Raw genomic sequence first — 144,179 nt, forward strand, 5'->3', positions numbered from 1 at the left:
AAACATCCCACTGTTATGCCCATGGACGGACTTGGAAAAATCCCCTGAGCCTCCCAGTTTATCTGTGTCGGGTCCTCTCTCCAGGTCTCTGCTCAGGCAGTCCCCCTGTCCTGTAATGCCTTTCCTTGCTTCCTCGCCACCTGCCTGAATGCGGACCGTCCTTAGAGCCCACCTCGTTTGTGAAGCTTTGCTTCATCATCTCCTGGTCTACAGTGACAATGGTCTCCTCTCCTGAACTCATGTCGCTGACTGGGCTCCAGAGCCTGGGAACTGGGCAAGGAGAGCTGGGAACCCACCTGATTTCCCCAGATCACTAAAGGCAGGGACATTGCGAATTTATCCTCTTTTGCTTTCCCCCAGCGACCTGCACAGGGTCTTATTTGGTTCTAAAGACAAGGTTTCCTGGTTCCAAAAAGGAAACTGAGAGTAGGATTGATTGATTAATTGATTGATTTCCTGGGAGGCTCTTATACAAAGAACATAGACTCAGAAATCATACAGTAGGGGCGCCGGGGCGGCTCAGTCATTAAGCGACTGCCTTCGGCTCAGGTCATGATCCCAGGGTCCTGGGATGGAGTCCCCCCCTCAGGCTCCCTGCTCAGCAGAGAGTCTGCTTCTCCCTTTGCCCGCCCCCCCCCCCGCCCCCGCTCATGCTCTCTCTCTCTCTCAAATAAAAAAAGTCTTTTAAAAATTTAAAAAAAAAATCAAAGAATAAAAACACATTTCAGTGTCATCCTTTGACCCCCTAAGTCAGAGGAGAGTGAGAGCAGCACTCCAGCCAGCAGAGTGAATGGTGAGGGGGCAGAGGGGCTTCCCAGGGCTCCCACAGGCATATCGTAAGAGCCCCTGTGGGAGAGGGGGCCCTATTTCTGCGGGCTGCCCTGGGACGAAGCCCTTAGGGCCCCCTCATTTGTGGGGCTAACCAGAAGCCAGGCCGGCTCCTAGACGGTTGCGAGGCACTCAGGAGAACCCACCATGCACTAGGAACCACCACCCCTCAGAATGTGAATCAACCGTAGCATATGTTCCTAATTTCAAACAGATGCACTGCAATATGCGTGCCTCATCCTGATTAGAACATAAGGCCTACAGGCTTCAACTAATTTAGGCAATGCTCTGGTGACCCAAAGCAGACCGTGTTAGAACCAGGTACCATTTGCTAGAAGAACGTCAAAGAGATTGTCCCAGAGATGCCTACCGGCAGTCTCTAGCACACAGTAGAGGTCCATTATGTGTTAGGTTTAGCTGTTAACCGCCAACTCCACTTCATCTTGTCTCTTCTTACAGATTCTGGGGAAAATGGAAGAGCGATTTGGGGGAAATTGCAGGGGGAAGGGGTAGTAGCTAAGAAGGAGATCATGAGGGAACTATATGAGTTTCTGAAGGAACGGTTGTCCATGTCTCATTATTTCTCTTTTCTTTTATTTGTCAAGACCAAAAAAGAGCAGCCGGCTTTCACTCCATGGCCATTCATGAAATCTTTACGGGACTGAGCTTCCTCGATATGTTTTAAAGTCACGAGGCCTTTCCAAATCACGATAGCTGACTTCCCTGCACATGGAAGGGATGTATTTCAAGGCTTTCCTGGGAGAATGAACTGGCCCCAGGGATCAGCAATGGACGGGAGAGCCTTTCACCTCGAGGTCAGCAGGTCAAACCCAAAGCAGGCCTGGGGTGGCTGAGAGGCTTTGTTTGAGTGACAGGTGTTGGGGGACCCGGGAGAAAGGCGCTGGCGGGTTGGGCTGCGTTTCAAGTGAAGTGAACAGGTGCTGTCCTGGGTGATGTTGGCAGAGGATGAAAGAGGGCGGTCAGAAATAGGCCCAGCTTGGGCTCCTGGCCCCAGACGGCATCCCTGACCTGGCAAAGTGAGGCGCTTCCCTTCCCAATCCAGTCGTGACAGGAGGCAGGCAGAGGAGACGCCGGGTCTGAACTGCCAAGGCCTCAGAACAGAGAGCCTCCTGCTGCAGCCTCTGAGGAGACAGCTAACTTTGTCATCATCGTGGGGAGCCTTCTAGCACCTTCCATCCCCGCCCACCCAGCCCTGTGTCTTACCCCTCACAGCCTTTCTCTCCCACACCCCTGCCTTCTGTTACTGAGTGAGGAGGAAGCAGGGAAGATGCCAAGGGGTAGTGGGAAGATGGCAGCAATTAGCATAAGTGGCTTGGGTTTCTTTGGTTTCAGTTTCTCAGTGCATTTTACACACCACACGTCTGAGACTCACTGAGGTGGGGTATAAAGTGGGTAGTAGAGAGGGAGGTCAGACTTTGGTAGCTCCTTCACAAAAACCTTAGGATGGAAAGCCGCATCAGTCCCATCCTTCCGTTTGAAGTTTGGAGGAAACCGAGGCCCCGCGTCGGAGGCAGGTCACTGGATAAGGCGCTAAGTCGCCAGCAACAGAGGGGACTTCCGCTGATGTCAACAATGAGCGGATGTCTTTGCAAGGACCCAGAGGAGCTCCCAGCATCTTTCTGGAGCCAGGGGGACAGGCGGGAGCTGAGGGAGCCCAGTACAGCCAGAAGCTGACAAGGCAGAATCCTTCCCAGGGCCTTGGGGCTTCTTCAGAGGAGGCCCCTGTTATTAAGGGAGCCGCAGGCGAGGCCCCGCACCAGGCCCAAGTCTCTATTCCAGTTTCACCTGAGAAGAGGGGCCTTCCCTGACCACAGGAATTCAAATACTAACATTCTCCTCCCACTGCACCTTCTTTTCCCCTCGCCCTTTCTTCGGTGCCCTCCAGAGCGCTTTATGAGCATCTGACCACTACTTATTCATTGTTTCGTTTTTTTTTCCTCCACCCCCCACCCCTTCAGGGTAGACTTCGTGCAGATCTGGACTCCGTGGTTTGGTTTTGTTTGCACGCCCCCATAGTGCCTTTCTGAGGGGACAGTAGCCACCAGAACCCATCTGTGCCCTTTGGGCGTGCAACGTGGGGTCAAGTTGCAAAGCTCCTCCTTTGGGGACTTCTTGTGGGGGGGTGTAGGATAGTCTCTTTCCAGAAATTTCCCCCTTTTGCCTGCATTCCAGGATCCTCAGATGGCTCTTCCAGACCTTAAAGCTGGAGGAACGGGGCTTTGTGAGCAAGGCTGAGTGAACCGATGTCGACAGAGGCTGGAGGCCGGAGTCCCTGGGCTGTTTGGATGCCACATTTTCTACCAAGTTTTTGTCAGCGGGCTAGAGGGACCGGTCCAGGAATCTGGCTAAACAAAGATTCCTCCTAGCTGGGTCCAGCTCTCTCATCATTTCCCTTTTTCTCTTTCTCCCTCCTTTCACCTGCCTCCCGAGACCCTCCCCCTTACCCCCTCCCCTCCATTTCCCGGGAAAATAAATCTCTGGGAGGAGGCGGGAGAGCGGGTCTCAGAGAACCCTTCTGAATAAATGTCTATATTAATGAATTATTAACTCAGCCATCCATGACCTTAAACCTAGAAGCCGGAGCGCCGAGGGCAGACAGGAGAGCTGCTGAATCCTTTATTGGAGTCCTGTCAAAGGCAGCCGACCATTTGCTCCTCTCCTCCATCAGGAAAAAAATAATATGAAAGGCAAACTTTAAAATGGTATGTCAAACGAAATCAGATAGAGGGTCTCCCTGACCGAATCCTCTTTTTGTTTTCCTGCCCCTTCCTGCCCCTCCCGCCTGGCTCCGGCCTCCAGCTCCCTTCCCCTCCCCGCTCAGGGGGCAATGGGCTTCCCAAGGATAATTTTCCGGGGGGAAAAAATTGCTCGAGAAAATGATGAATTTGGGTAGTTAATTTATCGATCCCGGCTCCTCTTCCCACTTGTTTTATTTTAGAGGTCATTAATCAATGAAGAAAAACACTACCGTGTCCCCCCGTTTGCATTTAATACACTCACGCTCCTTATTTATTCCTCTGGAACAAATTCCCAGCAAATATTCGCCCATCGATTTGGGAGCGATGGATTTTTATAAAGGTTTGATCGCTTCCTAAGTGGTGCACGTGATTTGTTTCCGCGGTCTTCTTCCAAATAATGAAGAGGAGGGGAGCGGGTTTGAGGGGTGCCTGTCCTGGCGGCCGGTGGGCTCGCTTTCTAGGACCCCGGGGACGAGACGTGCCGGGGAGGCGGCGAGCCCCGCGGGGCCCGGGGTCAGCTGGGTGGGTGCGCGGCGGCCTCCGCCGGCACTGAGCGCCCCGGGGGCCGCGGGTGGCGGGACCACGCGGACCTCGGCCGCAGCCCAGCCCCTCCGGCCTGGTCCGGGTGCGGGCAGCGCCCCCGCCCCGCGTCGTGGGCCCCCCTGCGGAGGCGCTGGGGCACGCTCGGACTCCCGCCGCTCTCGCCGCCAGGCCTGGCCTTGCGCTCCTGCACGCCCGGGCCTTCTGAGCGCCCGCTCTTTCAGCCACCTCCTTCACGCAAGTTCTCTAAGGTCTTTGGACCCTAGGGTCCCGTCGCCCTGAGAGCCGCGTCCGGCCAGGGGCCAATGTTGGGGGGAGGAGGGGAGGAAGGGGCTCGAAGCTGATGAGTCAGGGACACCACACTCTGGCATAGTGACGGACTGAGGCTCCGTTGCAGTCTCTGCTTCTCCCCTTTGACCCCCTACGGCAAGGGGAGCCAAATCTCCCTCCAGGAACCCCGACACCCTTCTGGCGTCAGTCTGGAAGGTGAGCGGAGAGGTTGGACCAGGGTTGGCGGGAGAGCACACGTGGCGCCTCCTTGCCCGGGTTTCCAGCAATCAACAACGGCGTGACCTTAGGCAACCTATTTTCTGAGCCTCAGTGTCCCCATCTGTAACCTGGGGTTAATGATAATGCTTTCTCCGCAGGGCTGCTGGGCGGAATAAACGTAGTGGAGGCGCCTACCGGCGCCTGGCCAATCCGAAGCTCTCACGGACGGATCAGCTAATCTTACTGGGAAGGCAAACCCCCGGCTTCCCAGGGTGCGGGCGCCAGGAGGTCTTGGGAGCAGTTGCTGCAACCAGCCTCTGAAAATCTCGAGAGTTTCGAGTGTGTTTGGGGGGGGGGCGCGGTACGGGGAGGAGTTCTCTGAGAAGGCCAGGCCCCGGGGACCAAAGGCTCGTGCGCAGCCGGCTTGGCCCCAAATAAGAAGGCGGTGGGGACGCTGCCCGCAGCGTCCGGGCTCCCTTACCCCGTGCCCCCAGTCTCTCCCAGAGAACCAGCAAGGAACCAGGAGAGTGTGAGAAAGAGAGCTTGCCCCTTCTCCCGAGGCCCGACCGCGCCTCTTCGGCAGTTCTTCCAGCAAATTAACTGAAACGGGCCTGGAACTTCCTATTCTCCTCCCGATGGAGTTGTTCAAAGCCCGCGCAGATTGCTCGGTTAGCCTCGGGGCCCACAGCACGTGGGTTTTCCCTCGTGGTGTTGGCCTTAAACTTGGGTACCATCAATCTATCCAAGGAATGACGGATGACCTTGTCACAACGACGCCAGTCAAAACATTGTCGGTCCAACTCTGTTCCAACCAGCGTCGAGGCAATCCTGCGTGAGACCCGGACAAAGTCTAAACAGCGCGGTTCCCAGGCTCAGACGAAACGAGCGGTGGGAAGACAAAAAGAAACAAGCAGAAATCCGGAAAGAGTGGCTATCAATTGTTCGGAGTGGCGGGTGCTAAATAAGTTGGCTTGTTCGGGGGAAAGACAAACGTCATTTCTTCTGAGTGTGGACAGAACTCCGGCTTTGGGAAAGCGCCTGAGCCGGGCAATTTCACACCCCCGGTCCGTGCCGCACCCCCACCGAGCTCGGCCAGGGCCTTGGAGGAGCTGCGGGGCCGAGGCCCAATGCGTGGATGTGAGACCGCGCAGTGAAGGGCAGCCGCGCGGCCCAAGGCACCTGGAGTGGGCAAGGTGGAGGTGGGGCTGCTCTCGCAGCCGGCACCTCCGACGCCAGGCTTGGGGCAAGAGCCTCCTACACGACCCCCCGGGGCAGCCCCTCGCAGTCAGGGCACACAAGCTTCGCCGGCGTCCGGGAGCAGTTTAATACAGCGTGACAGAGCTCGGGGTACTTGCCTCCGATGCCCACAAGGAGAAGGAGCGAGTTCCCCCAGAGACACAACCCGAGAGTGGGTGGGCTTAGCGCTCAGCCGCGTGAGACTCCGCCGCGGCCGCCTCCCCAGCTCCGCGGCCAGACTTGAGTCCCTCCAGGACTGGGCGCCCTTTAGAGACCCTCAGTCTCACGCCTCGCAGCTCACCAAAGCCTGCCTCCTCCGCTGCAGACTGAGGCTTTCCTACCCGTGCGCAACCCGCCCCGCGCCCGCCTCCCCACGCCAGGATTGCTGTGGGAAGCTGCGTGGCGGGCTAGTAGACTCTGGCACCCAGCAGTACTCCCGGAAAAAACTGAGCCGGGCAAAAGCGCAAACACGGTACTGGGACTTGGTCCGCTCGCCGGTTGGGCGCGCCGGCTCCGATGCGGACCCCCGAGCGCGTGCGGAGATGCACTCCGGTTTCCGCGTTTCCACCGCTTTCAGGATCAGGGCCGTGAGCTGGCACCTAGAAAGACTTATCATGGGCAGAAAGAGACAACAGGCGAGCGGGAGACGTCACGCCAAAAAAGGGCGGGGGGCGGGGTGGGGGGGTAGGGCCGAGGAGGTATGTGTGCGGGAGAGGCGCACCAGCCGGGTGGGGACCCAGCCCAGTCAGAACTTCCTTCTTTCCCTCTCCCCTCCCCTTCGTTCTTTTGGCCTGCCTCCCGCCTCCCCCCACTCCCCACCTCTCTCTCTCTCTCTCCTTCTTTCTCTCTTTTTCTGTCTCTCGCCCTTCCCCTCCCTTTCCTCCCTTTATCCCCCTCTCTCCGTCTGTCTCTCTGTCTCTCTCACTCTCTCTCTCTCTCTCTCTCTCTCTCACACACACACACACACACACACACTTGTATTTTGTGCTGTCGTAAAACCCACGTGTCCAGCCGGGAGGCTGCCAGAGCGTGGAGCTGAGGAAGCGGGACGCGGCGGCGGCCGAGCGCAGCAGCCCACCGCGGCTCCGATCCGCGCCCGGGCCGGCCCGCGCTCCCGCGCGCTCGGCCGGACTGCTCTAGCGCGCTCCGCCGTCCCCGGCGCCCATCGCTCGCGGCCCGGGAGGGTTCCGGGCGGCCCGACCACATCTAGGGCTTTCCTCCCCCGCCGCGCAGGGGCATGTAGCGCACCCGGGACGCACACTCTCCCGCACGCTCACCGACACGCACGCACGCACGCACCCGCCGGCGGCTCCCGAGTTTCCAGGTAAGGCGAGGCTCGTCTAGGGCTGGGGGTCCGGGGCCCCCGGGGATGGGAGGCTGGAGGTCCCGGGCCGGGGGCGGGGGGCCGAGACTGTCCCGCCTCCTGGCGCCGGAGGCCAGCGCGGCTCCGGCGCTGCGCCACTCCGGCTCGGGTCGGCTCCGGGCTCCGGGCGCCGGTTGAGGGCGGGGGCTGCCTCCTGCCGCCGAGTTCTGCGGGCTGGCGCCCTCGCGCCGGGCTTCAGCTGTGCGGGGCGGGAGCTGGGGCGCCCCGGGCTGGAGGCAAGGCGGGGCGCACAGAGCTCCCTTCGCGCGGCGCCGCGGCTTCAGAGTAAACTTTGCGCCCCAGCGGAGTTGGAAAGAGGGAGCTGTGGCACCGGGCTGCCGCAGGCGGAGCCCGGGTCTCAGCTCTCGCTCCGGGGTCTGGGCGGCCAGCCTCCCTGCCCCTCTCGCACCCGGCCCGGGGGCCCGGCTCACGCGCCCCCTCCCCTCTGCCCCCAGCTTGAGAGGTCGGACATGCTGAAGCCCGGAGAGCCCGGCGGCTCGGCCTTCCTCAAAGTGGACCCAGCCTATCTGCAGCACTGGCAGCAACTCTTCCCGCACGGCGGCAGCGGCGGCCCGCTCAAGGGCGGCGGCGCCGCGGGTCCCCTGGGCGCGCCGCAGCCTCTCCAGCCGCCGCCGCCGCCGCCCTCGGAGCGCGCAGAGCCTCCGCCGGACAGCTTGCGCCCGCGGCCCGCCTCGCTCTCCTCCGCCTCCTCCACTCCGGCGTCCTCCTCCACCTCGGCCTCCTCTGCCTCCTCCTGCGCCGCCGCGGCCGCCGCCGCCGCGCTGGCGGGTCTCTCGGCCCTGCCCGTGGCGCAGCTGCCGGTATTCGCGCCTCTGGCCGTCGCCGCGGAGCCGCTGCCCCCTAAGGACCTGTGCCTCGGCGCCGCGTCGGGCCCGGGGCCTTCCAAGTGCGGCGGCAGCGGCGGGGACGTGCGGGGCGGCCCGCGCTTCCGCTGCAGCGCGGAGGAGCTGGACTATTACCTGTACGGCCAGCAGCGCATGGAGATCATTCCGCTCAACCAGCACACCAGCGACCCCAACAACCGTACGTAGCCGCGGCCCGCGCGCGCTCTCCAGGGCCGCTGGCGCCGTCGAGCGCGGGCGCCCAGCCGGCAAGCGGGGCGGGTGAGCGGGACTCCGGGTGGTGGGCTGGTCCAGGCCGCGGCTTCGCACCTCCCGGACGACTGCGGCACAATTTTGTCAACGTTAGAGAAGGCGAGAGAACGGAGGGGAGGCCGGGTGGCACCTCACGGTTCCCTTTTTCTCCTCCCCTCGGTCCCTGCTTCGCAGCCCCGAGCGTTTAGACCCGAGCTGCTCGGGGACCGGGCATACAGATCGCCCTCCCGCGGGACTGCGCCCGGGCCCGGGCGGGTACTAGCCGCGCACGCTGGGGGCTTGGCCTGGCCTCAGTGGGACTCGGGAGGGACCCTCAGCGTTTCTGGGGAGCGTGGGCTCCAGGGCTTGTGTCTCCTTCTCCTCCCTGCCTGACCTCTGGAGTTAACTACACCGGCTCGTTTTCGGGCCGCGGGGTTGTCAGGGGACGGGCCGAGAGCTGCGGGCTGACCGGGCCTCGCTGGAGTAGGAATTTTGGACGACACTGGGTCGCTCTCTCCTTGCAGGCAGGCATTATTCTTAGGTCTTCTATTTATTTAGAAAAGGAGGAAAAGAAAAATTGCCAACTGCTTAATGAGAAAACGTTTCCCACTGCAGGGTAGGGTCGTTCCCTGCGGATCCCGCGTTCTCCGTGCACCCTTGATCGTGTAAACGTTCGCAGTCCTACCGTAGGCACGCTTGTTGCTTTACTTGTTTTTTAATGATTGTGACAGTAGTTTTTTTTAAGTACTAGCAGAGTACTCTGCTTGTTGCCGAGTAAATGGCAAATGCCTAATTTAAAAATTAGGGAAATGCCTACTTACAGCTAGAAGCTCTCTTCTAGCTTCGGTTCCTCTATTCAGAGTTTAAAAGGCTTCTCACAAGGACAAGCTCCCTTTTGAGGTCTTGCGACAAAAGGCTAAATGAAGACCAGGAATGTGTATTGCTGGCTACCCAGTTCTTTTGGGTAGTATCAGAAGTTATGGTATGTTTACACCTAAGGCGTTGGTGCAAGTGCTCCGTATACTTCCAGAGATCTCTGGAGAGAATATTAAAGGTGAAGAGAGTCAGGTTTGAAAGCAACAGAGAATTTGAAAGATCAGCGCTCACTTGGCTCTTCTCGGCTCATTCCTTCGTTTGGTTTCTGCAGGAGGAAAAGTTGATGATAAACATGTATAATCATTCTATTTTGAATAAGCCCCTTCTTGCAGAATGTCTACCGCTCCATGAACTTCTTAATTCGTTGTAAAAGCAAAATAACTACAGGTTTTAGCTAAAGGACTCCCAGTGTCATTACTTTGATTAGAAAACACTAGACACGAGCCTAGTGGCGTATTTCAGTCTTTTCGTAAGGGGTGGGGATCGTTTTTCTGATGGAGATAATTATTACTAACAAAAAAGAACAGTTGTATTTACCTTTTTCCTCTCCAGAATTTGAGGGTAAAGTACTGGTTTAAAATGAGGGTTTCACCTCGAATTTGCCCTGCCGTTAAGAAGAGGTTTGTATTTTGGAGCTTTAGAAAATTTGATAAAATTATGTTGTCCTAATGGATTTAAAAAAAAATACTTCTCTTCCTCCTGAATTTCTTGCGTGTGTTGTTTTCAAAAACAGTTCTTAAAAAAATGTGAATTAAAAAGGCAAGAAATGCTTTGGAAAAGACAGTTCTCAGTGCCAAGTGATATATAGGCACTGTGGACTGAGAGTGCCTCATCAAACTTGCAGTTTCTCTTCTGAATTAAATGAGTGTTGGAAAAGTTGCCAGCAGCAGCACCCCAAAGCCCTGGCTGTGCCCTGAGCTCTTGTTCACAATGCAATCTTGAGGTTCAGTGCATTTTCACCAGAGGAAAACCTAGATTAATCTGAGAAAGAATTGGGATAGATTGCTAATTAGTATGTGGCTCTCGAGCCAGTTTATCATCCAGGTAACGTTTTCCTCTGGCCGGAGGAAATGAATTATGATTTATTTAAATTATTCCCATTGTGTTAATCTTCTGGTATCTCCTTTTGAGTCAACTGGACTGCTTCCCTGTGCAAAGGGCAGGGGAGACCACAGAAGGCAAAGAAAGGCAGATTGTCTTATTAGAGGTTGCACTTCACGTTGTTGCCTAATTAAAGGGCCTTTGAGAAAGAAAATGGAAAGCTGAGGTAGCTTTGTGTAATGCTGGCCAGCCGGGCCTGCCATCCTTCCAGAAACTTCTCTGGGCCAGAGCACATACTCATTGGAAACCTTGGGATGTGTTTTGCAAAGATGGAGTGAGACGTGATTGGGTTTAATCTAATGAGGTGGTCAAAACAAAACAAATGCAAAGGGCGGGAAACTTTTGGTCCCCCCTGGGTGGGGGGAGTTGGTCTGTTACTTGAAAGGTGGTGAACACCAGAGCTGCTCCCCATTCCCAGGTTGTATGCCGGTAGGGGTGGCGTGGGGTGGGGTGGGAGGCTGCCCAGAAGGGAAGCATCTATTAATTTTTACCCCCTGCACACATTTTCCTACTTTCCTTTTAGGTTCTTGCCACCTCCCTGTAAAAGCGTTCTGTGAAGTGACCAGTCAGCATTGCTTCATTTTATTACTTTGTATTTAAAAGAGTGTTGAGTCATTTTCTTTTTCTCTTACAAGGCAAAGAAAGGGACCCCCTTACTTGTTTTCCCTTTAGAAGAGTCCCTCTTTGCTTGGGAGCAACAACCTGGTAACACGTGTGAATCATGAACACCCGCTTCACCTTGAAACTTTATTGGCATCCTTTGGCAAAGGCCACAGTGAAGGCAAAGCGGAGGGTCCTGTAGCTTTCTTTCACACCAAAAGACTTAAAAACAGCAAACACTGTATATGCGGGGCAGGGTGACCTCTTCCAATATATTTCTCTTATCTGTGTGGGTTCATTTATTCCACCATTGAAGTACACTTTCCTCTGACTCTCTGAATGCTTATTTGCCTCTTCTCATCTCCCTAACACCGGTGGGCGGTTTGTAACAGAAACGGAGGATGGGGCCTTTCTTCCGCGTCTTGTGTTACTGGGCGCACACATTTGCTGCTGGTTGCCTAAAGCCATTGATTACGTCAGGCTCCTCCGCGGCAGCCTCTTCTCGGCCTCTGGGAGCTGGTGCCTCACTTGAGACCCTGTCACTCTTCTTGGAAGGTAGCGAAAGGCGGCCACAGGGCGCCCCTGGTGTTTGTACCAATGATACCGGGCAGTGTTTCGGAGCCGGCCCCATTACCTTTTAAGACCTTTCAGGGAAGGTGTTCCTTTTGGATATCTGGGAGGGGGTTGGCAGCTAAGTCCTCTGGGAGGGGGGGTGGTCTCTCCACGTGGAATCCGGACGCTTTGCAACTTCCCCAGCGGGAGGTCTCTGGCTCCTTCCGTTTTGGGGGAACCCTGCCGCGCAAGGAACAGTGCTGGGAACAGCACTGGCAGGTGCTCAGGTGTGGGAGTTGGAGCGAGGCTTTTCTACTGGTAGCGCCACCCTTTCCGAAGACTGGGGAGAGGGGCTGTGGGAGAGGAGGAGATCTGGGGTTTGTCCAGTTGAGCAGTTAGAGCGAGCGCTAAAAGGAGGGTGAGTGTTTTCTGACCTTCCCCAGTCTCCTCCCACCCCGTTGGGAAACGCAGGTCCTGTTTCTGGGAGCTCCCGAGCCCAGCAACCCCGCAGTGGGGTCTTCCTGCCACCGAGGCCCAGGCTCCGCTCCTCCCGCCCAGCGTCCCCGCTGTCAGCCGCCAGCGACTTAGATTTCAGACCTGGTGTCTGGTGGGAGGGAGGCTCTCGGAGTCAGTGTGTGGGCTTTTGTGTTGTTCTATTTTTCTTTTTCTCTTTTCTCTCTTTTTGTGTGCAGGCCCAGCCCCATCCCGTAACACACATGATTTAGCTATTTTACATCATTCGTTATCTAGCGCCCTGAAACTGAACATAGAGCCATATATTAGATTGAGGTTAGAAGAGGTGGCGACTGTTTATTTAAGGTGATAAAATGGTCCATCAGCAGTAATCTCCATCGATATGTGCCACCAGGAGATGAAGGATGAGGGGACAAGCCACAATTAATTGCCCTATAGTTTTGTATGAGAGAGTGGAGCCAGCCCGGGCCCGCTTCGATTTCCTCGCCCCCCTATTCATCATCTTCGCATTGTATATGGCGGCCTCGCAGGGGCAGGGGCCGGCCAGGTTGATCTCGGCGCAATATTCTCTCGCCCGCACACCCTGGCGCTCCCATTTAATTTATTAATACAGTCATCGGAAGACACATAAAATCCACATTGCGCCCCCCCTTTCTTTCCCTCCCCTTTTGTCTCCCGCTCCTGGTCCAAGCCGGCAGCCGGGAGGAGCGGGGGAAGCCCAGCGCGTGTGCGATTCGCGGGGAGCTTTAAACTCCCCTAAGAGAGAGTCCTCCAGAAGGTTCCGCGCGCCCACGGTCGGCTCCCTTTCCCAGTGGCCGGGCTAGCCTGCCTCGCCTTCTGGACATGCCTCCGAAGCCTCTCCGGGGAGTCTGAAAGACCCCAGCGGGGTGGGGTTGGGGAGGCGCAGCAGGCAGGGCCGAGGCCTTCAAGGTTCAGACTTGGGTGCGGGGCCTCCGGCGGGCCTGGGCCTGGCCTTCCGCCCCATGCAGTCTAGCGGCTGGCTCGCGAGGGCTGAGTGTCGGCTGGAGGCCCGGGGGCGTGCACCCCAGTGTGGGAGGCTCGGGCCGCGGCGCTCTGCACCCCCCTAACCCCGACCCCGACCCCGTCTCGGGACCCCGGCCACCCCGCGCCCGCGCTCGGAGCGCGCACGCCGTTGCCAGCAGGCGGCACTCCCCGGGCGCCTCGCCGGCCGGGATCGATAGCCGCCCGTCCCGCCGGGCTCGGCCTGCGGGACTGGGGGCCGCGACCTCCCTAGCGGTCGGGGAGGATTTATAGCTTAGCTGTTACTGCCGCCCCGGCGGAGAGGCAGGCTTCTCAGCTGCTCCTCGGTTTCCCTTCCAGAGGATGAGTGAGGGCAGGCGGAGGAGGCCGGGAGGCGTCGGGGAGCCCAGGTCTAGTGTGGTGGGGGCTTCCCGCGGGCCCTGGCTCCTCCGGGGCCCACACGCGTCCGTCAGCCTCCCCAGACAGCCAAAAAGGCCTGAAACGTTTTAAATTGCACCTTTCCTAGAACGCGAAATGAAACACCAAGAAAGAAAACCGTGGCCTGCTTTGCCCCCTTTACCTTCAAATAGGTCCGTTTTCAATTGCAAAAGTAGGGCGTGTACTTGGAAAAATATTCAAACAGTACACAAGGATATGACTTCTGCTCTTCGTTACACTTGGCCTGGCCTTCCGAAGTCAGGTGAATAAGTCTGTAACCTAGTGATACCTCCTTCTCTCATTCAGGGACGCATAAACAGGAGCACGGACAGATCTACTCAGGATAGAGGAGGGACCATGATCTCTCATACCGCCTAATGCTGAACTGGCGTTCCAAAGTATCTGGCTTGGAGAATCCGATGATATTTCTCACAGATACAGAAAACACTTTACAAATAAAAATCATGGATTTAGAGAAAATTACCCGGATTTTAGGATAATCTGAGAACATTTATTTGCTTACACTTTATGAATACAAATAGACTTGTGTTATGTACTGCTGGGCGTGGAATGCTGTACGTAATGTACGTGTTGAATACATTTTGGAGGGGTGCAGTTTGTGCATCTAGCCAGCTTCTCCCTCGGACCTTCTCTTGGAGGTGTTTATGGCCCCTCTCTAGAAAACACTCTGTTAGTTTGTCTAACTGTGCCACTTTTCTCAACCCCTGAGTAATAACTTACTTGTTTTAAGCATCTTCAAGCTCCTCTGGGACCCTGAGACGTAGAGTCAGAGGCCAGTTATTTTCAATGGCAGAGGTTTCATGTATTAAAAAACATCAAGATAGAACATGGATCTGGATGTAATCGGTCAACTTCTCCAGCAGAATATTTTGCTAGAGGCACGAGGTGGTTTATCAGTTAAGACTCATGTAATTAAAGTGTATTGGCCTCCCTTCGTTGCTGCTGTGGACTCCAGGCACAGGTACTCTTCTACATAGTGGGAGAAATTCAGCTTTTTCTTCGGCAAAATGCCACTTCAGTTTTTCAACACTGCTGGAGACAACTGAAACTTAGCAGGCAGACGAGAGTTTTAGAGGATTTCTTAGAGAAAGGGCTAGCCATGGTTTCATCCTGCGTAACAAATAATGGGGAGTGTGTTTGCTGTCTGTGGGGGTGGTGGCTGGAGTTGGTACTTTTCCTCCTTATTTTATTACTGGTGTAGTTGGGCTGATAGTGCATGGTGTGGAGATGTGGCAAGTTGACAGGATCTCTGGTGCAGACGGGTAGGGAGTGAATACCAGATGCTCTTGCTTCTCACCCTAGGCCTTGTGGAGCCAACCAGAAAGGGAAAGTGGGTTAAGTAGCTCCTTGGAGTGATGTGATTTTTATTTTTACCGGGCATATTGCCTTTGCTTACTGTCGTTTGTTTTAAGCTGTTTTTGCTAAGGTGCGCTGAAAGGTCATCTCTGAGGTCAGACGCTAAGGTTCAGAATTATGGACCTCATCTCTTCACTTTCGAATACATTTAACCGCCCCAAACCCAAGAGTATGGGAGAGAGATACAGAAAGCTCTGTAATTCACTGACGCTAGAGCAATTTTTGTGGCCCCTGAATAGTGCTTTCAGTGAAATACTGCAATTCTATTGATTATGAGTGCGGGTATAAAATCTCCCAGCTTTCATTAGTCTCCCTAGATCTTTAGATTTGGAGGCTTTGAAGTCAGGCAAACCTGACTGTGAATCTTTCTCTACCACTTTCTAGTTTCTGATCCTTGGACTAGTTACGTTGCCCGTGAAGCCTCAAATTGCCTCATCTGCAAAATGGGGATCATGATGTGGTGATTATTTGATTCATGAGAGGTGTCTGGAACAGTGGAGGCACTGGGTGACTATGAGTTTCTATCATCTTTCTTTCCCTTCTCCCCTTTGTCTTGAACTTGTCATTTTCACAGTCAGAAGCTTGAGAGGATGTGTGAAGCGGATCCAGAAGGGGTGACATACGGTAAGGGTAGGAATACTTTCCATCTAGGCCCCACAGTCAAAAGCAGAGCCTGAGGCAGTATTTACATTAGTTGGTGTTACTGGGAGAGGGGGCTTTTGTGTGGTGGAGGTCCAGAGGCTTGGGCACTTCCCCACCTGTAGAAACAGGTTGTCGCTTTTCACTTGGAGGGCCTGGGGACCCCTCCAAGAAGCTGCAGTCAGAGGGTCCTGCCATTTCCTGGGCTCTCTTGGGAGGAGTGCGGGGCGTAGTGGACTGGGGGGAAGGCAGGGCCAGCTGGAGCCCTCCTCCTCTGAGCAGAGATGAAATAAATGGCGAAACCAGGGTTCCCCCACCAGGGCTGGGTTGCCTTAGGAGTTCCTTCCTTGAAGATTCCTCAGTGACTCCTTTTGCCAAAAGTTACCTAGACTTTCCTCTGTCTTAGCAAGGATGGGGCACCCTTAGAGCGAGCCCCCAGGCCTGGCAGCGCCCAAAGCCAGGTGCAGGTGCTAGGAGGCTCTGAGGGCGGCCCAGCGCTGGCGCATCCACCGGTGCCCCAGCTCCCGCCGTCCGTCAGTCCGTCTGTAGTCGCCTGCCGTCATGGTCGGTGCCACAGGGCTCCGTTGCTTTGGGGGGGGGGCGCTCCCCTGGGAGGCTGGGCCGGGGAAGTGGGGTTGTGTTGGCGGGCGGGCGCCGAGGCTGCCTCCCTGAGGCAGGTCTGCAGGGCCGGGGCGCAGACACCGCGGCTCCGCCAGGCCCATTAATAACCCGGAGGGCGCTGCGATCCGACAGCACGGTCGCCACAGGCCCTGCTTCCCGCGGCCGCCTGGCCTTTTCCCATTCAGTTCGAGGTGAGGGACCCAGGGCATCCACAGCCACCCGACCCAGAGGGAGGGTGAGGATCCCCTTGCGCTGCAGGCTCCTCTGGGGAACGTTGGAGCGAGAGCCTTGTTCGCAACACTTCTCTGAGAATCACATGCAGCCTTGGGGATCACCATCTGGGCAGGAGTTGGGGCCCTCTCCACTGAACCATTACCCCATCCTTAAATTTGCGATTTATTCCTTTTTGGCTTCTGGGAAGAGCTTGCACTCCAGCACAGGCACTCCATGCCTGCCAGAACAGTCCCCCTTTCTCCACCCGAACCCCTCTGGCTGGAGTGGCCAGAGCGGGCACCGTCAGGGACCCCAGCACCAGGGCGCCCTCAGAGGCCGGTGTCTGGGGTTGCGGTGCCACGGGGGTGGGGGGGAGGCAGGGAGGCAAGGCCGGTGTGGCGCTCTGGTCCGGGCACCCCGGGTGGGTAGGTTCCTGCGGGTAGGGGGGGCGCTCTGTGCTGGAAGGGTCCCCCGCCTGCCCCGGTGATTTTAGAAGGATCTTCTAGAATTGCAGACACAGGTAAACCAACTATAACCAGCGACCAAAGTAGAATATCTCGAGACAGAAGGTTGAGCAAGAGCTGGGGGCTCTTTTCCCGGCACAGTGAGCAACACACCTGCAAACACCTGGTAGCTGAGGACTCCTGGGAACAGGGGAGAGGGGCAGAGGGAACTAGAGAAAGAAGGGAAGAGGGAGAGAGAGAGACACACACCTCGAGGAGTGGAAGCCAGGCGGGGGTTCTTCAGAGACAGCTGCGCCGGCCACCCCCAGCTCGCCAGGCTTTTGGGGCGCCCGGGGGCTCGATCCTTCCGGGCCAATTTGGGTGCGGCGATTTCCAAGGGAGAGGCGCAGATTTACCTCTCCCCCCCTATTCCCAGTGGCCTCGGTGGCCTGAAGGTGTCCCCTCCCCGGCAGGTGGCTTACGCAGGAGGGGATGGAGTTGTCTCAGGGCTTTTCTCCACTGAGGATGGGCCGCCTTGAGCGGCGAGTTAACCTTCTTCCTTCCCTCCCTCCCGCCTGTCTCCGGCAGGTTGCGACATGTGCGCGGACAACCGCAACGGTGAGTGTCCCATGCACGGGCCACTGCACTCGCTGCGCCGGCTCGTGGGCACCAGCAGCACCGCGGCCGCCGCGCCCCCGCCCGAGCTGCCCGAGTGGCTTCGGGACCTGCCACGGGAGGTGTGCCTGTGCACCAGCACCGTGCCCGGCCTGGCCTACGGCATCTGTGCGGCGCAGAGGATCCAGCAGGGCACCTGGATTGGGCCCTTCCAGGGCGTCCTCCTGCCCCCGGAGAAGGTGCAGGCCGGCGCCGTGAGGAACACGCAGCATCTCTGGGAGGTAAGTCCCTCGCGGCCCAGCACCTTGCCAACCATTTGGAGCTTTGGCCGGCAAAGAGCCTGGCCCTTGGCGGGGTGGGGGGTCAGCTTTGGGGAGAGCCTCCCTTGTTCTCCAGAGGGGAGTGGAGGAGAGATTTCTCTGGTCATGCAAATGCCAGGTGTCTGCAGCACCTGCAGTAAAGAGGTGCAGGCTTTGGCCTGGCCCAGCAGCAACCCAGCCAGGCAGACAGGCCCTACAGGTTTCTGAAGATGGGATGCCCTTAGCAAGCCTCTGTTCCTGCTGGGATGGATTTGACTGTTGGTCTCCCTGGGTCTTGAGAGAAAGAAAAGCCAGCCGAGGTGATAGAGCAGAGGAGGCTGGGGCAGTGGGGTGTGAGCTCGATGAATTTTGTGTCCCATTCTGAGCTCTTCCAGGATGGTTTTGGGCACTGGGCAAGAAGGAGCATAAACATAAACAGGAGGAAGAGAGTCAGGCTCCTTTTCTCAGATGAAAACAATTTTCTTAACGCTGAACTTGAGAGACTGGGGCATGTTTCTTAACTTTCAGAGCGTCCCAAGTAAGCAGATTACATCGTGAATCAAAAATCACAAATTCTGCTTCTTCTCTGGCAAAGTACAGTCATGCAGTCTTCCCCAAGACAGAAAATCAAAACATAGGAAAACTCGGAGCACTTTGATATCACCCAGTTAATGATATTACTTTAGTGGCACAATCTTATCTCATGCTATTATTTAAAAATAAGCCATGTATTTGAAAAATGTTAATCTGAGATTTCTCCCAAAGTTTTATGGTTGATTATTGAGATCCAGTTCTGAAGAGGCAGATTCTTAGCCATAAGTAATCCCCCCCCCCGACCCCCGCCCAACCAGCTTTAGCCACCTCTCACCCTTGGAGTGATTTCTGAAATACAAGATGGTAGAAGTCTTATCCTTAGGGCCATATATAAATCTCACTGAGGCCAGGCAATACAATGGAGTAGAAGTAGCCAGAAAAGAAAGTCTCTGAAGAGCCAGCAGCCAAGTTGGCATGGACTTTAAGGCTCCGCTAATGGTTCATTTCTACCATACCTTGTCTCATCCACTTGGTTCCGTGGCCTGTCAGGATGGGCATGCACGCTGTGAGCTGCCTCCTAGCCACTAACTAAAACTCGTGGGACTCAGTAATCCACTCAGATTTTTGCTGAGCACTCTGGCCAGCACTATCTTAGGCCCTGGAGACATAGTGTTGTGAAAAACAAACCTGGTCTCCACAGCCGTTCCATGAGGGTTGGCAGGGGGCGCTGGGGCCTGTGCCCGTAAAACCTCCTCTGATGGGGGAGGAGCTAAGCGAATGAGCTTACAGCCCTCAAGCCCAAGATGGCCACATGGCAGCCATGGGCTGCGCACCCCACAGTTATCTGCTGGGGCACGGTGCCCAGGCTCCCAGGTTCCATTTCGCTCCTAAATTGGAAAAGACAGTGACACATTCTTAATCATTCAGCATAGGATTCTTGAGCGAGGGAGAAAATGTTGGGCGTATTTATGTCACCTTTTTTTTTTAAACAGAATTTTTTATAGGAAAACAGGACAGGAGAAAATGGCTCCGTACATAGAGCCAGGTTAGAAGTTAGAGCTTTTTGGATTGGAAAAACTGACAAGTGGGAAATAATCAAAGCATCTGGTTTTGAAATATTTCCCAGTTGGTTTTTGTTTCTTACTAATTAGTTGTAACCTCCAGTGCGGTTTAAAGTTTATAAAACACTTCCAGGCACTTTTCATGTTCCAGTAGTGTTATTGGGAGCTCTGATACACTACAGTTAAAGGTCTGCCAGTCCTTTTCGGAGGAGATGGTAAAGCAATTGTTCAGTGGTACAGATTTGCTCCGTCTGCAAATGTTAAAATTGAACACTGTCATCTTGCCCTCTGATGCCCCAGGTTTGGAATTCATCTATTTTTTAGAGTGCCAGGGGACAAAGCCATAAACATGAAAACAAAAACAAAAACCCATAGTTCATTGTTTTGCTTTGTTTTGTTTTAAAGGATTTGGATATGGTTGGGATGTTGGCCAGAGATCACTACACATATAGACTATAATGATACATATTAATATTGAAAACTCTGGAGCCTTCCTTTTGTGCCTTTCCTCGTACTTGATTAAATTAAAATTCTGTTGAAACGAGGAGAGAGGGAATTGAGCGATGTTGATACCTCAGTGGGTAGGAAGTGTGTCTTACCTGTTGTTTTAGGTACGTGAGTTGGTCTGTGTTAGAAAGAAGGCTTGCTGGGTATAGGCATGCTTGAATGATCTCCAGATCCCTCCTTCTAAATTCAGAACATGATCTATTTATTTTTTTTATAATTTTTTATTGTTATGTTAATCACCATACATTACATCATTATTTTTTGATCTATTTCTTTTTATCATCTGTAAGAACAGTTAGAATAAGCACACATTTCGGGGCTTGAGGGGATGTTAAAACTGCAGCTGTGCAAAATGTATCAGTCTCCTGGGAGATCCTATAAAATGTGACAGAGTGGGGCCAGGTAACTTAGTGTCAATGTCCATTTGTAAGAAAAAACACTTACTCTAATAGGTGTCAGGTTTTTATTAGTATGATTATTCTTAAGCTATGAAGTCTGAGTTTATTTTGAAGTTTAAGCATTAAGATTTTTTTTTAATGAAACGTGACGATTAGAATTTAGTTCACTTTATAACAGGAGATTCTAAGTGTCAGAGTGTTCCTTAACTGTTAGTCTTTGCTTTCAAACCTGAATTCTCTTGTGAAAAAATTGTCATCATCATATTCTTCCTATTAGGAAAGATTCTGTGATTGGAATACACAGTAGATCTAGGGAACTTTTGGCACTAATTGTTTAATGACTCACGTAATAATTACCTGTTTAAAAAACATTCTTTTAGACATCTTGCAGAATATCAGGTCGACATAAAGCAGATCTTTAAAAACTTAAAAGCGGTTGAATCATTACCATTGTCTCTCTTCCTCACGTTTTTTTCAAGTCACTTGCTGATGAAGAAATGTCTTTATATTTAGAGTTCAATACTCAGGGCCTGACGGATCTTACCGGCATTACTTATCTTTATTTCAGTACAATAAATGGATTGCTAATCTTTTCCCGTCACTGTTTCCAAGTAGATGATGGATTTTTGTTTCAGTTTACAGTTCATTGTTTTTAGTACGGCTGTACTTTATTATACACATGAAGGCTTATTACAGAAGCAATCAGATTCACCTTAGTTCCTGCTTTTATTTAATCATTAAAAGCTCTATTTTCTTTTGTAGAAAATGACTTTTTAATATTTAACATACATCAGCCATGGAGAGCTTATTTGATTGTTTTGTCAGTGTGCTGTTGTCTTTTAGTTAATATTTTCTTTGTACTAATCCTGGTTCTTAAAAATATAGCAATTTAAAGAAAGTTCAATATCATTCCATTACCTTCAATATATTTTGGCTCTCTGGGGGTATCCGTGGGAAATTCTAAGAGTTTTTCTTTTTCTTTTTTCTTTCTTTTTTAAAGCCAGAAGCCCAGGTGATTTTTTTTGTAATTTAAGGAGATTAACAAACTAAAAGCCAAATTACTCGTCTTTTTTTTTTGTCAGTTTCTTTTAGAATCCGATTTTAATGTGTTTTACAAAAAATAATAAATTCACAGAGTTTAAGACAAAAACATGACAGGATGGATTAAACAATCACTCGCTTTTCTTATATACATTTATTCCAGCAAGACTTGGATGCATGGTATTTTCTAGCTATTTGGCCATAATGAGAAAAATCTTTATGAATGTTTTGCAAAGAAAACATAGTCTTTCTCAGCAATTAGGTCTTATTGATGAGAGTGAGATAATTTTGTTCTAATGTGTTTTCTAATAAAGACGTGAAAAGGCACGTTTGATTTCAACATTTATGAAAACATTTTCTCAATTATTAATGTGCCCTTTTTCCCTTGAGATAAATTAATCTAGTTGCACATGGTTTCCCCTTTCTGCTTAACATCAGAATTTAATATGACTGGACCTGAGGAATGTACATCGTGTAAACTTAAAATTCTATTGGATATAAAATATGGAAATTTAAAATAAAGTTTACAGTTTAAGATAGGCCAGAATTACCCAGGCCTTTCAAATCAGAGTCTGATTTGACAGGAAATTTTAGTGACAATGACAAAATAAATCGCACTTGTTTTCACCCTAGAAAAATTATGCTGCTAATTGAAATAATGTAGTGACTTGTTAGGATTACAGTCAAGGTAATAGGAAGGGCTTTGATTTCATAGAATCTGTCTTTGCCTCAGTAAATTTGAGTGTCTCGTTTTCATTTACACTATGTGAAAACCTTCATTATTTTTCTTCAGAAAACCAAGGGGGATAACATAATGTGGGGCAGGTTTTTGTGTGTGTGTGTGTGTGTGTGTGTGTGTGTGTGTGTGTGTGGTTTGATTTTATGCCATAATATTTTAGATTTAATAAGAGATTTGCTTTTAAGCAAATGGTCGATTTTTCATCATTACCATTTAGCTTAGGTCAAAAGACATTGATGAAACCAATATTAAAAATATATTACACGTTGCTAAATGTTTATATTTCAAAACCATCACCGGCAATTGGTACTTGAAGGAAATGAATTGGCTTCATATTTTAAATGCATTACTTATGTTTTTTACCATCACCCAATTCCTCGTATAGTACTGTACTCATTTGTATATATATTTAGATGTTGAAAAAATAATTTAAATTAATCATTTAAAATTATAATCACTTAAAAGTTTGATGGAAATCATTTTAAAATTGTTCCAGTGATAGTATTATAATTACATAGTCCATAGTTTTGCTTTATAGACTTCGGCTCATTGGGTCTGATTCACCAAAGCACAAGGGGATAGAATTAAGTGGCTGTTCCCAGTGATATTGAAGTAGAAATTGTGCTTCCTAGTAATTTATCATTTCATATAATAGACTGCTTGTCAGCGTGGTTTTGAATATGTCCATTTCATGAACTCCAAATGATTTCTCTTTAAGAATCAACTGTAGTTCTGCTCCTATGATGCCTTCAATTTGCAGGGTAACAACTGGTATATCTCTTCAGCTTTGCCTCATTTCATTTGAGGATGTCTGTGATAGCGGTGCCCATTTGATAGAGTGTGAACATCTTGTAATTTTACATAAACTGCAAAACCATCTGCCGCCTCTTGGAATGATTTCCAGCATTGTGTTAAAAATCAAAACTTAGTGCTTCAAGTTGGCTTTGCAGAGGCCCGTGAAAGTCCTTCTTGTAACGGGTTTATGTCTCACCCTGCCCAGGGCCACCCATGGTTTTCCAAGTCCAAAAGTGATACTGCTTTAAAAACAACAACAAAAAAAACATCGATAGCAGCCATTTGGAAATTCTCACACTAGTGAGGTTTAATCCAAGTATGCATGTGACAGGACAGGCCTTCAGTTGCAAATACTTTATGAAGAGCGATGTGTTCTGTATCTGCAGGACTATTTTTCTCATTAGTCAGTTCATTTTATCTGTTGTTTACAGATTGCTTCTCTTATTGATAGCATTTTGTCCATGTGAAGGAAATAAGTATGTCTTGTCACAACTGCATATTCTCTGACATCATATGATTCCCCCCCCCCCACTTTTTCCCACACTGACTTAAACATAAGGTCAAGAAATTAAAATCAGAAACTCAGCCCTCCCCCCCCTGGTAGCCAGTGAGCCTAAAAAAATGTGTTTATGGTAACCTTGGGCCCCGAGGAATCTGCAGGGGAGCCTTTTTATTTTGTTATTTTACTGTGTCACTTAAAGCACTTTGAATTATTCGAGGAACTCTCTTTTGTTACCCAGAGATCACGTATAATATGACGGGTTTTTGCCAATTTGATGGAATATAAAAAAAGGGCCCGTTCCTTAGCTGAGGAATCAGGTCCACAATATCCAGACCCCCTCGTGCTGCCGATCGGAAGAATGCGTGCCAAGAACCACTGCAGGACTGCCTTGCTCTGTCTCTTCCTCGCTTTCTTTTTTCTTTTTATTCCGAATCTTCTAGGCTCCAAGATTTCATGAGTTCAGACATTCCTTGTGTATTTACACAAGAAATACAGACTCTGGGATAGCTACTTAGCATAAAAGCCAGAGAAGCCGGAGCCGAGTATACTTTTCCTTGTAAGCATTTGCCACCTCGCTCAGATAAGTTACAGAATTCCATTATCCAAATTGTTACACATGTGTGACAGAGGTTGACCTTTTGTCATGTCAATCCTTTTTGTGTAGGCCCCAGGCTCCAGCCTAATGGCTCAAACCCTGATTTACTCACTGTAATAAGGGCAGGAGGTCGAGCAATTGTCAGGCTGTCCTCTTCTTGGAGCCTGGTTGAAGGCTGTTAACACAAAGCTTTTCAAAGTGAATTTACAACCAGCACCACTGACAGAGGCCAATCAGCGCACCATAAATGTCAGGTTAGTGAGATTGAGCAGTAAGTAAAGGAGTGACAGCATACTATTGGCTGGAATCAATTGGCTAGGGTTTAACTGAGAAGAGCAGTCCAGGGGTGTCGAGCTCAGGTAAGGCGCTCAGTGTGCGGCCTCGGTTTCCAGGTGGGAGCGCAGAGAGGTACCTGTTGGAGGGGCGGTGGTGTTTAGCAGGCGCCGGAGGGTCACGGCATCCCCCGCCCCCCCTCCGAGGCTTGGTGGCAAAGAAGGGTCCAGCGTTAGACAGAAAGGAGAGGGAGCAAAACCGTGAACAGGGTGGGGCTTTCAAAACCAGGGGACGCAAGGCGGCGCCTCCCTGTTAAGCCAAAAGGTAATTGCCGTTGTTCAAACTCCAAAACCCTAACAGGAATTTCCACCGAGGCGCGGACGCAAGGAAGCCCCCCTCTCCAGCTCTTCTTGGGGCTGAGCAATGTGAAACTTTTCGTGGAAGTCACTAATGAGTGATTATGGGTTGCGGGCCTGAATATCCATGAGGTGTGGTTTCTCTCCCCTGCCCCCTCCCCCCCCCCACGGAATGTTTTTATCATTTTGTGTAATGACAGCCTGGACAACAATTCATTTAGCTCTGAAGGCATCAGCATTAAAATGGAGGAATCCATTAAAATGCTGTATGCAAGGATTTATAAATTAGGCAATTTCCTTGATTATTGCAATCATTTACAAAATTGATTGTTCCAGTGTGGTATAGACAGATTTCAGCAACTATCATTGACAACAAGCACAGTCTCTGGTATCTATAGCTTCTGGTCACTAAACCAGGTCACTGTACCTCCCCACCCCTCCCCTGTTGTGTTTGGTCTCAAGGTCAGGCAGACTTTCAGAGAACCTTAAAAATTAGGAAGTTTCCGTGGTGTTCAGAGGAGACCCACCTAGGCTCTGAGGGTAGGTGCAGGTTCTTTTAAAAAGGTTTGTAGCCATGTTTGCACAGGTGAGTTCTCATTTTGGAGGAGGGTGCCGATGATCCACGTGTTTCAGATCAGAAGCGCAGATTTTGAAATGATGCCAACTTAAAAGGAGATAATTTTTGCAAATCACAGCCGTAAATATTTGTTTGATCGAAGATCTGAAAGCCAATAATGTGTTTTATTTGTTGGTCCTTAGAGTTCTAATTATCCAATAGATATATCGTAGAGTCACTGGATTTTAGGTCAATTAATTCTGGAAGGCATAATAAAGACATTGTTACAAGTGTGAGGTGCTCAAAATGCTGCAGATTTTCCTATACGAGAACACAGATTTTCCTATACGAGAACACACACAACAAGTCCACTTGGTGCTTAATCACTAACCACAAACCACAGAGTTGCCTTTATTCCTGAAATATCAGAAAGGGGCATGCCAAATGTGTTTGCAAAACTCTGTCCCATGAAAGCTAGCCATGCGGTTTATGCTTAGTACAAAATAACCGACTTGAGACATTTGTTTTTAATCATCATTTTGTTTTTAATCACAGTTTTTCCCTTTTGGAACTCTAAAACAAAATGGGGCTTGTAAAATAATAACACTTGAGAAAATCGTTTAACACTGTTGGGAAGACAAAGACATTTTTTAGCTTGTCCTCCTTTGAATACAAAAATATTTGATCTCAGGGTAGTCCTTTGTTTAAAAGGGTGAACGTTGTGTTTTAGGAAGTCCTATGGCTTGGTGTTTAGGTGTTGGTGCTTCAGAAGCCAGAAGTTTCTTTTCATTTTTAATGAGTTGTAATATGCATGGCTTAAAAATTCAGTAGAAAGGCAGTATTTTCATTTCAGTGTCTTGATATTGTCGCCTTATTTTTATTTAAATGTTCCTTTCCACAGGTATTTCTGGTTTCTGTTAAGACTTAAAAGCCATGGGACCAGATCTGTCTCGGGTGAAGTGTGAAGGAGGCACTCACTATTAGAGATGTTTCTACCAGTGCTGTTGTACATTTATTTAATAAACTGAAATCTACAGCATGCCGCTCTGAAATGAGAATACGGGGCTAAGCCCATTTTATTAAAATGAACAGTGTTTTTCACTCTCTGTGATCACTTTAAATTAAAGCTGCCTCAGATAATGAAGTGTCTTCTATAGAAACATTCAGTGTAATCAAATTCAGCAGAAACTTCTTAAGTGCTTTTTAATTGGAATCAAATTAAATGTAATCAAGTCATGTTTTCAGGGTCTTGTAAAGCACGGAGACCTAAGTGTTCTTAGCATGCTTGGGAATATTAATGTTGATCACAAATTTAGTACAACGGTGCTAAATTCTCAGATGTCCATGCAAACTTCAAAATGATAGATAATCCATAAATAAATTTTTGTTTAGAGGACAATGCTTTCAGAATCTGTTTCGTTTGTCCCCAAACTAATGTTGAAATTCATTTGTGAGATATATGTGTGTGTGGGGGGGTATATACACACACACATATATATACATAGCATGTATCATTCCTGGGGGAGAGAGTTCTGAAAAATGTTGGACTAGTGAGAAAAGCACTTAATTTCAGTTTGTTGCAAATTAATGGCAATTTACAATTTGACCTGGATAATCTACAAAGTGGAAAATCTAATAATTAAGCTTTAAGTAATGGAAATGAGCTTTTCTATGGAACATACTTCATGCTCATCCTAAGAAATTCAAACTGTATAGAAGTATAAACCAGTGGTAACTGTAAGTGGATGATGATTTTTTTTTTTTTTTTTTTTAAGTAATCTCTACACCCAGCACAGGGCTCGAACCTACAGCCCTGGGACCAAAAGTCTCACGCTCCACCGACTGAGCCAGCCAGGCACCAACCCCTGCGCCCCCCCGCCCCCGCCTCATTGTTGATGATTTTCGTAATGGCCTTTTGAGAGACGACTATGTAATATAATACGTATTTATTTCATTGAAATCACAGTTTTGGTACAGATATTTGCACGATGTCCTTGATACTCCAAATGGCACCATTTTCATAGGACTTTTCTGCAAATGGTTAAATTTGGCTCAGCCATGAGTAGATTTTGATTGGGGGTCTAGTTCCATCCTCCCCTCTCTATTTCTCGTGGTGGGAAATTTCATTAGCAGTCTGCAGGCCCTGCTGTATTATAGAAACACTTCTAATGGTTTTGTATGTTTTTAGTGTGTGTCTTTAATATGACCAGAGGCTTTCTGGGGTCTATAGGGAGATTTTAGTGGCCCTCAGAGAGGAAGAAATTTCTGTTTTTCTTTTTATACATGAAGGTGTTAACAAAAAAGGATCAGATCTTTTTGAAATGCTTTTCTAAGTAGGAAGACTCATTAATTTACCTGCTTGCATGTTAGACTTTAAGGAAACTGCTAAATTTCTTTGTGCCATTATTTCTCCTTGTATAAAAGAATCCACTGTACTATTGTGCAAGCTAGACAGTATTTATGACTTCTGTATAAAAAGAGAGATTTTCCCTTTTTTCAACTGGCATTTTAATAATAATTTTTAAGTCTCTAGTGTACTCTGCACATAGTTAGAATGTCATTATTTGTCTGATAAAACAAAAGATTGTGCAGAGTAGACCATGGTACACACTTTGAATGGATTTAATTATTTACTCTAAAATCGGGCTTAAATAATATTTAAATGCAAACTTATTTAGTGCTGCTTACACGTAAGAAGGGATTATATATTAAAGAGATCCCAGGGACGCCTGGGTGGCCCAGTTGGTCAAGTGTCTGCCTTCAGCTCAGGTCATGATGCCAGGGTCCTAGGATCGAGCCCCACATTGGGCTCCTTGCTCAGTAGGGAGCCTGCTTCTCCCTTTCCCTCTGCAGCTCCCCCTGCTTGTGCTCTCTCTCTCTTTCTGAGAAACAAATAAATAAAATAAAATAAAATAAAAAAGGAAATCCCATACAACATGGGTGTAAAAAAATCATTGGATGGCTTTAATTTTTTTTAAGTTTATTATTTTTTTTTAGTAGTCTCTACACCCAACATGGGGCTTGAACTCCTGACCCATCAAGAGTTGCATGCTCTTCCTAAGCCAGCCAGGTGCCCCTGGATGGCTTTAATTTTTAACACTACATTTCTAATGGAGGGCAACAAGGGTAACTATAAATGTTGGACACATAAATAAAAGTTTCTAGGTATATGATTTTAGTAAATGAAATGATGGCTCTTCATCCTCATGACAGAAAATGGACTTGCAATGCGAAATGTAGGGGGAATGACTGAGAAACATCTAGAAAAATCACAAGGAAGCCCCAAAACCTGAAGGTCCTTTGACCATGGACCTCAAACCAGGAGCCATTCATTAGGTGTGACACTGGATATTGAATTCTGAATAGAACAACATCTCAATGCCTAGCATATTGTGGCTTGTCAGTATATATTAAATGACAACAAATCAACATTGTGGCACATTTACCACTGTCCATAAAAACGTGTGGGCTGCTATACGTGTGCTAGCAAATACTGACATAATGGTACACCGTACAAATTTTGAATGTGTCAGTGTTGACCTTAAGAAAAGCAACAATTCTAACCTTGGGTTTCTTTTTTTTAATTAAAGATTTATATTTTTGATAGAGGAAGTGTGCACAAGTGGGCGGGGGGGCAGAGGGAGAGGGAGAAGCGGGCTCCCCGCTGAGTAGGGAGCCCGGTGCGGGGCTCGATCCCAGGTCCCTGAGATCATGACCTGAGCCAAAATCGAGAGTCCGATGCTTAACCGACTGAGCCACCCAGGCGCCCCAAAAAGGAATAATTCTAAGTGACAGTTGGCATTTAGAACATTTTAGATGAAAAAGTCAAAGCCGAAACGTGTCCTAAAGAACAAAAATTTAGGTTGAAATTAATATATTTTTTAAAGATTTTATTTATTTATTTACAGAGAGAGAGAGAGAGCAGAAGCAGGGGGAGTGGGAGAGGGAGAAGCAGATTCCGTGCTGAGCAGGGAGCCCGATGCGGGGCTCGATCCTAGTACCTCGGGATCATGACCTGAGCTGACGGTAGCCGCTTAACAGACTGAGCTACCCAGGCGCCCCTGAAATTAATATTTTTAAAAATATATGTTTATTTCATATTAATTGTTTCTCTCGTGGTATTCGGAATTACTACTTAGATAGCAGTCTAAGCATGGGTGATACTCAAAATATTTGATAACCAATTCAGCTCAGACTTTGCCCAGTGAACCAGGATGCCTGCCATTGGATCTGTGTCCCTACGGGGTTGTGTGTCAGCTCTGAATCTAGGAAGGTTAGCTGAGTGTTAGCATAACTATTGAATAAAGAATCAGGTAGAATAATAAATCTATACTAGATATAGGGGTTTGGTTTTATAAGGTAAAAAGTTCTGGAGATTGGTTGCAACCACGTGAATATACCTTACACGACTAAACTGTACACTGAAGAATAGTTAAAATGGTAAATTGTGTGTATTTTACCCTGATTAAAAAATAGGCTACATTTTCAGCGACTTTTCTTCTAATTCTCAAACTCTCGCATACAGAAGAATTTCCCGGTGCAGGGAGCCAAGCGAAATTAAATCTGGGCTTCTGCCGCTAAAAGATTCTGGTTCAGTCTTCCTGCACTGGGACCCGTCAGTCTGTTTTCTTAGCACATATCTCACGTGGTCCTCCAACTGCACTTTAAGAAAATGAAAATGCCAGACTCCACCTTTCTCTACCTTACTCCTATGGTTGTCGGCTTCCCTTCCTGCTGCTTCCCTTGTTTTGGCCCCTCTGGAGCCAACCTGGCCTCTCCTGCCTCATTTCAACCCTCGGTCTAGTCTCTTCTGTTCCTGTGTTAATTCTAGTCTTGCCTTCATTGCTGCTACACCTTAGCTAATGTCCGGGTATTTCCCATCTCCTTCCTTACCACCCTCCTCCAGATAGATGGATGGAGAGATAGACAGACAGAGATGAAGATAGAAATACTGATAGGGCTAACAGGCAGCAGGATGTACTACCATGACCTTCATCTTTGATATATTTTGGAAGTCTACCTGGCCAGGTGTCAGGAAGTGGCCAGAAAAGCAGAAAGCTTTATGTGTAACCTGCAGCGTGTCCTTAGCCCCTAGGTAATCAAGGTGTCTTCAGAAGAGGGTTGGGGCCTTCTGGACGGCACTTGGTGATGTTCACAAGGCCTGAGCCCCACCTCTGTCTGGGTCTGAGCTATGTGGCCGCCAGCAGACACCTTAAGTCCCTCCACTCTTCCCAAGCACGACTTACCTCTCCGCATCACCTGCCAGCCCGCCGCCATGGAGAAAGGCCATATGCGCCGCGCATGCCATTTGCACTGAGGGGGTCTGTAAATTTTCCATGTGCCAACTCGATCTGCACATTTGCTGATATTTTGCTGATCTTTTCCTGTCTTTCTCCTTGGCTTCCCCGTCTCTGCCCGTTGATGGAGGTAGTCTGCGGGCATGCAGCCTGGTTCTGGGTCTCCCCTTCTCACACCCAGCTTGCCTGTTCTTATTGTTTCAGTTGCTCTCTTGGACGGCTGGCTCCCACATTCCAGTGTCCACAGAGGTCTTTCTTACATCCTGGATTTTCAGTTGTCTTTGAGACATCGCTGTTCAGAGATGTTTCATATTGAATTCACTACCTGCCCCGCCCCCACCTCTCCCCCCGATAGATGGCTCTTTATCCTTAACTTACAGGGCTGTCATAGTCCTTTTTTGGCCTGTGAGCCCAACATTTTGGAGTTACTCTAATGGTTTTTAAAAATACTTGGATTCCTGGAATCTATCTAACACACAAAAGGCACTTAACTCAACACTGTTGATCTGATAGCAGTGATAAGAGCCAACACAGTTAATCTGAGACTGAGTGCTAAAGAGCTTCCCAGGGCTCGTCTTAATTCATGCTCAGAATAACCCAATGAGGTAAGGACTACTGTAGCTCATTTTTCCGATGAAGAAACTTTGCAGATGAAGGCAAAAAAGAAAAATAACTTGCCCGAGGTGGTATGTAGTGAAGGTAGGATTTCCACCGAGCTGGTGTGGGCCATAGAGTCCTTGCTCTAGACCAGTCCGTTGCTACATTACCTGCCCCGGTCCACTCTCACCCCTGAGCTCCCATTATTTTATGCGGCTCCAGTGTCTGCTACAGACTTCTCCACGCACCTGGCCCTAGCCTCTGGGCCTTGGTGTGAGCTTTCCCTCCTTGGGAGACACTGCTTTGGTTTCTCAGACACAGCCCGACTCCAGCTTCATAGAGACCTGGTACTTAGTCCCTTGACATGGTTAGTTCACCTTGTCTTCTAAGACCATGGGCGCCATATTTGTTATGCTAGAGAATTCAGACTTGCCAGCATTCAGAGAAATCCATTTATCGAGAGCCTACATACATGAGGTGTTGTTCAGGTCACAGAGATGGGCACGACCAACTCTGCCCTCGGGGACCATAGAATGGTAGGGCTGTGAGTAATTCCACGTGGAAACAGCTGCAGAAAGTGCTATTTCAGTGCACAGAGGTGACTTCCTGCTGGGAAGTTAGGGAAGGAGGAGGTATTTGACCCAGGGACATAAATGATTAATACTCAGGGAGTTGGGAATTGGGAAGGAGGTGCTCCTGGGGGATGATCAGCCCCCATCAGTGGATCCACAATCTTTCCAGTCCCACCTCTGTTGCCTGTGTCTGTCCTTCCTCTCAATGAATGGCTTTCTGTTCTTTGGTCTACCAAAGGCTTGCTAGTTTCCAGTGCGGGGATGTTGCCTAAGCAGTTTCTGTACCCAGATGGCTCACCCTTCTTACTCTGGTCAGTCTACACCTTTGACTTTAGTAAGAGCCCCAACTCCCAAGAATTCATTTTAGGCTCATCCGGGTCTCCACCACCCTGTCCACATTCTGTTGTCTTCCACCCTCCCCTTGACGCTTGTTGAAGTTGTGCTTTATCTTCTGACGTTACAGTTGTAGCCTCAGTTGGTAAGCTCATAATTTGGGACATACTTATACTAACAAATAACTGGTTGTTTACCTGTAATTCAGCTCTGACCGGGTGTCCTGTATTTTTATTTGCTTAATTTGGCAATCCTATTAAGAGGCTCGTTGCGGAGAGGCCTCACCGAAAAAGTCTCGCCCCTGAGACTGTCAGGAAGGCTGGTGTGCTGGAAACCAAGGGGCTTCCGAGAGACATGGTGGGAGACAAAGTCGGAGGGACTCGGGGAAGGACTGTGCATTTTCTTGTGGGTGAAGTAGACCTTCTGGGCGCTGTGTGGAGGAGTCCATGGTGGGCCAGGGCTGGTTGCTGGTAGGAACTCCCGGGACAGGGAGATTGGGAGTTACAAGAACAGGTGGTTGTTTTAGTCCGTAGGCCTCCTTGAGCTTGGCTGGGGCATGCGGTAAGGCAGCGCTTTGACTAGAGGAAGTCTACCAGGTCCCTGGTTCTGTACACCTGCGTGAGTTGGATCTCTTCGTCACACGGGACTAACACTGCGACAGATGTAGGTACAGTCACAGATGCCTCATCTCCTGTCCCTCCTCTGCTGGCAGTGGGACCTGTCTTCACCTTTGCCTCTCCGGTTGGTGTGGCGGAGAAGCACTCGTACGTGCCGCCTCTCCTAAACACGGTGGAGTCTGCCAGCCATGAGGCCGTTACCTACTCTGGTTGAGGTGGATCCAGGAACCCTCCCCCACGGAGAGGAGGCTTCCTCTGACTCACCTCAGCCTCCTACCCAAACTCTCATTTATCTCCTCTGCTCACAGGGAGGCAAGCTGCACGGGTCCACGGGAACAGATCCACGTGAACACATCGGTCCAAGCACGGGTCCACGTGAATGCACACCCTCGTGCTCAGTGCTGTTCTCTTGCACTTTTGTCCCCCCGCCCCCCCCACAGTGCTTCTTGTGAAGTCTTTCTTTTTCTGATTGCAAAGGGTAAATGAGCAGGAACCTGGAAAATGCAGAAACATGATTTTGACAATAAGAGAAAAATGAACTGTGCCTTTAAATTGGTGTCATTCTTATTGCACTTAGGATTTTCTTGCAACATATAGATAACAACCCTCTCTTTGCCCGTAGCATAAGATTGTGATTGAAAATTCATCGTGTATACACGTGGTGATTTTTGCGGCCGTCTACCCTGATTGTGGTGGAAGCCGGTGCTTGAATGTTGGTGTTGGTCCGTCCTCCCTCTCTGCCTCCATCCCTTTCTTCCTCCCTCCCTCCCTCTCTCCTGACTTTGAAAATATTACTAATCATTTGCTCTCCTGAGTGCCTCAGATCAAGCTTGCCAAAATACCTGCAGGAAAAACACACACACAGATCAACTATCTTTATACAAATAAGAAGGATTCTAAGAACGACAGCAAATATTTATCCATTGCTTTGTAAAAGAGATTTCATAACGGGCTTGCTGATTCTATAGCCGTGGCCTCCAAGCGCCGGGAGCGCTCTGTCCCACCTGGCACTTGGGGAGATGGGGAGGCTGGGTCCGCGAGCCCCAGCGGAGCTGGCTCCTTTGACCTGAGTGTTCCAGCGGAGGTCTCCATCTGTCCAAATGTTAGGCTGGAACTAAACGCCTCCACACAGTGATGAAATCCCTAACAAATGTAGTGACAACACTGAACATAAGGCCTTAATTTTTTTCAAACTGCTTGCATTTACAGTTAATTCAATTTGAATGATAAGTCACCTCCGTGGGAATGACTCACGCACTTACCATTGGGAGCTTTGTTTTCTAGAGACGTGGGAGAAGACGTTGGTTTGCAAACCTCAGGGCACAGGTCAAGGTAATAGCGCCTGGCTGCCAGCTGAGAAAAGTTGTTTCATATCTTTACTCCAGGTCTGGAGTCACACGAGAAAGTGGAAATCTCTTTTAAGGGCATAGTTGGACCCCTGTCCGCGGTGGCCGTTGGAGGGGATAAATATGCAGATCAAACTTACTTAGGTAGTGAAGTGAGAAACGGAGGTCTTTTTTGTTTTGTTTTTTTTTTTTCTGCTACAGGGCATTTTGCTTCAGATCAGCTGAAACCCCTTTTCCAAGTCCAAACCTTTGGGGACCTAGAGGGACAGATAGATGAGGCCTTGCAGATTGTGACACAAGGAAGGAAATGATTTCAAAAGCAAATCACATCCACGCTGTAAAAAAAAACCGGAGAGAAACAGTAAGGAAATGTCCAGAAAACAACCATATAAATAGATGATTGCTGAAATATTTGGATAATTTTGAGAATAAATGCAGGCTAACATTTTTGGACAGTGAAATCAGCTTTTCATAATAACTCTGTCTCCCAGCCCGTAATTTCCTTGTTCTCCCTAATTTACTTCATTTCTCTGTAGCTGGCAAATTTCCGCGTTCCGTACCTCAAATAAACCAGCTTTCCAGCTACCAAGTTCTGTTCTGAGACTCTTACCTCCTCACTCCCCTGCTTTTAATGCACAAATTGGTTCTCATCCCCAGGCCAGGGGCTTTGGAGCCCTGGAGGGGCTTTGGTCTTGCTGATGACTCTCGACCCCGGCGCCTCCAGGGATGCCCAATATCCCAACACATCATTTAATTTTGGACCCAGGGCCAGAGTAACTCCTGAGTTATGCAACTTAGAGCTCCAGGTGAGGGCTATACAGACTGGGAGAGGGCAGTAAATATGTCTAGGCGGTCTCTGCTAGGGGCTTATGGCACAGGTAGTCACTGCCAAGGTTGGATTGCCCTGGAAGGCAGTGGGTCATTCAAGGTACCTTTGGGTTTTGGCATTTTGTTTTTTTCCTGGCCAAGGGAGAGGAGCAGCTAGGGACCTCTGCTTTTGAAAACGTTGTTCAGTGGCCGGGTATGGTGGAAAGTTTCATGCTCTTGGCTTTGGATTGCAGCAAGTTTGTGCCTGGGAAGTTTAAAATGGGGAGTTTAGGGACATATGAGAAAGGACGAGATCACCAGGAGAGAATAAGATGGGTTACGTTTTGCTGTCCCATCCCCTTTCTTGCTGGGCTGGCGTCACTGATGGATTTTTCTGCTTGTAAGATCGCTAGAGATGGACATTCTGTTTTAAATCTTGCCGAAGTTGCCAGAGCAAGGAGAGCATGTTGCACACGGGGTTGAGTGTGAAGCTCAAGCATTGCTTTGCACTGAAAACTGCACTAGAAATTGTGGGGTTGTGTTAAATGTTAACAGAGGCTGTTCCAATTCTGGAAGACTAAGGAGAGCCATTCATCAAGTCATGTATTTGATAAGCGTTTCCTGTGTGCTAGGCACTGCACAGGGTCTATGGAGGATGGTGTTGTGTTTGAAAGACATAATTCATTGGGCGCTTGGGTGGCTCAGTCGGTGCAGAGTCCAACTCTTGATCTCAGCTCAGGTCTTGAAACTCAGGGTCGTGAGTTCAGGCCCCATGTTGGGCTCCACGTTGAGCCCATGTGGAGGCTACTTAAAAAAGAAGCAAAGACATAGTTTGTGCCTGGGAGGGGCTTACAGCCTATGAGGAAGACGTCAAATATCCGGGAAAGGTATTGAAGTGAAATAAACAAGTCAAAGTGAGTGTAAGTGGGCACGTGATTGTGAACATCCACAGGGAGAACCGAGGAGGTGACTGAAGGGCTCGTTGGAGAGCAGAGTCCTCTGATGCCTCTGGAGGCCGTTTTGCTGGCGGGTCTTTTCAGGGATGGGTGTACGTGGAAGACTAACCAAGAAGAGAGAGAGTGGTAGGACGGGAAGAAGAGCAAGTGCAGAGCCCAGAGGAGGAGGAAAGAAGCTGTTAAGTGAAATAAGTCAAGCAGAGAAAGACAATTATCATACGGTTTCATTCATATGTGGAACATAAGGAATAGTGTGGGAGGCCCACAGGGGAAGGGAGGGAAAACTGAATGGGAAGAAATCAGAGAGAGAGACAAACCGTGAGAGACTCTGGACCCCGGGAACCGAACTGAGGGTTACAGAAGGCAGGGGGCTGGGGGGATGGGTAGCCGGGTGATGTCATGTGTGGTGATGAGCACTGGGTGTTATATGCACCTAATGACTCGTCGAACTACTGATGAACTATATGCTGGCTAGCTGAACATGATAAAAAAAAATAAAAATAAATAAAATTTAAAAAGAAGAAGAAGAAGCTGTTTTTGTCTCAAAGGCTGACTCGGTCCGTGGTCTCTCTCTGGGAGGTGATGAAGTCAGGCTGCAGGCGCAGGAAGGCGCATCAGCGAGCTTCTTGAAACCCAGTTAGAGAGTTGAGATTGGCGGGGTGCAGAGGAAACCACGACGTGCTCTTTGGGAAGGGGACTCGAGGCAGGCCAGTGGCAGGTGAATGCGATGTGGGTTTGACTCCATGGTCATGTTTCAGCTATAGGTGACAGAAGTCTCCCGGATGTCTGAGATCGCCCCTCCGTTCAGACTGAGCAAGACGGCGGTAAAGCTAGGGCCACCCCCGGATGAAGGCACAGGGGACCTTACACGTGAGCTGCCCGTCACGGCATGGAGCACCTGCAGGGCGCTGGAGTCTTAGATTTGGTCCGAAACTCCAAGTAGCATCTAATGAGATGGACAGGGAGCGCAGGGGGGCAAGTGTGAGTAGAACGGGACTCCATGGGGGGTAACGAGCCTCTCTAAGGCGGAGAGCAGTTCTCTGGGGTGGAAGCTTTTTTTTTTTTTCCCCCCTTTATGGATGGTGACTGTGGTAGAGTCACTCACAGGTGTCTGATCTTCTGTTGGAACAAAGGAGGGTATCTTATGCTTTGTGCCAAATGAGTGCATCTTGTTAGATTCAGGATCTACTTGTGCGAGTAGCCCTGACTGAGCTGTGCACATTTAGAGGAAGAAAACAAGCAGAAACCTAGCAAACTCAGCTGCCTCAGAGCACAGAGTAGAAAGATGGGTGTGTGTGTGGGGGGGGTGCTGTTCACATGACACTTCCAGGAAAATGTGGATAGTGGGCCACGTGACTAATGTGTCGCGGGTAGCGTGCACCTTTTGTATTTCCTGCACAGCAAAAATGAAAAAGAGAAACCAACTCCACAAACTAAAAGCAACACTCAGGAACGCAAATTTTTCAGTGAGTTGAGATCCTAGGAGGGAAGACCCACAATGAGATTTAAACAACTGAAGGACCGAGAAAAAATGGGTGATAAAGGTTAGGTGTTGAGAAGGATAGGACCTGGGCAAGGGGATGATCATCCCTGAGAAGGTGGAGAAGGGGCTGCAGGGGTGGGGAGGACCCAGTGACCCAGTGAGAACAGCTGGGGTACAGGTGCCCGGTAGACGCGGGCTCCGCCATCCTGCCACCTTCTGGGCCACTACGCTGTTTCCTCAGCTGCAACCTCTCCACTCCGGCTCCAGTGACCAGAAGCTTCCGTGGTGATGCCTGGCCCTGCCCCCACCCCCCACCCCCTTGGAATTAGAGGAATGCATCTGTTTTCGGGCTGGAGATTAGAGTTTCGGGCTGGGGGGACTACAAGGAAAGCTGTCTTTTTGGGTGGCCCCATAAGACATGCTTCAGACCCGAAGCTGATACTTCAAAACTTCCTTCTCTGATAATCTATAATATTCTGTTTTTAGAACTACACTGTCAGCGGGGTCAGAGAGACCCTTCTCAGATGATTCATCCATTTAAGACTAGCAGTAATATCTCTTGTTTGGAAATTAAGCAACAGAAAGGAATTCAAGGGGGCAAGCTAAATAAGGACATTTTAAATGAAAATGTATCTGTGGTTATACTACCAACTTAAGTCAGATTGGTTTTATTCCAGAGTTTATGCAAGGTTAAAAGATTATATTTTAGTAGCTCTTTTCTTTTCTTTTTCTTTTTTTTTTTTAATTTGAAAAGCTTAGGTTGAGTTAAAAATTACTTTTAAAGGTCCTTCCCTTACTGTGTTGACACCCATTCGGTATCTTGTAAAGAGTTTTTGGTTAGTTTTGAATATCTTTCGTTTTATGAGAGGCCTTCATTGCTTCTCCTTTGACCTTGTTCCAGAAACGATTAGAAATGGCTCTGAGAAAGCCTGAGTTTAGCGATGGATACGTGTTTCAGATGAAACTGGGAAATTCTAAATAGAAACAAATGTGCATAATTTAAAAATATTCTAGAAACATTTTGATGCTGGGATGTGTTCTACGCATACGGTATTGTCTTGGCCGGATTACTTGATGAAAACCTTCTCTAGGACTTCTTTTGTTTGTTTGTGTGCAGAATGGATGTTGTTGCCATGATGTGATGTTTTGCTCCATCATCTGGAGACCCATGTCACACAGCAATAGAGTGAGATGTGTAGTCTTAGTCTGAGATCTCCTTCTGTGGGCTCGAGCTGACAAATTGCGCAATGCTGGATTTCCTTCTTCATTTTTTTTTTTTGGTCTTATTAAACAAGTAATTGGTGTTTATGATTAAAAATGGAGAAAATACAGAAATTTTAAATTCTCATAATCCACTCCCTAGAGACAAACTCTAAAATTTTACATGTATTTTTTTTTCTAGAAAAGTAGATATCCATTCATAGGTGTGTATTCTGCCAAAAACTTTTTTTTAACTTAAAGTTATTAGCTAACTATGTCCTGCTATAGTTAATATTCTCTGTAATCATCCTCTTTGACATGTCCGTCGAATGAAGGAGTTGGAATTTGCTTAACTGTTTCCTTATCATCAGATACTTAGCATTATGTTGCTTACCGTTTTTCATTCTTTTAGTGAACATATTTAGAAGTGGTACTTTATCTGTTGGAGCCATAATTTGGACTTCTGTCTCTTGGGAATTATTTTTCTCTTTTAGGGGTTGTAGTAATAATGAATAAGGTAATAGATGATAAACATTGCTTATGAAATATGGGTCCCATTTTTAACTTAGTAGGGCTGTCTTTAGTATGTGGAGTTGACATTTATAAACATTAACTCCCTGATGTTTTGCAAATGGTAATTCCAAAAATGTGAAATTTCTTACTTTATGCAAGAGCGGGGTCCTGAAAAATGGCTTTTAGGTCCCGTGTTGCAAACTGAATTTCTTTAATCCATGAAGAAGTGGTGTCCAGGCTGCTGGGCTGCCTTTTTCCCCCTAAATTTTTATAGAATTTTAAATGTAAGCAGTAGAGAAAAGTAAGTACAGAGAAACAGTATACTACATTCTCTTGTAGCCAGGATGTGTTTTGAATAATTTTCTTAACATTTTTGTTTCTTCTGTTCTCTCCCACTTTTTAAAAAAAAAATTGTCATTTTTTGTTGTTGTTGTTGGAATATTTTAAAGTCAATCTCAGATACTATAATGATTAACCAACAAACACTTTGTATCTATCTCTAAAAGATACAGATTTAAAAAAATACCCTATAACTACAATACCAACATGTACTCAGCAATGTTAGCACATTTGTTAATATCATCTAATTTCCATACTCCATCATTTCCTGCCTCCCCCGTGTTTCTTTCAATTGGTTTGTTTGGATAACAATCAAAACAAGATCTTCACATTGCATTTTGTTGAAATATGTCTTAAGTCTCTTTTCATTTCTAACAGTTTAGTAGTTGGGAGCTTTTTTTTTTTTTTAATGAGAATTCTTGAGTCTCACCTCTTAGCAAGAAATCAGAATTATCAGGAATGTGGTCTGATGGTCTGCATTTTAGAAATGCTCTAGTGGTGATTCTGACCGACAAATAGCTTTGAGAACCTCTGCACAAAGGAACATACTTTAAGACACCTTAGGAATGAATATTTTAGTAAAGAAGTAAACTTTTGCAAATGTAAGTAATCACCCTCCCTATTTCTTAGTTTATTTATTTTATAAATGTGAACCCTTTCCTTATTGGATTTCCCCCAAATGGGACTCACCTGTATGGATGATGGTTGAGATGCCTTGTGGCTTTTTTCTATGATTGCTTCTTTTTCTCCTGGTGATATTCCTTGCTGTGGGTGTTTTCAGTGCTTTCTGTGGAGAACTCTATGATAAATTTCTCAGTCTGTTTGATTCATATCTGTAGTTACCTGTGTTCCCTTGGCAAGAAATTTTAGAACTGAAAATATGCAGGGAAGTAGAAAGAAAGAAAAAAATAACCTACAATCTCTCTGCTTAGAGGTAACCATTGTTAGTATTTTCACTGTGTTTCATTCTAATCTTTTCCTATGACAGTAAAAAACATACGGCGCCTGGATGGCTCAATCGGTTAAGCGTCTTACTCTTGATTTCAGCTCAGGTCATGATCTCAGGGTCATGAGATCGAGCCGCACGTCAGGCTCTGTGCTGGGCGTGGAGCCTGTTTGAGATTCTCTCTCTCTTTCTCCCTCTGCCCCTCAGCCCACAAAAAATTTAAAAAATTAAAACATTAAAAAAAAACCCAAAGTCTAAATTCTTTGAAAATTTTTGTGACTTTCACAAATAATATATTGCAAATGTGTTTTCAGTGACTGAATATTCTTTACTGTACGTTTAATGGCTGCCCAGTATTCTAACATATAGGTGTGGTCTAATTTTGGATATTTGTCTTGGCTTAAATTTTTTCTATTGTATGGATAACACTCTTTTAGAATCCATATGGTTTTTTGTTGGTTTTTTTTTTTTTTGGCACATCTGTGATTGTGTTCCTGATTTAAATTTCTATTCTTCTAAGTTAAAATGTCGATACATTTTAACAGCTTTTAATTTTGCATAATTTGCCTTCGAACAGGTTCAGTTTACGTTCATCTGAAAGGCTGATGGGGTATTTATTTCCCCGATTTCTTGTCTACACGGTGCTCTTTCTCACTGCGCAATCTTCTCTTGTCCTTCGCGCTTTCACATTAGTGGTTTTTAATATAGGCCTTCAATGATGCTTTCTGAGGCACATCTTTCTGATGATGCATATTTGGCCCATTTGAGTGTTAGGCAAACACACTTCGGAGGTCTGGGAAACCACCCGTGGTCAGTTCAAAAGCCCTCAGCTCTCATTACGGGGAATAAAGGATGATCGGAACCATGTAGCTGGCTAGTAAGGTTTTTTTTTTTTTTCCCCATCGACTTTGAATATTTTGGATACTGCATTATTGGCAGAGATAATGAAATGTCCAGGTTCTGCAGGTGGCTGCATTTCGTGGGTCAGCAAAATGAATCCAAAATAAATAAATCCTGTCAATTATCCTAATTGTCAATTAGGATCCTTGGGGTCCAAGTTTTTAGAAAAAAAAATTTTCAGTTGGTTGTATTATTTTCATTTTTGTTGCCCTTTGTTGTCTTCCTACATTTACACTGGTGCTGTAGTGAGTGTATGATCTCTCTTTCCTCCCACACAAACTCTGATACCACTCTGATAAAATTTGAACCTTTGGCCCCATTTAATGCAGACCCTTAGATGTGCCTCCTGATTTCTTGTCTCATTTTTCTGGCTGCCTCTGGTCCAGTCTCTTGTCCGAGACGGGAGCTCTGTGGGCTCTCATTACAAGGTGACTTAAAAAAAAGGGAGTAATGTACAGAAGAAAGCGACAGACAGCCAAAGTCTGGGTGAGGAAAGGCAGAGTCAGAATATTCAAATAATATGAAAAATGGAAGAAATCCCTGGTTTTGTGTGGACGGTAGCCACTAAACAAAGCTCACCAGGGTGGAATGGGCAAGGTCAGGGAAGACAGGATCCCTGGCAGATTTCGACCTAGCCCACGGTGAGCCAGCCGTGGAGACTGACCTGCCTCACTGGGCAGCTGCTCCTTCTGTGTGGAGGGCAAGTCAAGGGTGTATCCCTCCGTTTTGTGCTGCCATTGTCCTGAGCAGCCATACCAGAATGCTCCACGTTTGTACCTATTTATGCAGCACAACAGGAAAAGCCATTCTGGTGGTTTTCTAAATAATTATTTCGGGGTAGATGGCCAGCAGGATAATTCAGACGCCAGTGGAAATGATTTTTATCTTCAGTGGTCCACTTGAGGCACTCACATTGGTAGAATGAATGTTGCCAAGTTGCAGTTTACTTTTGGGCTGTTTAGACACACTTCATATGGTGCTTTGTTTAAAAGACCTCAAAGTATTTTTATGGAAGTATTTACAGGAAGTTTGGTTCTCAAGGGCTCAGGCAAAAATACCATTACCTCACTGGTAAATGTATTTATCCACATCTGCTTTTTAAGACAATAGCCCGACTTTGACTTTGGCATTAAGGGGAATGGCTCAGGTCTTTCCCAGATACAGTGCCTAATTCAGAAACTTTGCTGTTTTTGGCAATCACACTGTCTTGATTTAGGTGGGACAGAGATCAGGGATTAAAATGGCTCTACCCAGGAGGAAAGGAGACAAGTTTGACAGCAATGAAAGCCAAGACATTGCTGCATCCAGAAAATTTATGGTTAAGACCAGGGATGTCTGGAAAGTTAGACAACTCTGTCATTTATTAATTTATCAGCCTGTGCAACATGTTTTACTTTAGAAGACTGATCTATGATCTCTGAAAGGATATGTCTTCAAGCTCAGGTTTTTTTTTTCTCTTCTTATAAAATAAGGATATTCTGCATATAGTTTTCTAAAACAGAAAGGTAAAGGAAAAAGAGAGCTGTGTTTTTTTTCATCTAGATCTGTGAAAAAAATGTACTTTTCCTCTGTATTCACATTTCGTGTACCCCAAAGGTTTGTTGACAGAACCCCAACATTACAAATATTTCCCTGCAGACGGCGTATGGGTGACTTGCAAAACATTTTTTGTAAAACCCTGTGTTGCATTTCCTGTCTCCTGCCCAATCCACGTAACTACACGCACACACACACACGCACGTGCACGTGTGTGCATACACTTGTGTCCAGAGACTCTTCAGCCATGGGTGCCTTTTGCGCTGCTCACACAGCTGGGCTTGTAGTACATTTTAGATCTGGGTGACTCATACTCTATTTGTTTTGATGCCTCATTTACATTGCAGCATCATAAATCACTCCATTTTTTAATCATTTGAGCAGCAAACACCCCAAAGCATTAAAGTTAAACAATGTTAATGGGGATTTACTTTGGATGCCATTGTTTTAATATGACAAATGGCCATGCATCATGCTGCGTAGCACGGTTTATTTATGCAGACATAATTAGGCCTTTGAAATGAAATATACAGTGAGCCATTTGCCAGAAATTCAAAGCTTACTTGACATGGTCCCTCCTGCGATCTTCCTTCTCCCCTGTGCTTCATGGGTCTCAAGAGGAATGGTAACTAGATGAACACCCTTGGTTGGGAGAAAGTGTAATTTGGCTCAGGAGAGAAATCACCTGGTCTTCGCACAACGAAACGCTTCCTCCTCCCTGTCTTTGGCCTTTTTTGGTGACTTCCAGTGGGAGAGACTCAAACGTTAGAGGAAAAAAAAATGTTTTGGGTTCAGACATCTAAAAAAAGAGGCATTTTCCAGGAGTGGTCTCATGGAAGAGAAGGGGAGTTTCAGGCTCTGGAGGACACGGAGCTGCACCATGCATGTTCTAGAGAGAAACTGCAGGATGCGCGTTCTCAGAGATCTTGAACAGCACGCCTGTGCTCATTTTCAGGTCTCGGTCAAAGTTCTAAAGGGTCCTCCTGGGCCCCACAACCGTACCTTTATTCTGTTGAGCTTCTCTGTGGGTGAGGAGGGTTAGGAGATGCAGTAGGGTATTCAGTGCTGGGTAGATGTTACTTTATGTTCCTAGTTATTTACACTTTAATAGCCAGCAAGTAGGGATGGAGTTGGCACAGCGGACACATCCTGGGAGTGGGGAACCAGCCTGCAGGGTCTTCTCACCAGTTCATGTCAGGTCTCACTCCTGTTGGTGCATAACTAGGGCTCATCTTCCTCGGTCTGAGAGGCCGTTGGTGGAAAGAGGGACCATGATTCCATGTGCTATGTCACATTGGTGGCAATTACCTTATCTTTTGCTTGGCGTGGAATGTCAAGGAGGTGGGCGATGGCTTCAAAGTCTGAAAGCAGGCAGTTGCTGGCCCTAATTGATCGTGTTTTTTCTGGTCAGTGTTCAAAGGTAGTATCTCTCTAGTACCGGAGGGCTGAGAACCAGCACTCTTTGGGACAAGCATTTTTTCTAGGCTTAGCTTATTAGTTATGGAAATGGCCTCATGTCAGCCTCCAGCATTTAGCGGGAAATTTCACTGAAAAGATGGACTCCCCAAACATCAGCCACGCCAGTGTTTCGGATTCCATTTTAACTAAGTTTTGGCTGCTTGAGCAAAGATGTATTCCCCGGACAACAGATGATACATGTTCTTACATGTTGGTAGAATGTAAGAAATAAGAGTAATGTTAAGGAGAATGTTCCTAGCCATAACAAGAACTTCCAAAGGTTTTACACCTGTCCCCACCTTGGTTTCCAAGAGAGAAATGTTCCTGCCACTTCCCTGATTCTAGCCTCGAGACTCATCGCAGTCATAATCACTAATAAGCCTTTTTTGTGTTTTATAATGTGGCACATAGTGTCATAAGGAAAGTCGATGAATGTTTATCGTTTTTGTTGTTTTGGTACAGATGACTTAGTGGTCACTTTAGGTGAAAAGCCAGACTCCCCAAATTTAGGGAAGGACCCCACCCCACTCTCAACACTTACTTTCTCTTACTCCTATTTCCTAGAATCCCTGAGAAAATCTGGCGGTTGAGGGGGCAGAAAAAAAATCAAGAGGGTGGGGAAAAAGTTCTCATTTCCAAGCCTTAGAACTGTAAATTTGACGGGAAGAGCTCTGGTCTCTCCTATGCTCATGAAAAGATGGTGTGTGAGGCCTCACTTAGAGAAGAAAATGGAGAAGTGACTTTTTGGATTTGAAAAAAACTGAAAACATTGTGAGTTATGAGACTTGACCCTTTTTAAGATGTGTTAACTTCTAAATCTATGCCTGGAAAAAAATTTATGAATGAAACTAAAGGCAAGGATTTTGACCCTAAAACAGAACTTGTAGAGAAAGGATTTTCTAAGGGATTTCTCAGATCATCTAGTAGGATGAAGCCATTTAGCATCACATGGGATCCAGGACTTGGTATATGGATTAGTATTGACAAAACAGCATCTTCAAATGCAGGAAGAACCTCCCGGGGTATTCCCTAAACCTCCTGAATCAGGGTCTCTGGATGACACCTTGCGTTGTAAACAAGCAGGACAGTGTTTGAGGACATTAAAAAAAGATTGTTGTGGGTCTTCTGTGCATCTCTCTTCCTTCCGGTGCTGCCCACGGAATGAGGCTTCTTGTGACGGGAGCTCTGTGGGACAGTTCAGTGACTAAGACCTTAGCACTCATACAGCTTGGCTCGAACCCTGACTGTACTTCGTGTGACTTTGGACAAGTCACCTTTTATTTTTTTTTTAAGTTCAATTAGCCAACATATAGTAGTACATCATCCGTTTTTGATGTAGTGTTCAACGATTCATTAGTTGCTTGTAACACCCAGTGTCAGTTTTAACTTAGTTTCTTTTTTTTTTTCATTTGTAAGATGAGGAACACCAATCTTACCTTACTCTGATGAGGATTTAATGAAACTAAAGTTAAATGAATTTCACAGCATGTTGTTGGTCACAGGGTGTCTTCTCTGTATATGTTTCCTTTTCTTTATTGCATTAAAAAAAAATCTAGAGTATGAAGTTCTGTTCCATGTAGGATCTAAGCCAGAGAGAATCAGAAAATCCAGTGTTTCCGACTAAGCGGTTCCAATTTATAAAACAGCACCTGAATGAACTGCCTGCCTGCGTGTCTTCCTTCCCTCCCTCCCTCCTTCCCTCCTTCCTTCCCCTCCTTCCCCCCCTCTTCTTTCTTGAGTTGTATCTCCATACCAGTTGGCCCTGGCACATATTTTGAAGTGTTAGGAAATCCTCAAGCCTGGGGCATAACTTATTTCCTCATACATAGCAGTGGTGCTTGTATGTTTTTGGATTAGGATCAGACCCACAGGATCTTTTTGTAATGGCTTTATTTAAATTCTCTCATTTATTTTGGGATTTTTTTTAAACAATAAAGTCCATGTGTTCCATTCATGTGTTTATGGTATTAAGAGATTAAAAATTACGTTTGAGCCAAATGACAGTCGATAAGCAGTTATTAATTCTCCCAAGAAACAGTCTGAAAGGTTGACATAGCTGCAGTTCCATCTGTATTTATTCTTAATAGCACATAATATTTCCTGCTACTCTATTCATTATGTTAAAAATGATCCTTGTTAATGTTAACAACATTTACTGTGTGCTGGGCATTGTTCTGTGCACTTTGCACACCTTATGCATTTTAATCCTTGAATCCTCCCTTTGAGGGTGGTTTGATTATTCCCATTTTCTGCATCCAAAACTGAGGCCTTGAGAGGCCAAACCTGTCATCACTCCGTGATGCATTTTAGTGATAAATTTGTCTTTCTCAGGAGACTGGATAAAAGCAACTTGAGGTCAAAGGTCATGTCTGACTCAAATGCATATCCTCGCGTTGTGATAAATATTTGTTGAATAAACACTGTTGATGAGAGTGATTTCTCGATATTGAGTGCTTGTTATGTGCCTGGGACAGTTTCAGATGTTTTGCATTCAGAATGACGGAGGTTTGGGTCTCAGTTTTGTTCCCTGGTACGAATGTGTCCTGGAGTGAGTTGCTCAGACTTCCTGTGTCTCAGGTCCCTCAGAAGCAGAATGGCATCATGATAGGATCTTTCCCATAGGGCAGTGTGGGGATTAAGTGAGTTAACACATAAAGCACTTAGAACAAGCCGGGCATGGAGCAAGCAGCCTACAGATTTTACCGGTCATTATTATTTCCATCTTGGCCATGTCTCATTCCAAAGTATGTTCTCCTTCTAGAGCACCTTTCTTTTAAAAAGTGTATATGATATGTAGGGTGGACAACATGGTGATTCGGTATGCATAGAGAGAGTGAAATGAAGCTTACAGGCCAGCCAGTACCTCACCACCTCACACACTTAGAATGTTTGTAAGTGTGACAAGCATGCTTGAAGTCTGATCTCTTAGTGTGTTTCCACTGTGATTAAGTATACTCACCATGCCCATTCATTCACTTTCTTGCTGTCCTAATTAATAATGTTGATAGAGAGAGATCCTAACTTCCTTTGTCTTATTCCTCCAGCTAAATTCCTACATTGTGGTCTTTTTATCACTAAGAATCCCATCCATTAACACATGGGGTGCCTCAGTGTGGAAAAACACCTCAGGCCTTTTAAAATTAGAGTTCTTGCTGGCTCAGTCTTCGCATAAGCAGGATAAACACAGTCCCCCGTCCAAGTAACAATGAGTTGTGTGGCTTTTCTTGTTTGTTTCCCCTTCCTAACTTATCAAAGAGAAGTTTCCAGATCCTGGATGCTCTGTAAGTACTTTCTAATGGGTTTCCTTGTTTAGTTTTTCAGAAGAGCAGGTATATCACCCCCGTATCTTTGGTGGAGCACTCTCAAAGTGTGTTGACATTTCAGGAAGCTTTGAATGTTTCTAAATGCATCAGTGTTTGGGGCTGAGTGGTTGGACCAGACTCCTGGAAATACACACGATCGGTCCCAAGTCGGATCTCTGACACGAGGCGGTTGTGGTTGTGGGCCAGTCTGTGCGTATACCGGTGGATAGCTCTTACAGACCACCCCCCCCACAACATCATTACAGTAGCAGTTTTAACTATTTATTCAAAATATTCTCTCCCAGCTGTATTAGCTTTTTGTTAATGTTTTTCTATTTTCCCCAGGATGTAAGTTTTATAACTTTACGTTTGTTGACGTTTGAAAGACTCTTAACAGTGTTGTCTTTAACCAGTATTACCTAGAAGACTGCTTTCTGACAAACAGGGCATTTTGTCCCTTGACTTCTCCTAGCCCGTGAAGTGTACGATAGTCCTATAATTATCTCCCCACTGAGGGGCCTTGTAAGGAGAAAAACACACTGATACTGATAACACAGTTCATGTTCTGGAAAAGAAGAAAGTCAGCATCACTGAGTACGGGAAGGCTGTGTGGACATGGAAGTGAAAAGAAAATAGGACGGGGTCACGGAAATCGTGTGAATGGCCTTGGTCATAATCTCTTTTTCCATTCAAAACAAAGGAGTCTTACTATCGTGGGTTATATGTTTTTACCAAATTAAAGAGAGTAGTAAGAATCTCATCAATTCTTCCTGTAGAGATGTGTGTTTTGCCTGTAAGTGAGAGAAATAACCTTTGTTGCTAGCCCTAGGATTCTTCTCCTTTTGAAATGGAATCAGACTGAGAACTTCATCCTAGAAAAGGGGGAAAAAAGAGTTCTGGTACCTTGTTGCGCTTTCTTTGGGGAAAAAAAAAAAGCTAAAAATCAGAACACAACCAAACTATTCTTTTTCATTAAAAGTCAGAATTAGCATTGCAAATACAATCCAGAACTTCAGAGCTGTCACTTAGGGTGAACCTTTTGATAAATTGGATCTTGATATTTACAAAATCTATTAAAATACAACCAATAGTGTGTTTGTTTATATGTTGACAAGATGATATACACCCTGAAGGTCAAGGGTGATGTGAACTGTTATGGTGTTCTTGTCAAAGGAGCTAAAAAAAAGAGGGGGGGCTATTTAAAGAGTTTTGATGGAATAATGGCTTCACCAGGAGGGTGACAGCAAATGCAAGGATCCTCGTGAAAAAGTTCGATTGATTTGAAACAAAATCTGTGATGTTTATCAATCAAAAAAAAGTTTCTCTTCCTTCTGGAGCATGTTGAAAAATTGGCAGCTCAAATGGAAAAACAAATAGTGAAATTAAACAGAAGAGCACTGATTTAACTTCTTGGGTGGTTTATCAAAACGCCACAATGAACTTTTCATTCTGTCTTGTCATTTATTAATTACCATCTTTTAATCAAACCAGTGAAGGATCACTTTACACATTTTTGGGCTACTTCTGTATAAATAGTTCCTAAACTAAGAGTCACTTTGTCTTTTTTTTTTTAACCATATATCTTGCTCTAATTGTCAGCCAAGTTGTAGTTCTTTTTCCCTTGTAAAAACTCAAAACGTACTGAGAAATAAATTCAAGGTTTGCATAATATTTTTCCTAGCATGATTTTACCACTGCGTTTGGGTTCCTTTGTTCTCTTTTCCTGAACAATTATAATGGCCTGAATTATTGGAGACTTTAGTTCTAAAATGTCACACCAGAAAGAACATAGATGCATTCAAAGTCATTTCAGTTTTTCAGCAGAGGTCTTTAGTTTAGTACTTCACAAGGTAAGAAACGGAGTAAAAATTGTTCATGTTAACTTCAAGGGAATAGATTAAGCGTTAATGAAGGGTGTTTGTTAACAGGCTGTTAACAAAATATGAACTGTTAAAAGGAGGTAGATTGAGATGTTAGATCCCCTCCTTTCTATTTAGAAAGTGTTTTAATTTTTATGTATTTTGGGTTATGGTAGCACACACAGAAAGCTATTTAATGGGAACGTTTGCATTTGTTTTTGAAAGGAGCTGAACTTCTCCATGTGTCTGCCATAAAATGGATTAATTCAATGAAATGAAGCCAGAGTAACTGTAAACAGACGTAAAAATTATTAACCTCATATCTCCACCATTCTCACTATAAGATTTCTGCTGAACAGTATGTGATTTTGCCCCCAAGAATTAATTCTTTGAGTACTTTTCAATAAGCCAGTTCATCTCGAGTTACGGCTCTCAGCATGCGGAGACGTGTAATAGGATGTTATATAAGGCCTCAGTGTTTTAAGTAGCGAATCATAGTGCAATGCTCTGGGCAATAAGGACAAACAGATCTCAGCAAAATAAATGCAAAAAAAAAAAAAAGCAAAAATTGGCTTTAAGAAATACTGATCTGTGTTCTCCTAAAGTTAATTAAAAACTTTTGCTGAAAACAAATGTCTCTGGTTGTCTTGGTTTAAAAGATCATGGTCAACCCAGAATTAGCGATTGTTAGATGGTTTATAAAGGCTGCAAGCCATAATGAGGTCCACTCTATGCAGTTATTTTGAAAGTAACAAAGTCCTACACAAGTGTTATCCTTTGAACACAAACGAAGCTACCTTTGCCTGTGCGCGTTCAAGACCTATTACTTAATCCTATCCGATGAAGTTTTAGAAATCAGCGACTCAGATGAAATCGTCATTGGAAAATCTTTAAGGCAGTGTAGGATTGTGAAAGTCACATGCTGAAAAAGATAAGGTCGTTCCTCAGAAGAAAAACAAAACAAAACAAAACAGAAAGACATCGTGGGCAGCAGGAGTGAACGTGGGAGTCTCCCCTGTCCCCCCACCCCCGGGGCTCCACTAGTATTAAAGACCTGTGGATTTAATAACACTTTATAGTGTGTCCATTAATGGTTGCTATAGATGGGATGTTGGTAATTCAACATCACCCCAAACTACCCTCAGTTCCCTAGGCCAGAGCCCCAGGAACTATATCTAAGCCACTAAACTATTACTAAAGCTGATTAATCACCCCTGACTGCTTTGAAATAAAACAAATGATTTAAGAATTAAAGTTTCTGCATCCCATTATCAAACTCATTAAGTCATCTCAAACTGCTGAATTTTGGATGAATTTCTAAATTCCTAAGAATATATTCATGCACATTCGTCACCCCCTAAACACACACACACACACACACACTCTCTCTCTCTCTCTCTCTCTCACACACACACACACACACACACACACACACATCCATGTTGCACAAATACTAAAATAACCAAACCAATCCATTTGGACAGCACAGTTCAACAATTATTTTAGAGCTTCATTAGTTTGTTTTGTTAACCGTCCCATTGCTTTGGGATATTAAAAAAGTGTTTGTAATACATTTTCACTCTAAGTAAAGGAAGTTAAAGTATTAAAATTACGTTTGCAGAGGGTCTCAGTTCTGACCAAAAAAAAAAGGGGGAAGTTTCTTGTTCGGCCAAGCCTCACCGTTGTGCTGGGTGTGCCTGGGTTTTGCAGAGGTCTCTGTGAAGTGGAAGTGACTAGGTTTTTTGTGAGCATTTCAAGGACAATGTAAATGAAAAGGTCTTCTTTTCGAAAAGCCCGGTCCCACTCGGAAGTCAGGCCTTTATCTCCTTTTGGAAATCATTCCGCTTGTACATTTCAAGACTATGATCCTGTGGTTCCAGCTTTGAATGTATTCCTTGGCCATGGTGTAACGTGAACCACACCACTCCTATTTTATTTCTGCCCTGACCATTTTACTGTGTTTCTGGGGTTCATGTTGGCCGAGAACAGCGGTGAGATATAGAAGGTTGTTCACCCAACACAGACTATTTTACCAAGTCGATACCCAGGAGGCCCAGGTGTTTCTGATTGTTCTTATTTGCTGTTCTTTGGTAGGAAGAATGAAAGTGTGAAAAGAACAAAAATAACCTAATTAGAAATTACTTAAATAGCCAGTACATCTGAAAGCTTACAAATAGATTTTGGTATCTTCAACTCCATTTGGGAACATTTTGGCCACAATTTTTTAAAAATGTAATCTTCTTTTTGAGGGGACGAGGCTGGGGATGTAATGTGATTTGGGTTGTTTTGGTTTTGGTTGTTTGTAGTGCTGTTGAAAGGTTGAATACGGCTGGTGTTGCATATGCAAATTTATGCAAAAGAAGAGGCCTTGTACTGGAATTTTTCTTTCTAGTTTCCTTCTCATTTTCCAGCTGTAGTTCACTTCCCATATTATTTTTGGGTGCTCTCTCTCTGTACCTCCCACTGCTCTACTCACATCCTCAGAGTTCTTCCAACAAAGTGGGCATGGGAACCTCAGCAGCTGAGGGGTGCCCCAAATTCGTGGTGTGGGGTGGGGACAAAAGCCCACACTCTGCGGCCAGGCCCCCGGGGCCCCGATTCCCAGCTAAGTCACTTCTGAAACAACCCTATCATCTTGTGCAAGTTACTTCTCTTTGTGCCTCAGTTTCCTATCTGTGAAATAGGTTCAGAGATCGTTGTGAAGATTCAGCGAGGTGATAAATGGTGTGTCTTTGCGAACACCCCTGGTGCAGGGCACGCGCTAGATATGTGTTTGCAGTCTCTTGCCAGTGTCCTTATTTCCAAATCACTTGCACATTTGTGCGCACGGTAGGATCGGAACAAAAGGGCACCAAATCGGGAGTCCAGAAACCCGAGAGTTGGATCTGGTCTCTGCTCTGCTTTACTGTGCAAGGTGCTGGTCACTAGAAGTTCTGGGATCCTCACATTTTCCATTGTAGAAGACTTCTCAGGTTACCCTGACATTCGACTTACGAATGCGCAGAGCACATCAGCGGGGCTTGAAATGACTCGCCCCATGTCACATACACCTAGGGCAAGGCTGGTTGTGGATGCCCATGTGGTATTCCCTTTTTTTTTTTTTAATATTTTATTTATTTATTTGACAGAGAGAGTGCAAGCACAAGCAGGGGGAGTGGCAGGCAGAGGGAGAAGCAGGCTCCCCGCGGAGCAGGGAGCCCGACGTGGGGCTCGATCCCAGGACCCTGGGATTATGACCTGAGCCGAAGGCAGATGCTTAACGACTGAGGCACCCAGGCACCCCTGGTATTCTTATTTCTTAAGCCAGCCTCTCCCAGAGTGGGGCATATTGTTGTATTCGAAATAATTTTAGGTCGTCTGCAGAAAAGTGGTTTTAATGCATCTAGTACCTTAAACCCATGATTTTATAAATATTCTTGCTTTTGATGACGCCAACGTGGACAGATCAATTTAAAATCATTTAAAGAATATTAAGTATGTGATGGTACGGGTTGTGTAAAGATACAGCAAAACTCGTTAATGCTGATGCTGAACTATGGGAAAGCCTGCTCCGGGGGCAACCCTGTCCCTTTCACAAAGCGATAGAGGCCAGAACTCTGGGACAGAGGATTTTCTGTGATGTAAGATTTCTTTTCTTTTTTTTTTTTTTCAGTCATGAGTCTATGTCCAGAGATAAAAACCTTTTAGGCTTTGAGGAGTTTTTCCTGTTCTTCTAAGTTTTGGTTTTGTTTTGTTTTAAAGAAGAGCCTCAGCGTGGTGAACTGTAGGACATCGTGTTCTGGAATCCTAAGTGCAAAGGGAAGCAGTAGTTTTTGGCAATTGCACCGAGCTGAGGGAAGTGTGAAACGCACTTTAGAAGGAAAAGGCAGATACGAAAACCAAAATGTCAGGCATGGTTCTGATAGTGGGTTATCTTATCATGCGCATATGAACATTGACCTATTCACTTTCAGCAAAGATTGTTCAGCGCCTCTGTGGGCTCGTCTCCTTATCTGTGGGTACACACAGGTAGACCGCGTTTCCCACGGTAGCTGTATTTTTGAAATGTTGTAAATACGTTGAGTTGTTTTTATTCGAGTCCTCCTTGAGGGCTCTCGGGAGGGTGGATGTTCTCAGTGAAGCCTTTTGTCAGGCAGAGTCACCCCTTTATCTCTTGTACATGTGGATTTTGATATATTGCATTTTCTGCGATCAAAGCAGGCATCATCAGAATGCTCGAAGTTTGGGGCATATTAGATAACAAGTGTCTGGTTCTGTTTCAGTTGTTTGTGCTGTTTGTTGTATTATTTTTGGAGGCCGGGAGGGAAGGCATTGGGAACATCAGCTGGTCTCCAGCAGAGGAGAAGCGTGGCTCTTTGGGTCTCTTAAGCACCATGCTCCCTCCCACCCCCACCTCCACCTTTCAAGTGCACTTCAAGGTCATTTTTTAAATGAATAAAAGTTCTAATATTAAATTGCAGTTCTTTGACAAATAAGAAAAAGCAGAAGAGCCTTCTTTTTTCTTTTTTAAAGATTTTATTTGAGAGAGCAATCATGAGTGGGGGGAGGGGCAAAGAGAGAAGCAGGCTTCCCGCTGAGCCGGGAGCCCGATGCGGGACTCGATCCCAGGACCCTGGGATCATGACCTGAGCTGAAGGCAGATGCTTAACGACTGAGCCACCCAGGCACCCAGAGAAGAGGTTTCTTAGTCTCAAGCTAGAGATCTAGCCTGGCTGAAATGAACTTTAAAGGATGCCATGGAATCTCGTGGTAGATGCTGAGCGCCATTCCTTTTTAAGGGGGTCTGTGCCCTGATCTCATGTGGACAGTTCAGAAGGAGCAGAGCCCCTAATTACAGTGAAGGTTTGGTCTCACTGTCGTGTTACTAAATTAGGACCCATTCTGTGTGTGCCTGGCTTGGCATGCTGAGCTTCAGAGAGAGGAGGATTGGACAGTGGGGCCATAGGATCTAGGTAGATCTTTTGCTGTTCTTGAAAAGTTCTTTGGAGAATTTTTTCCTCCCCAGCATATGCCGAACCTGTCCTTGGCACACAGGCTTCACTCGGTGTGGACAGGCTGTGCCAGACCCTGGAGGCTTATTTCTATAAAAATCCACCACATCGGGGCGCCTGGGTGGCTCAGTCGGTCAAGCATCTGCCTTCAGCTCAGGTCATGATCCCAGGGTCCTGGGAGCAAGTCCTGCTTCAGGCTCCCTGCGCAGTGAGGAGCCTGCTTCTCCCTCTCCCTCTGCTTGTGCTTTTTCTCTCTCTCTTTCTCTCTATGAATGAATAAAATCTTAGGGGAAAAAAAAAAAGAAATCCACCACATCTAGTATTTTGATGCCATTGACTGATCCAACCAGTGCTTAAAATGTGCAGGTTTGGACTTTGGGTGCAGGGTTGAATTGAAAGAAGGCAGGGATTCTGCAATCTATTTGAGTTGAACTAAATAGAGGAGTGTGCGGGATGGACTGGGTGACAGAAGAGAGGGAAGGACCCGTGGCCACAAGGATGCGGTAGGAATGGCCTCCATTTGACCTAAATCCTTTTATAATTTGTTTGTGAAAAGATGCTGACGTACCTGGAGCCCTTATTTCAAACTGTGGTAAGCCCTGCATTTGATTTTTTTTTTTTTTTTAAAGAAAGGAACTGTGGCATTGGTTGTCACAGTTTTTATTAAGCCATTAAAAAATATTCTAAGCACTATTGCAAGCTCCTAAGACTTTCTAAGTGACATCATAATGTCAGATCATAATTATAATTACTGTGATTGATGAAAAAAAGGGGACTGAGTTCTAAGATACTATAACATCTTTAATCTGAAATTATCTGTGCTGGCCAAATTGGCTTGCCTGTATTTTCTTTCCCAAAACATTTGGTCTCAATTGTAGTTTTCTTTTTTTTTTAAAAAAAAAAAAGGTCAGAAAAAGTTCAAAATGACATGATGGAATATATATTTGTTTGGAAAAATGATCTGGTTATTGCCATGGCAGCTATATTAAATTTTTAGGGTTATGTGATATAGTTTTTATATTAATACCATCTTTGAAATTTATTTACATGATGTCACAGCTCTGATGGTTACATTACATCTTTGAAAGCAAAAATGTACAAACTAGCCAAGATTTTTGCAACTTCTTAGTAGGAGACAATTACTCCATTTTAAGGGGAAAAAAAAGGTATTCATTGGGTTTTAATTATACCATTTAGAAGATGACATGTATTTAATTTATGGCGAAAGAAATGCAAAGATGATTTATAGAAAAAAATGCGTATCTAATAAAAAGTGTCTTAGTAAAGCTCTATAATTTTGCTTTGTAATGAAAGTAGTGGTCTGAGAAATGGGTTTCAGGAATGAGACCGTCCTTGTATTCATTCTTCCCTGTCATGCGTGGAATTGTTATACGTGTTTACTCCTGCCAGAACTTTGGTTTGTAAAGAGCTTACTGATCAAGAGAAGCTAAGTTGTTAATTTCTTAAATAGATTCTAATTATAGGTATTGTTGTTTCTAAAGTTATTTATGGGCCTCTTTCAACAGACAGGTCTCCCCTTTTAAATTGAACTTCAGATTCTGAGTTTAAAACATTTTTTAAAAAATGAAGTCTTTTAATTTTTAGGGTTAATTCTGATAGTCGTTACAAGGGTGATGATGGAAAACTTACTGAAATAGAGAAAAGTATACTTTTTCTGAGGCTTCTCATTATTCTAGTTCCTTGGCTTTATACCCCAAGAGCAGAATTTTTCTGTAAAATAAATATATTTTTTGAGGATAGCGAAGTAATGTTATTTTCCCCCTTTAAACTATTATTTTAGCATAAGAGGAAATACAGTATGATCCACTGAGCTAAAACTGAGATGATTTGGAAATTCAGGTTCAAGTTAGAATGTGCCTCAGTTAATATTGTAAACATTATTGAATGCCTTGACATTTATGTTTTTAATTAATAACTATTTTTAAATTAAACAGTTGCACAGAGTTTTTCAAAATTTTTTATGATCTGGCACTTTTAATATTTAAGGTAATGGGGTCACTGAGCTACAGGAAAAAGCAATCATTTTTATTTTTCTAGGAATTCTCTTTGTAGCTCCCTGTGAGGCACAGTCCTAAGCCCCTGATTGCCTTATTTTCCTTAATCCTTACACAGCCTGTGGGGTGGTTATTCTCTTTTTACACCTGAGAAAACAGAAATTAAGTAATGTGTCCGAACTCACACAGCTGAGGTTCCTGATGCCTGCTCTGCCCAATTCCATTTAACACACAACACCTGAGGGTTGAACATTCTGTCCTTTTCTTCTGTACTTAATTTTTCAGAGCTATTGAAGTGGGTGGACATTTGTTTTGGAAAGGAAAACCCAAACCCACTAGTCAAAAGCAATGAAAATGGTGTGGTTTATTGAGCACTTACTATGTTTCAGGCATTTACACGGATTTTCTCATTTCATCCTCCTGGAAACCCTTGGAAGTTGCCCAGACATCTTCCCCATCTTACAGATGAGATAAATGTTTCGCTCAGGGTGACGTAGATCATGTGCTGAGTCCAAGACTCATACCCATACTGGCTGATTCCACTCTTACCATGTCTCCTTTTCCCTAAAATCTAAGTGTCTCCATTACACGCTTGTGTAATTGAATTCACTTTCAATTACACGGAACTTAAAAGAATGTAACTGTTTAAAAGCTTATTCTTAACTTGCTTATATTCTACCACGTGGGAAGTATAAATTGTAACTAAATTTGCACAGGTGTAATAAAAAAGCATGGGACTTATGGTTATGTTATTCTGCCCCCGCCATTGGCATCAAAATATTTTTATATATGCTTAAAATGATTGTGTTATGGCTTTTATCCTTCTGGATTCCAGCTGCCACGTATTTATAGTTAAGATACATTTTTGCATAGTTATCATTTCCCAGGATCATAGAATTTGGGCTGGAGCATCCCGAAGATCATCTAATTTAATGTCCATACCTCTCACTGGAGAACATGGAGAGTCAGGTTAAGTGATTTACCCAGGTCGCAAAGTTAGTCCTGCCCGGCTTAGAATTAGAGCCCAGGATTTCTAATCTGTAGGTCATCTACTGATGAATCTACTAGGAAATATAAAGGCATAAGCCAAAGGAAGAGCAACAGTGCTTTCATTTATAAAAAATTTTACAGCTTCCAAAGCAAGTGGTTCTACTGGGTGGACTGCTTCAATGTGAGTATATACTTTCTTTTTAGTAGGAAAAAATGGTGGCATCAGAGGGTTTGATCCAGGCTGGAAGGGAATGCTTTGGAGTATTAATAACCATTAACTCACTAAATCCAGCAACAGGCAGTGCTTAATGTTCAGAAGACTGAAACACTTAGCTGCCTGATGTAATCTGGTCCACTCACATGATCTCTACCCTAAAAATATCTGTCTTAGGAACTAAATCAACCTAAGGACTGGATTCCAGTTTACTTTTCTAGTGCTCCTGAAAATGTGGTCCAGGATTTAAGCAAAACCAGTACATCAAAACACATCTGCTGTCAAATATAAAATGAAAGTGCCATAAAAGGAACATAGGAAGCCCAGAGTTTGTAGATCTGGAAAGAAATGAGAGTGAGATCTGGTGCTTTGGAGACCAAGAGGTCTGTCAGACTCTGGAGAGAACCTGCTCAAAAGTATGTAACACACGCTAAGAATTGTAGCTCATTTACGGGTGTTCTCCTCTCTGTTGCTCCATTCAATACTGTCCTAGCTGAATGTGTGGAATTTGGCATTAGTTGTGTGTGTGGGGGGCAGGGTATATGTGTGGTATGTGTATATAATGTGTATGTTTGGGGTGTGTGTGGTTGTATAGTGTGTGTGTGGTGTGTGTATGTGTGTGGAAACATACCCTTTTAAGAATCCCCTGACAGCTCTGAGCCTTCTTCCCAGAGGTGATCCATATACACATACACCGAGTATTCACAGCCTCGCCTGGAGCCCCTCCACGGATCCCATTGTGAGACTTCTCTCCACATTCTTTCCTCTGGGCCTACAGAAGGGAATCCTAAGTCTTGTCTAAAAATGAGGAAGCGTACAGATCATCACAAGGTGGTAATTAGGTGGTTGCTTTCTTTGGGTGTTGACGTTAGTCATACCTCTGCTCACCAGAGGATTTGCACACCTCGTGGCCGAGACATTGGGGTTCACTGGCTCCCTGGGTTGGATTTCCGGGGAATCATGCCTCGTGGACTTGACTGCCTATCCCGGAACACAGGGCCACCTCTCTGTGAGAACACCCTGCGCCCTGTCCCCAGCTGCAGGCTGGCCGGCCATCTGGACCAACGCTGTGAAAGGGGGCTTTCTTCACAAGCCCACACCGGGGCTCTTTCGCGGCTGGGCCACTTCCACTTCTTGAGGCCCTTGATATATCGAAAGATGAAAAAAAAAATGCCAAAACGGGGTTACAAAAACAGTGGTACACTTTACATGTTTACTTGTAACAGCTTAATGCTTTTCATACCAGAAACATAGAATTGTGCTCTTCATAAGTTAATGACAAGATTTATAAAAATGTTAAACTTGGGGCTGGCTGCAGGCGTGTGGTCCTGTCAGAGGACCTGGTTTAAAGTGGGCAGGGAAGGTCTCTCAGTCCATCCATCTGTCTCTGCGGTTGTGTGCATAGCCTCATTTGGAGAGGAGGTCAAAGGTCTAAATGGGAGGCTCTTTAGGAAGGTGAGGCCCAGTGGCCCCCCCAGCACCCCTTGGGGGGGATCCCCAGCAGCCTGTAGTGCCAGAGGCGCTGGGTGGCCCCTGTCACCAGATCCCTTACCATCTCCTCTGAGCTGCTTCAGGCACCTGTGCTCCTGTCCTCAAATTGCGGCCGTGCGTCCAGCGGCCTCCCCGTGCATCTCGACGAGGACCCACGATGGACCCTTGGTGCAGTAGGAAGGGTGTCGGGAATGGTCATCTCTCCTCCCCGCAGGGACTTCAGCCCTGGCTATGATAATTTGAAATTCCTTTAACAGGGCGCACCCACTTTCAAGGCTCGCTTGGAGATAAAGCTCAAAATGCAACTCTTCTTCCCAGAATAACACCTTGACCTAGGTTCCCAGCCCCCAGGACCCTGAAGAGGGGAGTGCTGGGCCTGGAAAAGAGGGATGGAAACCCGATGGGGGGAGAACAAGTGTTACCTAAAGGGAAGACTGGGGAGAGTGACAGCCATCAGCAGGGTGCAGGTTTCGGGGTTGGCATGGCCGGAGGAACCAACATTTGCAGGGAGCTGGGCGTTCCAGGCTCAGGGAGCCTTCAGCCTTGCCATTGGCAAACGTCTCCATCCAGCTCCTCGGCAGCTGCCTTCTCTCTGCAGAGGCTCTTGGGCATTTTTAAAGGAAATGGTAATTTTAGCCAGGGAGGCAAAGCACAACTCTTTCAGGCAACATTGCATCTTTTAAAATATTCGCAGTTGGGTTCAGCTCTGCTTTTGCTGGGTGGGTCTTCCCAAAGAACAGATGGCTGTGGTGCAGCACTTAATGCTTAGCTACCTAGAAGGCATCCTGTTCTTTCCTCTATATCCTTCTAACTGTCTGTGCATTCATCTTACCTGCCATCCGCACCTCCATCCACAACTCCGTCTACACATGCATCCACACTTCCATCCACGCCTCCGTCTACACATGTGTCCACACTTCTGCTGCACCTCCATCCACACTTCCATCCACACCTCCATCTACACATGCATCCACGCCTCCATCCACACCTCCATCCACACTTCCATCCACACCTCCATCCACACTTCCATCTACACATGCATCCACAGCTCCATCCACACATGCATCCACACCTCCATCCACACCTCATCCACAGATGCATCCACACTTCCATCCACACATGCATCCACACTTCCATCCATACATGCATCCACACCTCCATCCACACATGCATCCACACCTCCATCCACACATGCATCCACACTTCCATCCATACCTCCATCCACACATGCATCCACACCTCCATCCACACATGCATCCACACTTCCATCCACACCTCCATCTACACATGCATCCACGCCTCCAATCACACATGCATCCACACCTCCATCCACACCTCCATCCACACTTCCATCCACACATGCATCCACACCTCCATCCACACATGCATCCACACCTCCATCCACACCTCATCCACACCTCCATCCACACTTCCATCCACACCTCCATCTACACATGCATCCACGCCTCCATCCACACCTCCATCCACACTTCCATCCACACATGCATCCACACTTCCATCCACACCTCCATCCACACTTCCATCCACACCTCCATCTACACATGCATCCACACCTCCATCCACACCTCCATCCACACTTCCATCCACACATGCATCCACACTTCCATCCACACCTCCATCCACACTTCCATCCACACATGCATCCACACCTCCATCCACACATGCATCCACACCTCCATCCACACCTCATCCACACATGCATCCACACTTCCATCCACACCTCCATCCACACATGCATCCACACCTCCATCCACACATGCATCCACACCTCCATCCACACATGCATCCACACCTCCATCCACACATGCATCCACACCTCCATCCACACCTCATCCACACATGCATCCACACTTCCATCCACACCTCCATCCACACATGCATCCACACCTCCATCCACACATGCATCCACACCTCCATCCACACATGCATCCACACCTCCATCCACACATGCATCCACACTTCCATCCATACCTCCATCCACACATGCATCCACACATGCATCCACACTTCCATCTACACCTCCATCCATACCTCCATCCACGCCTCCGTCTACACATGCATCCGTGCCTCCATCTACACCTCCATCCATCCATTCCATCCAACCAACCAGCTAGCCAGACAGCCAACCAACAGACATGTCTTGAACACCAGGCACTACAGTATGCTAAGCTCTGTGTTGATCACTAGGATTAGTATGACAAATATGACAGACTTTATCTTTGTCTTCCTTGAAGTTTTTGGTCTGGCAGATTTTAATCCAATGTTTGTTTAATGCTGCCTTCACTGTCCAGAATTTCATTAAATAACTTGTTTTAATTCTCTAAGTCCTGTTGTCCTTTTTTGCAAAATAGTAAATGGATTACCCTTCCTACACCTAGGAACACCATTATGGACATAAAATGTCCCCATATTGTATGGGAAAATCCACAGATTGTGGTGCCAGGATAAATGTCTTCTGATTTGCTTCTGTGTGTACATCTCCTGTTGAACTATAGTCTTTGAACTATAGTCTCTGAGGGTGGGGACTGGGTCTTAAGTTTTTAACACCCTGCACCATGCACAGTGGCTGGCACATAGTTGCTGCTTACTAAATGTTTGTTGAGGGGCGCCTGGGTGGCTCAGTTGGTTAAGCGTCTGCCTTCGGCTCAGGTCATGATCCTAGGGTCCTGGGATCGAGTCCCGCATCAGGCTCCCTGCTCAGCGGGGAGTCTGTTTTTCCCTCTCCCTCTGCCCCTCCCTCTTGCCCTCTCTCTTTCAAGTACATAAATAAAATCTTAAAGAAAGAAAGAAGGAAAAATGGTTCTAAGAAGCCAAAATCCATCCCTTTCCCATGTCTCCTGCTCTAGGACAGACTTGATTTCATGAGATTTTTTTTCCCTGTGAGCAGTTATCTTTAGAAGATGGCTTTCTAAGTGTCCCAACCTGGGGGCCATGCTTGGTTTAGGCCAACTGTGGTCTTTCTGCTCCCACACTTTACACTCTCGAGTGGCCTGAATCGGAGGGTTCACTTCGTCTCTGCCATCATCCCATAATCCAGGGCAAGATGCTACAAATTGAGTGCTTACTCAGCACTGTCTTGACTTGACATAAGGAATGTCTCCTAAATTATCTAAGATCTGAAAATATGTTTATTTTCTTTTTACTCTGGACGGATGGTCATTTTCCCTTAATAAAGTGTGTCTGACAATCACACTTTATTGGTGTGGTTAGGAAAAGAATGTCGTAGACTTGGGAAAACATAATAATTTAAGGAGTGACACATTTCAGTGAAGAAATAAAGCTGTAGACCATAGGAAACCCATTACTTCATTGGGACAAACGTTCAGTGTCTTCAGAAAGTTCTTACTAAAAAAAGGTGAGCTCTAGGGCATGGTGTGTGTTTGACTACACATACGTGGAAGTAGGCTCTCTCAGGGACATTGCCTTTACAAACATTCCCTACTTAGTACCTTGTAAGTATTTAATATGATTGCTACCATCGCTGTTTGTACCTAGGCTCAGGTCCAAGCTGCTTCTTGGAAATGATATTCTTCAGTAGCTACCCTGCTGAGCTGTAAAATTAGTAATAGTTTTCAGCAAGGCCTATATGGTGTCAGACCCACTAGAATTTATAAACCAGAAATTTCTACTATAGTAAGGGTTAAGTAGTACTCTGTAAGATATATTGCATGAACCATATGGAGAATTCATGTGTATACCACAGTGTAATAACTTTAATGTGTTATTTTATGTTTCTCAAGTGTTGAACTATTCAGTATATTATTATAGATCATGTGCAAATCCTTCAGTTCACCCTGGTCATATTTCTGGGATTATTTTAACAGCATAATGGTCCTCTTTCCTGTTTGGTGGAAAACGAAGGCTTTGTTTTTCCATGTGGAGGAGCATGTTAATTCATATTTCCCTGTAATTTCTTTTTTTTTTTTTAACTGAGACTTTCTTGCATAAAGCACATCGTTGTTGTTGTTTATATTTTTTTCGAAACCCCCCTTTCCGTGATAAAGAGAAAGGATGGTGAGTAGCTGAGCCTGTGTGCCAGCCAGGGTCTGAGATCAGTCCCACGGCAGGGTTCTCTGAGGCGGGGCAGAGCGGGATCAGTTCTGCTGATCCCGGTCCACCTCCGCAGAAGTGCAAACGAGAGAGCAGGGCAGGAAAGGGAGGGAAGCTGGAAACCGTGGTGTTTTACTCATTCGCTGCAGTATACGGAGAAAACCATGGTAGTAATGTGTGTAGCCCTTTGTTGATGGTGCATACAATTCATGACAGTGGCCTTTATAAACCCCCCACTGGCGCAGAGTAACTGAGAAGATGCAGGTTTTCTTGATTACTTCGATCCAAATGTTTATTCAAGTTTTCATGAGAGTTTTTCTTCATTTACACAAGGGCTCTCTCCACCGAACGAATATCCATTTTAAAATGTGGGCTCTGTGCAGATGAAACAAGTTTTCCCAGGATCCAGAGTCACTTCATTTGTAAATCTCTTTCCTTGTCGGTGGCCTTGATTAAAAAGGCCAAACTGAAGCAGTTTTTTTAAGTGGGTAAGTTTACAGTTTGTGGAAGACATTCGTGCTGATACTTAAAAAAAAAAAAAGAAAGAAAGAAAGAAAGAAAAGGAAGAACAGAAATTGCCGCCTGCAAATGTCTCCAGGGCTGTTCTGAGCCCTGGAGGATGAGCAGTGTTTTCCTTTCTCGTGTGGACGTTGCATGGGCGCCGGAGACGGTTGTGCACCGTGGATATTAGTCCTGTGACGGAGGATGGGGCAAAAGATAGGGTTGCAGCAGAGCCTGAGGACGGCACCCGGCCAGCGCCCTGAAAAATGGCAAACATGTCACGGCTAACAGCTGGATGCAGAAATACTTCTCTTTAATTTGGACGGATAAAATTTTTTTCACAGCAGGGCACTCTCAAAAGAGTACAACATCAAAGAGGGTGGGTCTCAGCAGTGAGACATCAGCTGGCTCCAGGATCGAGCAAAATGAATGAACTGTTGGGACTTTTCCAGCGTCTCTGCTTCTGCCAAGTGAAAAGTTAAAGGTTCAATGGCTTGTTCAGATCACAGACAAAGTCCTGATAATGGAAGCCTGATGCCCGCGCGCCAACCCCCCGCCCCAAAGTCTTCCTCTGATCAACAGACAGAGGATGTCTGAAGAAGACTCCAGATTGATGGATGACAGGCTTCCTATCCGAGATAAGTAGGATGCACCAAACGCTCTACCAGCTCCCCGGAATTCTTGGGGGCTCTGGGCGGGAATCCTCCCAGCCCCCCGTTGTCCTCTGCTAGCCTGACACTTACAGCAGCTGACCCCCAGTGTGACCAGAATATCCGTTCTGTTTCTCCACGTGGCCGGCGCTCTGAGGCAGGCTTCGCAGACCCCACCCCGGGTGTTTTACAGTTTATTGACACTTTTCAACTGTTTTTCTGATTACCGTATTTCAGTTTTGACTTATATGTTAGTATTATCTGCAAGCTCAACATAAACCTCTAATGATTTTCTGATATTTCTGGGACTTGATGAATGTGAATTGACAGAGTACAGTATATAGCTTTATATCAGCATTACTGAAAATACAACAACGGGCTATATAACCATTACTCATTTATTTTATGGGGCATTTATGGCTTGACCTTTGAAGCCTCATCTGGAAATCTTGGCATTCCAGACATTCCAAAATATGCCAAACCAAAGGGAGAGGAAGGAGTTTTCCTGTTAGAAATAACAACAGAGTCAGTTAATTCTAATGGAGGGAGGAAGGAGAAATTGGTTATATATCTGAGATAAAAGTTGAAAAACTGAACACAAATAAATATGGGCACACGTAGCTGGTAAGTGCTTTAATGAAGAAGCTTTTGTTGTAAAATATGCTTCTTCCTCCATAGACTTAATGTCTCCCCAGGTTTTTGATGTTCTGGGCCATCATTGGCAGGGGGAGGAGGGTGATTTTGGCAGAGTTGGGGGTTCTTACCTTTCTTCAATTGCATGCTTGCTTTGTGTCAATGTTACTGACAGATTAAGTAATTCTCACTAACTGGGCGTGTGCTCTGAAAATAGGAGTTTGTTTCGTGCATGATGTTATTAATCATTATGAACGTTTTTATGACCCTCGCTTGGAGAATTTCAGATGCTTTTAAAGAAAAAGCTCTACATTTCTCCCTGATAGGACAGATGGGGTATGATGAAAGAAGCAATAATGAGGTGGCCTACGATGGAGGTGGGGGTTGTCCTTGTCACACTCACGTATCAACCCTGTGACTTCGGGCAAGTCATTTAACCCTTTTTAGCCCAAGGTTTTTATCTGTACGATGGAGTAACATTCTAGCCTACCTTACAGGTCAGTCATGAGGATCCAGTGAGCTTGTGAAAGTACATTACCTAGTTATTCGCGGCTGTTCCTTCCTGTGTTAAGGTAGAGGCAGATGCTCTCCTCAGTTTTAAAACATTGCTCCGTGGCCTCTTTTCTCAAGCTCTGATTTCACTTGATTTGAAAGTTCATGAGCGAGGAGGTTAGGAGACCACCATGGTGTGGTTCTTGCTGTCTTCCTCTCGAGACTGGCTGACGGTGCTCCCAGGCGATGGAACGCTCCAGGCGACCGTCCACAGATGTCCCCTCCCCCTCAGCCAGTACATCTGAGCGCTCCGACAGCTCACCTACCTTGAACGTGTTCAGTGTTCATAGAGACGTGAGGCACTCTAAGTCGAGGCCTCCTCTGGCCAAATAATGTCACTGACTTCAGAGGTCAAGTGATGCAACGTGGTAGCGATGTTCACTGAGGGGCTTTTGGGGTCCTGAAGCCATAGTTAATTAAAATGCATGGAGTGATTGCCTGTTCCTTATAAATATGCCCCAGGTATGTTCTTACAGGTGTGGTGGGTACCTGTGTCTTTTGGATGACATTTTTTTAAAGAGATTTTTTTTATTTATTTGAGAGAGAGTACCTGTGTGCACACGAGCAGGGGGGAGGGGCAGAGGGAGAGGGAGAAGCAGGCTCCCTGCTGAGCAGGGAGCCCAACGTGGGGCTCGATCCCAGGACCCCGGGACCATGACCTGAGCCGAAGGCAGACACTTAACCACCGACTGCGCCACCCAGGCGCCCCTTGGATGACATTTTTATAACACTGCATGAAACCGAAGACTGAGTAAGTTTTGGAAGTGGGAAATGTAGGCTCTTCCTCACTGTTTTCTAGATGGTGTTCACATCCATGCAGTGTTTTAAAATATTTTGTTTTCTCCTATAATAGGCTCATCTGGGGGATAAAAACACCAACTAGAATGATTGTTTTACTCATACATCTCGCTTGTGTCACTTCACATCCTTTTCTTTTCTCTTTTTCAACCAAACTTGATTTCCTGGTCTGTACAAAGGCTTGTGTAAGGTGCCTTTGGGTAAATTGACGAAGTGGTTACAGTGTCGTCGTGCCCTCGGTGAGCTTGCGGTCTGGTAACCTTAGTAGTAATGAGTTTGCTTAAATTACACCTAGAACCCTGTGTCGAGTGTCCCCCAGCAGGTTGGTTGGTTATGTTTGGGCTGATGTTTCCTATCTAATTATGGTGATGGCCTCAGGGTAGCTGATGTTCTTTGGGCTTTTACTGTGTGCCCAGCTCTGATTTCAGAACTTCACATATACCAGCCCATTTGATTTTTATATTAGCCCTTTGATGTAGGGATTATCGTTAGCATCACTTTTTCAAAGAAGATCTCAGCTTCTAGAGGTCCAGTGACTGTCCAGAGTTCCTTGGCCACCCAAGGTGGAGCCACGCTTTGGAGGTGACACCCACATGCCCTCCGTGGGTGCTCCTGACTGGAGTGGTTCCGTGGTGTGTTTTCATTGGTACTACGTGAGGAAGTCTCCTGAACAACCGTACTGTTAAAAGTGAAAGCTTTTATTTAGCAACAGAGGTATTCTGGTTTTTAAGTGTTCCCAGTTCAAAACAGTCAAGAATGACTCTTTTGTGGCAATAGCTGTGTAGCTCGCCACGGGCCACAAAATATTTGCACCCTCTCCCTCCCGACACCGAGGAATCCCACAGTGAAACATGATTATCCATCTTGGCAAACGGCATATTTTTTCAACTGAGGTTCTCAAATTCCTAATACACTAGATTATCGAGACCCTGCTTTTCTGAATTTTCCAAAAAGATGGGGACCGTATGGAGGCGCTGTGGAGAAGAGGTAGAGGACGTAGGAGAAACCATCTTGGGTTCGGTTCTTCCCTGGCTCTTGGCTCCTCCAGCTGCTGCAGAAGGACTTCAAACAGTGCTGGGTTTTCAGGTCTAAACCAGAAAACTCCCAAAGAGCGCTTCTTGGACCTTTGCTGTGGGTATTGTTTATTACATTTTAATCGTCATGTGACATTCATCTTTGCATTTCATACAATTGAAAGAAGTAAGATTCAAGGAGGATGTCATATTTTCTTTTACAAGCCCGGATGGAGGGGCGCCTGGGTGGCTCAGTCGGTTAAGCATCTGCTCTCGGCTCAGGTCATGATCCCAAGGGTCCTGGGATCGAACTCCACTCAGCGGGGAGTCTGCTTCTCCTTCTCCCCTGTTCATGCTCTCTCGCACGCTCTCTCTCTCTCAAATAAATAAGTAAAATCTTTAAAAAAAAGTTTCCATTAAAAAATAAAAATAATAAAAAAAAATAAAAACCCTGGTGGATAGTGCTTAGAATGGAGTTTTAGTTATTGTGAGGATTCATTTCAATTCACTCCGGTGTGTTTTGAGGTCCTCCTGTGTGCCAGGCCCTGTGTTAGACATTTGGGCCTGAAATTGGCTCCCTCACGTGAGCCGCCCAGCGAAAACCGAAGGCAGCAGGTACTGCAGCTCGCCACCGAATGCTGGTGTCCGGGGCCTCGGCACAGGGACCGGCCAAGTTGTGGCAATGAAGGAGAGGGGGCCAGCAATGTCTCCCTGCTCACTGCAAATCGGCGAATCCTTTTCATATAAAACCCTTGGATCTTTTTTTTTTTTCTTTCCATGCCAAAATTCAAGGACCCAGGTTCTGGAAGGAAACCGATTAGTGTTTAAGCTCTAAGGCAAGTTCCTTTTGTGTGTAGCCAGGCCTCAGCACACTCCAGTGGGGAGGCAGGGGGATGGTGGGTGGGAGGGGGCCTGGCGATGAGACTCCAGGCTGCCACTGACTCGTAGTCTCGCTTTGTCTAAGTCACCAACTTCTGGAGCCCCCATTTCCTTATGGACAAACCGATCTGTTTGGAACCGATGGTCTCTGAGGTCCTTTCCAAATCTGATTTTCCTGGGCTCTAAATATATAGCCAAGGGACTCAGCATTCTAGCAGAAGAATGGGTGACTGAGATCTTCACGGAGGCCTGTGCGTTTTCAAACAGGGTCCCCCAGTTCTTGGCCAGCCCTTGGTGATGTCCCAGTAGCCACTTCCAAGAGGAAGGGTGAGGTGAGGTGGACTTTCTTTTTATCTGTTTTTATAGTGGAATTTCTTTGTCGACTTCTTTGCATTAAAGGGGATCCTTTGCTTAAAAAGATCATTGAAAGCTTCTGCTGGTAAAAAATGAAAGAAATGAACTCTGCTCTCTGACTCCTCGGAAAACTGCAGCACAGAAAACTTGGATCTCAGCCAGATGGTGGCTTCTGGGCCGCCCAGGAGGAATGAATGTTTGCAGTGTTTCCACATTATCAGTTCACATGGTTTTCCTTGAAAGCGCCCCCAGCTATCACACACGGAGTTATAGCGGTAGCAGTAATTCCTTATGGCTGGGATTACAAACTTAAATGCTTAATGAGGCCAAGCAGGTAAGTAAATTAAGGAAGTAGGGAGCCTGGAAGACAATAGGGCGGGGTAGAGACTGTGGAGAACTGGAAAAGCACATGGCTGATCTAAAGGCGGTGACCTTCTTTCCTCTGCTCCATTGGATTATTGCCAGAGATTGGGGACTCACCTTTTGACTTTTTTTTTTTTTTTTTTGAGAACAATTATAAGTGAGGTACAATTTCCAAATTTTTAAAACACTGTGGAGGAAAAGCAAAGTTGGTCAGTTGCCTGAGTTCAACCTGAGAGCCCCTGGTTTGCAGATCTAGCTTCGGAGAAAGAGTGCTCAGAGCTGCCAGTATACGCAAATTACTATCATTCAGAAGATGGTTTTCTTGCTATATGTGAAAATGAGCCCCACTTAGTTGCTGGCTTACGTAGTTCCTGTGATTATTATCATTAACATAATTTGGCAGCATTTATAAATGATAAAGCCACGGACCAGCCACTTAGGATTAGTGTTGATAACACGGTTGTATTCTTTACTCATCCTGTTCTCATTTAAAATAGATTCATGTTCTAGGAAAGTAAGGTTGTAGGAGAGAGTGGTGCTCCCTGATACCTAGGATTGTGATAAATGTACGGCTTTCCCATGGTGGTTGCAGTTAATGCCATGTACCATCCGTAATAAGCAAGAATGTGTGATCATTATTTGAATCACATGTGTGGCGTCCTAATAAATATTATTGGATTGAAAACTGCAAAAATCCCCTTAAAAAGGTAAGAATTAGCTTTCCCCCTTATCTCTCCAGTCCCATTGATAAAAAAGAGAAAGTACAGACCAAAAACAGTGGTTTTAAAACAGCAACAACAGCATCACAAAAGAAATCAGTGGCTGATAATGTAGTGATACATATTACAAATATTTTCCTAGGAGGATAACACAGATAGAGTTTTTAACCTTGGGTAAGATAGTCTGCTTCTCTATTTTAACAACACATGCAAAAACCAAATTACAAAGAAATAAATGCCTAGGATTTCATTTATTTTTCTCTTTGATTTTTTTGAAAAACAATCTGAAAAGCACAAAGTATAAGGTGTAAGTGTCAATATACAGGCCAGCAAAAAAGTGAGCGTTAAGATCTTGCTGTATTTGCTTCAGATTTTTTTTTAAGAAAAACAGAAGCTTTTCAGATAAATTCCCTTTATTTTGCTCCCATTCCTTTTTTCCCAAGGTCAGAGCTCTCATAAAGTTATCAGGAACCTTTTCAGTGTCTTCAGAATTTTACTGCATGTATAGTTAGTTACATGTATATGGTAATGTACACTGTTACAAAATATGCTGTTGTTATTTTTTATATTTTGAAATGTTAAATGGTATCATATGTATCACTCTGCACCCTCTTTTTCTTAATCCACTGGTCTCTGTTCTTGATGTTTATCAGTATCAACATATCAACTGGATCTGAATACAAACAGATCTGGTTCATTTTCTTTAAATGTCTTATACTATTGTATTGGATAATTAAAGCACAATTTATTTATTCTTATGATGCCGGATGGTTCCATTATTTCTCATTATTTACTATTACAAACAATGCTCCGGTGAATGCCCTTGGACTTGTCTCCTTGGGCACACATAGGGGGGTTTCAGTGGAAAAATTTCCTAGAAGTGATACTGTTGAGTCCTAGGATTTATGCATCATCAGCTTTATTTCGATGTCGCCAAAGTGTTTTCCAACGTGACTGTGCTTTCTTATACTTCTTTTCAGCAAAGCTGGAGCTAATTTGCTTGCTTTCCTCCCTTCCTCGCTTCCTCCCTTCCTCCCTTCCTTCCTTCCTTCCTTCCTTCCTTCCTTTTTTTTTTTTTTTTTTTTGGAGCTCCCTTCCTAAAACGAATATGCCAGATACACTGCTATGGTTTTGAGAGTTTTCTACTGCAAAATTTTACTTTTTTCCCACCAAGTATCCTGTGTGTTTCCTTATGTGTATTTCCTGCACTTTCACTGGGTCCTTTTTTGGCTGCTTTAGAAAGAATAGAGCAAATACTAAAACTTTGGTTGTTTCATGTTCATTTCAGGACAGAGTACAAAGTTTAAAGCAAAACTATGCTTTATTCAAGTGTTCTTCCAGAAAGAATCTTTCCCTTAATATAAATTTCACTCTCTTACCTTCATCGTCATTATTTGAATGAATGCAATTTCTGACCTCTTTGACATTTTCGTAGATCCTGAGAGGATTGTCTCAGCACTTTGTGCACGGGTTTTGGTGTTTTTCTGCTTATTTTAAATCTTTTGAAAGGAAATGAAAACAGAATGAATGTTGGTGTCAGCATTAATTCATCTCCTTAAATTCCTTGAGGTTTTTTTTAGACCTACTAGGTATCTAATTTAAAATTTCATTTTAGTGTCACACAAATGTAGATGTTAACACAACCTCCAGGTTGTGTTCAGGAAAAAACACTTTCCTGAACTTGAAATTGTTGCTCTCACCTGAAACTTGTTGAAGCGTTTCTTCACTTATACAGGCACGAGTGTCCTTGTATAGTTCAGTTACACAAGGAATTTTACACATACCCCCTTTTTATTTTTATTATTTTTATTTTTTTTTAGAGAGGGAGAGAGGCAGGGAGGAGCTGAGGGAGAGGGAGAGAGAGAATCTTAGGCAGGCTCCATCTCACAACCCTGAGATCATGACCTGAGCTGAAATCAGTAGTTGGATGTTTAATTGACTGAGCCACCCAGGCGCACCCACATAGCCCCTTTTTCAATACACTGAATTCTTAAATGGAAACAAAGTTGAACTGATGATGGAGAATAACGATAGGGCCCAAACGAGTCCCTAGAGCTTTTCTGAGGAGATCATCCTTAGTTCCTGTTTAGGCTTACATTTGGGCATCCTGGTTTCCCACTTTTATTATTAGTATTGTGACTTGACATTTTATGACATTTATGAAGCTTTTATTTGAGGGGGGGACTTAGGTGAGATGGATGTAATCAGATTTGTGTTTTGAAAGATCAGTCTGGCTGTGGTATAGAGACTAGGTTGGAGGGACCTGGGGAAGGTGCAGGGAGGTCAGTGGGGAGCCGGATGAGGTCCCACAGGTGCACAAGGAAGCCGACCCCGGCTGGGATGGTGACAATGGAGGCGGCGAGATGGATGCACTGGAAAAACATTTAGGAGGCAAATTCACCTGGATTTGGTGATGGCCAGGCACTGGGGGCCGAGGGAGAAAAACCACATCAAGGTCCAGTGAGTTTCCTCAACCCTGATTGGGTGCACAGCTATGGGATCTAAGAAGGCATCTGAGATTTTCGTCCCGGTTCTGTGTGAAATAGTGTAAAGTCAGGGAGGCCTCATGCCCTGCACTACGCTGTGTGATGCTTGGAAAAAACCTGACAAATAGCCACCTGCTCTCCTCAAGGTAGGTAGGAGGCAGTTAAAAGTGGTAGGATTCCTGGAGTTACAGTCTATGTAGCTTGCGCGAGTGTAGGAAAAAGCCCCTTTATACTCATTTTCAAGACTGGCTAGTGTCTGGTGTTCAGATGAGCCATCATTCAAGGTAGCAACCCACTACAGGTAAAGGTTAGAGAAGGTTTTTTTAAAAAAATATTTATTTATTTGAGATGGAGGGGGGAGGGGGAGAGAGAGAGAGAGAGAGAGAGAGAACACGCGCACATGCAAGAGCAGGGAGAGGGAGAAGCAGGCTCCCCATGAGCAGGGAGCCTGACACGGGGGCTCGATCCCAGGACCCTGGGATCATGACCTGAGCCAAAGGCAGACGCTTAACCGACTGAGCCACCGGGGTGCCCCAAATGTTAGAGAGTTTTACGTGCTGTTGATGACATTGGCTAGAAGCACAAAGGAGAATGGTATTTCTCAAAATGCTTCGTAATTATTTTCACCAACAGCTCTCAAGGAAAGTCTGTTCATCGGGGAAGGATAGGGCAGAGGGCTGGGTCATCAACATTTTTGGCTCCATTTTAGATAAACATTGGTGTCTGAGAAACTGATGGCTTTTGTTCAGTGTCGCATGGGCTGTCAACAGCAGACTCGGGGTTGAGAGTTTGAATCTTTGAGCTTCCTAAAAAGGACATACCAATAGTAAGAACAACAGAGTAACTACAGTGTGATCTAACCTAAAGGCAAAGCCTGTCATTCGTTTGCTCAGGTAGCAGATGTGTCCACCATGTGAAATGATTCTGTTCTCTGCCATCATCCTCAAACTAGGAATTTAAAGAAGTCATTAATCTTAAATATAATATAATCCAGGAATGTCTTTATTCTTCTCAGGCGACCTTGATTATCAGCTGTGATCATGCTCACATGCTACCCAGTCAAAGCTTCTCCAGCAATTGCCTTCATTAGATTGATGTCTTTCTTTTATTTGGGGGCAGGGGGTTAGTGGAAAGGTTGGGAGTGGAGACAAATGAGTTGAAGAAAAGCAAGAAAAAAAAGAAAGTCAGCTGTTTAAAATGACTGGAGATAATAAAAGAAACTGTCATCACTAAGCCCTCTGGTCCCCAGAACAGAAATACTGAGCTAAATTAATATGAATGACGATACTAATTTTAGGGTCTAATGTAACCAGTGAGTCTCTCTGTAAGATGTACTCTCCTTGTCCATTTGGAAGAGACTGGAAAGGCTGATCAGAGGGTAAGAGACATGATTTGTCAGGATGCTCTGGGGAATACCTCAGCAGTTACCAGGATCCCCTCGCTGATTTTATTTGGAAAGGACCAGCCCTACTGTGGTCCTTCTGAGAACCCCGCCCCTTGCTTCCCGGATGCCCCAGGGCTGGGAGTCCCTTCTGAAGCTGCTGTGCTTACGCAAGCCCTGATCTCCCACTCATCGAGATACCACATCTGCCAAGGTGCCCAGGGCTCACCTGGTTTCTGGAAGTGGGAACCTATTACCTCACTTGTCAGTGCTCACTCTGGGTGTGCTGGACGGACGTTATGAATGAGACTTTTTGTCCCATGCTCTTTGCCTGGTTTGAAGCAGATTTCATTTCCTTGAATATGATCTTGAAAGAAAATTTGCATAAGATGCCTTAAAGCAATCATTGTTAGACCCACCTCAGTTAAGACATTGAAAATCCATAGGAAGCAGTTAATTTTTTTTCTTTCTTTTTTTGAGGGTCTCTCTTTTTTGATGGTCCTCCTTTATAGTTTCAGGTCCTGACAGCTGAAGTCCCACATCCTCTGCGACTTGAGAGTCCATTTATTTCATCCAAATTTTGTTTTTGGGGTTTTTTTTTTGGTTTTCTTTCTTTTTTTTTTTTTTTTTTTTACCAGTTCTGTGCATTTCCATAATGCTCCACCTGCCCTCTGCTGGGTATCACCGAGCTTGTCCAACCCACGGTTACTGCCTCCCGAAGGCCTTCGAACAGTGACGTGTTTGAGCCCGGGGGGGCCTCTGGTGTGGATGTTCCAGCCATTTCAGTGTGGCCTCTCCCTTCAGCTTGCTTTGTTTATCCAGCAGCTCATTACTTAAGAGTAGCCTGTCAAATAGGTTTAAATATCCTTTGGGAAACATGGTCCCTCACATCCTTGAGATACCAGAAATATGTTGAATACAGGGAAGATTGGCTTGATAAGAAAAACATGATCGACTCGCATCACCAAAAAATATTTTCCTGTTATTCCGGTTGCATTTCCACAGGTATCAATAAGCCCCCCGCAAACCTACAGGCCATACGTTTCTGCAGCCAACACATAAAGACACCAAGGGAAGCAGGGAAAATGATTGCTGATGATTCGTTCTAACTACTTGACCTTCTGACCTCTTCTCTAGATATATGACCAAGATGGGACACTACAGCACTTTATTGATGGTGGGGAACCTAGTAAGTCGAGCTGGATGAGGTATATCCGATGTGCAAGGCACTGCGGAGAGCAGAATCTAACAGTAGTTCAGTACAGGTAAAGTATATCTTGATTTACCCGTTACGGAGCTGAAGCCCTTCGGCTTGCATTTACAAATTCAGGCTTGCTGCTAGTTGTGAAAAATCCTGCAGGGAGTCCTGCAGAACCCTGTGGGAATGGGCAGGAATTTCTTTTACTAGGTTTCTGGGATCTCCTTAGTTCTTGCAACAGTAATGTGAGAATTCCGGAATAAAGATGCTCGTGGAAGGCCTCACTCCCTCGGGTGCACACGGTCAAGCTCCTTCCATATCACTGCTGGAACATCCACCACTGCCTGGGTGAGCCTGGAAGCCGCGCTGGTGTGGGGTGATTCCCCTTCCCCCCAGCAGATGTGTACTCTCACAGAAATAGGAGCGTGGAGGTTCGGCCATGGATCCCTTGCAGCCCATCCTCTGCAGGCTTGCTGCCTCAGGAAACTGTCCTTCCTACAAAGGCGTGGGAAACCAAGCACTAACTCCCACCCCACCCCAGGCTGCTCTTCTCAAACTGTTGGGCTCAGCAGCAGCAGCAGCTGAGCCCAAATCACTTCTCCCGCTCCCTTGCTCCCTCACTCCCTCGAAAGGTGCCAGAGCGTTTGGCTTTGGCTCTTCGACTGTTCAGACCATGTTTCAGGTGATGAAGCAGCCCCAGAGCAGAGAGAAACCCCCCAGTTCCCTGCGAAGGTTGCGCAAAGCCAAAAGGGTAGCAAAGAGGAGGCGGGGCCTCCCTCGGTTCCCAAAATCCCGTGGGCGGGGCGGAGGGGGGCGGATCCCCGCCTCCGCTCAGTGCACCTGTTGGTCAGGCATTTCCACTCGGTGCTAAAGAAGGCTGGAGTGGAGACGAGAGCACGAAAACAGATCACAGAGGGGGGAAAAAAAGCCCTTTTCTCAAAATCCCTCGAAAACATGTGCCGTATAAATATATGACCTCAGTTATAAACAGCCATGTTCCCTTTAGAATCAGAAGCAACTGTTTAGCTTTATTAGGCACCACAGACACATCAAAGCAGAAGGCCCTGCCCTCGGCAACTTGGAGTCCTGCCGAGGGCTGTTTATTTCCTTGCTTTCTTTTTTCTTTTTTAGTTTTTAAACATGAAGCCTTGTAAAGGAAAAAAAAAAAAAGAGAGAAAGAAAAGAAAGGGCTTTCTCCCCCTTATAGGTTGAAGGCTGCACAAATCTGGCTGCCTCTCTGAAGGTCTCCAGTTCAAAAGGAACCTATTTGGGCAGCCTTGGTTTCTCATGTAGTTATATTTCCTTAAATAATGGTTTCGGTGCATGCCGGTATCTGGTTACGCTGCCCTGTGCGGGCTCCTACTCACCTTTTATAGCAGCCACATTTCTGTCGTGAAGCTTTTAGGAAACTCGGAGCTAGAAAATTAGTAAACATTGTGCTCGTCCACTCAGCGAGAGATTGTTTGGCTGGCTCTGTCATGAGCACCCGGGGAGCTCTTGAGGCAAACTCTGAATTGGGGGAAGCAAGACGCCCCTAAGGGGAAGCTGGGCAAGTCAGTAAGTCAGTCACCTATCTGTCAACCGTGAGTGGATTTTACAGCTCCCCTTTCATGCCGGCGCTTAAACTTCCAGATCTCTCCGCCGATCTGTTTTTGATTACTTCGGATCTCTCTAAAATGAACTACAAAAACACAATTTAGAAAAACTGGCATCTATTACCAGTGACCACGTCCAAGAGTAAGAAAATAGAAAAGTTGGACCCTGAAGAGCCAGCCTCATTTTTATTGTACATGAATGTCCTCTTCACGAAGAGTCAGCTGGTTTAGATTCATTCTGTTATGATTTGTAATATCTAAATGGAATTTTCTTCAAAGCGCCCTTGATTGATTGACCCTTAGCTGAACGTTTTGTTTTTATTTTGAGGCTGACAATAATGTTTGTTGGCATGTGTTCTGCTTCAACTGCGTTGGGACGCCATGAAGCTATCTTTATGAGTCATCCAACCACAATACTAAATACATGTCAGCAAAGGAAATATTATCTGAAAAGGGAAAAATCCCTTTGATGTGCTTCAACATGCAGAGATTTCTGCGAGTTTTGGAAGCTCTGCCCACTTGTAAGGAACGGTGTACGCTTACACTTTTTTTTCCCTTCTTTTTTTCCCCCCCTCTCGGCCTACTCCGTGCCTCAGAAGACCACCCATTGCTCGAAAACAGTTCTGCTCTTTCAGCGGCAAAGTGTGTCATTTGGTTTTAGCACATTCATTTGCCGGGCGCTGTGTTTATATTAAGGGAAGCCAAACCGAGAGATGAAATGTTACGAGGGTGAAGTACAAAGGCGACTCAATTTTTCTCAAGTTAGGAGATGCCAGTGATTTATAGCTTGGCTCCAATTTTGATTTTTTTTTTATGTAGCAGTGGAAAGAATTAATAAAATGCACAGCTCTTGGAGTTGCGGGAGGGAGGAAGGGTAGTAAGGTCCGGACGACTGGCTGGAGTTTTTGTCAGATATTCATAGAATGTTGGGAAAAACATTCTGCTTAGCTAGCAGTGCCCTCGTGAGACAGAATGGCAGCAAGGAAGGAAAATAACAAGATAAATGAAATTTTTGCAGCTGCAAGTAAAATATTGAGAATCTGCACTTTTTTATTGATCTTTATGATCCTATTGCCAAGAGCCACTTTGCGGTGACGAAATATGTTGACAAGGGCATATCTCACTGCCATGAAAAATGTGGGGAAGGATTCGCCTTACGTCTGCAGTGTTATACAAGGAACAAAGTGCCCTGCTACAGCCGATTCCTTACAGAAAGGCTAAATTTAAGGCCCACCAACCCTAAACGCTTTTATCTTGAACTTGAGGCTCATATTTGTAGCAATTCTTCATGGAGGAAACCGGTCACGGTCTCCTCATTTTTTTTTTAATCTGTAGGTTTTTCTTTCCAGCCCCGGAGCTGTTATAAAAAATGTTTATTTCTTGGTGCGTTCACTCTATCATTTCAGAGGGTAATCTTTCAGCCGGAGTCAAGTGTTCCTCTTGTATTACTGAATTTCCACTCGTTCCCCGTAAGAGGGGTTTTCTCTTCTCTCGTATCAAACTTTAGAAGACAGGCAACGGGGAAGATTTTTTTTTTTTTCTTTTTACTTCCCTCAGTCCTTCGATCCCAAAGCTGCTTCATTTTACTGCAAATGTGGGGACTCCCAATGCCGAGTCATGGGAATACGTGTCATGCTTTTCCTTCAAATCAGAAATCGATAGTATTAATTTATATATGAGGGTGAGGCGCCAGTGTCTGCAATTTGCCAAGAGACAGAATTTTCTCATTAGTGTGAGATAGGATTTTTTTTTTTTTTTTTTTTTTAAAGGAGCCCTGGCTTTCTGCTATCTCCTGGGCCCCATATCAGTCTCTTCAGCCACGATGTTCTGTGGAGGGACATTGTAGAGATAAATTGTAAAGTGTTTATCACTCTGGGGTGCAGGCTCTTGCTGGTTGCTGGGAATGATAAGGGGGGAGCAGAACTTTTTTCGGGGGCAATAACAATGTACCTCTGACTAAGCTGGGTTTTCTTTTGTTTTGAATAGGTCGAATATATTCTACCGAGCCTGTATAGATATTCCCAGGGGTACCGAGCTTCTCGTGTGGTACAATGACAGCTATACGTCTTTCTTTGGGATTCCCTTACAATGCATTGCCCAGGATGAAAACTGTAAGAATTTATTTTAGCTCTGAATTCACCTCTCACAATACCTCCTTTTGAAAGCTAACGTTTTAAGAGTGTTGCTTGAGACTCCTGAAATACGGTTCGCTCTGATGCGTGATGCAAATGTGCACGAGCCTGTTCCCTCGGTTTCTTTTCCCTCTGTTGTCCTTTGCTTTTTCACAGGGCGTCTCGACTTAACACAGGCCCGTCCTTTCTTCACCCGTTGACGATTTCACTACCGTTGTCAAGAGTTTTAAAAGATCTCTGGCAGCAATGGGAAGGCAGCTGGTGTTCGTTGAGCACCTACTGTGTGTCTAGTTCCCTGCTTGCCGCCTGGTGGGGTTACTAGGGCAGCACAAGGGACAGCACCTGTGCTTAAGTGGTGCCCAGTCTTGCCAGAGGCACGCTGCAGGCAAAAATGGAATAATGAGAACACGATGCTATGTAATGAGGTGTAAAAGCGCCCTGGTTAACTGGGTGTGCTTCCTCCTATGTAGTCCTCGGAGGGAGAAATGGTAGCAAAAATCGTAGACCTATGACTGTGGAATTTGTCTCCCTAAATGTCTTAGTCTAAAACGAACCATGTCACGTCCTTCTATCTCCATGACCGTGACCATCATTATCTCTAAAAAAAATAATCTACAACCTAGGCGAGTGCAAAACTTGAAGCAATTTTTACTCAAACGGGTATTTATGTTTTATCATTTCTTGGGAAAATAGTTGAAGGTGATTTCCAGGATTTGGAACAGAATGAGGTCACGCTGAGGGGTTTCAGTGAGAAACACTGGTTTTGGTGATGTCATTTTTTTCCTTGGCACCAAACTGCCAACGGATAATTGGGAGGAGCTAGTGATTTGGGTTTATATAACAGAAAAAGATGCAGAGAGAACAGATCTCTTGAAGAATCTTCATTTTGAAAAAGAAGTGTTATTTTTCCTTTTCCACTTTCTCTCTCTCTCTCTCTCTCACACACACACACACACACACACACACATAATCTAAAAACTAAAAAATGTTCATGTTACTCCTGAGGAAAATGCCAATGATCAGACATTTCTTTTCCACGTTGTTCTTAACGTTCTTTGTGAAAAAACAGAACTCTCAAAACATATTCCTGTCAACTTTCCCTTTCTCCTTTACCCTGACTCCAAACCAATCTCAGATCAAAAAATGAGTCTTCGTACATTCAGCACCTTCCTCCTGCTTCCCAGGTTTCTACTGGGAAGTTCTTTTCTGCAGTCATGCTCGTGTCTTAGGGAGTGTCTGTTTTCGTGGGAGCAGATCTCAGTGTGGGACATGAGTGTGTGGCGGGCGTTAGAGGCAGATGTGCATGGGGGTCAGTACATGCCGTCTTCCCACAAGGGTTCCAGGCCCTTGCTCTCCTCACACTAGAGCACAGTCCCTGTATGGAAGGACAACAGCATCCGGCCCCTTGACCTGCTGACATGGGCCCGTCTCCTGAACCTTGATGTCCCATCACCTTCTGGAGTATGGAATTGATCCCAAGGCCTGTCTGAAATCCTGTAAGGTCTTCTGTTTCCTCTAACAAAACTTGCTCCAGATCTGAAGACGTTATTGTGGTGTGTGTGTCCAGAAACGTCAGGATAAGCCTATCAAAGCCTAGAGTTCTGATGGACATTGAGTCTTCCAAGGATGTGTTCATTCATTGCTCAGATATTTAACAAACGCCTGCAGTGGGCCCATGTGTCTTTGTAGGTACGGCAAATACAGCAGCCGAGAATTCCTGCCCTCATGCAGCTTACGTTCTAGTGGAGGGAAACAGATTAATGCGTGAATAAAGGAGCGAGTAAATACATGGTTTGTCAGGTGGTAATGTTTTGTAGAGAGATGGAAACAGAGAAGGGATGAGGCGGGCCACGAGTCGGGAGTTGCAGTTTTTGAGAGTGATCAGGGTAGGCCCACTGGGAATGTGGCCTTGGGGATGAGACTTGAGGAGGGGAAGAATCAGCCACGTGTTTGTTGTTTGGGAGAAGGGTGTTCCATGTGGCTAGGTATAAAGGGTGGAGGCCCCACAATGGGGATGTTCCCGGCCTGTTGGAAGAGTATCCCCGGGGTCAGCGTGGGGTTTTGGAGGGAGGCGAGAAGTTCCCTTAGATGTCAGGTGGGGCATGAGCAAGGGGCTCACGGGGCCCAGAAGGCCCCCATCGGAAGCCTGGCTTTTCCTCAGCGTGGGCCTCGCGAGGGGCGCTCATGGCAGAGTTTCGAGCAGAAGGATGATATGTTCGAGCTGCTGTTGTAAGAGGATGACTCTGGCCACTGAGTGGAGACCAGACAGCAAGGCCTGAGGGTGGAGCAGGGAATCCAGTTCCAGGCGCTTGTAGGAATCCAGGGGGAGAGATGATGGTAGTTTGGGCCAGTGTAGACATGGCAGAGGTGATGAGACGTGGTTGGATTCTGGATGCATTTCGAAAGTAGAGCCAACAGCATTTGCTGACACCTTTGGTGGTGAGTGAGAGGGAAAGAAGTCAAGGATCACTCTAGGGCTTTGGTCTGAGGAACCGGAAGGATGGAACGGCGATTTACTGAGTTATGAGTCAGAAATGGAAACCACCGTGGAAGTGACTTCTTAGGGAATGCGTTTCTTACCCTTGATGTGATCTCTGAGGTGGAAGTCCTACATTTGCAACATTGCTTTCACTTTTTGATGCTCTTATATGGACGAGATGGATTTAAGGATGGGGCTGGAGGATTTGGGGGTCTTGTGTGCCATCCACAACCACCTGACAATAGGTATCTGAGAGTGTACCATCTGGGTCTCGGAGTCAGTGCTGAAGTGTCATCAGAAGGGTACTTTCTGGAAGCACCAGATGCTTGGCTTTTTAATCCTTCTCTCTCCTAGACTCCAGCTGTGTAAAGCACTCTTGAGATTGCTGATTAGAGTATTCCATTAACTCTCCCAGGGTTTATGTGTATCATTTAGCACCTGAAATCCTTGGAAGAAAATGTGAAAAACTAGAGGAGCTTAAAGTATTGTGGATTCAGTAGCTAGACTAAGCAGCTCTTTTGCGTTGAGTTCCAAGCTCAAAGTGAGGGTGGAGGGAAGTTTAAAGAAAATTAAGTCATTGACGGAAATGCTCCACAGTGACAATCCCCCCTTCCCCCTAACGGTATTATGGGAATTTTATTTCAGTTCCTGTCTCAAAGTCATATATCTGTCATGTGATTGGCCACCGAAGAAACCAGCAGAAAGCTTCATCAGATAGTGTAGGGGAGATATATGACTTTAACTCTAAGGTGGATTCTCATTCCACATGATTCACTGAGAGAGCTGAGAATGCTTTATAATAAGGGTTCCTTATTCTGTACAGAGAAAATACTCTGGGTGATTTAAAAGCACAAATGTGTGAAAGGGCATGGACTGATAATTTAACAGATAGCCTTCCACAGCCCTTAGTAATTTAAATCATCTCAACTGGATTAGCAATTCTAAGACAATTTTTATCCCACTGAGCTAGCCACAGAATAAATTGGGTACCTTAAAAAAGAGGCTTCTTGAAGATACCGGAGACTTATGTGACAAAATGCCTCCACAGAGCCTCCTTACAGGGCTGTGCACACACCAATTAATAAAACGCTTCCTGGATGAATGTTGAGACTTTTGTTGCCATTATTTGAAGGGATTAAACATTTCAGCCCGTAGTTTCCTTTGTTAACAGAATGGATACGTGGCCCAAGACATTCAAGGGCAATGTGATTTTACTTAGCGAATAATACTTATTAAGCAGTTTCATGTATTAAAAGATCATTTTCCTCCCCTGGTTCTTTCATCGACGCAAGTACACATTTCCTCCTGAGTGTGTGCGGTGGGCTGAGGCTTGAGTGACCATCCCCTCGCGGGGGGTGGGGGGAGCGCCCGTGAACCGGTGGGCGCCCTCAAGGGCCCAGACAAGCCATAGAAAGCCGCCAGGCCTCAAAGAGAAGGCAGCGTTTCCCACAGGCACTGGGGCTCTGGAACCAACTCCCCTGTTATTTTCTTTTTAAGAAACCGGGGTTATAAATGTAATAGAACTCCAAGGAGAGAGCCGCTCCATCCACCGTGGGCCCATCAGAAGAGCCCAAAGCAAAGCCTGTGTCGACAGATGGCATCCGTGAGGAGGAATGAGCCTCCCCCAAAGCTTCCAGGGGGGGATTAGCTCCTGCTGAGTGTAAAGACCGTAGTGCGTTCATATTCATTTCAGAGGAAATTAAAAGAAAAAAAATAGGGAATAAGTGTTCAACAGGTCTTCCTGCTGCTCAGGCCTTGGCCTGGGATGCCGAGTTGGCAGAATGTGGACCTCTTCAGCCCCGCAGCAGTTCCCACGCTGACATGAACGCCGCCTCCCTCCGCCCTGCCTCCTCCCCTTGACTGTACAGAGCAGGAAACAAAAAAGGGCACCTCTGCATAGGGCCCCTCAACCCTGCCATCCCACCGACAGGGAGGAGCTAGGCCCAGGCTCAGGCCTTCCCTCTGGGAAGGAGGAGAAGCTTGCAGTATTATTGGGTCGGGCACCGTGAAGAGGAACAGGGACTCAGGCCCTGTCCTCAAGGCTAAAAGAAGGCACATGAGCATGCAGCACAAACCAGACACGGCACAGGAACCAAGTCACATGTCCGTGGCCATGAGCCTGAGCTGAGGGGGATTGGGCTGAGCACTGATACAGTTGGGAGGAGTCAAGGCTCCAGGCCCCTCGTGTACCGTGTACCGTCCGGAGCTGGGATTGGACTCCGTACATAAGTCCAGGAACTGTCCCTGACTGAGGACTAGAAGAATGCTACCCACCGCCCAGTGAGCCAAGGAGCTGTCCATTTCAGGCCATGGGGAAAAACACAGTGCTGCTCTCTAGAAACCGGCCCCGGCCTTTGGGATGTTGTGGGGCTGGATTTTGCACTACCTGCCAGGTATAGAAACCTTGGGCCAACGAACAAACAAAGATTGGTCCAGAGCTGCAGAAAGCTGTAGTGTGCCAGAAGAAGCAAAGAGAAGCCACCCCATAGGGATGCCTCCGTACTGGCACAGGACTCCCAAAAGAAGGCAGCGCCCACTGGAAATGCGCCCACAGCAAGAAATGACCAAAAAACAAAAAACAAAAAACAAAAACCCAGGGAAACCCACTGTCATGAAAGATTCAATCTCTGGGTGCTTTGGGGTGCAGGGGTATGCTGCCTAGATCCCAGCCTTGCTATCAGCTTGAGGCACTCATTCCCCCCAGTTTGTGGGAGAAGAAGGGGCTGCCAGCTTTCAGATGAGTTTGTCCCCAGGAATTACCTTCCGCCTAAGAGAGCCTCTCTGCCCTCAGTCATTAGCCTGTGTCCAGTGGCTGGTCAACGTGGGGGCTGATAAGGACTGCTTCCCCTGTCCCAAAGCAGGACAGCTGTGAAGGACCTCCCCCCCCGCCCCGCCCAGCTCCAGAGCTGTCCATCTCCTCCATGGACATGGTCCTCCTGCATGCAAAACTGCAAATCTCCATTTCAGAGTCTTTTTCCAGGAGACCTGACTTAGGTATTCCCAGATTTGCGTTTCCAGTCCAGACCTCTCTACTGAGCCCCATACTCCCGTCCACTTGTCTGCTCCACCTCTGCCTTTGGTATCTCACCAGAGTGTCCAGCTCAGCATGTACACCTGAAACCATTCTGCCTCTCCCTCAGTTCAGTAGCTCACCCCCATTCATCCAGTTGTTCTTTCTAGAAACCCCAACACCTAACCCTCACTCACCTTTCTCTCCAGTCAGTTACAAAGCCCCGTTGATTGGATATTCTTAAGTGCACTCCTTTTCACTTCTGCTACCCCTTGGTCAGTGTGATCGCTGGCTTTGTCACGGACCACTGCAGTCGTCTCCAGCGTGTCACATTTTCCTCGGTGGCCTCACAGCGGCCCAAGTGAAGTCTTCATTGGTGTGCTTATTTTATGGTTTCAGCTCATTGGTGTGTTTTGTGAATAGGTAATTTGGTTCCATAGACCAAAATCCAGAAAGGACTATGGACGTATAATTCCCCTTAGAAGTCAGTTGATAGATTCCCAGGTCTCTTTTTTTTTTTTTTTTTTTTTTTTTTTTTGCCTCTATTCAAGCATGTTCTCCTTCTCTTTCTCTGGCTCTCACTCTGCCCCTCGCCCTTTTCTGCAGATAGTGGTAACGTACTATATACATTGTTCTGCACCTCACTTTTTCATTTAACAGTATAGAATGATGGTGCATTTAGAGCATAAATCTCATCACCTCACACCCTAATTTAAAACCCTGTTTTGGTTTGCCATTACTCTTATAATGCATCCCCAGTTCTTCAGTACGGTAGCCCACGGTCCACATAGAGTCTCCAGAAAGTATTCTGTGTGGCTCACATCATCCTTTACAGAATGAGAATTCGAGCATCATTGGACTGGCCGTGCCCTGTTCAGTCTGTTGCAGACCCTACATCCTCTGTTGAGCTCCTTCCTCCCTCAGCATCTGCACAGACCCTATGGCCAAAACTGCCCACGTTTCATCTTCTTGCATTGTCTTTTTTTCCCCTTTACACCTGTCTGATACCTGTGCGCCCTACAGGATTCACATTCAAAGTCACTGCCTTAGGGAAGCTGCCATCCTGGTGATATGCTTTCCAGGCACCTTTTCGTATTTCTCATAGCACATATCACACTTGTAGCGACACGCACATGTTGTTCACGTTTTGTTCTTTCTGAACCTGGGAGATGCCTTGCAATGAATGGTGATTGACAATTCACGGTGCAACCTGCAAATAAGGGTATTTTATATTTGATGAAATGGAGTAAGTACTTCTTTGTAGAAACATCAGTTTGAAATCTGTCTCTGTCACTGGAGTGTAAGTGGCATGAGGCCAGGGGCTGGGGCTTACTTATCCCTCCACTCCACACCCCCCCCACCCCCCCGCCCCACTACCCGCAGCACCAGCCATGTCAGGCATGGAGCAGAAGCTCGCTAAGTATTTGGGGGCCGAATGAATGGATGAAAGGTTGTTTTAGGGATTCTGCATTTGCTGCTCCCACTCTTGATTTTAAGGATTTGATGAGTTCATGTTGTTCCTTGACTCTAGAACCTTTTAGGGCTTTGAGAGTTTGCCCTCTACCCCTTCATCTTTGTCTGCTAGGTGGAAGAGATTTTACCAGCTCAGTGTGTCTTCGTGTAGAAGGCACTTCATCATCTAGGTCACTTTGGATAGTCGTCTTGGTCCTCTTGCACTGGTCTGTTCGGGCTGTTCCCTCTCTGATAATGTCCTGTGTTTTGTGAATACTTTCGATTGTCGCAGCCAGTGAGGCTGCAATTTAGGAAGAACAGTTTTCTGTGTCCTTTAAGTCCTGCTCTAAGAAGCTATACTTTGGGGCGCCTGGGTGGCTCAATCCGTAAAGTGTCTGCCTTTGGTCAGGTCATGATCCCAGAGTCTTGGGACTGAGCCCTGCGTTGGGCTCCTTGCTCAGCAGGGAGCCTGCTTCTCCCTCTGCCTGCTACTCCCCCTACTTTGTGCTCTCTCTCTCTGTCTTTGTGTCAAATAATTAAATAAGATCTTTAAAAAAATAAATAAAAAATAAAAAGCTATGTTTTGTAGATTTCTAGGGTCCTATGGAAGTGTGTAGGAGCTCTGCAGGACAGGTTAGAGATCAGATATTGTTGCTTTTGTGATAATTACTTCTTCCCATCCTTACTTTTTCTTCTGTCTGCATTACATGCTCATTTCATTCAGCAAGATTGAATTGAGTCACACTTACAGTACAGGAGCATATATCAAAAGGAGAGTAGCATGTCATTGTTGCTGCTTATTGCTAGAAAGCTCTGAGGTGTCCCAGAGAAGGAAATAATGAGACGGAGCACAATTTTATTTCAGCCATCTGCACTGTTAATTGCCCGATATTATTACTACCTCAGATCCCATATATCCCAGATTATTATATAAACTGGTATAAGTTTTTCTTTATTAGCATGTTGACATTGATCATTAAAGTTAAATTTATTTGCCCACCAATTCTCGTGCTTCGTATAAAGGTGATGTGACCTTAACGCTTTTTGAAAAGTAATTTATTAGGTTATTTTTTAGGAGAGGTGAGAAAGTCAGAATTTATAATCTCTACGTAAAGTCTCCTTTGCGTTAATTTCTCCCAAAGGCATTGTATTCCTCTTCCCATCATGAAGCTTCTGGCTGGTGATCCTGCTCTCATGCATGCTGATGACATCTTCATTTGACGATCTTTCCACCATGCCTTCCTATTGGTCTGGCATTTCCTGTCCTGCAAGAGCTTCATGTTGCCCGAAAATGTGCGGGTTCCTCTGTGATTTGTCTCTTCTGGATTAGTTATAAACAGGCGACACAAAATGGGTTCTGCCCTGATCTCTGACAATGCTGCTGTTATTTTTTGCTAAAAAAGTGCTAAACCCTGTGTAAAATCCTCCTCCTTACTTTTCAACGCCTATTTCAAGAGTAAACAGTCTGTGTGCAATGATTTTTTTGGGGGGAAGCCTAAAATGTGTGGACACATTTCATATTGATTACACACTTTTCCCTCAGAAGTCAAAATTACGTGTAAATATTTATATATAAAATAGACACATAAACATGCACATGGGTATGTATAGGTGTGTATATATATATGTATTTATGATATGTGTGTTTATAGGATATATTTGTACACACACACACACGAAACACTGTGCTAGCTATAAAATGTTCCTTTTATTTTTGGGAAACACAACTGGTGAGCAGTGACAAGATAGGAGTGCGGCCAGAAAAAAAAAAAATGCCTTGGAAGTTAGAGGGCTAAAGATTCCAGCTCAGCTGTGTCCTTAACTGCCTGTGACCCTGGACAGGTTCCAGTATTGGACCTTCTGGGGCTTCAGCTTTTTTTATTTGTAATAAGAGAGAGTTTTGGTTTAGATCAGTGATTCTCGAACTTGAGGGTCCATGAGAAGCAACTTGGGAGAGCTTCTGAAAGTGCAGATGCCCACGTCCTATCAAGAGAGTCTGATTTAATTTTTTAAAAGCCTCTCCTGTGAGTATAAGTGTGCATTCAGCTGCATAGACCCTAGAGTCTTCCCAGGTATGCGAGTCTCTTGCTTTCTTTTCCCTTCCCAAGACAGGATGGGCCATGCTGCCAGAGCCCCCTAGACAGAGCTGTTCCTTTTGGTGGATTTGTGTCATAGGTGTGATTATACAGAACACTCTCTGGGTTGGACCGTCCTTAATGGCAACACCCTGTCCACTTTGTGTCTCCACCATGCATGGCATCTCCGTGTCCAACTCGAGCACGGAGCCTCCTGGTGGTCACGGTCCACTACCATGCGCTCTTTGCAGTTGAACACGCTTGAGTTTGCACGCTACATCGGCATCTCAGCAATGGGCTGTGGCAGGGAAGGATGAGAGCCCCAGGTCACGTGTGTCCTTCCATGTGACCTTGAACCAGTGGCCAAGAGCTGTGGTTTACTTCCCATCCCCTGTCTCTTTGCCCCTCCACCTCTTCCAAGTTTTTGGTCTCTGATTTTCTTCTCTCGCCCACCCTGTGACCTTTAATCCCTCTGACCCCTGAAAGAACCAATAAATACATTTTATCGACTCACTAGTTACTTAAAACAAGAACGGCAGTTTTAAAGCATATTAGCTTCTGATCACTTCTGCCCCCTGTGAGTTGACCAGTGAGTGCACGAGATAGGTTAGTAGCACCATAACAACTTAAAAAAAGAGAACGACTTCACTTCTGTTAGGCTCCCTTCCTCAGAAATGTGTCTTACTTCTGGTTCTTTCCCCACTGTTTCAGTTCACCCCCGTCTTTCCTCATTCCAGTCTCTTCTCTATAATAGTAAGAGTGATGGCTCTCGTTGATGGGAGGCCGTAGGGACAATACTTTCATTGTCTCGTTTACGTGTCCTAACGGGGTTTCAAGATGAGGCCAGTGCTCCTAGGGCTTCACATCTGTGGAGCGGCAGCTGTGGCATTTTCTAAAAACTATCTATGCATGGACTTAATCCTTAGGGTGACCATTTTACATTTCACCAAGGACAGAATTGGGGATTTCGACTTTCAGACTTGCCAGGCATCCCAAGGCTAATATAGACGGAGGCCATCTCAACCGCTTAGCCACGCTGCTCTTACTTTTAGGATTCTTGCTCTCCCTGACCTCCTTTTACAGATGGGGAAACTGAGGCACACGCGCACACACACACACACACACACACACACACACACATATATTTTCTTTTTTATAACTTGCCTAAGATCACCAAGCTAATAGAAGGCAGAGTCAGGATTTGAACCTTGGTCTTTCTGATTCCCAAACCCCCGTTGCCAGCACCCTGCTCTGTTCCCCCATCTTATGTTATTCACTGCACCCTATCTGTAAATCACACCTGACTCAAACCCACCCTGAGCCCTTTTCTCTTGCCGTTTTCTTGCTTTTCTTTCTTGCTGTTTCTGTATAGAGACACTCTGTGTCTATTTCCTAGGCCTGACATCTTTATTTATTTGAACTTTAAAGAGACTCTGAGGTCTGCCCTCCTCTTGCAACCCTTATTCCCACGGTGTTGAGAACCCATGCCCTGCTTGGTCAGCCTGTCCCCGTCGTCATCCCACCAAGCTGCCAGACCTCTGTCTCCAGGTGTGTGTCACATTGCTCGCTTCGTCTTTCAGCCAGTTTTTCTGGAACGTCCTGTGCTGGCAAGGTCCAGTGGAAGGTCTGAAATCCCGAGGGCCTGGATCTCTACCTTCTCGCCATTGCCCAGGGTTACCCTCTCTGGGCAGCCACCCTTTCTCTCCCCGTCCTTTGCTGGTTGCCCCTTCTGAAGTCCCTCTCAACCTCAGGTGCCGTGCAGAGCCTCATTCTGGAGTCTTTCTCTCTCAACTCGCAAGTGAACTCTGTGAGGCAAAGACAGTGTGCCAACAATCCTGAGCGTATAGTATTTGCTAAATAAATAGGCCCTGAGCGAGCTAGTAATTGGCGGCAATCCTGCTTCCCCCCCCACCCCACCCCCGCCCCGGTCCGGTCAAGTATAGTCCGTTACCATGTGACTTTGGAGTCCAGAAACATTTTTTTAAATCTTGATCTATAGGAATTTTTTTTAAAGTGTGTGATACTGTGCTTCTTTTAAAGGCCAGCAAAACTAATCCCTCCTCACCCTCTTGCTGTTCTCCCAGTAAATGTCCCCTCGACGGTCATGGAGGCCATGTGCAGACAGGACGCCCTGCAACCCTTCAGTAAGAACAGCAAGCTGCCCCCTGTCGCCCCGCAGCGCTCCGTGGTCTTCCCGCAGACTCCGTGCACCAGGAACTTCTCTCTCCTGGACAAGTCTGGGCCCATGGAATCGGGATTTAACCAGATCAACGTGAAAAACCAGAGAGTGCTCGCGAGCCCGACTTCCACCAGTCAGCTGCACCCGGAGTTCAGTGACTGGCATCTCTGGAAATGCGGCCAGTGCTTTAAGACTTTCACGCAGCGGATTCTCTTACAGATGCACGTGTGCACGCAGAACCCCGACAGGTAACCCCGACTCTCGCTGAGGGAGACCCACTGCTTGCCTTCCGCCCGCCAGCCTCTGGGCGCCTCCTCCAGCCGCACCGCGCCTGGGGATCGGGGGGCGGGGGGCGGAACGCTGTGATGGGAGGTGTGTGTGTTCTAGAAGGGCAGAGATGGATGGTGGGGCCCCTGCTAGACTTTATCGTTGGGACGGGCTACGGGAACGACTGGGGTTGCAGGGAGGATTCTGCTCTTGCTTCCCACGCGGTTCTGTCCGCGTCCAACGGGCAGCAAAGTAGATGGCACATGTCTGAATATCAGAGATGGAAAAATGAGGTCCAGATCATCAGAATCCTCTCTGTCTTCCTAAGATAATATAGCTGGATGCTCTGCTTGCTGTCACGGGCATTTCAGGGTTCACCTCCAGTGTGCCGTGGGTATGAACTTAATTAAGTACTAAGAGGTAATGAATTGGAATTTTTTGCTTAGTACTATTTTTCTTCAGCGCATGCAAAGCCATAAATCCTGCAAAGCTGTCAAAAGGAAATACCTACTCTGCTAGTGATGTGGAGGAAAACAGATGCCACTTATTCAATAAACTAATATCCACACAGAAGAAAAATGTTGACTAGATACCTCAGAGTCAAAGTTGGTTTGAAAGTTTGTCAATAAGGAATTTTATGACCATGAACTGAGGATGAAATTTAGCTGAACAAGTGAATTAAAATTTCAGGTGCTCTGACGAGTTGGCACAGTAGATATAATGGAACTATTATTTATGAATCAAAACTGGTTTATTCGACAGTCTTGATAGCTGGGAGCGCAAAAGACAAAAATCAAAATAATTCAATAAGAAAGGAGTGTGTTTTCGCTCTCTCCTTCACATCCTGTGAAAATTTGATTAAACCCCAAATATCTAAGAATAGCCTTGAAAACGCACTTTGAATAGAAACGCAGAAAAGGATTTTTAGAAGGAGGATAGGAGACTTGGAGGCAAGTCTTCTGAATTATTTTCTTAATTTGGCCACTGATTCACTTAAGCCACTCAAGCCCTCTTTGCCTTATTTTCACCCGGCTGTCCCCTCCCAGCTGTGCAGAGTATGACAGCGTCGTAGAAAACCTAGCAGGGACACAGAGAGTGGAGGTGTGCTGGAGAGGGGTTGGATGTCTTCTAAAATGATAAAAAGAATCCCTTTTAGTGTACATATGCACATACATTTATATGTGTATATGTTTTTATTTGTGCCATTCTAGAAACCACTTGCTTACGCATCAAAGCATTGCCGTAATTAATGTTGAAATGGTTGCATTAGGGATGTTAAGGCAGCTGGGTCTTTTTTTTTTTTTTTAAGATTTTATGTATTTGACAGAGCACAAGCAGGGGGAAGGGCGGGCAGAGGGAGAGGGAGAAGCAGGCTCACCACTGAGCAGAGAGCCCAATCCAGGGCTCCATCCCAGGACCCTGGGATCATGACCTGAGCCCAAGGCAGACGCTTAACCAACTCAGCCACCCAGGCGCCCCAAGAGCTGGGTCTTTATAATCTTTCACTACACGACAGGAGAGGCCCTAGTAAAAAGATCAACAAGACCTCTGAACACCTTAGTACTTTTTGGCTTTACAGGAGTTACAAAAGTTTTGAAAATATTTTCCTCACTCGGAAAGGGTTTTTTGGGGGCGCCTGGGTGGCTTAGAAAACCGTATGTGTGTTATGGTTTAAGTCCCTACGGAGTCTGTCCCATCAAATAATAGTGTCATAATTTGCAAAGCATCTATGTAAACTGTCAGAAAAATACCTGACAGAGAAAACTTACGTACACAAAATGCATTTCCACGAGAGACTGTTGGGTCAGTGCTGATTCCAAGCTAATTTAGAGTTATTGGCAAAAATCTGAATGGCATGAGATTTCCATCCTGAGCTAGACCCTGTTGGGCTTATTTGACTCACATGCCCACGCGTGGTGAGCCCAGCCTTCCCAGATAAGGTATAGTGATGGGTGCTCTGATGCCCAGGTAGATAGCTAGAGTGGGATCAGATTACTCAAGCGGGGGGTTTGTACTTCTGCCTTCCCTGTGCTTTGTTGGTCAGTACTTGAGAGAGGTGGTCACCATCATTCATGGTCAGTTGAATTTAAGATTTATGACTTCAAAAAAATTAGGCCCTCTATAGGCAAAGTAATAAGGTACATTGTTTCTTAGTCATGTTGGGGAGATGGCCTGAATTACTCCATCATTACCAAATTGATTATCGGAGGTAAGGGGCAAAATAGTGGAAGATACCCACTCACTTTGATGCACGTGTTCCTTTCTAGGTACCCAATTTGCTTTTAGCATAAAGGACTGGAATAGCTCTTTTCTGTTCTAGAACCTAGAATGCTGTCTTGGAACTAGCAAGTTTGGAAGTGAAAGACACTCTCCATAATACTTAACCACATGAGTGAATTGCTAAATAAGAGAGATATCCAGAACTAAATTGCAGCATCAGATTTCTGTATGATGGTCCTGAAATTTGGAGCCTTTTCTCTTATTATCCATGTGGAGAATTACAACTGCTGAATGTACATATTTTCTTTAGTTATTGACTTCCTAAATCAGCTAACTTTTGTGCCCATTCAGCTGTATGCAGTGACAAAGCTTAGAACCTGCCAGTCAGAAACCGTTTCCCCTCTATTTGAAAAACTCGAACGCTTTTATTTTGATAGGAAAATCTTGCTAGAACCAGAGGTGAAAAAGAGAGACACCGAAGACAAAGTCAGAAGGCAAACAGGTTAGAGTTTCAAACAGGTCCAAATTTGAAACAGGCCCCTGAATCCGAGGTCCAAAAGATTTTTCACTCAACAGACGGAATATTTGGCCACGAAACGCAAGACATTTGAACCTTCATCAAAGAGACTATTTTTGTGAGCTTTTCCATGTGAGAGACCATCAAAAAGTCTCTGCCTTGATATAAAAGAGAAAGCTCTGGGGACACCTAAGGTTGCCAGCATTATTACCATTTTTCATTACTACATTATTTACACTAAATGCAGAAAGAAATTCCAGTTGACCTGGTCAGGTGAGAGTTAGCACTAAAACAAAACAAAACAAAACAAAAAAAACCACATCCAGGAGGATCCAGGAGCCACAGAAGTGTTTTTTTCTTGATTTTGTTCTGTTTATATTAAATAAGTAAGCAGACCCCCGATTCTCTTCTTCCTTTTTCCCAAGCTACTGGCTTTGTCTTTTCCTGAGTGAATTCAAAGGGAAGAAGCTGTTAGACTCTAGATCCATCAAGATTTTATTTAGGGACTTCATAAATACTTGGGTTTTTGCATTAGCTTATGACCTAGACTAGGACAGCTTAAATCCCTTTTGCTTGAACCAGAAGTTAGAAATCCCTTTTCTCTTCTGTTTTTCTGCTGCAGAAACTCTCAACAGTCCCACTGGGGGGGCTCCAGAAAGGGGTAAGCAATCTCGGTGGATTGTTTTCTGATGACCATGTCTTCTTTTTATTTTCTGCAGAAAGTGTCTTTACAATGCTTATCTTTATGTTGCGTCCTTTCCTTGTCTCCTTTTTGATTTTTGTGTGGCCCCTGTTTGCCTTTTAGCCTCCTGGGTGCCCCGTCAGCTCCTCACATTTGTGCTGTGTTGAGTATCATTGTCTGTGATTGGCTGTGGTGGTACCGGAGGGCGAGATGACCCTTGGAGGTGCTGTTTGGTGGGAGGAGCCTGGAGATGCTCCATCACCGTCACCGTAATCGTTTCTTTGCAGTGTGTTCATGTTCTTGTGTTCCGCACCCCTCCCCCGCCGCTCCGCACCCTCCCCCGCTGCTCCGCACCCCTCCCCTGCCGCTCCGCACCCCTCCCCCGTGCCCCCAAGCGGGAAGCTTCTCTTCTTTCTAGGGCTCCGTGTTCTCCAGGTCCTTTGGCTCTGCCCTGTTGCCACTTCCCTGAAATCTTTCCTCCTTCCGTAGAGCTGCGTTCTTGTCTCCCTCCACACAGCCCAGCAGTGACCTAAGTAGTGCTCCCTTTGAAGCCTTGGAAGATTTGCACGTGGGCGGACTTGACGCAGGGCAAGGAGAGAACGTGGGCCCAGCTGAACAGCTTTTGTCCTGGAGGCTTCCATTGCCCTGAAAGAAAAATCAAAGGATTAATATTTTAAATCAGGCCACACTTAATTTTGTTAAATGTTTCATCCTTTTTGCTCTGTGTACACCAAACCAGTCGCAGGCTCCAAGCAAATGAATTGCACATTGTCCTGGAGAGGAATCTTGGGCCGCGGTGACTGCCCGTCACAGCGTGCCAGGGGATGTACAGAACTGTCTCGCCGCTCTCTGTCTGCTTCAGAATGGACCCACAGTGATATACGTTCACTAACTTGACCCAGGCTTTGTCGGTTTTTTAGTTTTTGGTGTTTTGTTTTGTTTTTTTTTTTTTGAGTAGGAGGCACCTTCTCGTTTTCCACGAAGCCTTGGTATTTCTGTGTTGACGCTAGTCGCACACAAGGCTAGGTAAATTTAAAATCATCAAAATTAAGTAGAACAGCACATCCATTTTTCACGCCATGAACCATGGAGCTCATGGCTTCCATAGTAGATAGTGTAGATAAGAACATTTCCAGCGTTGGACAACAGTGCTAGATGTCTCAAGTAGTAAAAAAGCCACGAGCTTCTGGTTTTGAGCTGTCATCCCTTTGTGAGGAATGCTGGTTGCGTTTGTTTTGAGAATAATGACATGCTGTCCGTGGATGAGGACTTGGGGGCAATCAGAGTGCTTAAGGACGGAGATTCCCATTTAACTGTGAACCTGGAAAGAGGAGAGCTAAACACAGTGCCCCATGACATCAGTCCTCCCAAGCTCCTGCTGGTAGGACATGTCGAAGGGAGGAAGAACTTTGGAGTTGAAATGGATTGTATCTACAGGTTTAGTAATGTAAGCCTTGACTTTTGGCCAGACCTGGACAAGTTAATGAGAATGTTAGTCATCAGGATAAAAAGCTGAGTAATGGCAATGAATTTCATGCCCTCAAAGCCCTTCAGGTATAAATCGTGAGTCTTAACCCCTGTGGCCAGTTATTCCAAAGAAGATTCCATAGCGGTGATAGTGTTTTCTGAGACCTGCCTTCAGGCTTGGAGAGTTCATTTTGTCTCAAACGTAGGCCTTTGTCCTCAGGTGAAACCTGATGATGCAGTCGACGTTAAAATTACTTTTGGATTGTTTCCTTTTATTCATTTTTTAGGAAATAGTAAAAATCCAGGGAAAGAAAGAATCTTGTCTACTTGCTGTATGACTTCTGTAGTTTGTGAAGGCCAACTTCCTATAAATTTTTAGGCTGAGAGGGAGACAAGCTGTTATTATGGTGACAACTAGAGTACGCATTTTAGTTCTGAATTCTACATAAAGTCAGCTTCTGCCAAGGTGAATGTAACCATTTGGTGCAAAATTTTATTCTTCAAGGTACTTAAGAATGAAAGGACATCGATTTGTTTCTTGAGATCAGTTAAGTAAGGTTTGGCACTACCTTGTGGGACTAGATTTTGTTGCCCTGAATTCTCAGCTGTTTACTAAGTTTAAATGGTTCATATTCTAATTAGCATGTACACACACACACACACACACACACACACACACACACACACCCGTAGGAGGCCCCGTGTCCAGGGAACTGGCTGGTAGACAGAATAGAAGATGGAGGTCATGTTGTTGATGCTGTGGGTCTCGTGGGGCCGTGTCTCGGACAGATCCTCAGGCAGCACGCATTTGTTGATCATCTGGAAGCAGGTACAGAGCGCGATGAGATGCGGGAGAACAGCTAGCTCAGTGTATCCCTCTCGGCAGAGAGAAGAGACAGCAATCAGGAAGTCTGGTTGACTTGTCCAAGTCCCACAGCTGCCTGACTGCCTAATGCTAGGGGCTGAAGCAGGACTCCGCTTTGCTGTCTTCCCTTTTGTCTAGACCCTTCCATTCAGTCCAGCTAAATTCTACGAAGTTTTTAAAGCTGTGCCTTTGGTCACTGGATACCTAGCAAGTGCCTCTCAGGCCAGTAGTGGGCAAAGGGGGATGTGTTAGAATCCACTTTGCCTTTCCTTGGTAGTCTCTTGATAGGAGAATTACCAAAATAAGCCTCCCTGGGGTCATTTCTGTTCTTCTGTGTGCAAATCTTTGCCACAGTGACTATTAACATAAAAAGGATGGATTGACTTCTGATGATAGGAAATAAATCACCCCAACTTTTGACAGCGGACTTAGAAAAAAAGAAAAGATTAATTGGCTTTATTTAGCGGTTTATTGTTTATTGTGATAGCTATTAAAAATAGGTAACCAGAGGCTAATCACTGTTAATGGTCCCTTCACTATTAGAAAAAATCAATTGTCAGTGGATATAGCATATATTAATAAATTATTTTGTTTATAATCTTCCATAACATCTTAAAAAGTTGACTCCTGAGGGAATTCTTTCTTGAGGCACACTTTAAGGTTAATGGTTACTACAAAGAACAGATTTGGCAGGAGGACCTTCCCGTGTACATAAAATTTTAATGGCTTTCTCAAAGCATTATTTAATAATTGTAATAACACGCACATGTAATTTATCAAGATTGATAAACTCCTTACCAAGGACGCTTATATATATTTTTTGAAACTTTTTTGAGAGCAGTTAAATAGATTTCTAAATGTAAGTAATTAAAATTGTATAGTATTGAGTTATTGACCAATCCTGGACTATTAATCAAGCTAAAAAATTCTACAATCAGTGCTCAGTGCGCTGAAGCCTGGTAAAATAATAGTGTTTGTGTTCAGTGAGGCAAGTAGCCACAATTAAGCCCTTTGCTTGACAAATGAGTGGGTCCACTTTATTTTGCACTTAATTGAATCGTTGTACATGCTCGCTCACCATTGTCTCTTGGCCCTTCGTTTTGGTTTCTGGTCTTTGGCGCTTATGCATTTGTGGAAGGTAGAGCAATTAAGTCAGCTTCTGCCATGGGCTTTCTCAAACGCAGCCAGGAACATCGGGGCCACAAACCAGGGCTTTGCCAGTGCTGTTCACATCCCTCGTGACAGATTCTTAATTTTCTTAACCAAAACTTTGATAAACAAATTAGAGCGCTGTCCAAGAACTACGTGAGGTAACTTCTAGTGGGGAAAACTCCCACAGGGTTTCCATCCCTCCCCAGATTCTGCTTCAGTCAGCAGCAAAACTTGTGTAGAGAAGACAGAATTTTAATCTATTTTATGAAAACCCCAACTTGATTTCCTTCTCATGAGCTGGAAAGAATGTTCTCTGATAATCTTGCTAATTATCAGGTATTTGTCACAACTTCCTTCCACTTGCCTTCACATCACCATCATCCCTCCTGCAAACATAGTGACATCCCGTCATTTTCTGTGCTGCTATGAATCATTGCTTGCCACCAAATTAAACTGGGGAGCTCAAGTTTAAAGAAAAGACCCAGTGGATAAATGTGCGTGCGTGCGTGCGTGTGTGTGTGTGTGTGTGTGTGTGTGTGTGTGTGTGTGTGTGAAGAGTAAGCCCAAGTCAGGATTGCTTTTATAAAGAGACAGATCTGGCTGGGTACACACCTGGGTCCATCCGCGAACTCTCAGATGACCCCAAGTTGAGGTTGTGTTTACAGACCCCAAGGCAGTTGAGTATTTATTAAAACATGCAGGCAGCTTGCTGCCTTCTCTGCATGTTTACCTCAGGATCAAGTCCACACACCCTAGAGTAACCTTGGCCTCAAAAACTTAATTCCTACGAGGATGGTGTAGCCTCCGTTTTCTGAACTGACAGAGATAGTAACAGATGCTTTCCCTGCCGCGGAGGATTAGGGTGAAGATGAAAGTGCGTAACTGACGTAGCGCTTTGAAGAGTTTCAAGTGCCACGGAATTAAGAGCAACAATTACATGTCTTCTTTTGTAATGTTCTGCTGAATTGAGCCCATACTCCCAATGCTCCCAAAAGTGCACTAATGTTTGCCTCGGGTGGGGATAAAAACAAAGCGAGGGTTCTTGAAATGGTATGGTTAATACTGGAAAGGAATACTCCGTTTGAGAATTAATGTGCCTCAGAAGCTGTGTGAATTTTGTTCCCGTGGCAACGTGCACGGGTCTCGGGGACCCGGCAGCCAGAGCCCAAGGTGCTGTTTGGAAAACTGAGAAAATACCACCAGAAAGTTCTGGCCCTTGCCTCGTGATGCTGCTTTGCCCTGACGGACACAGACAGTAATGACCAGGCAGTCTCTTTGTTTGTTTCAGACCTTATCAGTGTGGTCACTGCTCCCAGTCCTTCTCACAACCGTCCGAGCTGAGGAACCACGTGGTCACTCACTCCAGTGACCGGCCTTTCAAGTGTGGCTACTGTGGTCGGGCCTTTGCCGGGGCCACCACCCTCAACAACCACATCCGAACCCACACTGGAGAAAAGCCCTTCAAGTAAGTAGAGCCTACCCTAGAACCTTCTTTCCTCTCAAGCTGTGCGACTGTGGACACAGGATGATCTTTCTGGGTCTCTTTTCTCATCAGAAAAATAAGAAAGTAGGAGTAAGTCATTTGAAGATTCTATGCTTCTAGAATTGAAGCTGGATAACCCCCACAAGGCACCCAAAGGTGCCACCTTTGGGCCACCAGCGAGCCCAGGACCGTCAGTGAGGTGACCCCGATTTAGGACGTCTAAATAGTCATCCCTTGGGAGATGTGAATGTTATAGGATTCTGGTGGACTCTTTCCTCCTCTTTCCTGTCTGTTCAAGTGGTTTAAATCTGTGATAGCGACCAGCTTGGGGCTTTTCAAGTGCTCTTTGGATTTCAGAATTACTATGTTGGTGACACAAAACACAACCACATACAGGGCACATCCGAATGCTTGAGGATTCAGGGAATGTGGAAAAAGGCAGGATTGAACTCCAAGGACTTTGGCAAGGTAAGAGCCCCCCAGAGAGAGTTTGTTTCTAGATACAGCACAGTCGTGAAAACAGTGGACGTCTGAATCATGCACGATGGCCTGTTCCTTTACTCATTCATTTATTCATGTATGTGTCGTTCATTCAGCAAATATTTATTGAACGTCTGCTTTTGTACTGGGCACCCAGCTAGGTGCAAAAGATACAAAGGTGAATGAGACTCGCTCCCCCAGTCTTTGAAGACCACATAATTTATGGGGAAGCCCAGTTAATAAGCAAGTATTACAACATAGGATGAAAAGTGTAAAAGTGAAGAAGAGTCAGCCATATTCTTACAGTGCTGCCAGTTAGCCCAGAAATGGAGTTATCAGTGCTGTCTGGCGGACATAATGTTTAAGATGGGTTTTGAAGGATGAGTAGGAGTTTTCCAGGCATAACAAAGGGAAGAGGCATTTCTGGTAGCCCAAGCAGTGTGTGGATAGGCGTGGGAGCGAGAAGCAGTATGTTTGACTTGGTTGGCTTAAAGCAACTTCTGCTCTCTTTGTGATGGACTCTTTTCCCTTCAACCCACCACGTATCTCTTTACTCATTTGCCATCTTGGTTTTCCCTGGCTGGGAAGGAAAATTCAAAGGACATAGATGTGTAGCCTATTTACTTTCTCTAGGACAAGATCAAGCAAGAAGAGAAATGATTCAGGCAGTGGGAGACAAATCCCCTTGCTCAGTCTCAGCCAACGAGTCTTTGTAGAGTCTTATTACCCACGATTTCCCTTTCATACCTATTGGCGTGGTCCGTTGTTGCTCTGGCACTCAGCTTGAGGCTCGGCTTGTCTCGGGGTAGCAGGGTCTTGCCGGCCTGGCTCTTGCCTTCCTCGTTGTCTGCCATCAGAGGGAGGAACTCATAAAAGGTTGTCATCTTCACTTACCTCCCCACAAATTAGTTACTTTTTGTTCATTATCCTTAACTAGTTTCATCGTGGTTTAATTTATGACATTAATAATCAGAAGAGTTTTAATTGTTCTCTGCGTACATGGGTGTGGCTTGTGCACTGTGCAAAAGCATTGGGCTAAGGGGACAGGAAGGGGTCTCAAATCAAACCTGCACTACACCAGCCAAGCTGGACCTTCTGGGGGCTGTGATAGCCCAAAGGGGCCGCTTTTTTTCTAATCTACCCTAAGGGCCAGTGGTTAGCGCAGATACTGGAGTTCCTATCACAGGTGTGTGCGTCCCACACAGTGGACTTTGTCATCGCCCTCAGGCCTGACCCTCAGGGGCTTCACAGATTCTGGCTTCGTCTCTGCTCTGAATGTGGAAGAGGACAGTTGCCCAAGTCCCATGCCTTGGAGCAGGAGAGCTTTTCAGAAGCAAAGATGCGGGAGGATTGACGATCCTTCTGGCCCCTTACATTAGAGAGGGCAGCCCGACAGACAGAGTGCCAGGAATCAGATTGATTTTTATCTTGTTGCTGTGTAAATAGATTTTAGTAATTAATTGAAGAGGTTTCAGGGTCAAAATGGGAAATAGATTCCTATTAATGTTAAGGTGTTACTTATGTGTAACCTTGTTGACTCTACTCAATTTTTTTTTCCTCTAACATCCTGTTTTTGTCATGTTTCCAATAGAGTTGCCATTTTAACTTTAATTCATCAGATTAATATTTGAGGGGCTTTAATAATTGCATCCTTTCCCTTTCTTAAAGTATGTTTTTGTGACCATCACCTAATTTCATCCGGAAAACGAATTAAGAAAACCACAAGGGTTGGCTGAATTCGATTCTAGGTACATGCTTTAGTTCCTTCTGCTTCTACTCTAATTCAGATAGCTACATGCTGTACGTAGGGTGGGGTGCGTTTTTTTTAATTTTGATTTAGCAAATATATATTCCCAGGGGAGAACCGAGTGTATGCTCGTTTAAATAGTGCAAGTTTTTAAACATCTTCTAGGAAATGGAAAGCTGAATCCTTTGGTGTATACAATCAGATTGTCCAGGATTGAACTATCCCAAGGGAGTCTTGGGAAGCTTCTCACCATAGCTCATGAATATCCATCCCACGGACGTTTGTAAATATTATGAAGATACCCTTTTACAAGCTCATAAAAGAAACATTCAAAAAAACTCTTGTTGCAGATTAGTCAATAAAACGGATTTCACCGCAACAGTTAATTTTACTACTTCAACTAATGGGTATTGGCTTAAACAATGTTACGAAGAAGGGGAAGGACCTCATAAAGATGCAGAACCCTAAACTGTACGCCTCGGGCAGCTTCCACGGAGGTGCCCCAAATGGCTCAGCCCCCAAACTGTCCCACCTACCTAGGGCCCCGGAGGCTTTCACAGAATTCTTGGGGGCCTGCCGCCACAGGGGAGGGCCCTTTCCAACATCTGAGATCTTCTCCTGAGTTGTGGGTGTAGGCAGATCAAGATTATTGCCATCCAGGCTGAAGAAGATCTGGCATTAGGAGATCAGAGTCTCTGTCCAGGCTCTGCCTCACAATCTGATTGGCTGAGATCCCCCACTGGACTACTTCACCCCCAAGCAGCAGGTAGATCATGGGCCTGTTGACAGGCAACTTGGCTGTAGACCTAGAACTTCTAAAGTAGAGGAGCACAGGGGCGCCTGGGTGGCTCAGTTGTAAAGCGTCTGCCTTAGGCTCAGGTCATGGTCCCAGGGTCCTGGGATCGAGCCCCGCATCGGGCTCCCTGCTCGGTGGGGAGTCTGCTTCTCCCTCAGCCTGCCATTCTCCCTGCTTGTGTTCCCTCTCTTGCTGTGTCTCTATCTGTCAAATAAATAATACCTTAAAAAAAAAAAAAGTAAATGAGCACATAGGAAACATACTGACCAAAGGAACATGATGGAGGTCGTGGCTTTCAGTTTGTACTGTGGGACTGATAGTCATCGAGAGCAAGGAACAAAAGCAAGACATTATTTCATTTAATAATAATTCCCAGCTCTTTACTGAAAAGAGGAAGGAAGGAAGTTAATTGGCATCGAAAACTTATTATTTATAGCGAGGACTCCTTTCTCCCCCCCCCATTCCTAAACATAATCTCTGAAGATTTCAGAGGGAGGGCTGCTTCCCTCTGCTCTTTTCTGCGGATCCACGCGAACTGCTTGATGCCCAGCTTTGGAGCCTGGGAGGATCAGGACTTCCCAGAGGAAAGGCGCTTCTCCTCATGTTTGTTAGAAGCAGGAGAAAATACTCACCAGTTCATCTTTGCCTTAAGTAAAGACAGATTGGTTCATTATTAAAAAAAAAAAATCCAAGGATATCCCAGAGAGCATCTAATATTTTAACAAGATTTAGGCAACAGAGCAAATAAAAGGGGTCATCAGCAAACAGGCATTGAGCACTTCGTATGCACAAGCCCTGCACAGTTTGGTTCAATCCAGGAAATATTTGGTGACTGGCTGCAGAGGCATGAAAGAAAGCTTCTTGCAGGTTTTCTGAGTAACGGAACTTGATGTCATTTTGGCTTCTGTCAGTTTCAGGTGGCAATTGTTAGGCTTTCTGTACCGATAAGCCAGCCAACTATCACATGAAGTAAGGAGTGACTTCAAATCTAACTAAGATACCCATACTCATAGACAGTTGGGGGCTTTTCTCTCTGCTGAAATATTCGGATGCCTTTCTGCTTCAGTGTCCCTGCAATGTCCCCTTCAAGGCTGTGACGTCAGCACGAAGAGGAAGACCCGTGTGCAGGAGCCTTCCTTTGTTCCTGGCTCATTACCCCCATCTTTCTTTCCTTATTATTTGCTGCACCACGTGAAGTCCAGGGTTAGAGGTACCAGGCTTTTGCATGGAGTCTGTCTTTCTGAGGAGTTTCCTTCAGCTATAAAAATAACTCATGAAGGGAATTTTTCTCAAAATAAAGGTGATGAATGTGAAATGGAGGCTCTTCCCTTATTTAAAAGAATATTTTTTCGGGGGCGCCTGGGTGGCTCAGTCGTTGAGCGTCTGCGTTCGGCTCAGGTCATGATCCCGGGATCGTGGGATCGAGCCCCGCATTGGGCTCCCTGCTCCGCGGGAAGCCTGCTTCTCCCTCTCCCACTCCCCCTGCTTGTGTTCCCTCTCTCACTGTGTTGCTGTCAAATAAATGAATAAAATCTTTAAAAAAAAAAAAAGGATTATTTTTTCTATCTAGCTCTCTTCACTTCCTTGGCGGGTTGGTAAGGAACCCACCCAAGTACACGCATGTGCATGTGTTTTCATTCGCTCATGAGGCACATGGCACTGGAGATGGTCTTTCAGTGAGCATCTCCGGAGCCCAACAGAGCAGACTTTGTAGATTTCCGATTCCGGGAGTGTAAATATCTGTGCGGCCGCTTAGGCAAACCGCTTGAGAAAAACGTAACTCGCCTCCGAAGGTCTCGGTCCAATCTGGATATTTAATTATCACATAGAGACATACACTTTGCCTCATACAAAGCACGGAACTTCCTATGTCTGAATTCTTTATATTCGAACACCCAAGATGAGAGGTGCAGAAATGTAACCCGGGGAAAGGGTCTTTCCTCGTAAGTGTTCAAACCGGTCTCTTTGAAATGGATTCCAAAGCTTCAGAATTTTTTTTTAAAGGAATATAATAATTTGAAAGTTTGTCAGGCAGTGAAAGGTAGTATATTTTGACACACTGATCCAGTAAATAATCAGTTTTCTAATAAACAATCAGCAATTCGCTAACATGTCATCAGCACCTCGGGAGCTCTGGAGAGAGGATGAGCTGCCCGTGGACGTTAATGAATACACCAAAAATCATTAGCTGATCAATACTTCTGAGTTATTTTCATTGAGCTGATAGGTCTGATACATTAAAGCTGACATTATACATTTGTCAAGATCACAGTGCAGTTTTTAACAGTGGAACAGGCTGCTAAAAATATTCCCAGGAAGACAATCAAAGAAACATAACTTCTTCATCCTGACACATGCAGCTGGCACGGGAACTCTGAAAAATCCCAGCATGATGGTCAAGCTCCCAGACTCCCAACATTACAAAATAGACAGGAACCCCCAAAGTGGATGGATGTGTTCTTTTTGTTTGTTTGTTTGTTTTAGGTAATTATCCCTCCATGACGAGGCACTTTGTATGATGGACCAAAAAAAGGGGGGGAGGGAAGAGAGGACTGTCCCCCAGATAACGGGGCACGGGGCACGTGATGGAGCCGTGAGGACTTTAAAGCTCTTGAGAGCTCTACCCCAACCAAGCAGCGCAGGGACCTGAGACCAAAGGTTGTGTTATTTTGAAGCGGGACAAGTGTCTGCAGTGCTCCTGAATAGCTTTTCCTCAAAGGATTGGGGAGAAGACATTAAGGGGATGCTGTGGTGGTCGCTGTGCCCTCCTGGGGGCGCCATTGGTGCTCCAGGCAGCCCAGACGTGCAGGGTGGTGACAGGCAACTCACTGTAGGTGTGCCCCCGTGTGCGTGATCATAGACACCCAACCAGGAGTCACAACCACCACAGCAAAGCTAGACGCCACCATTGGGGTGTGTGTGTGTGTGTGTGCGTGTGTGCGTGTGCGTGTGAGCGTGCGTGCGCGCGCGTGCGTGTGTGCGCGCGCGCACGCGCGCATTAGTATTTCTGTAGGTTGAGTAGCCATTGCGCTAGTAAGTGTGTCGCATGGGAGATAGGTCCAACTCAGGGTCTCTAGGTTACAATCTTTTTTTTTTTTAAGTTGAAGACAGTAGATGCTCTAGAAGCAGGATGCCACTTTTCTCCTCATCAGACACACTGACCCCTAATTCTGGCCTCCAGGGACATTCTTGACTGTACCGTCTCGCCAGGTGAATTTCTTGAGCCATGCAGACACTGGCTGATGGTGAATTCGTCTGTCTCCCACCCCACCGCGCAAACAGCTCTTTTAGCCCCGCGTTTTTGGCAGCGCTGTGTGAGACTTCTGCACAAAAGCAGCCCCCCACCCCGCCCCCACGGTCGCGCAGAAGGATGTCGCGCTTCCTGCACTTTCCACATTCAGAGGGGGTGGCTCTTCAACAGCCGCGCTGAGCGGAGGACAAGTCCCCGATTTTAAATTAGCAGCAGGGGAAATTCTATTTGTCACCAATTTCTCTTTGGGGTTACGGAGCAGAAAACTCCAGACAAGCTGGGGCTTTGATGGCTCACTCCTAAAAATCTCTTTTTGTTCTTTATCTATTTGAAGTGACAGTGATCAGAGCTGCAGCAGGACAAGGCTCTCTGGAGAAATCACCTTCCCCCAGCCTATTGACAGATCCCTCTGTTCCGCACCAGACGGGCTTTGTCCCGTCCCAGGCCTCCAGGCCTGGGAAGGAGCCACCAATTAAACCTCTTGAGCCGGTAAAATCTGAAGCCACTTTGGAATGTCGGTTCTCATTAGGCAGGATGAGAGGAAGCCCATCACCCTGCAGGCCCCGCTCCCTGGTCTCAATTTTCTCTCTTGCCTCCACCAGGTGCGAGAGATGTGAGAGGAGCTTCACGCAGGCCACACAGCTGAGCCGGCACCAGCGGATGCCCAATGAGTGCAAGCCAATGACCGAGAGCCCAGAATCAATTGAAGTGGATTAACTGATTGACTGGTTGGAATTAAACTGCAAGGAAAGTCATGATTAAATGTCATGGACACTTAAGCAAAACCAAAGATTTCCTCTGAGCAACTTTCAATCAGTCCCAGAAAACCAAAAGCAGTAATAAAATAAGTAAGATGTTAAGAGAGATTGATCCTGGCGTGCAAGTCCGACCAGGGCAGAGATTATTTATTTATGACTAGGGGTGAGACTTGTTTCAGTGAACGACTAACCTGGGACGGCTCCCGTATCCGGTCCCACCGTGTATTTGCTTTGTTTCTAAAAAGCTTTTTTAAACTGTTATTTAATACCAAAGGGAGGAATCCTGTGGGTTCTTCTGCCCACAACTTGTGACTGAGAATGCACAGGGACTTCTTTCTCATTGCACCTTTTTTTAGTAGCATGATTCAAGGGGACCCATTGTACAGCTCCCCCCCCCTTCCTGCAGCTTGGGTTTGGGTGGTCTGACGCAGCCGCCCGGCGGGACCGGAAGCCAGAGCCTCCGCTAGGTCAATGCCACTGTGGGCCCCGAGGGTGGTCCCTTGCTCTGTTTTCCTACGCACTTTTTATGCCACTCCTTCCATCCGGCAGCCTGGCCTTGATGCAGAAGAGCCTGGAAGAGGCAGAAGACCGTTCGGTTTCAGAATTCAAGGAGAAGAAGTGGAGACCTGACTCTGGCCTGTCAAGATCTCAAAAACATTGAAAATGTACAGAGCTTCATAATACAGTATATTGTTCCGAAGCAGCTAGTTGAGAAGATTTTGTTTTCAGTACCATTTTATCTTAAAAAACAAAAAACAAAAAACAAAAAATAAAGTTCTTCGGTATGAAGCTGAAATAGAAGGTCTGAGGCTTCAAGGAATTTTTTCGTTGTGTCTATGACGGTGTTGAATATGTGAGCAGGAAGGGTGCCCAGCCCCATGGTCAGCGCCCCGTGGAGGCACTTTCCTCTTCCTTCCTCCCGTAGGTGAAGCCCGGGAGACCCCTTTACTCTCTCCCGAGTGTCGGGAGCTTTTCGGCAAAAATAAGTGACAGGAGGCCCAGACCCAGAAACAGAGGAGGAGCCCGGAGAGGGTTGTGATGAGAACAGACTGCAGCAGGAACAGCTCATTTCATCCATTGGAATTACCTTTTCCTCTCCTCTGGCCCTTGACAGGGCTCTTCTTTCATCATTAATCTGTTGAAAGAGGAAGGCTGGTGTCCATAATCACACTGTTGTTTTGAGTGCAAGGAAAGCAAGTGAACTTCAGCTAGTCTCTGGGCAGCTCGACAGAGGTGCCCAGTCACCCCAGGGCACATCCCGCAGAACGATCCCTTCCCTGGGAGGAACCGGCGGCTCCTGCCAGCATCGTGGCAGAGACCGAGTCCACCTTGTGGATGTCTTGATCACCCGATAGCAGGACACAGCATTTTAAGGAACTCCTTGTCTTTTAGCTCTCCCAGGGTCTTCCCGTAACAAATACATGAAACACAGAACTGGCTCCTGGAAGGCAAGGGTATTTGGTGGCTCACTTTACTTGGTCCTCATGGATTTGGCTCTCAGAACATCTTCCTTCCCTTCTGATTTTGCATCCCCTCCCCTTAGCACCCAGCTGTCACGTTCAAAGTGGAGGAACAGGGGGCCTCGTTAATTGTGTTTGTAATTTATTTATATATATGTTGTTAAAAAACAAAACCAAATTGAGTCAGTTTGAAGGTCTGATTGGGTTTCTTAAAGGATTCATGAATTGGGCCACGGCCTATCTCACCAGCTCCCAGGAGGTGGACCAGCTAAGTAGGAGGTTTTTATAGGAAGGAGGGTAGGGCAAGGAAGGTTATCAGCAAAAGAAACGGAAGGATTCTTTCAGGCCAGGACATCATCTTTTTGGGGGGGAAGGGAACTGGCAGGATTTTTCTCATGCAGGTCTGCTCACTAGTGCCAGTCAGGAAATTCCAGATCGACTCTCAAACGGTTCATGGGACAGGTTGAAACTGTAATTAAGTCTTGGTGGGCTCTTGTAGGGGGGCAAATGACTCCATTTCGGGCTTGTTACTTCTCTTCTTTCACAATATATTTATATCTCAAAATAATCTCTAACATTGTGGTGTCCAAAGAGGAACTGGAACAATCCTGACCCCCGTTGTCCAAGATAACCTAGAACGTTCCCTCCCTCCGTTCTTCTTGGCTCTTTGTCACGGAACGTGTAAGCATTTTGTGCTCCTATATCACTGTTGCTGATTCGAAGTGTTCTGTCTGGTAGATAGGAATGTCTTCCGTTTTATAGTTCCTTGTCTGAAATGATGGAGACATTTGCCAAAAATGTGTGTCATTGGGAAGGATGGAAAGAACATGGAGCCGTATGAATCCGAAACCTGTAAGGAAGTGTCAGATCGGCTATACCGATGAGCAAAAGCTGTTCCATTGATTAAGGCAAGAGCATTTGGTTGTATATTTTGTGAACATGATGATAAGTGACTCACCTGTATGTCCCTAACGCTTTTTTCCAGTGAGAAAAATCAGTTCTGCCATTTGCCACATTTCACTCTTAGAGACAAGTGCACTCTCCTCTGTTCCCATGAGCTCCGCATGCAGGAACGGGAAGACTTCACTCCTCCCTTGATGTCTGCCCCAGGAACTTCCCATAACAGGGGTCTCTGTCACTCTGCATGGTCTTGTCAGCTGATCCCAAGGCCCCACTTAGTATGGCAGTAGCCTTTCTAAACCAGAAGATTCTTCTACCTTTCTCCCTCCATTTAAGCTTATTTTCCCCCTTTCTTAGTAAAGGAGACTTTTGGCATGTATTTCCCACCAAACTTGGCCGGCAACATTTTCTCTCTAACAGATAGAAAATTGGGGACACTCCTAATGGTCACGTTGCTGAGCTATTGCCAGTGTCTAGCAGACACTGTAAGACAGGTCTCCACCTGGGAACTGACTTGGAGCCCTGAAGTAGGTCCTGACATCACTTGGGTCCCAGAGGCTTTTAAGTGAAGTATGTGCTGAAATAGGGATTTCGCCTTAAAATCTCCCAACTGTTGCTTTAGTGTTTTTATTTAAAAATTGACAGATACTCACATGGGACCTGCAAGTGGGTGGCAGAAATTGTAGTCATCAAGATATGCCCATTTCCCTTATTAGCAACCTCCTAATTCATTACAGCATAAAGAGAGTAAAGGCTCTGAATCACTGAGACAGGGGGAGGCTATCTGCTGAATCGGCTTTTGACTCCTGAAGCGTTCCCTGTTTGCCCTCTTCTCTCCATGGGGAACATTTTTGTTTTTTTAACAAAATAAGATGTACCATCCGCACACATGCTCATTTGTCTAGTTAAGAGTCTGAGCCAAAGGGTAATGCCAGGTGGGGCTGCAAACATCACATTTCTAGAAAAATCTCAGTAACTTGAAGTAAAGCCAAATATTTTCCCCAGGAAATGTGCATGGTTTTTTTTTTTTTTTTTTTAAAGATAAGCTTTTTGTTTTGATTGTCTTTATCTTTAAAAGTGACTCTTTTTTTTTTTTTTAAAGGGGAGATACACTTTTACAGAGTTACGGTGTGGATAATTAAAGCTGTAAAACTAAATCATGTATAATTTGTATAATTTGTATAATTTGATTCAGTTAGTAAATATTTATTGAATGTCCATTCAAGTGCAGCCTTTTGGTGAGGGGGAAGAAAGATTTCCGGTATAGCATAACAGAAAAAGATGATATCACCACTTCTCTCCTCAGAGGGCTTTATAGTTTATTGTATCGTATTTTGGAAAAACTTGATTCTAGTCCAGATACACAAAGATTTACTAACTATTGCCAACTCATCAGTTCTTTGCATCAGTTGCCTGGTTCCTGATTTCATTCCTTTACTCAACAAATATTTAATGAACTCTTCTTTGAGATAAAGACCCCATTTTAGGTGTTTGCTTTAAGTGGCACTATGTAAGCGGCTGTTGGTGAGAAAATGTGATTTTCCTTGTAAGTGGCTGGCTAGTGGCATGGCGATTTTAGTTCTTTACACTGTTATTTCAGTGAAGTCCCAGAGATTGCTGCATCTGAGAAAAAGACTCACTGGACTAGTGGTTCTTAGCGTCCATATCAAGATACCAGGACTAGAGCCAGAGTCTTAGGGCTTTTATGACCCTCTTCCAGTGATAAAGGCAACAAATAGGGACAGGGCTGGAGTTGCTCAGGGAAGGAACCATGCAGACCCCGTGTGGGTCCGCGAGGCCTCATGGGTGGCAAGCCTTGGCAATGTAGCCCCTGTCCCCAGGGTGTGGCTGTGGGGCTCTCAGAGGTGGGGACCCCTCAGTTGTACTCAGGTGTTTCAGAGAGCACGTCAGCGTGGGTATTCGCCTCTGGTTTATGGAGAGCAGTTGTTTGGTTACGTTTGTTCTTGAACCTCACTGTCCAGCTCTTAATGCACTAAGGCTGGAGCATCTTCCTCTTCGATGGCACCACGTTCAAGGCCCCAGGTCTCTGGTGCATCATCGCAAAACTAATTGCTAGCTATTGGTTGTAAGAGTTGTACATGTAAGAAGCTAATATTTCATTGTTTTTCATGGTAGAAGTAGCATGATTGCTGTATTTGCACTGTTTAAAAAAAAAAACCAAACCCAAATATCTGCTGAGTTGTTTAAAGTGGGAAACATGGCGCATCTCACAAAGCAGGGCATTTCTGGAACAACAAGCATGGGGTCTGTGGGTCACTCTGGGCAGGCCCAGCAGCCTCAGGCTTAGGAGCGAGTCTGTCATTCTCTTATTAAGGCCACATATGCCCACAGAAGTCAGGCGCATTTTCAGCAAAGTTAGTTACTATTTTCCTTCCTCGATGTGAATTTAATTTTATTTCCCATAACCTTTACGAATTCCTGATGTCACGTCCTGAAAGATCCTAGGAGCTGCTGCTTTAAGTGAGAAACGGCACATTCCAGAAATGTCATTCGTCAGGAGCCTTGCAAGGCAAAGAGGTTTGGAGACATCTTACGAAGTGACGTGACGTTTGGGTGCTTATCCACCCGAGAGTTTGAGGTTTCCCCATCACTAATACTTACCTGAACTACCACAAAATAACAACACAGAGTCCCGGGAAGACCCACATTTCAGACCTTCTCAAGATTAAATTCTACAAACCCGACGATCAGCTGTCGGGACAACTGGCCAGGGAGAGCCAGACTGAGAAGGATATTGCTTCCCCTGTGGAAGCCTTGCCACAGGTGTTTAGCCTGTAATTCGTGGTTGCGTTTAACATCGAAAGTATTTATTTGGTTTCTTCTTTTAAGTAATGGATGTCAGATATTTCATCAGATCAATATCAAAAATGACAAGAAACAAAAATATGTCTGAAAACAGGGCAAAGGTGTAAAACTAGTGAATTATCTTCCCTCTGTATTGAGATGCTACTGTTGTGCTTAAAAGAAATCTGTTGAGGGGCGCCTGGGTGGCCCCGTCCGTCAAGCGTCCGACTCTTGATTTCGGCTCAGGTCATGATCTCAGGGTTGTGAGATTGAGGCCCGTCTTGGGCTCCGTGCTCAGCGTGGAGTCTGCTTAGGATTTTCTCTCTCCCTCTCCCTCGGCCCCTCCCTGCTTTAAAAAAAAAAATCTGTTGAGCAAATTTTAATAGAAAAATGAAGTGAGCTTATTCTCCAGATGTTGACAGGGATAATGATAGCAACAGACACTGCAGTCTCTGTCAGGCCCTGTTAACTGCTCGATGTGGATTATCTGATTTAATCTCAGTATCTTTATAACCAAGGTACTATCATTATCCCCTTCCTCATAGATACTTAATCTTAGCAGCTTCTTTACCTTCCCGCCCACCTGCCCCCGGCTCTAAAACCACATGGCAATAATTTTTTTACAAGGGAACACCTTTTTATTCAAAGCTTCTTTTTGAGAACGAGAGCTTTGTCAAAGAAAAAGACACAAGTGTCCCATGTTTCTAAAATGTGTTTCTGGAAGCAATGCTGAGATACTCTTAAAATATATATACGTGGTAGTTGCTGATTTTATAATCACCAAATCTCTGCTGCTGGACAGCAGAATTTCAAATATCCCATTGCTGGCCGGCATTGTTTTTGTTTTTTTCTAAACATGCAACTAAAATTCTGCATTGAAAGAAAAGAAAAATCTTCTCAAGCATGGCATGCACATGGGAGACAAATGGCCACGGGCAGGAAGGCAGATTATGTTGGGCACTGGCCAAAAGAGAGCTAGGCTAGAACACTATTGACAGGCGAAAACACATCCTGAGCAGGGCTAAGTGAAATCTAGTTTTCTTCCTTTGTTCTGGCAAAATGCTAAGTGAGTTACTTTTCAGGCATCAATGGAGTAATTATGTAGTTGTGTCCATTAAGAATATGAGCTTATGTGGTTAGCCTGTTGGTTTAGAGCAGTGAGGTAGAAAGATTGGAGTCCTTACACGTTTGGTTTGTCAAAGGCACAAACAACAGAGTTGCGTGCGTGAGGTACTCAGGAACCAGGTCACGTTCTTAGGCACAATCTAGAAACTATTCGTGAGGTGTGTTCAGAAAGTTGACAGAATTTCTTCACGAACTGCCTTTATTACAAGGCAATTCTTTATCACGGTATTGAAACCACAGTGTATGCTACTTTTGTTCCAAATTCAGATTCTAACAGGCTTATTTGTCAAAAGGATGAACACGTTTTTCCCAATCAGTCAAACATGGCGGGTTCCAGTTGGTATTTCCTTTCTTACAAAACTCCTCTATTGGTGCCTTTCTTCCTCAAAGCTTGGCATGTCACTCCTGGCTGAAAACAATCTTGGTAGAAACTCCAACCAACTAGAGGTATAGTCTCTACAGCAGAACTCTTTTTGTGTGTTTGTGTGTGTGTGTGTGTGTGTGTGTGTGTGTGTGTGTGTGTGTTTTAAATCACGTCATGGCAAGTGATCACCACATGTGAAGGAGAGCAGCCAGTTAGACCGAATGTCTGCCTCCTCACACTGTTGACACCCTGTCAAGCTTTGTCTACTGCCAAAAATCAACCCTCATAGACTCCCTTTCTCTGAACGATCCAGTACGCCTACTTGAGTTGTTCCCAACTTGGAGAGAATGAAGTAGCAAAACCAGAGGCTTTTTATCCTGGGAAGTTCTTATGCTGGGAAGTTCTAAGTACTCTGTGAAAGACGCTGCCTCTGGTATAAACGCAAAGGCCCAGGTGGTGACTCCGACATTAAGGATTTTGGCTCACATCGGCAAAATTATTTTGGAAACCAGATGTCCCCAAGTGAATTTATTTTGTTCTCTCCAGGGAAGGCGTCCAGCTTCACAGCATGCTAATAGAAGTGTGATATTTAGGTGCTATGAGGGCACTGTTGTCGGCTTCCTCCATATGCTAATTTTAAGTTTCTTGTGAAAAAAATAAATAAATTTATTGGGAATGCTCCCCATTGGAATAGAAATATGACTCTCTCCTCTGTAACTTCCCACCAAATAAAATGTTAGGGGTAGCGCTTCATTTCGGCTCTTTTTGAGGTTTGGAAAGTTTAAACAAGTCCGTCGAGAGAATGAGAAGAAGCTTGCTGTGGTGTTGAAGGCTTGCTGTAAGGGCCACAGATGGGACAGCTATGGCTGACTGACTTGCCCTTAGAATGGGCAACAGTTTGTTTATACTTTTAAATCTTACTAAATTCGCATCTTTAAAAAAAAGAAAACACCACAAAGGACCAATGAGATCATACGTGCAGCTGTCTTTTTATGATAGAATCTACTGGGATTACATTGTGTTTAAATGAAAAGCAGGCACACACTTAGAGATAATCGGCCAACGAATGTAAATATATTTGATTCATAAAACATTCCTGCGCTGACTTGATCTGCCCGTGGGTTCTGCCTTTCCAGTCCCACACTGGTCATTTTTTTCCCAAGGGCAAGCTCTTTGATTCTGGAAGCAGTCAACAAACGGATTCGGTAGTAGGTGTCAACAAATTCTTCTTGGGAAAGCATTAACTAGACAAAGGAATGAGCAAGTTTGTGGAAGTCGCTAGCAGAAAGACTGTCGTCATTCAGCCCTGCGCTTTATTTTGGTATTTTTGAGATTGTTCTTTTCCTCACTCCTGTGCTTATATGCTCATTTGCCTAACCAAGTTGGGTCCACTAGTAAGGAAATTTCTATGTAGAGGCCCAGCCACGTTTGTGGGGCAGGGTGGACTTGACTTTTTATCTCTGGCCTACTTAGCCTTAGAGAAGAACAGAGAGCTCTTGTTCTGAGAGTGGCCCGGGTCTGTGATCCCTCTGAGTGTCCAGGGCCATGGGGCTGTCAGTCAGGAAAGCCACAGTCTGCTGTTGGATTTACCTCTTGTTCTGTTAGGAAATGAAATTCCACTTAACTCGGAAAAAGTCCTTGAGCTTCAAGGAACATTAAGGAAATCACTGAGGCTGGAGTGGAATGGGAGAGAGGGGGAGATGGTAGGGGTTAAGGTCAGCAAGGCAAAGTGAGGTGGACCATGAGAACCTTGAAGGCCAGTTGGGAGAGAACTTGAAGGCTCTTTCCCAGGAGTGAGGTGGGGAAACTGGCTTTGAGCAGAGATGAGGCAAGGTCCACTTTGGAAAGGGTCATTCTAGCTGCTCTGTGGACTACAGACTGTAAGGGAGATGGGCTGAAGATGGGAGTTGGCTAGGAGGGTGTCTCACTACAGGTGAGAGACAGTGGTGTCTGCCCACAAGGGGAGCTGTGGTAAAGGTGGCAGAAAGTGCTAGAATTCTGGGTACACTGTGACGATTGACAGGATTTGTGGATAGATCGGATGTGGAATATTAGAGAGGTCTCAAGGATGACTCCAAGGTGTTTTGGCCTGAGCAACTGGAAGATTGAGTTTTTCAGTTTGGGGGCTTACGTGTCAGTTTTAGGTCACGCATCCTTTCCACAAGCATCAGGAATGGTCCTGTAGAATAAATGTGGAGATGATCACGCATGACAGGCAGCTATGCAGCGAGGTTGCTGAGTCTCCGTGCGTGGCGAGGCTCAGCAGTCAGCTCCAACCTGGAGACAAGGGGGTTGAATAATATCCTGCTGCTTCTGTCATACCACGTTGATATTCCATTGCTCAGGAATGATATGCACATGTTTCTTGAGGAAAAGATTACATCAGAGAGAAGGGTCTACTTTCAAAATAGTAGTACCCTGCCGCCAGAGGACGTTGGAGTCTCCTTCTGGAGATTCTTTAGGGCAAGTGTGCTCTGGGAATATGCATGGGGAGGCCATGTGGAAACTGGCAGGGACAGATTTGAAGGAGAAGTTTGTTCTCTCTGGAGCAGGCGTTCGGGCAAGTCTGAGGAGTTGCTTTGTGAGATGTGCCAAAATGAGACAGGGGTTTGGGTTCCCTACTAAACAACTGCCACCAATACTTGATGTGGGCTCATGTGGAAGATCTGTCACCTAGATTGTCGGCTATGCAGTGTGCCCTTCTCTGGGATGTTTGTGTCATATTTGAATCAAAGTTGTTTTCTTTTATTGAATTTTTACCATTGTTGCCATCCCCTGTGCGGATAACAGTTTTGTACCTGGAAACTAGATCACTTGTCAGTAGTCAACAACAAACCAATGGTTCATAGCATTGAGCTGACCTGTGGATCTTTCTTACCTTTTTGGGTCAGTGAATTTCTTTGAGAAAGGGACTTCTTCACAGAAAAATGCACAAACACACCGAACTGTACGTTGAATTTCAGGAAGGGGGGCCTGGATCCCAGCTTAAGAACCCCCAACTCTAAGATCTTGCATTTGGAATGGCGCCTTCCAGTCATGAATTGAATCTTCAGAAGATTGAGTGGAAATGAGAACAAAGACTCCTAGTTGATAGTGAAGACCTGTATTTCTTGATTCTCTACATGAAGATTCTAGGTAACGAGGAAGAACAAGTGGGGTTGATTGGTTCACTCTTCTAGCAGGAGCAACAAGAAAGCCAGGCCAAACCAATAGGTTAAAGGGGTCACTTGGTTAACATTTAAAAGGGCATCTCACAGCCAGGCGGGGAATCTTTCCACCTGTTATCCCAGATTATTCCATTTTCCCTTTCCCAAATTAAAACCAAATCTGCATATATAGAAATTATGTACTACATGCATACAATGGTAAGGGAATACTAGTTATTTGGAATCCTAGTCACAACCAAAGTCACTTAGTATCTATCAAAGCGGGTAAAATAGAACTTTTAGTTTAGTTTAGTATTTTTTTTAAGATTTTATTTATTTATTTGACAGAGAGCAAGCAAGAGCATGTGTGGGGTAAGGGGCAGAGGGAGAAGCAGGCTCCTCCCTGAGCAGGGAGCCCGACATGGGACTCAATCCCAGGACCCCGAGATCATGACCGGAGCCGAAGGAAGACACTTAACCAACTGAGCCGCCCAGGCGCCCCCAGAATTTTCAGTTTCAAACCAACCATATAATAAAGTGGGGAGTGATCTTACAAGACCTTCCTGTCAGTTTTCCCTGCCTTCTGGTAGCCAGTGGGTGCATGTGCGCATGCGCACGTTATAAGAGATAACAATCTATTTTATCTTTAACATCCTTAATAAAAGAATGTCAAGCTTCCATATGCATTCTCTTCTGAGTTTTTACCATCCTCTTTCCCATTTGTAAGGGGTTGAATAGTGCATGTCCCCCAGCCCCTGACCAAAACAGAAAAAGAAAAAAAAATGTCCACCCAGACCTGTGAATGTGAGCTTACCTTGGAAAAACATCTTCGCAGATGTAATTAAGGATCTCGAAATCATCCTAGCTTACCCAGGTGGGTCTTAAAGCCGAAGGTGCTCAGAGAAGGCCATGTGAAGATGGAGGCAGAGGTTGGAGAGATGCATCCACAAGCCAAGGGATGCCTGGAACCCCCAGAAACTGAAAGAGCCAAAGATTCTCCCCTAGAGCCTTTGGCCGTGTTTACATCTTGATCTCAGACCCCTGGAGCCCCCGGATCTGTGAGAGGAAAAATTTCTGTTTGTGCTTATTTTTTACTGCAGCTGCAGGAAACGAATACACGATGTAGTTCCTAACCCAGCTTCTTGCAAATAGTGACCGAGCAATCAGAGTTACCTTTAGGAAATTGTCTCACCAAGATAATTTCATTTGCTCATATTCTCATCGGTCAAGAAGTCTTGTCACTTTTGCAATGCAGAATGACAGCATTCTCTAATGATAACCATTCTTGAATTTATGAAGTACCTGCGTTTTTACGGAATCCGTGTTCTGCTGACTCTCAGGATTGGCAAGGTCTTCAGATTTTGGCTAGCCATTCTTTGCTTTTCAAACTTTTATCATTTACAGGGCATATAATGGCAAAGAAGATAACGTGTAGCCCACTGATTTTAGGTATATTTCAAAAGAGTTGTCATAAATTTGAAATAATGAAACATTTTAAAATTCAAAATAATTTTTTAAATGTAAATTATGGGAATAATAGCATCTAAATAAATTCTTTCTCCACATTATCTTCCTGAAAAGTAATCTGATCATCTAGGTCCATGGTGAATAACTTGAGGCATAGGTCTGTTTCCATCCCTCACTGGTTTTGTCTCTTTTTCTTTCTTTTCATTTAGAAACACTTAATTCCAATTTTAAGTTATTGGCAATGACAGCAGGTATTCGATGGCTCTGTCAGAGTCGTCTACGTTCAGGTTATGCACAAACCTGGGAATTAAGAATTTTTCCCTGAAAATTACCTTTGGAACTGTGTCAAAATCTAACCTGAAGAAAATACACTGTTTCGAAGTTTGAAATTGGAAATTTAAAATTCCAACTCAAGAGTTAAAAGCAAATGGTTTCCTAATCCACTATAGCTGCGGAAAGTATTTCTTCCTGTTCTTTTGTAGTACCTGTTTATGTTCTTAAAATGTGTCCAATAATACATCATTAGTTTTTTTCTCCAACAAATGATAAAAATGATCGAATATCAGAAAAGCTCTCAGCCATTAGATGTGTGCATTCCAATTTTGTCCTCATAAGAAATTATGGTTTTGACTTAAGAATCACAGTATCTTAGGACTTCTTGCAGAATTAGTGTTCTCAAATTGCAGGGCATGTTATGAGCAGTTCATAAAAATACAGCCCACCAATTTTTAAGCACATTTAACAAATGCATCCCTTGGAGAATAAATCTTGGGGGGAAGCATGTTTCATCACCAGAATGGTCTTTTCCTTTGCCTGTCTTTGCGTTCATTCCCTTTGCCCTGTGAGTTTGGAGTTGTGGCCACTACAGAGGCGAGTGTAGAGCGTAGTCCCCATCTCCAGTGTGGGTCAGCTTGTACCTTGTTGCCAGCGGTGGGTGGTAGGAGGGAGCGTGCGTTAGTTCTGAACCTCGCCCTCGAGAGGTTTTGTGCATCTGCCCGCCAAATTCAACAGAGCTGCCAAGCTAATCCCCAGATGAGTTCAGCTGCTTGAGGAAAACATGTATTGTAGCAGGCCACAAAGGTTTTGTGATTCTTTGTGACGTGGACTAACGTGGCCACACATAATCAATACAAGACTCAACACAGCTCAGTGTGGACCATCAGAGGGCTTGCATTCACCTCTTTCCTACTGAACGTCAAAAACACATTCAGTGGCTGTGAGTTGATGATATTTGCAGTTTTCATTATTGCCTTCAACATTTAATTGAGATTGAGAGGCATGTTTTTTGGCCACCCGCTGTTCTTAGGGAATAAAACTGGGTATGGATTGACACTTATTTAATAATTGCCTATTGTTTTACCCTTTTATCCTTGGCACACACATAGGTTAGCACCCCACCAATACTCTAATGAGTGTGCATTTTCTTCTGATGTCATAACTCATCAAATGATTATTAACCAAAAACATCTCTTCGTCTGTAGTATTTGCTTTCAGTGTGAATTCGAACAAAAGTCCTCATACGTTTCTCCCTCGTTTATGTATGTATATGGATTACATTGTACATCAGCATCTTTGACCGTAAGGTGAACTATCTTAGCACACAGCATGTCTACTGATTTAACAAACATTTATTTTATAGCAAGTATCCTGCACCAGGCCCTGCCTCGAGTGCTTTACCTTACTGGTTTACTTAATCCTTTTAGCAGCTCTGAGGCGGTTCTTGTATGATCCCTGTTTTACACATGAAGAAACTGAGGCAGGGGAGGGTGAGCACCTTCCCCAAGGTCATGCTTCTAGCACAGGGCAGAACTGGGAGGTGATTAGGCATTCTGGCTCTGGGGTTGGTGTTCTCGATCATGACCCATGCTGCTAATTCTTCCTCCACACTTCATGTCATGGTTAATATGTGACACCCACAGGGCCATTTGAAAAGGCAGCTTCCAATGGCTTGTTCTGCTTTCTCGCCAAACACGATTATCAGTCAGGAATATATACCTGGCTTTATAAACTTATTGGCGATGGTGTGACTTGTTTTGCTGTAGGGTGCCCCTTTAAATGATGCCTCTGTACTTCTGGTCTCCCCTAGGCCTCAGCAGCACTATTGATAATCTCTTACTGTACAGAATTATTCTCTACTTGTTCTAGAAAAATCCTGGTTGTTTTTCGGAAAGGTGGTTTGTGCGGTGTTTATGAGTAAGGGGAAGGTTTAAGATGCTTCCTAACCCCATATGACAAAATTTCATGATATAATGTACTCAAGACAGGGGTAGATGGATAGATGATCACACAAAATCTAACTTTCAGATATTATATCCTGGGATCCACTCCTCCCGGCCCATATAGATACATATTTCACATTGGTACTTGAGTCCTGGTGTCATTTACATTCATGACATTACCCTGAATTATAGATTTTTATTACTTCTTCTGCACTTTAGCATATATCCCACTGTGGAATTTGTGTGTGTGTGTGTGTCTATGTGTGTGTGTGTGTGGTGTGTGTGTCTATGAATTGGTAATAAAATGAGGCATAATTGAGAAGCAGCAGAGAGGTCAGAGTCCACAGTCTCAAGCCAGCTTGCCTGAGGTCAGATTCCAGATCCAACACTTAAGAATTAGGTGACCATGAGCTAGATACTTAATCTCTCTCTGACTCAGTTTTCTCACCTCTAAAATGGGGATAGTAATAATACCTGCCTCCTGGGATCAGTCTGAAGAGTAAATGTATTCGCTCGAAACAGTGTCTGGCATATACTAAGTGCTTTGTAAATATTTGCCATCTAACCAATAAAAGTGTATGTGTAACCAAAACAAAAAGTACAAATTTAGCTTTTGTAACTATGAACATGCAAATATCATGAAAGACTCTCCCCCTGTTACCTGAAAGGTAGTCATGACAAATTAGCTCCTTGTAATCCTAATGGTGCATGTGTAACATTTAAGAATATAATGGTTACTGAGGACAGAAAGGGATTTTTGCAAAAACCATCATCAATGTTACATTGCACATTTGTGCCCTGATTATCAACAAAGTTGTCTCCTCACCTTTTGCACTGAAATCACCAAACTACCAAGGGACCACCCTCCAGCTACTCTTGCTGGATAATCACTTCTCCCAAAACTCAGTGACTTAAAAGGATCTTTAAATTGTGCTCATGATTTTGTGGATGAGGAATTCGGGAAGGATTCTGCTGGGCTTGTTTGGAATCTGTGAAGCAGTTGCAACCAGTAGGTGCATGGGGCTGGGTCATCTGAAGCTCCACAGGGCTGCTGGTCCAGCATGCTCTGTGGTGTGGCTGACACTTGATGCTGGCTGTCAGTTGGGAGCTCAGCTGAGGCTGTGGACCAGAGTCCCTGGACATGGCCTCCCTAGCATGGCAGTCTTCGGGGAGTTTGACGTGTTACTCCGGCTTCTCCCAGAGTGAGCTTCCCAAGAGGGCCAGCACTGGAATTCTTTTGACTGAAGCTCTTACAAACCTGTCCAGATTCAGGGGACGGGACACTGACCCCCACTTCTCAGTGGGAGGGATGTCCAAGAATTTGGGCGCCATGTTTTTAAAGTGCCACACACCACTTACTTGAATTCCAGCAACTCCAGAAACCTGCAGAAACATTCCTCTGTGATATGTATGTCTAGATTATTCAATCCCAGTGTCTTTAATTTTTCTTCAAGGACTCATGTTTAAACTTTGAGCCATTCACAGAGATTTATTCTGGGCCTTTCATAATAGAAATAGCCCAGGGCCAAACAAAGAGACCTTGGCAATCAGCAAAAACTTGGAAAGCGTGAGGAGAGTCCGGTAGAATTTCTTGAAAGTCATTGATAGTGTGTTCTTCTCTGTCAGAGCTAGGAGCTCTCACTGGTCCTACAACCACAGGGCATTGAAGTAGCTCCCTGTGTGGCCTGCATAGGATTGACTCAGCAGTGTTGAAACAGCACCTTTCCTTAGACTTGGGCAATGAATTGCTGTCTCCTGGCCCTTCTGCTTCTCCCCAGTAAATTTTGCACATGACTCTGGAAAATTAATTCCTTCTTCACAGCACGCTCCATATTGTTCCTCCTCATGTGCTGCCCACCCCTTCCTGGGCACTCCTATGTGAAGTTTCCTTGGCTCCGAGTCTCAAAGGGCCTCTTGGCCGAGTCTTCCTTTTTTAGGAGCAGAGAGAGACCTGACCTAGTGAGTTCCAAGTATGAGGGCACCACCCACATAAAACAGGCCAGAAAGCAACTGGCCTAAGAGAAATTATTCTTAGATGAATCCATATGGAAATGGGCCAAAGCCTACAGCTGGACGAATTCTGTTTTCAGGTTTAGAAATGGTCTGCTCTCTGAAAGTTGACGTTGTCCACAGGACAAATATGTTTGGTATCCCCCTTTGCTGTGGATGGGGAGCAACTTGGATGAATTTGCTTTGGGCCTAGTAAAAAAGGCCACTCATCCCTCAATTGAGGAAAATAAACTGGGATTCTGTGTAGAGGTTCCTTGGGTCTCACAAAGGGAGGTTAGAAGAATCATGGATACATTTGGTTCGTTTTCTTTGAGAAGACCATTTCTCATAGCTAAGAGCTTATCTCCAGCATTCCAGTCTGCCTCCCCCTTTCTAGCTTGTTTTCCATTTCAGATGACTTTCCCGGATGGAGTTTTCTTGTGAACCTGGACACCAACCTAGTGGGGCGTGTTACCTTTCCATGGGCTGTGTCTCTGTGAATATGAGCCAGGCAACCAAGAGGCCAGGCCCAAATCTGGCCCCCTGCCCTCCCCTGCTTTTGGAAGGAGAAACCTTAAGGAGTTAGAGCTCATCCCAGCTAAGTTTCAAGGACCCGGAAAATCTCCGACTTTCGAATGAAATTCAAAAATCCTACAGCATTTTCTTACAGCCCTTTTCCTTTGAGCCAAGTTTCCAAAAGTGCTCAAACTCCACGAGCCTGAGCCTGGGATGTGAACTTGAGTCTTCATGGCTCTGTGGTCTTCTGCCCAATCACAAAGCCTCCTTCCATTAAAAACAAAGGAGGTAAGGGCGCCTGGGTGGCTCGGTTGGTTAAGCGACTGCCTTCGGCTCAGGTCATGATCCTGGAGTCCTGGGATCGAGTCCCGCGTCGGGCTCCCTGCTCAGCAGGGAGTCTGCTTCTCCCTCTGACCCTCCCCCCTCTCATGTGCTCTCTCTCTCTCATTCTCGCTCTCTCAAATAAATAAATAAAATCTTTAAAAAAAAAAAAAAAAAACAAAGGAGGTAAGAAGAGTCTAAGAGTGTCTTGCCCATCAACAAGAACGTCAAGGCAACATTTCAGAAAGTGCTAATGTCTCAGACCAGATGGAGTTCGTGTCCCCGAAAGAGACAAGAAAATCTGGAGAAGCAGGAAGTGAAGCTCATGCAGACCAGTGTCTTTGGGTTTTCCAAACTAGCTTCACTGCTCACATCATCAGGCTTCATCCTACCTTCTCCCCTCACCTTGTTTACTTGAACTGACACACCCTCAGCCTCTCTTCAAAGTAACCCAACTTAACCCAGGTGGAGGCTTCAAACCTGGGGTGACATTCTTAGCCTCTTTCCATTACCAAAATGCACTTAGTTCAAAGTAAATCTTTTATTTTATTTTCATTTTTTTTAACTGTGGTAAAACATATATAAGATCTACCATCTGAATCAACTTTAGGTGTACAATTCAAAAGTGTGAAGCCCATTCATATCGCCATGCAGCCATCACCACCATCCATCTCCAGAACTTTTTTCATCTCAGACTGAAACTCTGTGCGCAACAAACACGAACCGTCCACTCCTTTCTCTTCCTAGCCCCCCACAACCACCGGTTCACTCTGCCTCTCTGTGAATTGGACTCCTATCGGTTCCTCAAACAAGTGAAATCATGTAGTATTTTGTCCTTTTGTGACTGGCAGATTTCACTCAGAATCATGTCTTCAAGTTTCATTCATGTAGCATGTGTTAGAACGTCCTTCGTTTTTGAGGCTAATCAGATTCCGTTGTACGTACATACATGTTACTTTTTTTTTTTTTTTAATCCATTCATCCATTGATGGACATCTGGGTTGTTTCTACCTTTTGGCCATTGTAAATGATGCTGGTGGGTGTGCAGATATCTCCTGAAGATTCTGGTTTGGATTCCTTTGGGTATATACCCAGAAGTGGAACGCTAGATCATGTGGCGATTCTGTTTTTAATTTTTGATGAATTATTATGGTGTTTTCCGTTGTGACGGCACCATTTTATACTGCCACCAGCGGTGCCTAAGGGTTACAGGCTGTCACATCCTCTCCAATGCTTGTTCTCTTCTGCTTTTTTGATAATAGCCACCCTACTGGTGTGACTTGGTATCTCGTGATAATTCTGATGTGCATTTATTTCCCTAGTGGTTACTGATGTCCTTTGCATGTGCTTATTGGCCATGTGTGATATCTTCTTTGAAGACATGTCTGTGCAAGTCGTTTGTCCATTTTTAAACCAGGTTAGTTTTCTTGTTGTTGTGGAGTTGTTAGAGTTTGGGATATTCTGGTTATTAACCCCTTATTAGATATATGATTGACACATATTTTCTCTCATTGCTTGGGTTGCCTTTTCACTCTGTTGATGCTTCCTGTGATTTACAAATTTTAAAAATGTTTATGAAGTCCAATTTATCTATTCTTTCCTTTTGTTGCCTGTGTCTTTGGTGTCACATAGAGGAAATCATTGCGAAATGCAATGTCTTAAAGCTTTCCCCTATGTTTTCTTCTGAGAGTTTCATAGTGTTAGCTCTTATGTTTAGGTCTTTGATCCATTTTTTAAAGATTAGTTTTAGAGAGAGAGAGAGAGAGAGCACGAGCAGGAGGGGCAGAGGGAGGAGGAGAGAGAATCCCAAGCAGACTCCATGCTTAGTGCAGAGCCCGACTCGGGGCTGGATCTCACAACCCTGAGATCATGACCTGAGCTGAAAGCAAGAGTTGGGGGCTTACCTGCCTGTGCCACTCAGGCACTCTTGTCTTTGATCCATTTTGAGTTGATGTTTGTATATGGTATCAGGTAAGGCTCCAAGATCACTCTTTTGCACGTGGATACCCAGTTTCCTCAGCACCATTTGTCAGAAAGAGTGTCCTTTCCACATGGAATGGCTTTGGCACCTTTGCTAAAAATCACTTGACTATATATATATATGAGGATTTATTTGGTAATCTTGAGGTAATTCTTGACTCATGGGTTGTGTTGATGATCACAGAATTCCCTCCTGCTCCTTTGGACCAGAGGCCAGACACGGAGGCCCCCAGGATGTCCTAGAATACTTGATGTAGTACGATCAGTCCCTCCCCCCATGGGCAACTTTGGGGGCATAGCACTTCCTCCTGTATGAAAGATGTATACTGCGTTTTCTAAGTGAATGAATGAACCCAGCCCTGGAAACGCTAGTGGACTGAGGTAGGAGGGAGTGTAACAGACAAGCCATCATCTCGTGACGAGTGTTAGAAAGTGGGAAACAACAGATGCCTTCATGGTGGGTAACGGCACGGAGTTTGGAGAAGCTTCCCTGACCAGGTGAAGTCCCGTCTCAAAGCTGAAGGATAATCGGAATTACTTGCCTGAAGAGTCGGAAGAAAATATTTCGGGCAAGGGAACAATGCATTATTGAGTCTTCTCTGGCCTTCTGAATATGCTTCGATAATACCAAGAGCCCCACAGAATTAAAATGATGTTTTCTTAATGTGTCTCCCTCCCTAGACCTGAAGTTCCCTGAGGCAGGACTGTATGATATTCGCCTTTGCACCTTCAGCGCCTAGCACGGAAATCCTGCCCATAGTGAGGGGGTGGGACATGCTTATGTATCAGTCAATACTGAGCGTATGTCTCAGTTTGTATGACAGCTTTTAAGCCAGACATCACCCTCAAATGAAACATTGACTTTTGTCAAGTCTCTGATTTTGTCCTCAGAGCTACCTTGTGAGGTAGGCCTTGTCTAGTTTAGAGATAAGAAAACCAAGGCTCTAGAAAGTACTTTGTCTAAGGGACATGGTTGTAAGTAGAGAAAGCAGGATTTGGACCCAGGTCCGACTGGCATCAAAAGTCATGTTCTTATAATTAAATTTCATGCGTCTTCATTTGGTACCTGCCCAGGTGATTCAGAATTGTGGGCGGGGAAACTAGCTTTCATTGAGAGCCTAGCTATCGTGCAAGGTGCTTGATGGGTGTCATGATCATCACTAACTTCTACTGAGCACCTAGTATATCCTTAGCTCTTCCAAACACATGCATGTCTTTTCTCACTGAATTCTCAGAACAGTCCTGTAAGGTAGGGACTTGAATGATCAGTCTTTATCAGTCAGAGAAACTGAGGCCCAAGAGCTGGGGCACCACACACCACCCTGGGTTGCTGCCCCCTGGGTCCTCTCAGCGATACTAGGAGGTGGTTATTACTATCTTTATTGTAAAGAAGGGTTGATATTGACCATCTTTGCTCTTGGTTTTAAGTCATTTGTATTATATGGACCCCCCCCCCCCCCCCGCCGCGTCCATCCCTTACCTGCCTCCAAATAATCAGAAAAATCACTCAGGATGGGGCAGAATCTCTAAGAAAGTCCTTCTCCCAAGCAGAGGCTGAGTCATTTAAACCAGCAGTCCCTCAGTTCTTTGATGTTCATTCAGCCTTTGGAGGGCTGATGAAGAGCCCTTCAAAAAGAGAAGCTTTGGAGCGTCTATGCTCCAAAAGGGTCGCTTGACCCCAGGGCAGATACAGTGACCATACTTATAGATTAATAAAGAGAGCCCTTCCAAACCATGGTTCCCCTCCTTCAAAGGAGTGAGCCATCAACTGTCTGCATGTAAAACTTTTTTTTGTTGGGGAGTGGGTGAAGTGTTTTTGTTTGTTACTGAGAAAAGCCTTCGTACTGGGCGTGGGAGTGGAGGCTGGTGGTCGTGAGCACCAAGGATGATGGGAAGAATTTTGACTAGAAAGAGAGACTGGGAACCCTCAGGCACAGACCCTACACATTTGGACGCGGGGGGCTGTACCCATCAGACACGGTTGGTGTTCATTTGGTTCCCTTGCAAACAGACAGGGGCTGTTGCTTCATGGAGCAGAATGACCCCTGTAGGAAATGAGACTCTCCTCCCTCCTGCCCTCCTCCCCGCCCCCTCCGATGCTGTCTCCACCCCTGCCCCCCTCGGAAGAGCCACCATGGTTTTTTTTTTGAGCTCTATGATGCAATGTGATTTTTTTTTCTGGACGGAGAAGCAGCCGTTTTTTCTTTCTTGATCACTTCTTGTTCCAAGACCTCACAAGGCGTGAGGAGAGTAACTTCCTGAGGGAAAAAAGCATTTGAGTGTCTGCATCTAAAGATACACAGATCCAAGAACTTAATGGGTGTAGGGTGGAGACAAGAGTGAATGAAAATAAAAGAAAGTCATTCCTGCTACAGGGAAATTAGAAACCAAAACCATTGTTTTGTTTTGTTTGCTTGCTTGACTTTCTTTCTTTTCTGTCTTTCTTTCTTTCTTTCTTTTTCTTTCTTTCTTTCTTTCTTTCTTTTTCTTTCTCTTTCTTTCTTTCTTTCTTCTTTTCTTTCTTTTTCTTTCTTTCATCTTTCTTTCTTTCGTCTTTTCTTTCTTTCTTTCCTTTCTTTCTTTTTCTTTCTTTCATCTTTCTTTCGTCTTTCTTTCTTTCTTCTTTTCTTTCTTTTTCTTTCTTTCGTCTTTTCCTTTCTTTCTTTCTCTTTCTTTCTTTCTTTCTTTTTCTTTCTTTCTTCTTTCCCCCTCCCTCCCCCTTCCCTTTTTCCTTCTTTTCTTTCACCATTCCCTATATCTATAAATAACTCTATACACTTTACATAAGTTCAGCTTTCTTCAGCCTGAAAAACATTCCAAGGCATTCTTTTCTTTTTCTTTTAAAGATCTGGGTCACTGATTATGGAAGTTGGGATATGGAAGATTCTTAGGATATGTTATTCTAATAAATTCTAGCCTGACTTGTTGTTAAATTATAAATTCTTTTAAGGCAGATTTTCCTCCAGTTTCAACCCGGGCAAGTTTTCCCAGTCTGAAATGCTCAGATTACACACAAGCGAGCACTAAAGTGGAGACGGCGGGAGGAGGGTAGATAAGGGGTAGGCGTCACATCCAGAAAATTCCTATAGCCACGAACCTTAGGGGTGCACAATTAGCAGGCTTCCCGGGAAGGTTATACATCATGTCTAGGACTTTACATTAAAATGACTTTTTACTTGAGTCATTTGTTAGTCCATTACCAGCGCTCATATCAGATTGCATTTCATCTTGTATTAAATCAAGGTAATCTGGCATGTGAAAATGGACTCCTTCACTGCACTTCCCAGCCCGGGCAAGGTGGAGATTCCCACAGCCGTGTGCTTCGTGTCCTTCCAGGAGACCTGCAGAATCACAGCCTTTTGCAGAAAAATAGTCACTGTTGATCGAATCCCAGAGTCTCCCGCAAAGACGTGCGATGGGCAAATTGAGGCCGAATCCTGTGCTAAATGCTGATTTTTCTCTTTAGGGTTCAGCTCATTCTCCTCCAACTCCAGTCCTAAAAGGATCTGAAACTGCATGACTCCTCTTGCGCATCCTTCAATCATTACAAACACAAAGAGCCGAAGAGAGACCCCAAACTCGTGACAGGAGCAGAAGAAACAAGCGTTTAAGAAAAAAAAACAATACAAACCTCACTCCCTTATGCTTCGAGGCCATGTGGCTCTTCCTTATAAGATGACTTAGCTCCTTTTCCAAGCAGTGTGTCCTTTTATGGGGGCACAGGGGACGCTGGTTCATTACCAAGACTTCCCTGGTAGGAAAACTGAGCCTCCATATAATTCAGTTAATTTATTGCACGAAGGTACTGTTAGGTTTTTGTCCCACCCCGGGACACGAATGGCCACAGTGTTGGAGTGAAATCTTGCCCTCCACAGGCCGGGACCCCATGTGCCACATCAATTATGTTCCTAATGCTCTTCCCTGGTACCCCTGTGTTTCCAGAGGCTTAATGCACCTATGAGTAAATGATTTCTTTCCACAACTGCTTAAAGTGCCAGAAGGCAAGAGAAATTTAAACAGACCTAAGATCAACATTGTGAGTTTACTTGGCCTCCCCATCTAGCAACACTGCCATAAATTTCTCCGGCTTCTTAGTTGGGAATTTAAAAGACCTATAGACTTGGCAAGGTTTATATAACAATGTTGCTTCTATATGGATTACAAACTTGCAGAATCCCAAGCCGTGGTGGGGTATCCTCTTTGGTCAGTGGGTCAACCTGAAAAGCCAAAGACAAACTCAACAACACCACGTCCAGCCAAACTCTTTTTTTCTGGCTTAGGCCTGGCTGGTGGAAACAGCTTAGTTGGCTCCCTCTCTGAAAGGGTCAGGAGCCTGGGTCTCACAGGCCTTTTTTTTTTTTTTTTTTTTCCCTTCGGGGTTTGCTACCCCAGAGCCCTGTCTCGTGTGGCCCTCGCCGATCCGGGGGCCCTCAGCAATGCCGTAGGTGGGAGAGCCCATGAGGAATGCTTCATTGGGACGTTATACCCTCCAGTGTTGTGAGACTCTGTCAGAGAGCCACTCCTCCGCGTGCAGGAATGTTTGAGAACAGGAACGGTGCTGGTTTGTGCTGAGGCTGGCCCCGGGAGGCGTGGGGTTCATCAACCAGTCACGTGTGCTTGATTCTATCAAAGGGGCCTTTGTGATAAGAAGGCGCCCCTCCTTCTCTTCTGACCACATTTTCCTCTTCAGATTGACCTGCTGTGGGAGTTAGATATGCCTCTTTTCCCAGGTGTGCGGTAATTGGTGAAGAACATTCTTAACGCAGGACTAGTGGGTGGACCTTGTAAGTGACTTAGCTCCAAGGCGAATGCCAAAGAGCCTTCCCTTCCTGAGAAATGATCTTTTTCAAATGAAGCTCTGCCCTCAAAACACGTGTTCCGTTTTCTGCCTCATATGGGGATGCTCAGAGAACAACCAGTCTCAACCTTGAACCTGAGTCCTTAGGCGCAAAGAGCTACGTGTTGGGGGCTGGAGGCCAAAAGTGTAAAAACTGACCAGCAAGTGACGAGCTTCAGTATTCAAGTACCAGAGTGATGTGTGTACCTACAGAAGACCTTTGTCTTCCCCTGCTGCTGGAGAAAATACACAACCATGGGACTTGACTCTGACTTTGGAGGGGCGTTTGAGTTTTATCCTCTTAGCTAGAAAAATTTGTGAAGATTGATCTCCCGTCTCTCCTTGGTCATCCAGAATGGGCTGCAGAGGAACTTTCCACCAACGAGTCTGACAAGCAAGAAGGGGAGGGAAGGCCAGGAAGTTCTTGGGTTGAAGAGCCTCATACCAGGATTTACCTTCTCAGAAGGACCCCAAAATATAAAGATAGTACAGTGATGCAGACGTCCAATAGGAAGTCCTTGGTTTACAGGATTTGGCCAGAGTGAGACGTGTCAGCGGAGAAATGACAGACACTGAAGGATGCCTGCTCGCCCAGGTGTTTCTGGTTTGTTCACTTGCAATTCCAGGCTCCCACAGTATGCAATTAAGTCAGAGGCTTCCATTGAAGGTTGATTCAAGGTTATCCCCTTTAAGCATATGCATCATCCACCTGGGAAACTCATCGCCTGGGGTCATTATTTAGGCCCAGGTGAGGAGGAAGAAAAACAAAATAATTGGGACTGCAGTTTAGATCAATAATTTTTAAACTTTTTTTAAAAAAAACCAGTTGAACTGTTTAAAAATGGAAATCTTAAACAAAATCCTACTATATAAAGCAGATAGCAGTGGAAATGTTTTGGTTGGAGGGGCACCCACTGGCCTCCTCTTTGTCCCTTGAAACACCCATGGCTCCGTAGAGAAGAATACAGGAACTGGTGTTTTAGATCATTATTTTTAAAACTTCACCGGGTTGGAAGCACCAAGCACATAACCTCAGTAAACCAATTCCCCGGGGGCCATAGCTAGCAAAGCTTATAGCCTCAGCATTTCTGGAGATGAGCTTCTGGGCTTGGTTTTGCCATGCATGATGGTGTCATGAGTGAACAGAATCAACGCTACCAGCCATGTACTATGTACTATGGAGGTTACTCTGTGTACCAGTATGCCAACTCCATGAAAACTGTGTAGCATCCTTTCTCCTGAGTCTCACCCTCGCTGGGAATGCCTGTCATGGTCACTCTCGGATTCCTGACTTTGCCAGTGTTTAGTAGTAACCAGTCTGAGAGGTATGTCAGAAACAGAGTTTATCACAATGTTACCTATTGGAAATGGCAATAATAATGTCATCTCATTGCACTTGGAATTCTTCTCGGCGGAAATTCATTCAGGTCTGTGGAGACCATTAGCCAAAGCAAAAGAGGCCATTTAGGATTATTTTCTGACTTCCTGCATGCATGATCCCTTCCTGAGGATGGCATGTCTATCTCCCTAATTTGGGGTGTGATTAAAATGGATTGATTTTCGGGGTACCTGGGTGGCTCAGTTGGTTAAGTGTCTGCCTTCGGCTTAGGTCATGATCCCAGGGTCCTGGGATCGAGCCACGAATCGGGATCCCTGCTCAGTGGGGGGTCTGCTTCTCCCTCTCCCTCTGCTACTCCCCCTGCTTGTGCTCTCTCACTCTCTCTCGCAAAGAAATAAATAAATAACATCCTTGAAATGGATTGATTTTCAAATCAAATACCTCTGCCCTCTGTCAGCCCTCGGTTGTACATGGGACACCTTACTCACTTTACCTTCTGTTCCACTTGGGAAGCCAGTGCCTCTGGAAGCCAAGTTCCTGTGGGTTTGGAAAATAGAGTTAGTCCTGGAATTTCACGTTCAGCTGGACGTGAAATAAACAGATTAGCCAAGGAGGTACAAATCTTATCTAAGCATCTGTAAATCTAGTGTGGATTTTCACTTCCAAATAAAATTGGAATCAACTTATCTCACCAGAGGTAGATGACTCTGCTTTAGAGAACTACGTGATTCTTTCAGAGTTAAGATTTTGTTCAGTTTCATGAAGGCTGACTATTAAAATATGTAATGAAGTTCCATTTTATGTGGAGATCTGACTCCAAAGTCAGTATTGAAGACAAGAAATGTATGTAGTGTAATTATCCTTGACAACCCCTTATAATATGCCTATAAAGTACAGTAATATGTATGGATAAAAGTTTCATTATATAGTAATACACAAGAATCTATGATAAAAATTGCAAATGCAAGAAATAATTTTATGATATTTCTAATTGCACGAGCGGACAGACTCCGTCTGAGCACATGCGCCGAGCTGTTCTAAGTTCAACAACATGCTCTCACAGGCATGCGTGGGGGTGGGGGGGCCCGGGTGATGGGACCCGTGCTGAATAATCCCTCTGTATTCATGTACTGATGTTCCCAGGCTTTGTTTATCCATCATCCGGTCCGTTTTTTTTATAGTCCCATTTCTTTGCAGTATCTCGTAGCGTCTTGGCGTCTGATTTACTTTCCTTGAGATGAAGCACAAGAGGATACGATTGTTTATTTATATGAGTTGTCAGGTGTTCAAGGCATTCTTCTGATATGGAGAACTCATTTGGTAGAGAGAGTCAGAAATCAGCCTCATAAAAGAAAGGTGAGCCCATGTTTGGACCAAATACAAAGAGGTTGATACTGATTTCAAGGGCAGCGATTTGCAGCCTGAAAGGCACATTCACATGCTTTTTCTTATTTGACCTTCCCCATGACCCTGTGCAAGTCTCACGGGATAGAGTTGCTATCCCCACTTTACAGATGAGAAAACACAGTCTCGGAAAGACCAGATGGCTCCCCCAGTTTCCACAGCTAGTGAGTGGTGGAGCTGAGGCTGGAACCCCAGCCCTCCTCGGGCGACTTTCTGCTCACCAGGCAAACTTCTAATTTATGACCTTGGGAAGTCTGCCTCTCTTTTTTGCATGCTCCGTGTTGTTTATGTGTGTGTAGACAATCAGGAGGAATTTGTTTCACCCTGCGCTCACGGAGAAGGAGTCTTTCTCAGGCTCCAAACTTGCAGGAATTACGGCTCCATTCCTTGGATTTCATTTCTCTATTCATCTGACAGCCAGAACACAAGTCTAGTCAATTCTGACATTTGATCAGGAATTTTAAGGTGAGAGTCAGTCGCTTAAGGGTTGTATCAACATCATCTGGCTTCTGCTAGGATGTGCCACGTTCCTTGGGTCTTAGCTGGCTTACCCCTCTCCAAGGTGCAATGAGTGATGCCTCCCCAGGGCCCTGGCTAGAAGCCCCAGGCCATCGTCCTTCTGCACAGGCTCAGGACCTCCTGAATATGTATTTCTCTTCCCTCTCTCATTCTCACTGACTGTTGTACCGACATCTAGCTTGCTTTCCAGAGGCACAGAGACAAAAGGAATTCTGTGGGGCTTGGCCACCTCCCAGTACTCACGATGGGAAACAGGCCCAGTTCTCTGCACTCAGTTGCCCATCCCCCAGCCTGGGCAAAGTATCCACCCCCCTCTTAGAGCCAGTCATGAATTTCTCAGCGCTCTCTCTCTCTCTCTCTCTCTCTCTCTTTCAGCAGCTCTAAGGATCACTATTTTGGGTGGGGGTGAGAGATTAGTTCGGTTTGATTCCCATCACTTCTGTCATACTCAAGGATAAACGGTGTTTGAATTTGAAAACTCATCTTTTGCCCCTTGGTTTCCCCAATCTCTGAAATTGCTCCCCAGTGGAGGCCATATGGCTAATGGTCCTAATGGGAGACGCTCACAGGGTCATAGCACTAAACACATACATACACACACACGCAAAGGAAAAACCCAACGTTGCTTAATATATCAAATTATTATCCCACCACAGTAAGAAGTGCATAGAGATTTGATACATGACTATTAAATAGAAAACATACATGATCACATAACTTTGGTTCCCCTCTCCAAAAGCCAAAGACAAATGGGCCATCAAAAGGTCTATAAAGTTACAGCTGAAACAGTCTTGCAAAGAGTATGTGCCCAAGGAATCATTAAAACATGCATCATTTCAAAGGGCAATGTACACTGTGGAACCCTCAGAAGTGAATTTCATGTTTGGTGAAACCTTTGTCTCTCTCGTAAGTTGAAAAGTGGGGTAACTCCAAATTGTCAAGCTTCAGCACTAATTGCTTTTGCAACAGCAGTGTTTAAAAATTGTTAGTAGCTTGTCAACCCTCAGAGTGGATTTTTAATGTTGGGGAAGAGATTTCCCAACACTTAGCGATGAAATTTATGATATATGTATCACTAAATAAAAAATGCAGGATGTCACTTTTGAGGCATACTGATTGATGCAAAATTAACTCGGATAAATGCAGTTTATGGCCATCTTCCAGCAAGTGCTTTCAATGCTAAAGAGTTCCATACAATAGATTTCCATTTTCAAAATCACATCATTTTTACTCAGAGCATTTCTGAAAAAAAAAAAAAAAAAAAAAAACAGGTACAGCCTCTTCCAATCAGCTGCTTGGTGATAATTTAAGATTCTCTTACCATTAAGTTGTGAAAGTTTGACCAATGCATGGCAGAACTTTGTTCCCTCGGTGTCTTGATCTAGAAATCACTGTTTTCAAGGCTACCAAGGATTGTGCCGTCAGTTGCCATGGGATGAAGGAAAAAAAAAAAAACCCACCCCAGACTTTTCCTGGAGTTTGAAGTCACGTCATTTGGAAAAGAGAGAGAGGTCTTGGGCCAAGTTCCCTTCCATGACTACACGTTTGGAACAGGAAGCTTCTCTATGGCTGGAGAATTGACTGATTGCTTAATGTTTATTGAGGACCCGTGGTGGGTTTGGTTCTCAATGAATATGAATACGTCAGTAGGTTTCTTTCTCACCCAGAAACATGACGCCTCAAGATGCCACCTTAAGGACTTTCCATACTATTCTACCTGGAGTCCTTCCTGTCAGGATGCATGTAAACAACAGATTAAGTAAATATAGTTTTATCGGAAGTCTTCTGTCCTTCACATACTGACCCCAAACATGCCTCAGTCCTGAGTTCGACCTCTGACCAGGAGGTTGAATTGCCTTTTGTCATCAGTCAGGTCCGTGGGATCCAATCCCTTCCTGAGCTCCGAGACAACCATTGGTATATTTCAGAGTGAACGTCTTCTGGAATCCAGAGGAGTCCTACCATTTCTACCACCAGCAGGAACACAAGTCCCAGGCTTGGCAACCTTAGTGGATGGTCTGTGCTTCCAAAATGACTGCCCATGAGGATTGCTCTCCTCTGGGCTAGAAGATTTCATTATTTGGTGTCTAACTCATAAGTCTGAGTTATTTATTGTAAAACCAAATAGGGACCATATGACTTTGAAGATCTGATCAGACTGGGCTTTGTGGGCCAGATACTGAGCAGAGCAAGCCATCCAACATTAATCTGTCGCAGCCCATTTTTCACTTGCTAAATCAGCTTTATGCAAATATTACCCTAGCCGGGGTGGGTGGTGGGGGTAGGGGGATGGGGTCACCCATTCAGGGACTCCTCTCCCCCACTTCCAACATCTGTGGATGTTTTGAGATATGGGCACATAAACTTCAGTCTTCAGATGTGCACTTAGAATTCTAGAGTGGAGAGAAATATTAGCAGTAATCTTGTTTAAGCCCCGATTTCACATATGGTGAAATTGATGGGAAGTGACTTGCCCAAGATCACAGGGCCGGAATGACACCAACAGGAGAAGATCATTATTGTGCGAGTTATGCACGTGCAGTGTGAGAAAGAGCCCCAGTGCCTTATCTACCCTTTGGAAAACACCCTTCTCCCAGACACTTGCCACTTCCCCCTCCCCCCACCAACTCACCTTATGGGATAGGTTATTAAAGGAAAACATAATGTCAAGAAACCAGCAAGCAAAAAGTAATAGACATCTTGGAAAATTCTGAGTCTTCTACTCAGAAATAACTACTGTTAATAGTTGATGCGTTTACTTCCACTCTCTTAAGAACTGAGGCACAGGAGGCATTTTTATTTTTTTTTAAAGATTTTATTTATTTATTTGACAGAGAGAGGGAGAGAGAGCACAAGTAGGGGAAGCAGCAGAGGGCGAGGGAGAAGCAGACTCTGCGCTGAGTAGGGAGCCTGATGTGGGGCTCCATCCCAAGACACTGGGATCATGACCTGAGCCGAAGGCAAATGCTTAGCGGTCTGAGCCAGCCAGGTGCCCCTTGATTTTTTACAAAACTTTGATTGCATGAAAATTGGTGAAAGTAATAGAATTAGTTACGAGATTTCTTGAGTTCTTTCAACAAATACCATTGCGATTTTGCACTTGTTAAATAAACCCCAGGGTAGTTTAGGACACCATCCTGACTCTGGCATACATAAGCATGGAGTTCTTATTTGGGTCCTGATTCTTTTATAATGAACTCAGGTCTTTGGATTGAGGAATAGTATCTTTCTGTCACAAATCTTCTCCTGTGGATATCTGCTCTACTGCGGTGATGACTTCTCACACCAACTACCCAGAGTTAGACTTTTCAGCTTGAGGGCGCCGTCCTTCACAAGACCTCTCTCCCTTTAGACACTAGCCACAAACTTGGGGTCCCCAGGCCAATTTGAGTGTTTCCCCTGCCTACAATTTTGAGTGTTTCCCCTGCCCCCTCGTGTTTGTTAATTTGCTGGAATGACTCACAGAGCTCAGGAAAGTGCTTTACTTGTGATTACAGTTTTATTTAGCAAAAGGAGATGAATCAGAACCAGCCAAAAGGAAAGATACGCGGCGTGAGGTCTGGGAGGTTCCCAAATGTAAAGTTTCTGTGTTCTCTGACACATGGATATGTGACAACCAGGGAAATTTGCCGCAGCTTTGATACCCAGAGTTTTTATGGGGGTTCCATTACACAGGCATGACCGAGTGAATCATTGTTCACTCCACTCAATGTTGAGTCCCTTTCCCCATAGATGGGGATGATATCACAGGCTTCAAGGCCTCACCCTTTAATCACATGGTCTTTCTGGCATCGCCAGCCCCATCCTAAGGCCCATCATCAGTGTAAACCAGAATGTACTGGAGTGTGGGCACGCACCACAAATAGCGTGGACACTCATCCCTCAGAACATCCCAAGAGTTTAGAGGCTTCCTCCCAGGAACCAGGAGGGACAGAGGTCAGCCAAATTCCTTATTACTGGACCTGCATAAGCACTGCCCCTTCCCTTCCCCGTGCCCTCACCTCCAAAGTATACTTTTAACACTGGTTTAAGAAATGGGTTACCTGACAGGACATATGAGTGGGTGTAGGTAGACACCAGCTGCATTATTGCTCATCTCTGGGGGAGGGTGAGCAGGGTTCGTTCTTCCGGTCCAGGGTTCTCATTCGAGACCTCTGATATACTGAGTGTGGCTAGTGATTGGGGAGCCACACCCCTGAGCTTCTAGGCTGCCTGGAATGCCTGAAGGCTCAGTGGGGGTCTCATTTAAGATCTGTACTTCTCTTCCTCACTGGTGAGCTTGATCATTACATTTTCTCCATTGGGCACTAGGCAAGCCCTTGGGCTGAGCATGTGGTAGGGAGAAGACTCTTGCAGCCTCATTCTTGAGCTGCTGAATTTTCTTTTTCTTTCCAGATGGGTATCTCCCCCTCCCCCTTCCAAAATGCTCAGAGGGAAGAAGTGTGTGTTTTAGGAAAGGGTGGTACCGAGCAGTTGCTGGACTGGGGTGGGGGCATGGGGAGCACCAGGAAACCCAAACTTCTCCCTCTGGGATCAAAGTCACCAGGAAGTCCTGGAACTTACCATTCGTTTTGTCTAGCACTCCCTCTAGTGACACCAGAATTCTCTCAGGTTACAACTGGACACACGGTAGAAAGTGACAACCATCTTTAAGGAGGCATAATACGCTGCAGGGTTAGAGAAAAGAGTGATTGCTTTCGTTTAGAAGTAACACATGACATGGGATTGGAAGGCTCAAAGTGAAAGAGAAAGGATCACATTTGCTGGGACCTGGAAGGAAAGAGAATTAGGTGAAGAAAGAGTTGACCAGTGCAATGGAGATTTTGAGTTTATAACGAGGACTCATGAGGGATAAGTGTGAAAAGGTTCTAAATTTCAGGGTCCATGGAAGGCCAGGTCAAGGATATTGGGAAGCCAATAATCTGTGTTCTATTCGGAGGTTTCCTGCTTTGTCCTTTCACTTCCAAAGATCGCGGGCCTGACCTTGTTCATCCCCCATCCACCAGGCAGGAACATATGCAAGTTGTCCTAGGCAGATGCATGTTTATCCAGTGATTTCAAGGTTTTTTAGGAGGGAAAGGACCATTGGCTCATGGGCTGCCTCTGAATCCACACTTTGGGTGCGGATTGGGTCTGTATCTGAGCCTTCTTCATCTGTGCATGGGAAAAAGTTGTATGAAATAGGGCACTGATAACATTTGGCCATGCCCACAGGCTGACTTGAACATGAAAAACAAGGTTGCACAGACTTGACTCAAAATGCCTCTCGTGTCTACGTGAAGAAAAAGTGGCCAACTTAATTCTGTTTTGATTTTCCCTGATGTGTGACTTGATCTGTGGGCTGGATTTCCCGAGCCACAGTTGTGCCAAACCCCATTAGTGTTTAAGGCATACTCATGCCCAAATATGGATCTCTCGTGTTTTGTGTTGACCATGTGCCTGGGTCCAACTGTCCAATCCAGGACAGACTCCTCACCAGGGCTCTAACAGACACAACATAGACTAGCATTATGTGATGGATAAACAATTCTGCCTGAGATGACAGCATGTGAATAGCTCAGCAGGTCGATGTGGGAGCAGGGAGTATGAGGTAGCCTGTGAATGGCCTCCTAATTGTTCCCTGCAAGCTTGAATCTCAGCCTCCGCAGCAAGGATAAGGAGGTGCTTTACTCCTCTTTGGAGCTTCTAAATGCCATCGTCTTCAAGAGAGAAACCGATATGGAATAATATGATAGAAAGGACACTAGAGACGAGAAAAGAAGGTACAGAAAAGGGAAGAAGGAAGGAGGGAGGGAAGGGAAGACAGGAGGGAGGGAGGAAGGACAGAAGGAGAGAAGAAGGAAGGAAGGAAGGAAGGAGAAACAGAGACTCAGGGTGAAGGAAATAGAATAGAAGTAAGAGAGAAGGGAAGGACCACTGGAGAGGAACAAAGAAGGACTTAGGTGGGAGCAGAAATGAGGAAAACTCGTAGGACTTAGGAGAGTTCAACAGGGCTCACCACCTGGCGTACATGGCATCCATTACCTAGTGTCGGTATCAGGAGAACTTTGGAGAGCCCACAAATTCCATAGCACTGAGAAAGGCTGGCTGGCTGGTCTTCCTTCACACTCCTCCCATATGGTTATGTGTAAACCATTCCAATCCAGCAGAACATCTGCCAGTGTTGGCTTAGGAGGATCAACACCCAACACTGTGCTAAGTCTGGATATTTGTATTGGGTTTAAATGTAGGGCTTCGAGAACTGCGGTCTGGATATCTACTTCATGATGTTGCTGGCCTGGGTATAGCTCAGCTCTGCAATACCCACGGAAATCAGTCAGGGATAGTCAATACCTATGTAGTGCGTGCGTGTGTGTGTGTGTGTGTGTGTGTGTGTGGGCGCGTGCGCACGTGCTCACGTGCAAGCGCACGCATGTGCGCACATGCACGCACATGTTTATTTGGATTATTTCTCCTTTCCCTAAGCCATGTCCCACCCCTCCTGGAAATGTCTCATAATAGCTGCCTGATACATACATGGGTGCAACTTTGTCTCCTGTAGAGTTTTATATCTGCCTACTAAGTCCACCTTCATTTACTCAAACAAACAGTACTGAGCACTGAGTATTTATTTCTCTATACTGGACAGTGTTCAGAGGGGAAGAGCTCTCTGCTTTCACAGACTTGCAGGCTAGCTAGCTTGGGCTCAAGGTGTCTAGTTGGTACTTCCTTCTACTGCCATTACTTAGATGTATGGACTTTTTTACTACATAGAGACTCTCCCCAAATAATTCTATTTCATGTTTAAAATCTCTCAAAATTATTCCTTCCAAGTTTCACCATGCAATATTCATTCTCTTCCAGTGTAAGGGGAAAAAAGTGGTCATAAGATATTCACTCAGTGATTAGGGCCAATGATGGGCGCTACTCACTAACTGTGCAGTCTTACCCTGTCCAAAACTCATCTGTAAAGTGGGCATGAGGAAAAGATTAAATGAAATAAGCACAGAAGGTCCTTTGTACAGTGACTGGTCATAGTAAGAATCCAAAGATACGGCTCCCCACATGGGGCTGATTCTGTCCCAGTGTGGGGTACTCCCAGAAGGGCATAGTCATCTGAATGCTTCAAGAAAAATGTGGACAGGCTAGAACTTACCTTGGCTGAAATTACCAAGAAAAAAAAATTGAACAGGATTGATTATAAAGTCTCCTCTTGGATGGAAAATAATTATTTAAATTCTAATTGGGGAAAGGGACTTGGCAGTGCTGACAAGGTGTACGGGCACTGGATGATTAAAGTCAACAATCCTAGGAGAAGTCTTGGCCACTAATATAACTGGAGAGCTCCTGGGTGCCTTTCACAGATGATGATTCTAGAGAAGAGAAGTAATTTAGGTCATGGCACCACTAAATTATGGCATAAACTATTGTGCTGAGGTCTGACAAAATGTGGACGAACTCAAAACATCCAGAGGAGGGAGAACCAGGGGATACAGGAGCTAGAAGTCTGCTCTTCTGGAAAACAGTATAGCACACTGATTAAAAGCATGGACTTTGAAACCAGACAGACTGAGGTTTTAGCATTAGATGCCCCACTTCCTAAATGAGTCGGCTAGAATAAGTCATTTAACTTCTCTAATTTCTTCATCTATAAACTGGAGATGAAGTGAGACAATATATTGTATTTATTAGGGTTAGATCGACGGCTACTAAAATAGGTCGACTAAGGTAAGATCTACTAACAGAAAAAAAAAGCAATTAAAATTTATTTCTTGCTTCCATCACGGTCAAATGTGGGTCCTGCCCTCCATGAGGTCATTCAGGCACCTAGGATCCTTCCACTTTATAGCTATCCCTGCAGCTGAGGAGAGACACCACTTTCTTTTTAACCCCTTCAGCAGGGAAGTGACATAAACCATTTCCAGAAATATTCCATTGTCAGGAACGCAATCCTGTAGCCACACCTAAATGCAAGGGATTCTGGGAAGTACATTGACTCTGTGCCCAGGAGGAAAGAGAATGAATTTTAGTGAGCACATAGCAGTGTCTGCCACAGTCCAGCCTTTGGTCACCTGTCCCCTACCTTCTTCTTCTTCCATGGTCTTTCTGAAAGGAGACCACTCCAAATCCTATCCCCTAACAGCATCTGGCTCAGAGTCCAGGATCTCTGGGATGTATATAATCCTTCCTATCCATTCTGGAAGAGGCTCCTCATGGTCTCATGCTCTATGAAAAACGCTCTGTCCGTTGTTCTCCATCTGAGCCCTCTGGCTTCACCCTCTGAGAATTTTCCTTGCCCAGTATCCTCCATGAGCACCCCTAAACTGGGCCTGGACACGTATCCCTTGCAGGGGGTTCAGCTTCCTGGTGGTTTAAGTTCTGGTGCCTCAAGCATATTTAACATTTAAACAATCAAAAGAGTTTTTATTTCTGTTTTCTGGCCCAGGCTCAGAGTTTCTTTGGCAATAGAACGATCTCAGAAATGTAGGAGGCTTCTGATCTATTTGCTTCAGTCAGTTCCTCATGCTGGTAACCACACACACAATTCTCTCTTATACATTATTCTTAAACTTTCATAGTTCTTCACTTTCTTCTTTCCATCCCTCTCTCTTAATTAAATGGCAGCTTCACTGAGGTCACAATAGAAGTGAATACCTTTAAAATAGAATACCTTTAATCTGGGTTTTGCTCCTGGACCGAGTTACCTTGTTCAACTGGGAAGTCTTACTGGGGCATGATCACCAAAGTAGTCTTCAATTTCATCTCTTACTCTTTGGGGTCCAGAAGCAATTGACCTTTCCAACCTTGTAAGATCCTTGATCCTTGGGCTTTCTCTCTTTCCTCCAACCCTGCTTGAAAATTGGCCAATTCTTTCCTGAGCTTATGTCTTCCTTGCAAGACCTTGCTAAAGCCAGCGAGTAGCCAACATGAGCCATCATTCTGATCCCTTCTACCTTTTCTATGACCTTTAGAACTGGCCATGAAGTCATTCCCGCACATTTCAGGGTTTTGTTTTAGCAGCATCCCACTTCTGCTACCAATTTCTGTATTACTTGGGGGTAACACTGGCCTCAGTAACAGGTAAAATTCCAGTGCTCAGTGGCTTAATTCAGGAACATTTATTTCTTACTTGCATCCCAGTCTCATCCAAGGGGCGTGGTGGCCATCCAGGTACAGGGGCCCGGGCTTCCACCGTCTTTGTGTTGCCCACCCACCTCCAGGAGTTCAGAGTCCTGTCCACCCTGCTGGCGGACAGCCAAGACATCCGGGTACAGTAGGGAAGACATTCCTGCTTCTCACGACACTCGCAACATGCAATAAGTATCAGTTGCTTTTTCCGTTACTACATCCTTTGAAAACAAGAGATAAAGGAAGTGATATATGGTTGTAGCCTGGAGTAGGGAAGACTTAGAGAAAAATGGGAGAACAGCTTTGACATGTAACGTACGAGAGGGACCACACTAAGTCTGTGTGGCTCCAAAGAGCAAAACCGGAAGGAGCAGGTGAATAAGAGGGTTTTCTACGTAAGGTAAGGGGACCTTTCTTCTAACCAGGAATGGCTCCCAAATGCAGTCTTGCTTTCCAGATAGCAAGTGCTGGGGCCTGGGAGTGCAGAAGCAGAGCCTGCTGTCACAAACCTTCGCGAGAAAATTCCTGCTTTCAGGAGCCCTTCCAGCCATAGGGCTCCTGAGGCCCCTTGCCACATAAATATTTCATTTCTTGTTTCTGAGACAGTGGACGGGAAGGACTTCCATTGGTGGTATCTCCGGCAGTGTGTTGACCTCTGAGATTACCTGTCCTTAGCTAATAACTACACTTTCTGCCTTTGGAGGCCTCTGCTACCTCTTTGTTCATGCTGTATTGGTAAAATATGACATCCCCTGTGTATGATGGCTGCTCATCACCCCGGGGGAAATTTCCAGGCGAGCTCCTTCAGCCCCCCCTGTGCATTTGGTCACTGCAGGAGCTGGACCATATTTTATACTCCCACTCACCCAGTTATTCAGGCCTGGAACCTGGGAGTTGTTCTGGAATCTTCCATCTCACTGCCACGTCTGACCAATCACCGAGCTCTTTCATTTTCTGGATATTTTGCCAATCCATCCCCTTCTGTTCATTCTCGCTTCCGTCAGCCCAGGGCAGGTGGGGTTTCTCTCTCTCACCTGCTTCTCTCCAATCCGCTTTTCACACGGGGGCCGGACTAAGCCTTTCAATATGCACACACGGTATAGGCATGGTTCCCGTCAGCAGGACGAGAAATATCATGGCGTTTTATCTTTCATGATCACCTTTCCACCCTGTCCTTCCAGGCTGATAGCACCTTTATTCTCGCGTATGCCTGAGGGTTCCCTGATGCCGTGGAATTGTCGTGCTTCCAGGGTTTTTGAGGCATCCAGTAGACGTTGACGTTCTCTGGGATGAGCATTGTCCACATCTCTCTTTCTCTTTCAGGAACCCTCTGGGCTCTTGCTGCAAGTGTGTCCCCCTATGCCTGCCTTCTAACCACTCCCTTTTCTCCACTCCAGAGAAATCTATTTTTTCTAAGCTGGTGGGGAGCCCCCTTCTCCACCCTCCTTCTCCCTAGAACCTCTCTAGAATTCTTCTGCAAATCTCCACGGCCCCTCATGTGCTGAGGCTTTTGCAAACAAAAGCCAGAAGTTCCAGCAGGGTGTTATCTTCTTACCGCCCTGCGAGTCACACACCTGCCCCAAAGCACCAGAAAGCAGAGTCAGGTATCTGTTGGGAGAGGAGAAAGATACAGAAGAAAATGCTAAAAAAAAAAAAAAAAAGAAAAAGAAAAAAGTACATGTTTCAGTATAATCTCAGACCCCATGTGCAGATCTGCTTGTGTCTATCCCTTCATTGCTTCCTGTTGCCCTCGGGATCAAGTTCAAATGTCTCTCATGGTCCTGGGGGCCTCTGCATGATGTCACCCCTGCTCACCTGGACGGCCCCTCTTCCCCTTCTGTTGCAGACACCCTGGACGGTCCTCTTTGCCTGCAGTGAACTGGGCCCGGGGTCTCCCAATACATGGGTAGGAAATGCGCCTCCCCCACCTGTCTCTCCCATCACCTGGCTGACTGTATGCGCTCCTTGGGGACACTGCCCGGGTCCCATGATTTGGTCCCGTGTTCTGGGGACTTCACAGCAGCCCCTGTACCCCTCCCCTCCGTCACGTGCAAAACTCTGTGTTGCGTCCTTGTTCTGTGTCTGTAAGTTCCGAAGGCTGCTGATGGCGCCGAGGGCGGGTAGCCCGGGGTCCTGGCTCGTTGATAAGCAGTCTCCCAGGGTCTCCCATAGCGCCCTGCAGAGCCACCTTACTACTAGGTGCCATGGTGCTGTAGTGAGTGTGTGTGCATGTGTGTGCGTGTGTGAGTGAGTGAGAGAGAGAGAGTGGGTGTGTGACTAAGTGAGTTTCTCTTCTGGCTCATCCCCCCTATGGAGCTATAAATAAGGATTCACAGTGAAACCAAGCCCGTCTAGGAAGCATTTTACAGACACTGTTGTGTTCTTCCTTACTAGAGGTTTGCTTTTCATTCAGAATACTCTCATGTTTATTCTTGGACTTCTTCCTACCAATGTCTCCACAGCCTAGTTTCTGTGGGAGCATGGGGCGGGGGCAGGGGAGGGAGCCTGCATTTTTGTTCACAGAAGCCACAGACCCTAGAATGGCAGGGCTCTGGGAGTGAGGACGTTGAAGCTCGACTATTTTTAGGGAATCTACATTTGTTTTTAACACATGGGGATCTTGTTTCAGAGATCTCTGCTATATATATATTTAAAAAAAAAGAAAAAAAGGAAAGAAAGAAACAGGAAATGAAAAAAGCAGACAGAGGGTCAGACAAAGTTCCAAAGGCTTCCAACATCAATATTGTTTTTTTAAGGGAGAAAAAAAGCCAACTTTTTTTTAATGAAAAGAAAACCCTGTTTTATTAACTGATGATAGCTTTATGACAGTTGTGTGATCTGGTCTATGATTTCTAAGTCATTCTTGAATTTGTCCCTCTGGAATCTCTTACAGTTGCTCAGAAACTGAATCTCAGCAGCATGATTTCCGTGCTGCAAACTGACAGCCGGGGCTCCGGCACATTACGTTCACACGGCCACACAGCTCTGACATGTGTGCACGAGAACATTCCCATACCCTCATGTCACACACCCCCCAGGGCGCTCTGTAACATGATGGTGCAAAAACAAACTAAAATTGCTCTGCTCCCACCACATAAATAATACTTGAACACTGTTCCGAGAGAAGTTGTCGCTCTTTCTCCTTTTTCTCTTCACGTCTTTAACGGGTTCCCTCTAAACAGAACCAAACCCTAGGTATGTCCAGAATGGAACACTGACATCTTGAATTTGAAAAAGAGCAATGTAATCATCTTAAGATGTGATTTTCCTAAAACTAAGGACACTGTGAAGAGAGAATCCTCTGAAATGATGAAGTTATACATCGCTAACTGGGAAGTCATTTCTTCTCTTACTGCAGATGAGTGAGTGCTCCCCATGGCAGGGACAAAATTCTACTTAAATAAAATAATAATGGACTCAAAAGAGTCTTGTAAATAATGAACTAGGATTTTACTCTTGCTTCCAAAAATTTATGCAATGAAAATTAATCCTAAGGTTGGGGAAAGCTTTATGCAAGAAGATACCCAATGTAATTTTATTTAAAAGAGGGAAACAATCTGATGCCTTTAAGTAAACCATTGGCTTAATACAATATTGTGCAGCCATTTAAAATAAGGGGTACAAAGAATTAATCAAGGCATCGAAAGTTGTCATGTTCTAATGTTAAATTATAATGTAAAAATTTAAGTACACTGTGAATGCGAACATTCGCAACCCAACTTGAATAGTGAAAAGAACAGACATAGATCTACTACCATTGCAACTTGTTGCTCTTGGGGTATTGGGATTATGGGTGGTTTTTCCTTCTGCTATGCAATG

At 45.5% G+C, this 144,179-nt stretch overlaps 1 protein-coding gene across 2 annotated transcripts; it reads left to right on the top strand.

Moving 5' to 3' along the window:
• Positions 1 to 7,685: 7,685 nt before the first annotated feature.
• Positions 7,686 to 104,820, top strand: PRDM6 (PR/SET domain 6). Of its 2 annotated transcripts, none has more exons than XM_028103433.1 (7): positions 7,686 to 8,259; positions 17,213 to 17,520; positions 74,195 to 74,322; positions 77,837 to 77,961; positions 89,083 to 89,425; positions 97,636 to 97,812; positions 104,706 to 104,820. In XM_028103433.1, exons 1-7 carry the CDS (start codon positions 7,686 to 7,688, stop codon positions 104,818 to 104,820), a joined length of 1,770 nt encoding a protein of 589 aa, XP_027959234.1. The 2 variants fall into 2 exon arrangements, with proteins under 2 accessions (XP_027959234.1, XP_087879724.1); XM_088023598.1 differs by lacking the exon at positions 104,706 to 104,820 and adding an exon at positions 104,444 to 104,579.
• The last annotated feature ends 39,359 nt before the right edge of the window (positions 104,821 to 144,179 follow it).

Source organism: Eumetopias jubatus, unplaced genomic scaffold (genome assembly GCF_037043125.1).
Source record: "Eumetopias jubatus isolate StellerSeaLion01/CBP00866 unplaced genomic scaffold, mEumJub1_p1.0 scaffold_5, whole genome shotgun sequence".
NCBI lineage: Eukaryota > Metazoa > Chordata > Mammalia > Carnivora > Otariidae > Eumetopias > Eumetopias jubatus.

Coding starts and splice junctions, on each gene's coding strand:
- PRDM6 (XM_088023598.1), top strand. CDS start 7,686: ATGCTGAAGCCCGGAGAGCCCGGCGGCTCGGCCTTCCTCAAAGTGGAC. Junction 74,323..77,836: donor CTAACAGTAGTTCAGTACAG/GTAAAGTATATC, acceptor TGTTTTGAATAG/GTCGAATATATTCTACCGAG. Junction 97,813..104,443: donor ACTGGAGAAAAGCCCTTCAA/GTAAGTAGAGCC, acceptor TTGAAGTGACAG/TGATCAGAGCTGCAGCAGGA.